This window comes from Haemaphysalis longicornis, unplaced genomic scaffold, assembly GCF_048455015.1.
Source record: "Haemaphysalis longicornis isolate Haplotype H1 unplaced genomic scaffold, Haemaphysalis longicornis Haplotype H1 scaffold_9, whole genome shotgun sequence".
In the NCBI taxonomy this organism is placed as follows: Eukaryota; Metazoa; Arthropoda; class Arachnida; order Ixodida; family Ixodidae; genus Haemaphysalis; species Haemaphysalis longicornis.
In genome coordinates, this window is record NW_027526460.1 from 37,097,237 (window position 1) to 37,241,415 (window position 144,179).

Consider the following 144,179-nt stretch of genomic DNA (forward strand, 5'->3'; position numbering starts at 1 on the left):
CAATTCTGGCATAGCTGAGCTAAGCCTCTGCTAATTTTTTCAAGGCATCTTTTTAAATTGGCTATTTCGTTCGTTCGTTTGTAAAACGTTTATTAAAGGGAAAAGGCGCAAAGGCTCATGCGTACGTCGTCTGCTTCCGCCTCTTCCGCTTCGAGAGCTCTCGTGGCCTCCCGTACGCCTGCGGCTTTCAAGTGCGTGTGTGGATGTTGTTTATTTGTCACAGAGTGCCTACTATTCAGAGAAGCCCCTGGTAGGATGAATATGTATTTATTGAACGCGCAATGCATGAGCATTTTTTTTCGGTTGAAACGGTTGAACAACGCGCATACATGCGCGTGAAAGCCACCGGCGTACGGGAGGCCAGGAGAGCCCTCGGACTGGAAGTGGTGGGAGCAGACGACGTACCCATGAGCCTATGCCCTGTTAATTCTGGTAGAGCGAGGGCTACCGCCACGGCCTAGGCCCGGTTGATCAGTAGTACCTGGTCCCCAATCGGCCGCTGGGCAAGGAGGATGCGGGTGCTGAGGTGCGGGGTATATATCCTTACGAGGCGGGTGGTAGTGTTTGGTGTGTCGGGGCAGTGGGGCACAAGTATATATATGCTGTGCGGGAGAGATGCGGCAGGTAGAATTGTGACATGGTATGTTTTTTAAGTCTTCGCCGTATGTGGGTCTCTGAGGCGTTGAGGTACGGGTGGGGCCAGGAGAGTGCCTGAGGGGTAGCTCTGTAATGGTGGAGGATGTCGGTGTAAGTTGGGGGCTAGTGGGAGTAGCTGGGTGGAAGATGTGTTGTCGTGATCTCACGCTCGGAAGGCTCGGTGGGTGAGCTCGCGGGCAGCGGCGTGTGTCGGCTTGTCCCCATCAATAGATATGAGGGCAGGGGTTCATACGATAAAACACCGCCAGTGCCGGTTATGCATGGGTGTTTTGCTTCAAATATGCTTTACTCAACATGCCGGCAGGTATGAAGTATGGCACCACATTTGGCAGTTTGGAAAGGTTTTTTTTTATATGTAAATTATATGTTAAATATTTCTTCGAACGTGTGGCCGGCTAGTTGAATCGAGGAACAGACAGACAGACAGACAGACAGACAACACAATTTTCGCGTTTAGGTGGCCGAAGATAGACTATTATCTTAGAGTACTGAGACGAAATTTTATGGCCCACTTTTATTGCTTTCATCGTTGCCAAATGGTCTGGCGAACCCGAAACACCGCTCTAAATACTTCAGCGCGCGATAATTAAATACATTGAATGGCTTGAAAATCGTTTGCTTCAAATTCCTGCGCTTTCATCCCGAAAGGAGCATATGACAGAATCCCGGCATGACCTCACCGTTTTGTGCGTACGTGAAAACGCTGCGGAGGCCGGGGTGGGCGTTGTTTCGATCGCGCCGCCGCCGGAGCTGAGCGGCTGAGCCGCCTGAAGGTACTACGCCTACCTTAGCGGCGGAAATTCGATGGCCGCTTTCAGTAAAAGTCCCGATGGCCACTTCTATGGCGATTCCGGCTATATTATCGCTTCCTTTCCCGTGTGTGGAAGTTTGTTTTTGCCAACAGTGCCTTTCTGGGCAGCGGTTATGGCTGTAGCTCTGGCTACGTGCGCCCGTTTGTGAATGCGCCGGCGCCCGCTCGCCGCTCGCGGGGCCGCGTGCGTGAAGTGACGTCACGGGTTTTTGACGAGCGCTGTCCGCGTCACTTCTTTAGGCTACCACGGGATGGTGTCACGCTGATTTCCATTTCCTGAGTGCCGCTCCGCGTGCTGTTCCGTCGGCGCAATAAATTAGATCCAATTAAAGTATGTTCTTCGCGTCGCAGGCTGCTCATATTTCAACCAGAGTATTTTGTTGAGTAAAGGAATCGAACTGTGCAATAATATGAACGCGGGAAAATTGGTGTCAGTACTCGTTTACGTTTGTTTAAAACACGGCAAAGGCAAGTTTGCGTGCCTAAGGCGGTTGCCGAACGTGAACGTGCCAGTCACTTCACTCGCACATCGCACAATTCACAGCAGAAATGAGTGACTGTCGAATTTTTTTCTTTGCGGAAGGAGGGGGAGGCTGTTATATTTGGCGGCCGTGAAGTGACTCTTTTATGTTTCTCAGGGCCACAGTGCGCTCAGCCGTATTTTTTTTTTTATGTTACAACGCTTGAAGGTCGCGTTGGCAGACATTGTAGTGGCGCTGCCCACCACCATGCCCCCGTGATTGCGGGCGAAATCCACGACCGGCTAACGGGGCTGTTTCTTGTTACGGGTATGTGCTCACTGATGAACACAGTAGTCCAAGCTCGCTTGTATCTAGCTGTGGCATCGCCAGTGTTTGCCGGAACAAGTTCCTTACTGAAGTTATTCATCGCTGGAATGCATTTTTCAGAAACCTTCAACCGAAACCGAAGTGAATAATGGCTTTTCCCCGCAGGGTGTGATGACATGGTTATGGCCCGCGATCCGACTCTTCGAAAGTGCAGCCGCAAAGATCACAACACAGACTGACGACGTCCGCAACAAAGCATTTTATTACTTAGGGGCTTGCACGACTACGTTCAACACCGTAACCAGCTCTCAGTCGGACTCCGCAGCGGTGGTGCGCTTCATGGGACGGCTTGGACTGTCCCTGTCGAGCCCTCCGCCCCCCGGCTCGCCGTCGACGCGCGACCAGCTGCTCTCGCTGCACGTGGAACTGGCCTTCACGTACGGCTTGAGCGCCATCATGGTCATCCGGCCCCGCCCTTACAACTCCCTGCACGTGGCCTTCAACGGCAGGATGATGCAGGCGGCGCTGAAGAGGGAGGAGCGCAGCAGGGGAGATGCGTAGTGAGTGTATCCCTGTTCCTCTCGTCGCATACTCGAGCTTCGCGGGGGAGCTGAATGAATGAATGAATGAATGAATGAATGAATGAATAAGCTTCATTAAAGGGAAACTGGGGCAGTTTTCAATCTGCTGAATACACAGAAATTCGGAAGCGTTGACCTTAAACACCTTACCTACGAGGTGTTTTTCTTTTTTTGGTTGAAATAGTGGCGTAATAGGCGAATAAACAAGCGCCATTGCCACGCCCCCGCGACGCCCAGAGCGCACGGGAGGAGGACGGCACGAGAGTGAAAGGGGTCGTGGTGACGTCGTCGTGAGGAGCGATCGGGAGCCGTGGCAAGTGTTCGGCCCCCTGCTGCTGCCTTTCTCAGCGTGCCGTCCGCCAGCGTTAGCTTTCCTGGGCCCCGTGCTGTGTTTTGTTTTTATTTAGCAACTAGTAGTGGAAACTTTTTCAGTGCTGCGTTGTACTGCTTCACAATCGTACCGAGGAAGCGGAGTAACCATGCAGAGGTTCTGCCCGGCATTCGGTTGCAACAGCACCTATGGCCGCGATAAAGTGGTCTTTCACAGCTTCCCGCGAGAGCCGAAACTCGCTTAAAAGCACTTAAAATTTGCATATAAATTAGTGCGTACGTCAGCAGAAATTTAACCTCCTCTAGTAGAGAAGGCCTTACTTTGCACCATGGTACCGCATTTTTGAGAAACACGGTGCAAGAAAAGGGAAATCATTGTTGTGGCTCAAGACGCCACTCGCTGTTTCGAAGAAAATTTTCCATTGCAAGGGTAGTTGCTTCTCAAAATCAGTGCAGAAAATGATTCACAAATTCGATACGCAAACCAAACCCCATAAAAAAACCGCTCAAAAAAAAAAAAAAAAAAAAAAAACCAACTGACATCCCGGGAATCGAACTCTCAAAGTTGAGCGCACGGGCGCGACGCGCGAGAGCACTGCGCCACCGCACTTTTTATTCTTTACAAACGCTGACACGACGTGAAATAGCCTGAGTAATAGATGGAGGCCCATCCTTCCGTATCGTACGTCGGTGTTTACTAGCTGGTTTACAGAATTCCTGACTGGTAAACTGAAATTTCTTAAATAGCGCTTGCACAGCAAGGTTCCCCGAAGCCCCCACAATAGCTTATCGCCATCAACTCCGCTGCTTAGCGAAAGCGCTCGCAATAATGTGTGTGCGCGGCTGCGACTGCGATTTTCCACTGCGGGGATAGCGCTTGCCGTGCTTTGGTTTTACGTTTCACATGAAAAACCTTGGCCGATATTGATTCCTTATAACCCAAATTACCCTACGTAACTCTTTTTCTGCACGAAACTGACCTTACATTTTCTACAGCCGAGCAGATCGCGCACGCATTTACAGCTTGCAGCTCCGGGGTAGTGGCGTCGCCGAAGAGCACAGCCGATGCGTCGAATGCCAAAATACGGATTGCATTAGCGCTAGTTTTGAGTTGCATAGGCTTCGTGGACCTTACTGAGTTTATTACACTCCAGAAAATATCAAAATAGAGCCGCATTCATTGCGGCACGAATGTTGTCGGGGAGCAGTTTTCGCTTCTCGGTCGATTCCCGACGACGCGTCGGGCGACCGGTCGGGTGACCGATTTTGTTGGCTTCTTCGGTCGGCGAGTCAGTCACACTGCGACTTTCCATCGGCCGACGTGTTTGTGTCGCCGTCGCACGGTATTGAGGTGTTGACATGCATTGAATTCGTACGAGTCAAGGTTTCCCAGGCGGGTGAGCGTTGCCGGTTGGGACACGTTTTCCTCGGAAGTGTTGTTATCGGCGCCGGCACGCCGTCGCCGCTCGTGCACGGGCGAGAGGCTCGACCAGTACGGGTGTACGATAAACTCACTACTCGGACTGGCCATCGTGGGATCAATTAAACAAATGCAAATACAGCGTTTTCTATCGCGACGACCCGCTGGGAACGCGCTTCCTGCTCCGCCTCCTCCGAGGGTCGACGACCTCACGACGACGTCACGAAGACTTGACCAATCACGAACGGCGGTGAGGTTCGCCAAATGCCCCTAGGCACCCGTTGTTTATTTTTGCCAAAATTAAGTGCTTTGTAATAGTTTATACCAAGTTTTGACTTGATTTTCGAGTTCGCCGTATGAAAAATAATAAAATGAGAGCAAAAGCTCTTTTTTTGTACAAAAGTGCTTCTGTATCCCTTTAACAGGACGATATGGTGACTCGGCCTATTTGAGGGGGGTGGGGGGTACTAGTTAGGACCGCCGGCAATAGCTCATGTGCTGTACCATCCCGCCCAATGGATGGACCCGGACGTCCGCGAGTACGCGCGTTTTGAAAGGAGATGACGCTTGTGGCACGGTGTGCTTTGCCTCAGGTTGTTTCGTTGTCCTCGCTGCAGTGGTTTATGGACCCGCAAGTTCCACCTGTAGTCGTTATAATAGCCTAAATGTAGAGAATTGCTCGAACGGAATTTTGAAGTACCAGAAAATAAGAAAAATAGAAAGAAATTGCGGGAAATGGCGAACCGCGTAACGCCCTGCAGTTCCACAATAATGCAGATTTCGCGAAAGTTCCACCTGTAACCATTATAATAGCGCGAATGAAGATAATGTGTCGAACAGAGTATATAAAAACAAGAAATTAAGCTCTAAAGAACTCATATTCTAGACAAGCGGCATAAGAACGCTACGGATTAGTAGACAATTATCTTAATTTATGCAGATTTTAATGCGTAGCACTCTTTGCCGAGTACCCCCGCAGCCAGGACCGTGTAACGCTCTGCATTTCCACAAAATATGCAGATATCGCGGAAGTCCCAGCGATAATCGCTATAATGGCGTAAATAGAAAAAACTTGGGACACGAAATTTTGAAAACAAAAAAAAAACAAAAAAATATAAAAATACAGAAAATGATGAAACGTCTAACGCCCTGAACTCCACAATAATGCACATTTTACGAAAGTTTCACCTGTGATCGTTATACTAGCGCAAATGGAAATAATTAGTCCAACGAAATTTTGAGAAACCAAACATAGAAAAATGTGAAATAATTACGGAAAATGGCGAACCGTGTATGGCCCTGCATTTCCACAATAAGGCAGATTTCGCTAAAGTACCAAATGTAATCGCTTTAATCACGTAAATAGAGATAATTGGTCGGACTAAATTCTGAAAAAATAAAGAATAACAAAAATATTCAAAAATTACTGAAAATGGCAAAGCGTATAACCCATGTAATTTCTACAGTAATGCAGATTTCAAGAATGTCCCAACTGTAATCGTTATAACAGCGTAAATGCATCAAACGAAATCTTGAAAAACTAAAAAAATAAGAAATATAGAACAATTACCAAAGCTGGCAAACCGTGTAACGCCCTGCATTTCCATAATATTGCAGGTTTCGCGAAAGTTCCAACTGTATTCGTTGTAATGACGTAATGGAGATAATTGGCTGGACGAAATTTTGAAAAACTAGAAAATAAGAAAAATACTAAAGAACTGCGGAGAATGGAAAAACGTATAACGCATGGTACTTCGACAATAATCCAGATTTCGCGAAAGTTCCACCTGTGATCTTTATAATAGCGTAACTGGAGATAATTGGTCGAGCGAAATTTCGAAAAACTAAAAAATTAAGAAAAATATAAAACAATTACGGAAACGGGCGAACCGTGGTTCCCTGCATTTCCACACTCATGCAGATTTCTGGAAACTTCCAAATGTATTCGTTGTAATGACGTGAATGGATATATTACGTGAGTGGATATAATTGGTCGGACAAAATTTTGGAAAACTAAATAAGAAAAATATTTAAAAAACTACGAAAAATGGCAAAACGTATAACGCAATGTATTCCCACAGTAAGGCAGATTTCGTGAAGTTCCACCTGCAGTCGTTGTAATAGCGTAAATGGAGATAATTTGTCGAACGATATTTTGAAAAAATAATAAATAACAAAAATATACGAAATACGAAAAAAGGCTAATCGTATAACCACCTGCATTTCCACAATAATGCAGATTTCGTGGCCGTTCCACCCATAATCGTTATATTAGCGCAAATGAGATGACTGGTAGAAAAAAAAATTGAAGAACTAAAAAACAAGAGAGAGAGAGAGAGAGAGAGAGAGAGAGAGAGAGAGAAATAAAAGTTTATTGTCTGAAAAGACTAGCTAGGAACAAGAGAAATATAAAAAATACAAAAAATGGTGAAGCATGTGAAGTATTTTTCGCAAAAGTTCCACATCAAATAATTATGATAGCGTAAATGGCGATTATTGGCCGGACAGCATTTAGAAAAAACCCAAAAATTTGGCTGGAAGAAACTGACACTCAAGACAAGCGGCGTAAGAATACTACGCATTAGAAGTTAATTCTCTAAATTTCTGCAGACTTTTTTTTTATTTTGTCAGTATCAAACTCAATGAAATATCTAAATTTATTTCCCTTTACGCTATTATAACGATTAAATGTAGAACTTCCATGAAATATGCATTTTTTATAGAAATCCAGATTTCACGGTTACACGGTTCACCAGCTTCGCTTTTTTTTTGTTTTTCTTATTTTTTTATTTTTTCAAGATTCTGTTCCGCATTACCTCTATTTACACTATATTGCAACGATCAGAGGTAGAACTTGCGCGAAATCGGCATTATTGTGGAAATGCAGGGCGTTACACCGTCCTGGCTGTGAGGGTACTCGACAAAGAATGCTACGCATTAAAAGTGAATCGACATGATCAGACCTCCTCCGTGTTTATCGTGGGAGTATTGAAAAGAAAAGGGGAATAACATGAGAGTTGAGCGGGGGACAGGAGAGAGGCATATTCGTGCAAGAGGCGGCAGGAGACTGGTCTTCCGACGACATCCGCAGCGAATCGAGCAGAGACGGGGCGAATTTTTGTAGCGTGATCTACACTGGCCGAGGTTGAGCAGATTCGCGTGGCTCCTGGAGAGTCGTGCTGCGCGTGCGCGAGGAGCAGTGACGTCACCCGGCGCTCAGAAGGTTGCTCGCTGCCCGGCGTCTCTCACATACCCCACGCGCCCAGCGTCTTCGCTGACCCCCGTTCCGCACGTGTCAGCCCGGTCCACTTGATGATCATGCGAGGGGTGGCCGGGTGTGGAACCGGTGGCTCGTGCGTCGCAGCAACACCGGCGTGCGCCTGTGGAACCAGCTTAGCTCTGGGGCGATTGGTGACGCTGCGCCGGAGCCGCTTGATAAATATACGTGTGACGCATAATGAGTGTACCGTGTGTGTGTCATTGAAGCAGCAGTCAGCATGATAATCAAGCTAATCCTAGACAACCAGGAAAGCTAAGAACCACCAGCTGATCCTGGCCTAGCCGAGCTAAGCCACTGCTATTTTTTTTTCTTTCATTGATACTATTCCCCAGTAAAGGACGTTCACATGAGATGCAAAGGGACATGTGTACTCAATAAATACCACTGCAGAAAATTTACGTATCTACTCTAGGGGACTTGCGTGGAATATTTCAAACAGATTATTTCTGCTCTCAGCCTTTATTCTGCACAACGGCCGTGCGATAGCCTTTGTGGGGCGAGAAACGAAAAGATTATCTCTGCAGGTATTTTTTTCTACGGTGTTTCTTTTTCCTACAATTTGGGAATTTCTTTATTCCACACCAGAAAGCGACCGACTAGCATTCTTAGGCCATTCTTGTCGTCCTTACCGCAAGCTTTATTTTGCATAGCCATGCGAAGAGCCCATCATTCATATGCATGCAGAGGGCTCGGTTTCACCAGCCATTGGTAGCAACGCGGGTCTCCGACTGGCACGCAGGGCGTAAACGCTCAAGACCCGGCTGCGCGGGCTACAAAGTCTCCTTCACTACGAAGTTTTCCGAGCGACTGTACTATCCTTAAAGGCAGGTTGACCGCCTAAGGCACATCAGCGCACCCGCAAATGGGTGATTAATTTTGCTGAGTTGGTAGCGCAGCTGACTCGTAATCCCACCAGGTGCGGATATTTTTCTGCCTTTTCATTCTTCCTGACCATTTGGAAATTCCTATGTTGACACAAAACCGAGAAGTATACTTTCCCGATGCCGTCCTTGCAGACGTATAGGGGCCATGCAGACAAAATAAAAGTTTGTTTTATTCGAAAGATTTGGTCTTTGATGGGGTGGCCCCAGCGCTTGTCCGGCAGCAAACGAAGCTTTATTCACCGAGGAATTGAACAATTTAAGCCAAAAGTTTCGTTCTCCCGCTAAATAGTCTGTTTCGTAACGTCTGGGATAACGTATCCAGGGCAGGTGCTGAAGCGAACGTTAACTTCATTCGATTCAGACGCGGTTCACTGCAATGCCTGCACCGGCGAACGGTGCGCTGCACCAAAGAGCTCGATTCGCCACTGCTGGAAAGGGGCTCTGCACCGCGTCCCTCGATTGCTCATGGTGCAGCCGCGGTGCCGCAGCGGTGCAGAAATAACGGCTGCACCTGCTACAGAGTAGCTACATCAAGTCGGTCTCTGCACGCGCGAGTTGGCAGGCGGTTGCGGTGACCGCGTGGAAATGTTTGTCGAACTCGAAGATACGCTTCCTGGACTTCACGCTGTCGCTGGTGCGTTCGGTGAAACCGAAATGGTCGTCAGCTTCGAGTTTTACAGGAAGACAGGCGAGGATGATTAGCAGACGACTATGCCTGCACGTCGCTCGATTGGAAACACATGAGAGGGCGCTTCTGAAGATTCAGCCATGGTGCAGGCACCGCGGAACCGCGACGGTGCACTGCACATGCACAGGAATTTCTCTGTACCGCGGTACCGTGCAGCACTTTTGGATCGGACGGAGCTGTTGTGCGCTGTTTAGCCTCCAGCGAACTGCGAAACGTCTAGTTTACCGCCATTCCTCTTAAATCGCGCCACAATGCCGGTCAGAACCGCTGCCCGCACTCGCTTTGTCTCCTAGCATATTTGCACCTGGCTTGTTATAACAGCGAAGCTTTTTAGAAATCGTAATTTTTCGTGTCCGCAGTAAAAAATTACAAAGAACTGCCGAACGCGAGCACGTGAGGGCGGGCCTCGCGAAGACCGCCCAGCGTCCCCGGCGCACGTTTGCCAGCCAAGCATGCCCAAGTAGAGAGATTGGCCAGGTCAAAAGAAAAAAAAAATTCCGGCGTTTGCCATAATAGCGAAAACCCTTTCTCGGAACGAGAAAGACACGCCGTAGCATACACCCCTCCAAGGTGATATTGTGATATTCAATGCTTATTACTTCCAAAAATGAAGGAAAGCTCACACTTGTGGCAATAGTGATGGAGTAAAGGTCGTTGAGGCAGTGAAAAATGAGTGAATCGGCTGCAATCGTGTACTTAGAGGGGGCCCTGCAATACTCTTTGAGCAGTGCAAGTAAACCTGCGTGACGTGTAGATTACACTGCTAGGAACACCTGAGCCAAATATCACACGTGCACGTGAAGCGGTGAGGGCGCAAATCGCTGTGAAAGACGCGAAAAAAGCCAGCCGCGCTCTCTTCAGTTCTCCTGATTATGCACTCTTGGCATGGGTAAACGACGTCATTGAGGCTATGGTTGTCCTAATATTAGCTGTCGCTGGTCAACTTCGCGGATTATTTCGCTCATTTCCTGTGACGATCCGCCGTCGTCGGCGCTGTTGTGTACCAACCTATTCTATATCCGAACCTGTACGCATAGTTTTGGCGCTTCTTTTGTGTTTCCAGTGCACGCGCAGTTTTAGTGGCGATCTCAATACTTCCTTTTAAGCCAGACCACTCTACAACAAACGTTTATTGTTTCAAACACGCCCTAGCAGCCTGAGCGCTTGCTTGCAAACAGGCTGTCATGCCTGCTTTTATGTCGCACCATACCCGTAATAGACACTTCCGCGTTGCGGAGAAAAGGAGAAAACTCCCCGGCCTCTGAAATATCGAAGGCCTCCAAACTGAACTCCACGAGCCACCCACCTCTCCTGGAGAGAGCGGGGTGCTTTCGTCGCGTTGTCCCAACGTTGTCCGCGGTCCAGCTGAGAGGGAACAATTAAGCGCGCTTTTTCATCGCGCGTAGTTTGGGTGATAGTGAACAGATATTCATAATTTTTGCGGGAGGAGATCGCTGGGTCAATAGCCTTTACCCAGAATTCATTCCGAGCAGTCGATGGTAAGTGCTGCAGGTCCCCTTTAAACCTTCGTGATGGTCGTGAAGGCTGCGTACAGCTTCGCTACCTTCAAGACTTTCGCGTCAGTGTGAGCTTCCTTCATTTTTTTCGTTATTAGTAATTGTTTCGGAAACATTGGACATGCTCGACAAACGATGTCTCCTAAGACAATGTCCAAATATCGTGTGAGGCAATCCCAAAGCGGGACTGCTGTGCAGCTACGACAAGCAGAGCGCGTCCAGTACCAATACGCACTGGTGCTGCTATGCTTACGTGTGCTTTAGTAGCTCCCATTGCTTACCCCCCACTCTTACTGCTACAAAAAATATGCATTAAATTTAACCTCCAATAGCTTATTTTGCAAGCTTATAAGCCGTGCCTAACTTGCGCTTGCTATTGCCGGCCTCAGCGCTTCCATTGCTTATCCCACCAATCTTACTGCTATTAAAAAACATTTCCCCATCTTTCCGTAGGGGAACCCTGAGTAGTATGCGAAGCAGCCATGGGGTCGACTCAACTTCCCAGTAGTTTTCAGTTCGATCGCGGCGTTGCGGGAGGATAATGAGGGGAGCGGAGCGCGCGCGCCCGTCATTTATACCGCGGAGCTACAGTGGCGCCCCCAGCGGAGTATGCAGCGGCTACCGTCGCGTCTCTTAAGCCCGTACTACATGGAGCGATTTCGCCTGCGAATTCGCTGATGCGGCGCCGCTCGTGCGGCAAAACCACCTTTTTTCGTTGCTGCGGCAAAGTGCCAAACATTTGAAGCGGTCGAGCAAACGCCGCTCGTGCGGCGTGTGCGGCGTAGAGGGGCCGGAGCAGCGGCCAATAGGAGCACAGCTCGGCACCACTTGCACGCTTGGAAACCAGATGGAGTTGCTTGTCTGAGCGCCACAAAAGCGCGGGCACCAAAACGTTTGTCTTCTCTGCTGTGTGTCCGTATATTGATAAAGAATTGGCGATTCTTATATAAAACCGCAAATAAACTTATATTTACCGCAGACCAGTCAGAAACAACTTGCCAAGAAAGTAAAATAAAACCACCCTTGTTAAAATCACAACAACCTTTGCTGGTGGCAAACTTAATTCAGTCTGCAAACAAGGTGCATCTGAAATGCGAAAATCGCGGCGTTCGCAGGCCCCACGTAGACGACAATTCCAGGCATTGCGAACTTCGCAAGTGCGAATGTTCGTTCCAGCGGATTCGCAGGCGAAATTCGCTCCATGTAGAACGGGCTTAACCCTAAGCTGCTTCGCATTATCGCGCGCGGAGCCGCAGGTGTTGCCATTCGTTGCGCAATCCCGGAGAGGAGAGGAGCTTCAGAGAGGAGAGGAGGAATGCCGGAGAGGAGCGTCGTAGAGGAGAGGAGGAATCCCTGGCATACTACTCAGGGTTCCCCTACGGGAAGATGACGACGATGGTTGAACACGAAGCTATCTCGTGATGGATTCTTTGGTTGGCCAATCGCTAGGGGAATCCTGCCACAGTCATCATCAGCGGTGCCTGGCCAGGCATGTGCAGTGGGGGTGTGGTACTCAGGGTTCCCCTACGGGAAGATGACGACGGTGGTTGAACGCGAAGCTATCTCGTGATGGTTTCTTTGGTTGGCCAATCCCTAGGGGCATCCTGCCCCAATCATCGTCAGCGGTGCCTGGCCAGGCATGCGCAGTCGGGGTGCGGACAGCGGACAACAACGACAACGACAAGGGAGGGAGGGACACAGCCTCGAGCATGAGATGCTTCGCATCTAAAATATGCATTAAATTTAAGCGCCAATAGCTCATTCTGCAAGTTTATAAGCCCTGCCTATCTTGCGCTTGCTTATGCCGGCCTCAGCAAATTGCACAGCCGCTCATAATACGTTATAAGTTCTGGTGCAGGAAATGAGCTACTGGGTCGCATGGCCATTCTCTTTTATCACAATTATGTAGCTTATATGAGCGAAGATTTCGTTAAAAGGGATGTTTAAAAGGGATTAATTGGGATTAAAAGGCAATCTTTCCGATGAATCAAACTTTCATTTTTCCTTACTCTTTTAATGTTCGGTATCCCCGACCATCCATCCGTCCGTCCCTGCGTACTTGCATGCGTCTATTGATCCGTGCACGCCGCCACACTCCCGCGCACTGGTGAAAATGTGAAGAATTAGCTTGATGGCTGTGCTCACTTGCTGTCTTTATAATTGGGCAACTGCGTGCCTCTTACTTTCGCAGTTATGCGTCGAACCTGGCAAGCGTGGCACGTGTCCAGGGGTCCACCTCGCTGATAGCATTGAGGGCAACGGTCTACAGCAAGATGAGAGTGGCCGTCACATCGGGCACGACCGAGTTAGCGAAGCCGACTGCTCCTACGCCATTGGACGTCGTTGAGGTCAGTGAAGCGCTAATGCTGCGACGCTTTGAATAATTTCGAAGTGCGAATAGAACAAAGCCTCCTTCATTCTCCTTGAACTACGTACGTATACGTCTCTCTGCACAACATGCAGCTGGCAATAGCGTCGTTTACAACTGATGTTATTAGACCTGTGTACTGCATATTTAGATCTAGAAAGAACAGCTATATTTTTGCTAAGGGCGAAAAACTTTGTAGATGTTATAATGCGTAGCATCTTTTGCGGAGTATCCCGAACCGTGCAACGCTTTGCATGTGCGCAAAGATGCACATTTGGCGAATGGAACCTAATTATCGGTGTGATCGCGTAAACTGAGATCAGAATTAAAAAAATAAATAACCAAAATAGCAAATGTTAAAATTATAAAAGTGTACGTACAAAATAGGAAGATGAGTCTTAAGAATACCACCCCGCCCCCAGACGAAGACAAATAAAAAAACTCGAAAAAAAAAAATGACGGAACACGAAAAAATGCGAATAGGGACCAACCATGTAAACACCCTCCATTCGCATAAAAATGTATATTCGGTGAAGTTATTGCACGTAATCGTTATAATCACACAAATTAATACGATTGGTCAACGGGAATTAAAACAATAAAATGCGAAACAAAAAATAAAATATTACAAAAGGGCACTAACAAAAATATGCGTCACTTACATTACCCTCACAAAACGAAAAAAAAAATTAAAATCCCAGAAAGTATGACTGACGCACGAATTAAAAAATCCTCGGAGCACGAAACTCTGCTTACGTGCTTTCAAGGCGAACGCCTGCGATACTGTTAGCAATTTCTTTGCTGCAACAAAGCGTTCACATCGCTTTCCTTGCTTTTGATGTCCTTGTCAATTGGCCCAAATTACTCCAGCCGCCTTCGTTTTTAGGAAGTGTATGCGCCTATGTATTTGCTTTCGTTTCTTCGTCTTACGGCACGAATTACGCGAGCAAGCAGATTGGCACGTGCAAAAGCCGCCCTAGAATCCGCTAGGTTCTGCGCGGCTGATGTGCACCGCTTCTGGTCACGTGCCATCACGTTCGGGCGTCACGTGGCATGCGTTATTGCACTTCCTTTCCTTTTTCTTTCCCGCAAACCACAACCAACCAACAACGTTTACATTTCAAAGACGTAGTGTTGTGAATATCATGGGGCACATCGCCCCTCAAAGCTAACTTTACTGCAGCGGCAATTTTCATTGATTGACTGATTATAGGTTTCACGCTCCGACGCAATGCAGGCGATGAGACGGGCCGTGATGGAGGGCTCCGGATTAATCTCGACCACCTCGGGATCTTTAACGTGCGCCGAAATCTCGTACACACGGGCGTTATTGCTTTTCGCCTCTATCAGAAAGGCTGCCGCCGCGGCCGGGAATCGAACTAGTGTCCTCGTGCTCAGCAGCACAACGCCTTAGCCACTGAGCCACCGCGGCGGGTTCAGGGTGGTTCAGTGATAATTTTTGTTACCGGGCAATTAGAGCAATTGGACTTTTTCGCAGAATGGAGAACTTAAGGCCTCGGCTTTAATATTGTGGAAAAGCACCAACCGCGCATTTCACGATGTATCTTCACAAAATGAGGAATACGTAATTGGCGAATTAAGTCACGTAATCGGTGTAACAGTGTGAATGTACATCACTGGAGAAAAGAGACTTATCAGAACTATAGAACACTAGCAACTAAATGTCTCTGAAAAATCGGACGATGAAGACATCGGGTGCGAGAATAGTGCGCATTAGTAGATAAATCCCTCGTTTCTATGCACATTTCAAGCGGAGCCTTGACCCCGAGAGCCGCTTTTGTTGAGCACTTTTTGAGTGCGAGAGCATTGTGGCTTCTGCTGGCTTTGTACGGCTCCTGCGCTTCGGCCGTGCCGGCTTACTGGCGTGGTCGGTCGCGCTTAGCCAATGTAAAAAAGTGACCAAACACCCGACGTTGTAGCGCTTTCCATCCCGGTATACAGGCTGATGGCTTCCCCCTGGCGCGCTATAGGGGCACGAAATGCTCGCACACTTTTTACAGCGAAGCTGTCTGTGACTAGGATCCAGAATATTGTCTCTGGCAACATGGCAATGTAGACAGTTCCTTTACACTCTCTGAAGAAGGATGACCAGTGAAGCTGTGGTGTGTAACATCAGAGTCATCTTAGTGGCTAATTGTAATATAATTTGTTCCCGGATAGTTCTGTAGAACAACAGTTACATCCGTTTTGTGTAACCATGCTCTCTCCGCAGATAGCCATTTATTGAAAGTAGACAGTAATTTTGTGACCTTTACAACTGCAGCACTGTGAGTACGACTGCAGTTACAGCCGCTTTTTGTAACCATTACCTCTGCGTAGATGGTCATTTATCAGAGAGTTTTAGCAGTCAGTCGGTTCCGTCATGTACGTAGTTACCGTATTGACCCGGACCCGTCCGGTCACTTGTTCATTCGTCGCGGTAGGGGGATTAGTTCCGCGGGCCGGCCTTCGCCATGTCCGCGCATTCGTCACTGTAGAGTGCGCCTCCCCGCCCTTCCTTCTCGCCCTTCCGCGCGTGCAGGCGCAGTCGGGGCCCGGTCAACACGGTAACCACGTAGTACATGACGGAACATACGGGCTGCTAAAACTCCATATTGAAATCAGGCAGAAATTTTCTAACCTTTACAACTTCACTGTGAACTAAGCCAAATGAAACTCGACGTAATGGTAGAGTCGTCTTTGTGGCTAATTGTCATATAATTTGTTTCAGAATGCATTTGATATCACAAGAATTAATGCCGTTTTCTGTATTCACACTCTCTCGGTCGCGGGGAGAGCGGAAAAGAGTAAAGGCGCGTGCATATGTGCGGCAGACATGTGCGGTCGAGCAATCCAGTTTCCGACGCGGCGCGGCAAAATATCTACCAGGTTGCACGCGCGCGGGCGTGGCCGATCTGGGGGTCTTGCGACGGCCAAACCGGTTTTCAGAGCTCGAGGCGTCCGCAGATGCAACCTCTCTCGTTCATGTGTTTTCGCCCTAGATACGTAAGTGGGCGTAATCACTCGAGTGCACTCATTTCTACTAAGTTGTACTCAAACTCACGATTGCGCACGACTACGAGTGAGAGCAGACGCAGGCGAAAAACGTGGGTACGACGAGTGAGCAAAGGCAGTGGTCCGTACACTTATGAGTACAACACTCATGAGTACAGTACTCGTGAGTGTAGTATTCGTGAGTGTGGATTCGCGAATACTAAACTCATAAGTGGATACACTCGCGAGTAGTACTCACGGCTACTGTACTTGTGAGTACAGCACTCGTGAGTATATTACTCGTGAGTACAATAACAATGAGTGCAGCGCTTGCGAGTACTGCACTTATGAGTACATGTACCCGCGAGTAGTGCTCAAGAGTATAGTACTCGGGAGTGCATGTTGACGACGCCTGCAACTCGACGACGGCGTGTGATTTATTAGCGGTTATAGCCTGCGCTGCTTCTATGTGAGCGTGTCCCGGCTAGACTCCCATCATTGCACTCATGAAGTTTTGTGATCTGGAGGAGCCGTGCAGGGAAATTTTACGTGTTTAACTCGTTATGTCTAAAATAGTGCTTGTTGTATTTTTACTTGAATACTGCGCGCTTATAATTACATCAAAATTTCGCCGCCAACATTCTAACCTTTCTTAGCAGCCGACTGCTTAGCGTAGTAAGTGTAAAAGCTGTAGTGGTAACACTCCTGTTATTTAGCGCATAAATGGAAGTAGTTTATTGCGTTTAAACTTAGCAGAAACACTTCTGAATGCGAGAAAAAGTGAGTACCCATTGCCCCGAACTATACCTCCTGTCTTGTTTACTTACGTGTTTTGTTGCCAGCGTCTGACCGCGCCCAGGTGTCTTATGTAAGTTAGAAGAGAAACGCGCGTTTACATTTCTTTCGTTTGTATGCAGCGCAGCCTATGTGATTTCATAGGAAGTATGTATTGCCTACCGTCACTAGAATATAATGTTCTTATTTGATCGCCAATGTTCTAGATCTGATTCGATGTCTCTAGAAGGATTAACGCGCAACGGTAAATGCTCGCAAAGCAAATACCACAGCATTATAGATTCACCGACGCCCGACTATACACGTTAGTTTGTTGACAGCTTCTAGCCGCTTGTATTTTATTGCAATTCTTTTCGGAGCGCAATTCCGCTCCAGTACTCGTATTAACTCCGAGAAACCTGCGTCGGCTTCGACTGAGTGATATGAGTACGAGTACAAGTCACTACACATTGAGTACGAGTACAGGCGAGTGCGAGTCAGTATACAAATTGAGTACGACATGGAATACGACTACGAATGCGTACGACTTCGAATACGACTTCGCATGAGTACAAATTGATACGAGTACAAGTGAGCGTAAGTACGAGTACTCGTGAGGACATATGAGTTTGAGTACAGGTGCGTAATATTACAAATAACTATGTAATGAGTGATTACTAGTGATTTTCAGTGCGGGAAAGGTTTTGAGACTCAGCTTGAGTGAGCCCAGCGTGAAGGAAAAAAATTGTAGCTGAGTATCGCAGTGATCTGTGCACGCACGTCAATGGGACCATGAACTTTGGCGATAAGACCATGAACGGCGAAGATCGTCGCCCCGGAGGAGCGTCGAGGCATTGCGCCTGGCGTCCAATCGACGCGAATTTTTTTAGGGCACCTTAGGACCTCGCTCTGTCCGGGGCTTGGGGTCCGTGTACAGTGTTGCGCATGCGCGAGGAGCATTCGATTGGATTGAAATGGACTGGATTGGATTGGATTGATTTGGATTGGGTTAAAATGGATTGGATTGCATTAAATTAAATTGTATCGGATTGGATTGCATTGGAATTGTATATAGTGTACATATGCGTTGTCACTCATTTACATGCGGGAGTGGGCATGCCAAGGGTGATTTACGGTAAGAACGATCCCGAGTGCTTTGCCCGCTCGTCATGATTCACTTCGTGGAGACTCGTGAATCTTTTTTACCGTTATGGTAATAAATGCTCCTCTTTGTTAAGCACAAATTGCTTCAGTCTCTCACTGCTACGACTGCTTACCGTGAGTGTCGTCATTGCCAATCTTGACCTGCGTCCTTCTGCGCTTTGGGTTGTGAAGTGTGGACGACAGCGTAAAAGAGCATTGTGACTAGCTGTTGTCGCTAGTCGCGTTCACCGTTGGTGAGCTTGGGGGAATTCTGCCACTAAGTCCAACCTAAGGATAAGTGCGAAATGATTCCCACAGAAAGTGACTGAACAATCTTCGGTATTACTGCATCATAGTCGTCAGTTTTATGTTTAGCAAAAGCTCTTGCTTTCCCAAAAGTTTGCGAATATTCTCGGCCTTCCACCATACAAATCATTTCTTGCTTTGTGTTTTCAGGTGCCGATGGCATCGCAATATTCGTAAAAATATTCTCCGAAAACGATTGATGCAAACCATCTGAAACTATTCATATGGAAAAGAGGACGTGAAAAAATGCGCGTCAATTCACCCTGTGAACGTGGTTGGAACGGAAAGCTGTAAACGGCACCCACGACAATTGCCCATGCGACGTCACTTGAATTCACACACGTGGCTCCACAAAGAGTGAAACCAGAGAAAAGTGAAATGTACTTAACCACACCCTTTATTACTTCACAACGACGTTCACGACTGCTTTATGATAAGTATGATACCCACTGATATTTTTTCGAGATCTCACTGCAGAAACACTCTTTCCTGAAGTTAAATCAATGCATGATACATGAATGGTGGTTGGTTGCGTTGTACTGAAGACCATGACTGCAATCTCTACCATTACGAATTGGATCGAACCACTTGTTTTGCGTTTTTGAAGCATTCACATTAAAGTCCCCAACAACGATCTCGGGTGTGGTGTGATTCATCGCAAGTGAGGATAAGTGCGTTCGCATGAAGCACTCCGTGTCAGGTTTGGAAGTATTTGGTGAGAGGAAAACCATGAAAATTAAGATTCCGTCGCTTGTATTAAGGTACACGCATCACCGCAGTCGACTTGCATTATTCGCAGACGCCGTTGTCATGCATTATGCGACTTGCACTTCACACGAGGGCTTTTGAATGAGCGCAGGTGGTGACCGGCCGCTGTGCTCGTTCAGTGCACCATCTGTCTCCCCGTCTTCTCGTGAGGGCCTACCTTCGTCGGTGGACGGGCTATCGCTCCGTTTCTCTATTCGGGTCGAAGTTCGATTTTTGGTGGTGCCAGTAATTTCTTTTATTTAGCCTGGTTGGGAGTTTATTGTGGCGCACTCCACGACGAAACCGTTGGCTAGTAGAGGTAGAAAGCTTTGCTTTAAAATTCATGAGATTCAATCGTCATGATTGCGGTACTGCCAACATTTACATTTGCAGTCCGTGGAAGCCAAAGGAAAACCATATTCTCTTTCACGTCTTAGACCCTTCTGTGAGGAATACGTAGGCTGTCATCCTATGCAGAAGGCGGCTATCGAAATCACCGATTCGCGGTAGACGATGAGATTGGAAAAATTTCTTTGGCTAGTTCTGAAACGATGCATGGTTGCTTTTACCGCGCCTCGAGTAAGGGAAGAGAGGTGACGCCACTTCTGACTATTATAATTTTCTCCGAAACCTGTTAGAGTTTGGCAAAATACCCGCCGGTGGCTCAGTGGCTAAGGCGTTGCGCTGCTGAGCTCAAGGACGCGGGTTCGGTTCCCGGCTGTGGCGGCCGCTTTTCTGATGGAGGCCAACTGCAAAAACACCCGTGTGTGCGGGATTTCAGCGCACGTTAAAGATCCCCAGGTGGTCGTAATTAATCCGGAGCCCTCGACTACAGCGCGCCTCATCGCCTGCGCTGCGTCGGCGCGTCAAACCCTAGAGCTTGACAAAATCTTGGAAAAACTTGGGACGCTGAATGGTAAGCGCACAATCTGTACCTATGTCCACTCGATGAGATTGTAGAATTCATCTACAATCCGGAAACGAGAGGAAGGGCGTAAAACTGAAGTTTGCTAGAGGAGGAGGAGAAGGAGGAACACTTTATTTAAAGGGACACTGAAGTGATATGTAAACATTACGGGATTACTAGCGCAAATTGTAGTCCGGAGTCCCCAGGCCATGTTTCGACCACTCTAGGCGCGTTTACGCGATTTTATTTAGTAGAAAAACTAATTCGAAAATGCTGTCCTCCTCTCTTTACGCTCGCCCATTTTCTGTGGCGTTTTCGTGTGACGTCAGGAGGGGATGAGCTGGCAATTGGCTGCGCCACGGCTGCGCTACTGCACGGCTCCCCGGCCGACAGAGTCAGTCGGCCCAGCGTTTCGTCCGCCGGCCGCCGGTGGGTCGTCGCAATCAAGGTTAAAAAAAATTGCTTGGTCGCAATTCGTTCGCTTAGTTGAAACGAAGCCAGGACACGTTTGTGAATGGAAGAATGTGCCTTTCTTTACTTGGTTTGTTTGTACACTGTATCTAGCTCCAAGTCAAGGTCGCTTCACACAAGCGCTGCACAAGCGCACATGCGACGCTTCGCTGACTGGTACGCCAGTAGGAAAATATAAGGCCTCTTGAAGGCGGGAGAAGAGTCAGCGAAGTCAATATAGGTACTAAGGAAATAAAATCAACTGATATTTTTACCGTACAGCGTAAAACTAGGGCGCGGGGAGCACTTTTTTGCGCTGGGCGAACAAGCACAGCGGTCAGCAGCACGACTACGCATCTGCGAACGCTTTTCCGTCTACGAAATGCAATTGCTAGACGTGAGCTACTGTGGAAACTCAGGCGACGCTTACTGCACGATCGCAGTACAACAAATAGTCACCTAAGCTGCTTGAAATGCCAAAACTAAATAAAAGTGTAAATCGGTTGTACAATATATACCCTATATTAGCAAAGCCTTCGTGTCAAGACCTTTTCCGGTCTAGACCGACGCCAGACGGCGTGCCCACCGAGGTACTCTCTTCCTTACCCTCAGTGCCGGACGACGCAAAAAACCTAATCAACGCCCCTATAACCGCGTGGGAGGTAGACCGCGAAATCAAAAAACTCCCTAAGAACAAGTCTCCAGGTCCGGACGGCATCATCGCCGAATTCTATCGGGCGTTTCGAAAAGAATTGGGCCCCATTCTAGTGACCGTCTTTGATAAATGCAGGCAGGAAGGTCGGCTCCTTCCCTCCATGCGGCAAAGCCACCTCGTTCTGATCCCCAAAGAGACCAGCTCCAAAGCTTTACCGGCCGTAACCGACTTCCGCCCAATCACACTCCTATCGACCGACTATAAGATACTCGCTAGGATCCTAGCTCGACGCCTCGAGATGGCCCTCCGAGGCGTGGTTGGTGAGCATCAAACCTGCGGGTTCAAAGGTCGCTCAATCAACACCAATTTACATCGGATGAGGACCGTCTGCGAGGCTGCAGAGATGGGCGTGATGCCTATTGCGGTACTGCAACTGGATCTTCGAAAGGCCTTCGATCAAGTCGATCGGACATTTCTCTTCGCTCTACTTCAGCACTGCGGGATAGGGGATACAATGATAAAATGGCTAGAAACGTGTTACGCAGACATCACAACAAGTGTGATGTTGGGGGGAGCACTCGGACCACCCATAGAGGTCAGCAGGTCGGTCCGCCAGGGATGTCCAATGTCTCCTGTCTTGTTCGCTCTCTATCTGGAACCGCTCTGTCGAATGATCGCTACTTCCAATTCGATCAGGGGACTGGTCCTCGGGAATGAAGAACTCCGCGTGCTAGCATACGCGGACGACATCGCCGTCGTCTGCACATCACGAACCCAGGTGAGCGAGGTCGCGGAGCTCGCACGTCGCTTCTGCCGCTTCTCTGGGGCGGAGCTAAACCTCTCCAAATCGGAGGGGTACTGGCTGGGTGAATGGGAACTCAAGCCCCCCAGCTTCTGCGGCGCTCGCTGGAAGGATTCAATACACCGCTACCTGGGCGTGAACATGGCCCTATGGGAAGCCAACGCAGCCAGATGGCGACCTAGGCTAACGGCAGCGGAGGCCAAGTTGCAACCATGGAGAACTCGCCACATCGCCTTGGTCGCCAGAGCACACATCTGCAACGTTGTAGTGTACCCGGCTACCCTATACTCGGCGCGAGTCACCTCCATCGACAAGAAATCGGTGAACAAGTTGCACCGACAATGGGCGGTCTTCGTCTGGCGCTCCTCGTACGAGCCTATGAGACGCACAAATCTCTTTTGGGGACTAGATGCCGGCGGCCTAGGTCAGGTCCACGTGGAGATTAAGCTGACAGTCCAACGTTTTATATATTTCCGAGACCAGTCCGACCCTTTTCTCCGTGGAGCACTCCAGTCAATCGGCTCTGCCCACATATCAAAGTGGCAGGTCACAACTGTCCAACTGCACCATGGCGCGCGAGCCGCCCCTTTCTATAGAGAAATCGCTGGCGCCATCACCCTACTGGAACAGCAGTTTTCATGGGACTACCTCCTAGCAGTTAAGCCCCCCCCCGGCTATACCGCGACCTTCTCGCAAAGCTCCTTCCCCCACCCCTGTACCGACAGCCACTAGTCGAGGCGGCTAAGCCGGGCGTACTAAAGCGAATCATGTGCCTGCCGATTCCGACTGGGACGAAAAACTTTTTCTGCCGTTTCCACTTCGGGGTGCTACCGGTAGGATCACGACAGGAAGAACGTGGCTTCTTTCTGCCGCGCGGTGCGGGCTGCTTCCTGTGCGGGAGGTTGGAGACGGCGGAGCATGTGTTCCTAGAATGCAACACTGCACGTTATTTCTGGGACGAGGTGCAGTGTTTCTTGGCGTCCACTGGGACATTGACTGGGCGGGTCTCTGTTACCTGGACGTACCGATAGAACACTCGGAGCTGTGCGAATGCGTCATTACCCTTGGCCTACACGCACTGTGGCGTGCGCGAGTGGATGAGGTGGAGTGTACCCCCACCCCGAAGCCAGCGTGGAGGCATTTCGTCCACAAGATGGAGTGGACCGTCAGCGCGCTCGGGGCACCCGACTCAGACTCAGAACTAGGACAAGCCCTTGCGCGCTGCTGCCGTGCGACGGTAGCTTTTAAAACAAAGGAGCTGGAACGCTTTAAGTGGATATGAAGCCAGCAACAGGCTAGGCTGCAACGAAACACAACTCCCCCTTTTTCCTTTTTTACCCGTAAATGTGATCTGTATAGTGTATGAGTGTGATTTCTATTGAACAGCGTAACACGCCAGTCAGGAAAGTGGCATCAACAATGTAACAAAGGCAGCAGCATGTATAGTAGTGTGTCTTGCCCAGTACATATTTGCCCTGTGCCTTGCCCTGTACATATTTATGATGTAAATAAACCTGGTTTTGTTAAGAAAAAAAAAAAAAAACGCTCCGTGGCTCAGTGGTCTGGGGCGCTTGGTATGTCACCGCGAATGTTTTGCAAGTCACGAGTTCGAATCCCCGCGGGTACGTGCCTTTTTTTTGTGTGTAAGTTAACTTTTTTGTTTTCCGCCGATGTTTTCTATATTGAGTTCACCTTTTTTTGGGCCGCAACGTTCATGGCTACACAAACTAGTTCACAAAACGCGCGCAGGCTGGCACTGGCGCGCTAGCGAGTTCTCGTTGGCGTGCTGTTGCCATAAGCACCGACTGCTTGCAGGCAGTGGGCACAGGCCAGAATGAACAGACCCTTGGCCTGGTGCGAACACGCTTTTTACGATACAGGCATGAGGGAGGCAAGCTTCAAATATGGGGGAAAAGCGCATGACATTTGGGCGTCTGCGGGTACGCGGAGGGCGTTCATGCACTGCGTAGGTCTCGGCTAGTGAATGCTACGACTACAAGCCGTCCTGGGAGGCTTATCTTGTGCATTTTACAGCCGACAACATGGCAGAAGCGCGGTACGATGATTACTGAGATATTGAGAATGCCCATCCAACAACGCCATTGGTTATGTTTTACAGAACCGAAACCGAAACTTGTGTGATTGCTAACCTTGGGCATCGTCCAATCATGGCGCCCCTCCTCCCAACGTCACAGCCTTAGTTGGTGCGGCCGCCGCAAACCGCGCATGGTAGTTTTTCTTCTTTCGCGCTTTGTAAAATAATTACCGATTTGTCAACCGGATAAACGATGAAAAGTGTGCTAATTTGAGCCAGTCTACGCAGTGCAAGCAAAAACGGGAGCTTGACAAATTCACTTCAGTGTCCCTTTAAGCACGGCCTCTAGGGGAGAGGCGTGGAAGAAGATGCGATGTTCTCCGCGGCCTGGGCGGCGCGGTTAATTAGTGCCAACTGCACTTCCGGGTAGACGCTCTACAGGGCCTGCTCCCAGTGTAAAGGGCAAGGAAAAGAGGGAAATGGGTAGTGGGGGCACTCGCAGAGGGAATGGTAGCAGGTATCCGGTTGGAGACATTGAGGACAAAGAGGCGAAGGGTAAATATTGGGGTTGATGCGGTGAAGGACAGTTCAGCAGCGGGTTGTGTAGGTTTGAAGTAACCGCCAATGGCGAGCGGCTTCGTGGGTGAGGGAAGGGTGTGGCAGAAAATATATCCTGCGTAGGAGCTGGCGAGGATCTCTTGCATTGCTTGAACACTGGCGAGAAGAATTGTCAGCATACATGGTAAATCCCTTTTTTCCCCACGAAGTGTTCATGGCACATGCTATAAAAGTATTACTTTTGGTAATATATTTAGAAACATCTGAAAGGACATCACCTGATAATTTGAGGACAGCGCAAATTTGTCTTACAATGAAACCCCGGCTATGTGCCCCCTGGTTTTACAACAACCCGGGTTTTTCGGCAGACTATAGGGTGTCCCGGCGATGTCGCCGCAGAAACAATGCATTAAAAACCTCGGTGTGAAGCAGGTTGTTTTTGTGAATGAGGAGGTTAAAATTTACCGGGCGGACGGGAATCGAGACGATCTGGCTACGGACATAAAACAAATGTATTGACGGGAAAAATTAGAAAGGAAGGTGCACCAATGAAAATCAAGCTAATCTAGCAACAACAGTCCAATTACAAAAAGTCCCATGAAAGCAGTCCCACTTCCAACTGCTCGCGCTCACTTGTGGGTCCCTGTCGATGAGCTAGTTCGGTGCGCAGGGATCGGTGCGCTTGCCAGTGTGATGGCCGCTGTGTCACCGTGCCGTTGTTGCTGGCCGCTGCAAAGTCTTGGCGCTGTTTACCGTGTGCTAATCGTACGCGGAGAGGGTTGCGTTGCGGACGTTGCGAGGTCTTGGCAGGATCGAAGGTCCGGGGGACGATGCGGTGCACGTCGAGTCTCCTGGGCGTTCACGCCCAGCCGAGAGCTTCCAGAAGGAATGTGCGGCTCCGTAGTGATCTCCTAGGCGTTCTCGCTCAGCCGAGAGCTTCTGGAATCGCCTGCTCCTTCCTGCCTCCAGCGCTCGCCACCTCTTCTTCCTCCTCCTATTTTTTCCTGTCTTTCACCGATCGCCGCACGGACACCTCGTCGCCACCGGCACGAGTATTTCGCCCTTTTCACTTTTCTCGATCGGACTGCCGGCTTTTCAAAGCGCCTCCTCTCACTCGGTTATTTGACGCGGTTTCATGCCTGACCCGCGTTATCCGATGACCCACGCCACAGAACAGGGAGGATTTTCCCACGCGTAGCGTGCGACCGACCGACGAACGAAATGATAGTGCCGCGGCCTTGATCCGCGGACCTTGAGCCCGCTCACGCGGTTCTCTCCGGCATCGCTTTCTTCTCCGTCTCATCTTTCGCTTCCCTTCCCTCCAGCTATCGTCCAATACTCTGCACATTTGCTTTTTTAAGAGCGAATGCTCTTTATAAGCGACCCCAAACCATCCACCGCCGGCGGCGGCGGCGTCGGCGGCGGCGTCGGCGGCGTCCGCAGTGCTCCTCTATATTTAAAAAAGAAACAGCATCCGGCGCCAGGTTTCGATCCGAGGACTTTGCGGGCCGCAGCGCGACGCGCTACCGACCAAGCCACAGACGCGACGGTGATATCAGTGTTAGACGCGCCTTATATCTTTAACGCATTCAAACTACGTCGTCAGCGGCGTGCGTTGGCGACTCAGCGGCGTTATAGCGGCTTGATAACTGCGTGGTGTACACGTGATACTACAAACCCGATGGAAGAGATGGAAGAGAAGGCGGCGAGGGGGTGGGCTGCGGGGGCCGAGCGCAAGCGCCGCAAGCGGGCCGACAACCGTGCATTCGCACTTTCACATTCTCCCCCTCGGGGAAATGCGGGGGAATTTTTTCCTCTCCTCCCTGGTGTCTCCTCTTGTTGCGCAGCTGTCGCAGGGGCAGTGTTTGCACAGTACAGGGGTTCATTTCTCGCACTCAGCAGGCAATCGCCAACGAGGTTAAGCGCGAGACACATGGACGACTGGTGCATGCGATCCGCATGCGACTGATCGTTACAACGGTCGCCACGACTAGTACGCGTGGATTTGAGACACATGATCCGAAGTGCGCGTGCGATGCGTCGTCGGCGTCGCTCCGCCCACTGTTTTCGCTCCATGGTGGCCTCCCTGTTTAGGCGCATTCCGGCCGATTTAGAGATGTGCAAGAGAAATCCGAGAAGGAAAAGAAAACATTCATCAACTTGAAGTGAAAATGAATAGTGCTATTACGTTGTACATTGTATTTTTATATGTTCAGTACAGCGTGATAGGAACATTTAGCTCCCACGATTCCGCTCGTCCATGCGGTAGGTACCGCTGGCAACATCTTTCTACCAGGCGGAGAGCGCACGGGTCGGCGGCGGCAGCGTTGCATAGCTGCTCCCCACAAAATACTCGGAATTGCCACTGGCGCCTCCTCGGGACTTTAAAAGAAACTTTATCAGTGACGACACCTTCGGGCTGTCGTTGTCTGTGGCCGCACGACGATCGCAACCATGCCATGACTGCATCCGTCTTGCCAGTCACACTATGGTATCTGGAATAGTCGCACGTCGTGGGCCTCCTCTGACCAGCGAACGACGCCAAAACCGGTACTAACGATCAGTCGTAACGATCAGGTGCATGCACCAGTCGTAACGAATCACATGCACCAGTCGTCCATGTGTCTCGCGCTTTACGCTGACAGGCTTAGGATTTGGCATGTGTTTGTCGTGATCGTGTGTGCCACTGGCTGGCTGGCGGGAATCGCGGTAGTGAACTGTGTTGCAGGGTTTGTTTTAATGCAGTGAGATGGGCACCTACACTGCATTATGTTTCCGCATTTAATTTTGTTCGTGATTTAGGGTTCCGAGCCGTGCAAAGCATTTATTTAGCCTACAATGAAGTTTCCTGCAAATCCATTGCGCGAAACTGAGTTATAGGCGTTATTCTTGCTTTTCGGGTTTTACGACGCGCACATTTTACAAAGTTTTTTAACGCTCCCGAGAAAGTCGTATAATCGGGGTTTTACTGTATTAATGTGTAACACGTTCCTATGCGTTCACGTTCTAAGTATTTGCAAACCTAAGAAGGGCAGCGCAAGGACAAATCGCTCCTGGAGGGGGCTGCATCAACTTGTCTTCGGAGGGAATCGCCGCAATTTTAGCATTGCACAAAAAAAAAATAAGATTTTGAAATCTAGAAAATTATTGCCAGTGCCTCAATCTTCGGATTTCTTTTGATACGTAGACATTACAACCATTCCTTAACTGAAGCTCAGGCTCTATTACGTCCACTGGAGGCTTTTTCTCCCGCTTGAGCAAATCGCGAAGATATCGATTCCTTTTCTTCTGTTCAACATGTTCGTCTATAATACAAGGGCAGGCAACTTTGGCATTAACCGCTCATTTCCCGGCATGTGGTATGGACTAGTGATGTCAGCGCCCATGGCAATGGCGCTGCTGTAAGCGCTCACATGGGTCCGCAATGATGTCAAAACAGAACCTCAGCAATTTTAAATTAGCCGCTCATCTCGCGGCATGTAGCGCAGCCTAACAACGGCGGCGTCCGCGGCAACGGTGATGCGGTAAACAATAACAAGTTTCTAGACTGCAGCGGTATCAAACACCCAACCTCAGCAATGTCAAATTAGCCATATTGTGACTGGCCTTCGCAACGCTGTCACCACTGTTGGGAATCAGCCATCCCGACGCTGTCACCACTCTTGGGACTGGGCCCTCCGAGCGCAGTCACCGGTGTAGCACCGTTGCCTTGCTCCATCCGCTTTTGACGCGGCGCCGACCATAGCGATGAAGTTCTCGAGCCAACGAAGAGTTGAAGCAACATTTATATACAATATATACAAGGTTAACAAGGCCGCTACATGGCTCGCACAGAGGCGACAGCACCTCTCCACTCGGTGCCTCCGGAAAGTGCCACGCTCGCTGTGCAGCCGGGCGGGTTTTATACCCGCGGGAGTCCGTTGCAGCCGCGAGCGGTTTGAATCGCTCCTGTCAGGACTCTTGCTGGCCGAAGTTTGAATCCGACGAATGGAGGCGAAGCGATTGCGTCAGCCAAAGCCGCCCCGACGGGGAAAGGGAGGGCGACACAGCGGCACCCTTTCCAGCCATGTCGCTGCGCGCCTGCCGCCGGCCGTGCGTCCAAGGCATGATTTGGCCGAGCCGCCACGACGGGAAAAGTAGAGGCGACTCTGCGGCGCGTGCAAGTTTGGGCATGTCTGCCGCGGGCGGTTTGGTCGAGGCTTAAATTGGCTCCGCTGTCGGTGCGTCGCCCCGTGCAGCGAATTTGGGCTGGGCGCTCTGGCACAACAGCCGCTCCTTTCCAGCATGCAGCACGTCCTAGCAACGGCAGCGTCCGTGGTGGCGGCGCTGCAGTAAACAGTCTGCAACGTCACCATGCTAAATCTCGGCAACTTTCGAATTAACCGCTTATTTCTCAGCTTGCAGCGCGACCTAACAACGGCAGCGTCCGTGACAACGTCGCAGCGCAAACATAATCTCCACCGCTTTGCATAATAATAATACCCTGCATCTATCAGTAATGGGACAGACGTTGTAATTGCAACGCGAGAGACCCAGGTTCTATCCCGGCCAAGCGGGGAGGTTTTCTTTTCACAGCCTCTGCTCGTGTTGAGCAGGCCGCCTACATCATCGGTCACGTGAATGGATAAGTAATCAATCAGTTAACAGACTATTAGTCGAAAACTGCATCTTGCCGACAGCGCGACAAATGGCGCCACTCGAAATCGAAGGGAAAGTTAGAGGGCGCTCCGGTAGGTGTCACTCTGCCACTCGTCCATAGATGACGCCACCCGGTACTGATGATGATGGTTGTCGGAAGGGCCACGCCCCGGTTTCAGATTTCCCGCGCACGTCTCGGCATGCAGCGCGCGAGATCGATGATGACTGCTGTGACGTAGCGGAATCTAGGTCACAACTACGTCACAGTGGCACGTGTTAAACGGGAACTAGAATGCTCTCGTTGGTATAGCCTTGCACTACTGAGGTCTTTGTGTTTTGCTGACCTATGCCTACATGCGCCGGCTACGCGGGTTAGCCGACGTATGTAAGCAGACGTCAGCCACCTCTCGTGTTTGCATTCGTATGTTTTATGCTCTGTGAATCCAAGTATGTTCAGCTAAAGATGCTCCTTATGGCTGCAATAGAGCTGAGGGCGTTACCAAAAACCTAATTCTTACGAATACGGCAACTTCACGCCTACGAAGTTAGAGAGGGAGGGCGCACAGCTAGGCATCGGGCAGACGAGTCTGGGCGCGCCACATACGCTGGAACTGGCCCTAATCGTTCGAACGATAAAATATGCCCTTTCCCTGCATGGCGACCAGGTGAAGGACGTGCGGTTTGCCGGCCCCAGCATCACGGCATTCGCGGACGCAGTCGAGGCGAAGACTCCGTACAAGCGCAGAGCCACGTTGTACCGTCCCGAACTGCTCGAGAGCGTCGTGAAAAACGTGTGGGCGCAGCTCAAGGAAGCGGAGCTCCTCCTGTGGACCAGCTGGCACGTGGTCGACGAAGTGGTCCCCTTCGCCGATCCCGTCAAATTCTCGGGCAAAAAGTGAGCCTATAGCTATCTGCACGCTGCGGGTAGTCTTTAGAGCGAGAGGTTGGGAGCTGCCATTTCTCAGCTAAAAAAAGGGGGCAAAACCAAGCAGGTATGTTAAAGCGAAAATTTATTTGCCTCCCCTCCAATCTTTCGAGGCGCTGCTTGCTGCTGCTGTTCCCTGGCCGAATGCGCCGCTGAGAGCCCGCCGCCTCTTTCTTGCCACCATAGAGGGGCGAGAGGGGGCGTCCGGGCGCCCCACTAGGTTTATTTCAAAACCACTCGATGGCACTCGTCTCCGCCTGTGCTGCAACTAACTGCAATTGGAACGGTGCAAATGCAACGGTGTAAATGGAACGGTGCTGCAACTAACTAAATACCGCTAACGAAGTGTTCGGGCGGCGCGCAGGCAACATTGGGGTGGTGTTGCCTGATTAGGTCTAGCTATGGTCCCTAGAAATGCTTTTCTAGGGACCATAGTCTAGCGCTGCCGGCGCGTCGTCTGCTTCGCATAGAATTCGCAGCTCGCACGTGTGATAACTTTTCTACAGCTGGCGGATAATCCCTGGCGGATAAACCAAATAAGAAACAGGCTATAAAACAGTATTTTTTTGCACGGTAACGATATTAACGCCAAGGGCAAGTAACACGCTTTACCGTGCGCCGTAAAGTCACCGGGACTATTGGTTTCTCGAGCGTTTAAAATTGCGCGCATTGTTTGGGTGAAGATCATCTTTACCCCAAACTGGTTGATTTTACCGAATGGTGTCAAGTCCAACTATTTTTATCGGGACAGTTTTCGATCATGGAGTGCGTAGGGCGCATATCATCGAACATTATAGTTACGAGTAAGCGCCAGGGGGGGGGCGACTGAATTTCTTTCAGGGTTTCCGGGCAAAAAGGGTGCTCACAAAAATGTGAAAACATAAGGAGACCAAGTATAACAATCTAATTTAAAAATCAATTTTAATGTTAAACTAAAAAAAGATATATCCAGCATAGGCAGCCTCAGTTGGCCTCAATCCAAGCTATATAACCTCGACTATCCCCACATCCCTTAACAAAATAATCATGAGGGGAGGCATAGAAGGGCCGCCTGCATTTCCCATTCGCAAACGGAGCGTATGCACGGTTTGCTTACAGTGCATCGCAGTATGCATGCATTAGCTTATTCATAATAAACAGCTCGTGAATTCAAACTCCAAGGGGACTCCACCTCAGTTCGAATTCATGAGAGTATTAGCAAGATTTGTTGACTGGCTACTTGGTCTGATATTTGAAAAGCCACGAGGATTGCGCAGAAGGATGACACCTATAGGGAAGACAAGAGGACTAGCGCTGGTTTTGTTGTCTTCCGTATGTGTGTCGTACTTCTGCGCAATTCTCATGGCTTTTTTGGAGTATTAGATTTAAACAATATACAAATTTTCTATCAGCAACGGCAGCAAAATGCATTCAGTGTTTGATTTACCCAGCGCGTTTTGTAAAATAGTTGCGAGAGGGAATTGACTCAATGGCATTTTTAAGGGGCGTATGCTCCGTCGACCTTCGAATGCACAGCCCTGTTCATCATGCAGCCCCTGAGGTTTAGCGTACTGGCATTTAGAAGTTCCCATTAAAGAAGTACACTCTCCGCAACATCATGCGTTTGCATTATTATTATTTTTTTTTTCGCAAGTACTTGTACGCTCAGAACACGAAAAAGATTGGGCAGCTTGCACTGCAGGGGTGCAGGGCTGGAGGAACAGCAGAGCTATGGGTCGACTTAGCTTCTCCCCACATTCACAGCGGATCCCGAAAGAGAAGGAGCAGCCGGACCACAGCAGTGCAAAGCCGATGTGACGGCACTGTAAAGCAAACACCATTAAAGTATGCGCAGTGTGTAATTCAGTATCGATCGTCGTCGTCTTCCGACGGCACAGCCGCGTCGGGCAAATCCTCGTGTAGCGCGTCGTCGCCTCGGTAGACCTCCACTTCTTCGTCAGCTGGTCCGGTGGCCGTCTACACGTGTGGATTGTGAGGGGATGGTTTGACAGGTTTGTCGGTAATAACTCCGGCTGGTAACCCAGCTGGTACCAGCTGGTCCCAGCTGACATTTATTCTTCAGGAAGGAAATACAGCAGCCTAATCTGAAAGCTCCTTTATGATGCCAGCGCTAGCGGCTCACCTACCTTTGCCGCCTTCTGAGGTACCACGCAAGACATTTTGTTTTGTTTTTATTTGGGCTGGGTGTCGGCTAAATATTCTGATTCAATTAATCCCCAGGCTCTAATCTGTTAATTGATCGGTTAATCCATTGCGCTGGTTCAGTAAGTAAAATTATAAAAGAATATTTCAAAAATAATAAGGAATAATACCAATATACTGCTAGGCGTGTTCACAGATTTTTGTAGCGGTTCCAGGCGTAGCAGAAAAAAAAAAAGGAATTGCACTGGGGATATTATTGAGGTCATTATCATACAACCCAGTGGGGGGGGGGGAAGGGAAGTAGAGGGGGAGTGAAAATATAGGGCAGAGTGTTAATGAGATGGAGAGAGAGACAGAGAGATAGAAGAAAGAATAATAAATTAGCAGTGGCTTAGCTCGGCTATGCCAGGTTATACGTAGCGTGAGCTAAGGTTCAGCTGGTTATTCTTGGGTTTCCTGGTTGTCTAGGATTAGCTGATTATCATGCGTACTGCTGCTAAAATGATTTTCAATTCATTCCAATCCAGTCCAGTCCAATCCACCGGTCCGGTCTAGTCCAGTCACTGCTCCTCGCGCATGCGCAACACGGCTCTCCAGGAGCCACGCGAAACGGCTATCAAGCGGCTCTGGCGCCGCTTCAGACTTGGCTACTGCGCAACGGAGGCGCACAACTGGGCACGCGCTTAGATATGACGTCCCTGCTCTGGAATGCGCAGACCTTCGAATGTGCAGATCCGATTCTCAACACACCCGTACTACAAATGGATTGGAATCCAATTTAATCCAATCCAATCCAAATCAAATAAATCAAATCCAATCCAATGCTCCTCGCGCTTGCGCAGCATGGCCCTTCAAGGTCCACGCGAAACTGCTCAACCTCGGCCAGTGTAGCGTACGCTACAAAAGATGGGGCTAAGTCAGGCTAGCACATCATAGACATCCCGGATGAGCTGAGATCATGATTATGGTGCTGATACGGGCGGGACGCAATTATCACCGCACTCGTCACCATCACTTTTTTTGTAATGGGGAATTTTGGGACTCGAAGTATTTGCCGGGGACGCAGAATAATCGTGGCTTACTTACGCTTTAGTCGGTTTATATAACGGCAAAACGGTGGGAGGTCCCGCTCGCTTATTTTTCTACCATGCATATTGGCATTAAGAGTAGCAATTTTCCCGTCTGTCTTGGCTACCAGCTTGCGTTTTTAATCACTTTAATATCTGGGGATACTTGCATCGTTTTGTTGTCATTGTTGTGACGTAAGGTGGGTTATGTCAAGAAGAATATGATGCCCAACACGTTTGCGCTAATCTAAACATGGTACAATTGTTTCATTTCGGTAACGTGATTTCAACTGACTAGCCAATTACAAAAAATTAATCGCGACTAAAGCATTCATCGATTAAACGGAATGTTAATCGATCAGTCGTCCACCCCTAGTTTTTATTATTTTTTTTCAGGGGGGAGGGGGTTTCAAGGTTTCAAGCATGCCATAAAATCTGAAATTTCCAGTGTTAGTGATATGCCGTTCAGTAGAGAGGTGCACCCTATTAATGGGAGATTCGTATTACGTGCACGTGATGAGGAGTAAAGTGGGGAACATGATTTGTTAACACAATACATCGAGAAAAAATGCTTTCAACAAGAAGTGCAGTAGAATATTCTTATATACAATATCTACAACATAAATATGAATGGTTTCGCGGGTGGATAGGTTGCCAAGGTTTTCTATTTGCTCGCACTCTCATTTTAGCAAGCTGCTCTTGGCACCGTACGAGTCGTTGCCTTGAACTGCAAACCTGTGCCCTCTGCACCTGCAACTGAGAAAGCTAACCCCCTTCCCAGTCTAAAATCACAACAGGAATACTGCAAAAACCTAACAAAAATTTCTGTCGTACGACAAAAAATTTGTTGTGACGACAGAAGCCCTGTTGTTACGACAAAGCCATCTGTTGTTACGACACACATTTTTGTCGCAACGACGAAGTCAATTTTCTCAACGACAAACATTCCTGTAGCCACAACAGAAGGGCCATTTACGCTACTCTTCACAATAGGCAATACCATTCAAACTAATGCAACTGCTGATGGAACATCAGGATGACGACAAAACAGGAATTCGGCACGACGGATGCCATGTGTCAGGGCACCCCCCCCCCCCCCTTCGGCAGGGGATACATCAAAACCCCCCAAAAAGGAATTTTGAAGTGCGCGCCAGGAGCGCACCAATGAGCGAACGCCAGCGTCTAAACCCCGAGGCATCATGGCCAAATATGGCAGCGCGCTGGTCAGCCAATTAGAGAACACCGCGCAGGAGACCAGTGGCGTGATGACCATATATGGGCATGGAAACGGCAAGGAGCCAAAGAGAGTGCGCCACGAGAGCCCAGAGGGGATAAAAGCGGGGCGCACAAAGAGAAGATGGAGGCAAGAAACGAAGAGGCAAGAGACCAGGAGGTGGCAGGAGCCCGTGAGCTTCAAGGAACAAGCCAGGGGGACGTGGCCAGGCCAACGACTATGCCTACCAAGCCTGGGAGGGTGCGGGCCGACTTCGCATCGGCTGCGGCATCCTAGGCGCACCACAAACCTCTGTCTTCGTGGCCCCAGAGGCGGCGGTCAGGCACCTGCGGCCAACGTCCACACTCCATCGACCTTCGCTTTGACGGCCCCAAAAGGCTACCTGGGACCTCCAGCGGCAGTAGGCTACCAGAAGAGCCACCGAAGAAAATTCAGGACGCGCCCACGCCGTCCAAAGAACGGCCACGCGCATCGAGCGGCGGCATAAAGGACCTCCAGCGGCAGCAGGCTACCAGGGTGTAGCAACCGAAGAAACTTCAGGACGCGCGGAGCCCACGCCGTTAAAGGAACGGCCGCGTGCATCGAGCGCCGGCATCAAGGACCTCCAGCGGGAGCGGCTACCAGGGGGTACCACCAAGGAAACAAGTCAGGACTCGCGGAGCCCACGCCGTCCAATGAGTGGCCGCGCGCATCGAACACCGGCACCGAAGCGAGACGAGGATGGCTAACACCGAGTCGCGACCACGCAGCGGGTGCGACACGTCAGCGCAGGCGACAGCGGAGTATAGGCCAGTCCAATAGGGAAGCATTCATTGGACACAACTAGGGTTTTGTGGTAGAGATATCACCTAGAAGAGGATGGATTGTGCGTATTTGAGCTAATGGTGTAGGACGTTAATGTAGAGTCTTTTGGGGTTTTGCTTTGAACTCTGTTTGAGATATTTAGTTTAAGGTTTGATTGTTTTTCGGTCGTTTGCAATTGATTCTTGAGTGCCTTGTGTTAGGGTTTTTCGAATTCGCATTAAATGTGTGTTTTGTTAAACATGTCAACGGCTTTTCTGCGTCCCTCTCTCTGAGCTGGCCAAAACAATCTCACCATCCGTTCACGTGACAACGGAACACAAAAATGAGGACAGGAATACGACGCACGACAGAACATCAGAATCCAGACAGGACAAGAATAAGACAAGACGACAGCACGACATGCGAAAATACGAAAAACTACAAAATTTTTGTCGTCATTTTCGACTTGGTTCCTCTTCTGTTTGGAAATCCTGATCAGTGTGTCCGCTATGGCAGGCTGATGCATCAGTAAAACAATCCCATAACACTGCTCGGAAGCACCCCCTTCCGCTATAACAGTGGGCCATGCGACTGAAGGAACAAAGTTACTCCGCGACCACATCTGCACAAGTGCTTACTGTCACTAGCTTCTCCTCCGGAGCCGGTGTTCACCTTCTGGCCTTAATTCTACTACTGCGCATTCAAGGGATGATTCGCGCTGCCCCATCGCTGGTTGTCTTTGAATCACCGGCCAGGAGCACGGTTTTGGCTTTGTCAGGTACGCCGGAAGGCCTTCAAAATTTCTCTGAGTGGCATCGGTCCTGAGCCTCGCTCTCTCTCTCTCTCTCTCTCGCAGTACTGACAACGCGTCCCCGTTAACAACGTGCTCATCAGTTTTGATAATGTCAGTAGCATGGAAATGCGTTTCGCAAACACGCACGTTCATAAGTCACGGCTAAAATCACCAGCTTCCAACCTCGGAATAGCCCTTTTCCACTTGTCCCAAATTCTCGGCGATATACGGAAAACAGAAGAGCGACGCCTTTCCGTTTGTGCTTCTGCAGCCCGTCGCACCGAACGTCTCAGGCATTGTTGATCCCTAGTTCCATGTCGACGACCTTGTGCACGGTACACGACACATGAAGTTAGCATGACACTGGCGTGACGACAGAAACCTTGTTGCAGGGAATGCCACCCGCAGCTTCCACACAGTGCTTTCAGGCTGCCGGCAGCTACAGGCCCCTTACGACAGCCTGCGCCGCGTAGCGCTCACTCTTGGTAAGATATAAAGCTCTCCCTTAGCGCGAGCAGACGTTTCGTCCCCAGAGCACTATTGAAGGACTCTGATACGAGTCTTTCTACCCTGTAATAAGATTTACAGCTCATGAGTAATTTTCAATTGATACGCTCGAGTTTGTTTCATTTTAAAGCAAAGCTTTCTAGGCCTAGTAGCCAACGCTTCTTTCGTGGCGTGCGGGACAACTAATTCCCAACACGGCGGGATGTGGCGAGGAGAGGCCGGGGGTGGGAAAGGAGGGTTTCACTCACAGAGCCCACTGTAGATGGCGCGGCGAATTTACCCAGTGCTCCCCGCGCGGTAGTGCCTGCTCGCCGGCGGCGGTGTCGGCGGTACGGCTTTGTCGTCTGCTTTAGCGACGCTTACTTGGGGCCTGTTTTGGCGCAGCTTCGCGTCCATTGCACCCTTCCTTTGCACGGCTTGATTAACTTGTTAAACAGCACCTCCTGCGTAGCCCGCACTCGAAGGAATTAAGTGGTCGTACGGCAAAGATACGTTAAGGATTGATTTGCAGGGCGGGAAAACAAAATGTACAAACCACATACAGACATCTGGCCACTAGAGAAACGCTTTCTTTTGCGCACTGCTTGCCACGAATGGGACTCCGTTTTATAAATTGCTGAAAACCAATTCGGTTGAGTTTTAAGAGGTATTAGAAAAAGGTGACAGTAGCAACTGGTTCTGATAGATACCCATTATAAAAGTTCCCTCAGCTTTCTCGAAATTCTGAAACTTACTAAATCAACTAGTTCAAATTGGTATAAATGGGAATTACTAAGCTCACATGCCGAATTGTTTCGGTGTCTGCGCTTGTGCAGCACGCTGATGTAGCCCCAAGCTAGCACATCAGGATGGCTAGGTTCCGCTGTATCACACTTCGAAAGACGCCCCTCTCCGTTTTCTTTCTCCCGACTCACGGCCGGGCTACAGCAGTGGCGTCCGCCGCTCTAGCCCGGTCGTGGCCAACGCTGCTGCTGCGTTAGGGACGCCGCCCTAGCGAATTCCAGGTAAGGGCTGGCAGAATCACTGGTTTCAATATTTGTAGAGTCACGTGCGTTCATTCAAGTGACGTCGCACGGGCCATTGTTGTGGGTGTCGTTTAAAGCTTTGCTTTCCAACCACCTTCACAGCGTGGATTGGAGCCAATTTTTCTCCACGGGTTTCGAAAAAACTTTGAACGTCGTCTCGCTATCACAACAGAATACCGTTCGCTTATTTTGTGATTTTTTTTTCGTGACTTGGTCAGTCATATAACGAAATAAGCGAACGGTATTTAGTTGTGATTGACAGACGACGTAGCCTGGAAATACGCCAACATTATTCTGATTCATAAGAAGGGAGATCCCAAGGACCTCAAGAACTACAGACGCATCACCCTACTTTCACTTGTTTACAAGCTGTTTATAGTTAGCCACATTCGTGACAATCTGGATTCCCATCAACCTAGAGAGCCGGCTGGGTTTAGGAAAGCGTACTCAACCATAGATCACATCCATGTCGTCAACCAAGTGATAGAAAAGTCCTCCGAGTACAATAAACCTTTCTACATCGCTTTTATAGATTATGAGAAAGCGTTTGATTCCGTACTCGCCGCAGCCGTTTTAGAAGCATTAAAAGCCAAGGAATAGAGGGCATATCATATCACGTGTGCACGGGGAGGATAACCCTCCACAAGCAAAGCGATAAATTTTTTATCCGAAAGCGAGAAAAACCGGGAGATCATCTCTTCAAAACTATTCACAGGCTGTCTGGAGGGGGTATTTAGAAAGGTGACTTGGGGAAACATAGTATTAAGGATAAACGGTGAAGGCTTGAGCCATTTGAGGCTTGCGGACGACATAGTCTTGCTCAGTGAGACGAGTTCCCCCGCCGGTGCCTATATGGCTCAATGCTTTTATGAACTCGAAGTAACGAAATAGATTCAGCATCATTCCCAATTTACCGAATTATTTCGAGAAACACACGCATTTAAAAAAGGAACAATTTCGAATGCATTTCGTCAGAACGCCACGAGGGTTTCTGCACCACACCAGAAACAAAAAAAAAAAAAAAAAGAACGAAGCTCTTCTAGTTTTATTGGAGCTCTTCGAGATAAACTCAGTAGTCCCGTGGCCGCAGACCAGGGCGACCCGGCCAACGCGCTTTCCACAATCTTGAAAGAAAAGGACGCCATCATCCGCGCCACTTCGTCAGGAATTGCGTCGAGGTAATCTCAAGACCACCCCGAACGAGAGGTTGGAGGAAGCCCTGTTTACGTGATCCCGAGGCTATGAGAGCCAAGAACGGTCCGCTCAGCGGGGAAGTAGTACAACAAAAAGTGCTGTGTTTGACGCGTCTGCTGACGTGCGACGAATTAGGGCAAGGCCCGGCTGGCTTATTTGCACCGCGGACTTAAAGCTCGTAGCTAAATTATGGGCAAGTGAGCGCCGCGGCTGCCGCAATAACAGTTTCATGGTAGCTACTGCAATTCGCTCCCTTTAGGCATCGAATTTATTGCGTTAACTGCGTGTAAAATGACAGTCCCGTTTTTACGAAGTCTTCAATTTAACTAAATAATTCGCGGTTCCCGGTGAATTCGTTATATGGGGTTTTAACTGCAATTCCCTTTAAAAAGGGATTATCATTATAATAGTTATTGATTATTATTACCAGTGATTATTGTATGGTTAATGTACCGTGTTTCTGCTCTTCGGTGCGCCGTTACTAGATCGTTAATATCTCAACCCAACGCCGGCAGATTTAAACACTCAGTTTGCTGTGCATGCGGGATATATCATTTGGGCTTAATGTTTTGATTTTAGGATTGCTTTATTTTGTCCCTGAAGTATCGCCTTATCAGAACGTCATTTTTAAACGAGTGCGATAGGGTTGTTTTGTGCGAACATTTTTCAAATCCGCGCTTTTTTAACATGAATACTAACATGATCACGGACCCTGCAACACTACTTCTAATTTTTTTTTCTAAATCTGGTATGATTTTATCCTGTACTTGTATGTGCGTGTGTGTGTGGGTGACCTCTTTTACATGGTGCTAAACATTGTCCTCTGTAGATTCATGTGTTGTCTATATCTGTAGTGTTTCTCTGTAATGTTAATTTTCTCAATGTGTAACTCCTTATTTTTTTCTTATTCCCCCTTTTTCCTTTTTTCTCTCTTTTGTGTTTTATATTTACCCTTGTGTGTGTTATATACATTGTAATGTCAACCTTCTCCCCTATCCTCCTATTCCTATGTATTCTTTTCTCCCTATCCTCACCCCCCCCCCCCCCCCCCCCCTACACCAGCAGGCGTTCCGGTGTCCGCCCCCTAGGCGAGACAATTTACGCCTGTTGGTGGATTTTTCTTTTCCTAAGAACAATAAATAAATACATACATACATGATTTCAGATCGCAGTCGACAAGAACCCCCAGTATTTATTTAGAATAGCGTATCAAAAATTACCTCAGCCACGAATTACTTCTCAGCTGACGTCAGATAACTTGCAATTCAGGTGCAACGAATTACTTCTCAGCTGACGTCAGATAACTTGCAATTCAGGTGCAGCAATGAACGCATTCGGTAGCCGCTTTGAAGAAAATAGCAGGGACAGGAAAGCAGTTTATCGCAGCGGTGAGCAAATCACGCAGGCTTTCGCAGTGCTTCCGGGCATGAAGGGGAGGATGAAGACGTTTGTCGGCAACGTTGCAGGGCCCCTTTAACAGGAAGTGCACCTGTACCTAAAGTGGCAACCCCTTTACCCAGGAGCACGGGGTATAACCGGGCGCCGGACAAGGACCAGTTCCGATTGGACTGTATGCGCATGGCCGCGCACATGTTCGAGCCCGTGTATGTCTCAGCAGTGAGTGGAGCAAGTGCAGAACAGGACACACAAAAAGCTGTGACCGAAATGACGGCCGCGATCTCCGCCTGCCTCAGCGGACAGTAAGTAGTGTTCTCTATTGCCTGCTTCAACTTAGTCCTCGAATACACGTGCGAGGCTCGTATGGCAGTTTGGCAGGCCGGTCCCTGCCAAACTGTTTCGGGCCTTCTTTACCATGGCCACGCGCATGCGCAGTAGCATTTTGAAAGAGGCGTATTATTTATGTATTACTTATTACTCAATAAGCTAGCACACCTGGGAACCGTTATGCTAGCACACCGTTATGCTAGCACACCTGGGAATTCCCTGACACTACCACTTCTGGGATATACAAGGCTTGTGCCATTAATACATCTATAAGTGCCCGACTGACCTGACCTTACCTGACCTGACCTGACCTGACCTGGACCTGGACCTGGACCTGGACCTGGACCGACAGACAGACAGACAGACAGACAGACAGACAGACAGACAGACAGACAGACAGACAGACAGACAGACAGACAGACAGACAGACAGACAGACAGACAGACAGACAGACAGTTGACTGGACTGGACTGGACTGACTGACTGACTGACTGACTGACTCTCACTCACTCACTAATCAACGCCCAGCGAAAGCTTCCAGACCTAGAAACTTGAAATTTCGGGAGTCTATTTGTGGCATCGTGTAGTGGCTCGCTAAGGCGGTATTTTTGGAAATTGTATTCCTAACCGGAAAGGGGGGAAATTCTCTTTTCGAAAATTCGTGGTTTTCTCGTTCCCCCGTTCACATAATCAAATACTTTTTGCTCGTACGTGTAGCCCTTAAGAATAACTAAAAAGTGGTTGTAGAGTTTCACCCTAACCAACACTATTGGGACGATCCCGCATTTCGGAACAAGATGGGTGTTCCCTAAGATTCTCTAATAAATCCTTCACTGACTCATCTATCTAATTGCTTTTCGCTAACTTATATGCTACTCATACAAATGCAGAAAACCAATTTTAAGGATATCGCCCTGCATCGCCGGTAAAATACTGAAACGAATTTTTGAAATTTCGATCCATGACGGGCTGAAAAGGCTTAACACTTTCTGTGAACGCCAAAGCAAATCTCCTGTTGTATAAACTTTAAATTTGAGGAGAACATTCCTGTTATAGACTCTAGGGGCTAAATATTGCTGAATTTTATCAAGAATACACCACTGCAAAGCGAGAAGCGCTAAAAGATTCTTGCACTTTTTTTTTCTTTTTATCGCAGGCCCGTGAGATATCTACGAAATTTTTGTTGGTATAAACAACCAATACCAATATCTAAGAACTGGTTTAGAAGATTTTGCCATAACACCCATGTAATTAGGAGAATCTTGATGTTCGTTAAATGACCTGTTTTTACGGATTCCTCAATAACTTAGAGCCCGTTGATATACCCATTTTGTTTTTGCTTATACATGCTGCCCATCACGTTGTCCAGAAACCTATTTGAGGATTTTGTCCCATGAAACGTATAAACATCAAGCGCGATTTTTTTATATTACACTCCTCTCGAAGTGGAAAGCAGTTCAATTCTCCCGCGTAGTATAGCGGTCGCCATCTGTTGGGAATTTCTGCCACCACACGCCTCCCGTATGAGCCCGTGCACTGTTAGAGGCGAATCACCTTAGGGGCTCGGGCTGTCGGCGTCTCTTGTTGTCGTCTCTTATAGTCAGGGTACTAAAACACCGGGACACTCGTTTTCCAACGCCTCGCGCTAGGACGTAAGGCGTGCTCAGAGGAAAGTATATAATGAATAAAACCAGTTCAAAGTAAATTAACACGATTTCAAGAATTGTGGAACACTCCCTGTCCGCTTCATCAATCGTCAAGCACAAGCAGAAGCTGTTTGTTGACGTGTTATAAGTGGTGTTACACTCGAATGCCTGCCGGCTCTCGACGCTAGGCCTGATCGCGTTGGGTGGTCGGTCGAAGCAAGAAAAGGCATACTTCCCTGGTGCCGGGGCCTCGTTGACCACCGAGGACGTCGCATCCAAGGGGGAGTAGCGTTTTCGTCGTTTCCGCGAGGGGGCCGTGCGGCCCCTCGTCATCGAGCTGCTCATCCATCCGGCGGGAAGCCGCCGCCACGCCACCACTACTTCAACCTCAGGGTGCCTTCGGGCACGGCGGTCGACGCCATCATCAATGCGGCCGAGGCCATTGTCCCACCGTCCGACTTGTATAGCGTACACACATGGGCGCATTGGAGTTTCAAATAGGAGTGAAAACAGCGTCAGCGCTAAGAAAATTTCTGGAAACCAACGTTCTACGCATAGGAAGCAACATAGTCACTCTCGAGCCAGCTAACAAACAGTATGTCAGCATTGCCGTCTTTTTTCTGCCAACCTTTGTCACGGACGCCAAACTGGCGAAAGCCTTGGAACCATACGGGAAAGTCGTGCACATAGACTCGAGCTGTTTTCGAGACAAGCCGCACCTAAAGACTGGACTGTGTTACGTGAAGATGGAAATACGCATGGACAACCCAGTACCGAACTTCTTGTGAGTCAGCGGCCAAAGGGCCACTTTCGACTACCGAGGTGTGCGGAAGGTGTGTCGGCGGTGCGGCATGGAAGGACATTTCAAGGCCCAGTGCGCCACTCCGCGGTGCGACAGGTGCGTAGTGTTCGGGCACGCGACGAAAGGTTGTGTGCGAAATCGCTCGCGGTGCGGCGGGACGCAAGCAACAGCCGACTGTACCGCGCGCAAGTCGTACTCGATGGTAACAGCCGGAGGGTTTTCGGCAGTTTTTCCCCCGCTGCAGGAACGGCGAGAAAACGGCGACCGAAACTGAATTCGGCTGAACGGAGGGCCGATTGAGGTGAACGAGGAAGAAGAAATAGCAGCCCCTGAAACCACCGACGACACCAGGAGCGAAGAAACGCAGTCCCACAACACCCAGGCAGCTCACAGTATCAGCAACGCTTAGGAGAAGGAAGAAAACAAAGAAACGCAACGTCAAACGGCGAAAACGGTGGACGCCAAGTGCGCAAGAAGCGAAGACGGCAACGAGGCGCCAGCTGGAGCGGGAGGGTTCCAAGATGGCGGCAGAGGAGAAGACGGCCGCCATGATAGCAGCAGCCGGGCGCTGTGCGGGGCGGGAGGAAGACAAGATGGCGGCAGAGAAGATGGCCGCCAGGATGACAGCAGCCGGGCGAAGCCCGGGGTGGAGGGAAGACAAGATGGCGGCGGAGGAGAAGACGGCCGCCATGACGGTGACGGAGACGGCCGCCGAGGCGGCGACAGCATCGAACAAGGGCAAAGGAGTAGGCGGGCGGCCAGAGGGCGAGGAAAATTGAGCTTGCGTCGCGACGACGGAGAAGACGAGGCAGGCAACCACTCGGACTTCCGTCCCGGCGAGCCGGGCACGCAGCAAGGAGACGACGGACGCGACCCGACAGCTGAGCGAAAAGTCGCGGCGCACGTCGCGTTGCCGTCCACGGCGCAGGACGACGGGGTGACTTCGGGAACTTCAACTGATGACGACCGCCTCGTCATCGACGAGCGGGCAACCCCTGCAAACAGTGGGGACAGTGCGACTAGTACGGACAAAACGGACGGCCAGCGGGGAAGGGGGGGGGGGGGGAGTGAGAACTGAAACGGGGGCAAGCCGACAGACCGACAGCGAAGCGTCTACCAGCGAGGTCACAAAGAAGCCCCGGAGCACGGAACAGGGTGAGCAACTGCTTCACTCAGTGGAGTGGACGAGTAGTGACAACTTTGAGGATTTTGAGGAAGTTGCCATGTGTTTCTAAAATAAAACCATAATCAGGTTCCTTACATATTTGTATATTTTTTTCTCGCGTGATATTGTTTTTTTTTTGTTTTTTTTGTTTTGTTTTTTGCGGACGGAGGGCAAGGTTGTTTCACACCCGGTGTATGTGCTGGAGAGGAAATATGCCCCACATAGTCGGTCTTTCACTACTACAAATGGTAGAAAATAAACAACCGCATGGGAGCGGACCCCAGCGTATAGGCTGGGGATGTAGAAATGATACTGTCGTATTCGTGTGTTCCGGTGCCCCACTGGCACCTACAAGTTATGTGAACTAGTGTCACTAAATAAAGGCTTTTAGAGTATCGGCACTCTTTTCTCTCATTGTTATGTGCCGCCGGGATTTCCATTGGTCGGTCGGCACCACGTGATGTTTGTTTACATATGGGCGCAGCCATTTTGTTTTTGGGCGCCTCTCCTCTCTCTCTCTCTCGGCTGCGAGGGCGCTAGAGCGGTCGGTCGCACTCTGCCAGTCACAGCCGGCGGCGGTTTCGTTCGGAGAGATGGCAACACTGCAAGCCAGAAACAAAATGGCCCCCAGACGCCTCCGGGCGCACGAAGTGGCGGTACTCTTAAGCGTAGCTTATTTAGTGACGCTAATGTGAACCCCATGGTGGGTAAACAGACGTGCGCTAGCTCGGGACCACGACTGGGGGTCATGAGAGTTAAGTGGCGGGCACGCCGACCCAAAAAGCACAGCACCAGGCGGCTAATACCTGCAAAGAAAAGCACGCCAGGAAAAGCTCGTTCCATTGTGTTGTTTCACGGCTCCAGCGAGCGCCGGAGCCTGCCGGCCGGGCGCTATGCAGAGCGCGCCCCGAGGAGAGAGCTGTCAGATAAAGTACATGTAGAGGACTCCGCATCTCCTAAGCGTCTTTTTTGTAGCGTAAGCTACACTGGCCGAGTTTGAGCAGTTTCGCGTGTGCAGTGAAGGTCTGTTCTGCGCAAGCGCGAGGGACATTGGATTGGATTGGCTTGACTTGGATTGTATTTGGATTGGAAAAAAGTGGATTGTGTCGGATTGTGTTGCGTCATAGCCGCGGCATACGCACTGGCGCCGGCGCGTGCTCAGGTGTTCGCCTCAATTGCGCAGTAGCCAAGTCTGACGCTGCACCGGAGCCGCTTGATAGCCGTTTCGCGTGGCTCGTGAAGAGCCGTGCTGAGCATGCGCGAGGAGCAGTTACTGGACAGTACAGGACTGGACTGGACTGTATTAGACTGAATTGGACTAGACTGGACTGGATTGGACTGAATTGCTGAACTTTAGCTCACGCTACGTATATCCTGGCATAGCAGAGCCAAGCCACTACTAATTTTTCGTCTAGCCCTGTAGCACGGCTTGTTGGTGCAGCGGACGCGTCCGATGAACGGGGCTTGCCCGAGGGAACTTCCGCGCCTGAAAGGGTGTCGACGGGAAAGCGTGCCCGCAAATATCCAGTAATAACCAAAGAGACAGGTCTTGTGTGGGATGCATATGCCAAGGTAGTTAGCGCAGTGCCCTTACCTCCTCCTCAAAAGCGGTTCCGACTCTGGAGCCACAGAAAGCGTATAACCGTCCTTAATTGAATGTTAGGAATAGTTGTAGTAAAGTTGTGTTGCTGTTGGTTGTTGTTTTTGCTTTTTTTTTCTTCCAAGAGTTGTTGGTCAAGGGAGGAGTACATCAGTCGAGTGCAGAAACTTGTAACACGGTGTTGCCCAGACTATTCGGTGGGTGGAACATCCCCTTAGGAACCAACTACGCCGTGACCTATGCATTGAAAAGTGTTCTTAGGGTCCTTGATCTGCCGACTGGGCATCCAGTATATTTCTTGGGGGCGCAAGCTAATTTATTCCTCCAGCATACTTCCTGGTAGGCCTAAGACAACTCAGGCGCCCCCCTTTTACACCAAAGTAATAGCGGCATATAGGAAACTAACTACACATAATTCACAAAGGGAAATAGAAGATATGAGGAACATAGAACTGGCTCAGAAATTAGATGAGACGAGCCCTGAAAACCTAGATGAGAAACAAAAGAACTTCCCCTGGCGCACGTTGATCAAAGCAAATGTGCCCGGCGAAGCCCAAGACGTAACATGGAAGTATGGGTGGTCAGTCTTGCAGACGAGAACTGTCTTAAGGAGATGGGGCCCAACAACAACAGACAAGTGTGTACACTGTAATCAGAGGGAGACAAATGAACACGCAATGATTCAATGCACAGTGGCCAAAACATTCTGGTTTATAGTGAGCAGGGCACACAGACAACTCCGTATCCAAGACTTCCGGGAGGACAGGAGATGCCCAAGAAACCCGCTAGCAGCACGTCATAACGATTGGTTTTTATGTATTGTGGATAAACAGGTATACTGCTGTCAAATAATCGCGCCCCGACAAAACCAGCGGAACATGCTGACCCACATGTACACGAAAATAACAGAAAACCTGGAAGCAGAGTTCTTCTTCTTGGGGGAAGAAGAGTTCTTGAGAAAATGGTCTTCGTCTTTCATTGAGGTCCAAAACGGGCGAGTGCACCTGAGTTGCACTCCAATACATGGGTTACGCTTCACGGGAACATAAAGTGAGGCTTGCAAAAGTGAGTGCACTTGAGTTGCACTCCAATAATGCTGGGGTTAAGTTTTACGGGACCATAAGGGAAGCTTGTAAAGGGCGCAGGCGCCTCAGGCAGGGAGACTTCTCTCCCGCACCCGGGAACTTGACGCCTCACTCTACTGCAAAGTGCGCGTGCTCGCAGATGTAAGCCGCGTACTTGTGTGTACGCAGCTGTAAGCCATGTGGTGCGGATGTAAACCGCGTGCTTGTCTTGCTACTGCCAAAGGCAGTTCCAATTGCATTCTGTGAATAGAGGTTATGTTTTGGGTATTGAGTAAGTTTTGGCACCACCACATGGAAAAGGTGGGCTAAATAAGTGTATGTGGTACAGCTAACAAACCACGAATGCTTTGTATTTGTGTATGTTGCAAGGGAGACCCTGCGTAAATGAAACATCTTGTTTAAAGGATCGGGTGCCTAAGAAGGGGGGGGAATGGTCCACCCCTTCCCCCCCCCCCCCCCAGGACACTGGCTGTCCTCTCAGTGCAAAATCCATGTTCTAAGAAGTGTACACCATTTGTATTTGTGTTCGTACTGTGATATCTCTTGCCTCATTTTGTGGAAAGTACCTGCTTTGTTAACAGCAAGGAGCGACGTCGTCCTGGAATGTAACGGACGGACCGGGTATGTGTACGCGGGAAAGTGTAACCACGAGTGTTTTGTACCTGCCTTTGTAACAGGAGAAAAATAAAAATTCCTTATAAGCCTCCTGGGCGTGGCACGGGCATTGCACTGTGCTCGTGTTGACCCGTGCACTACCCCAAACTGGGGCAGATGGGGCATGCAAATTGCTCAAACCCGGTTCAACGCAAGAGAGGCCGCCACCACCTCAGCAAGCGAGCGATTGCTCCTCCCTCCGGCGCTTCTCCGGCGTCCAATCAGCTCACGCCGTGTGGCAAGAGAGAGACACAATCTTTGGATACACGTATACACTGCATGTTTCGCCCTTCCCCAGGTTTCACGTTAGTGGAGATGGCCCGTTTTGTGTTATAAATATGACTGATGGGTATTCTTCCCACCTACCACATAATACCTCCCATGAGTTAGTAGTCCCCCCATTCATGTAACTAGTATACAATAGACCAAACGGGTCGTGTAGAGTATAGTAGCCTACCCGGGCATGGCCAGGTACTACCGCTATAATGGATAAATATTTAATAACAAGCCTTCGTTTCAACTAGAAGGGATTGATTGATTGATTGATTGATTGATTGATTGATTGATTGATTGATTGATTGATTGATTGATTGATTGATTACAGGGTTTAACGCGCCGACGCTACACAGGCCATGAGGCGCGCCGTAGTGGAGGGCTCCGGATTAATTTTGACCACCTGGGGATCTTTAACGTGCGCCAAAATCCCGTACACACGGGCATTTTTTTTTTCGCCTGCCTCAGAAAAGCGGCCGCCGCAGCCGAGAATCGAACCCGCGACCTCGGGCTCAGCCGCACAACGCGTTAGCCACTGAGCCCCCACGGAGAGTTCAGCGAAAAGGGGCTTACGTAACGTTAGCGCCCCTCATCACTAATCGCCTGCAATAACACGATAGGGGGGTGCTTTTCCTAAGTGCGTGGTTGGAGATGAACGAGCCCATTTTCGGTATTCTGACACTTTTCTCGTAAAGGCTGGTTTGCATTCAGCTACCTGTGCTACCTCCTTCGTGTTTCTTCGAAGTTGGAGGGGATGCTTGTACTCGGTACTGACTGTACATGAGAAGGCGTAGACGACGGCATCAGTTATGATGGCTGAAATTATCAACGACTGTCATTCACGCCGACGCAGTTGATCGGGGGCAGCAGTGAAGATGACACTTTCGCGCAGACGACGAAATGCCCCACGAAGGTTTAGTGGCTGTGGCCCGCGAATGGTTTAATACTATGTACACAGCAGCCGCGAACCACCAGTTTTAAATCTACGTTGGTGTTTCTTTTGTTCTCTACATCTTTGCAGTCAGTGGCTGGACTCCTTCACCAAGCCTGCGAAAATCCTTTTCGGCCTGCCCGCTATCACCACCTACTCAGATGTTCTAAGCAACTACTACAAGCCCGTTCCGTGGTCCAACACGAGTTTCTTCTCCAGCTGGGTACAGGGGGCCACTGAATGGCGCAAAATCATCAAACCCGACGACGACAACTTCGATCCACTGTACACCGAGATCGAAGTGACCACCAACGGGACGTTGGTGATCCCCGCATTGCTCCTGAAAAAACCCTACTTTTTAAAGGATGGGCCCAGTGCGGTGAACGTCGGCGGACTAAGCCACCTAATCGCCAGGAGCCTCGCCAAAAGGTACGCCCTGAGCGGAGTTCATTCGCTATTGGATACCGTTCTTGCGCGCGGAGACTTGAGTGTTTGGAAAAGCTGCACATTTGTGAGATGGAGGCCCTGCAAGTGACGGAATCGTTCGCCCGTGCTCTAAATCAAAATAGAGGAAAAATTGGCTGCAATTCACGGACTTATCGTCGCGAACGCTGACGTTACAGCGAAGTTTCCTGTTGTTCCCTAATCGAAACGTTAAGCTTCACAGAACTTTTCAAAGCCAGCCGATCCATTCCCGCCTGCGCGAACTCTCGCTGGCGCTCCCGACAGGCCGCTTCTTCTTCTGGAGAGCGCGCGACTTTACCCATTTTCCGAACATTCAAGAAACGACCGACAAGCCCCCTCGTCTACATGTATGCGCTCCTCCGAAGCGTCTGTTGCTACTACTACTACTAGGTGGTTCGGGTGAAAAGGAAAGGAACTGCACTGGGGATATTATTGAGCCCAACTGGGGGTTCACCTGCATACAACCCAGTGTGTTGGGGAGAGGGAGGAGGGGTATATAAAGATTAGAGAGGAGAAAAGGTGTGATAAAAAGATAGGTGGGCGAGTAAGAAAAGCGAAAGAAAGAAATCTAGGGACGTAGGGGTTTCGGTTTCCCTCTCTTTCCCTCTCTTGCCTGATTTTACGAAAAAGATCCCAATCCGTCATCCTAAACTCCTTCGGTGGCCTCTTGCGTACCACTAACGACGTGGCCAGAACACAGTGATCACTGCCCAAGTCCTCATTGAGATTGCACCACACAGCGGGCCCAACGTTCGCCACGGACGTAAGGTCCGGCGTGGTGTCCCTGGCGCACGAGTTTCCCGTCCTAGTTGGCAGGGCGCTCTCCAATTGGCCGACTCCTCTCCTGTTGACTCCGCCCACCTTCACTTGGCGCCCACTCCCCTCTCCCCACTACGCTGCATCTGTGTTCGGCGCTTGCTCTCCCTCCCCCAACTGCGTTGCAGAGTTACTTGATGTAGGAGTTGCAAAGCTCCCCATAGGGACCGGGCAGCTGGACGGGTGGCGCCACCACTCGGCGCTCCCCTCGTCAGTGGAATGAGCCGGTGCATTGGGCTACACAGCCTCCCGTTGTTTTTGTCGTGTTTGCTTCGGTGCTTTGAACGTTTTGGTGGTGTTGTGAGCGTATATGTGAGGTGAAACAAAGACTAGACAGATGTATTGGGTTCTTAGATGCCGTAATGACTACGTAAACTTGTCGGACGCTTCTCAAGTTGGGTATCGGCTGCAATGGCATGAGCGCTTTTTGCAGCGATCTGCGCTTGTCTACACCCGTTCTGAGTACGAATAAAACTACTATTAGTAGTATTATTTTCTTTTTAAATGCACTAACGGCTACGCAAACTTATTGGATGCTTGTAAGGTTGGGAATGGGCTACATTGACACGAGCGCTTTTTGCAGCGCTCTGCGCCTGGCTCCGCGCTGAGTAGGAATAAAGCTATTAGCAATATTATCATTAATTTCTACCACTTCAAATTATCTTCACTGGTTTCAATGACTACGGTTTCCACGCCAGCCTTAGCGCTGGGATACCTCGATACGTGTGCTTCAAATAGAAAGGCACCTGCATACGAGATGGATTACCGTGTAGCCGTGGAAATGTTGCGGTACTTTACACTTTCTGTAACCGTGAGCTTTGTGCCTTTGGTTTTGGTGAGCGACACTGTGACAGCATGGAAGCCTGAAAGCCGAAGTGGAAATCCCACATTTGTGGTGGTCATTTTATCAAGAGCCAAAGTTATTCACCAACTCAACAGCCCAAGCTACAAACCATCCACCATCCCTCCTCCCCTTCCCGTTTTACCACCTGCGTAGAATAAAGGCTGGCACCGATAGTTAAAAAATGTGGCAGCGTTAACGTCAGCCGGTGTTTTTTAATGCTTAAGTATTATTTACAGAGTGCCTAAAAAATCGTGTAATGCTTGGTGAATACACCAAAAACGCGCGATTAGTTGCCTCATTAATGGGTGCATCAGCCCGAGTCCTCCAGCACAGACACATGCTGGACAAAGTTTAGATTTGGAGTGGGGGGCATGGAAGTCCAAAATTAAACAGTAAAATCAGCTAGCCCTCCGTCTAATGATTATGATGGTTGAACGCAAAGCTTTCTTCCTGCGAAATCGAATGGGCAATGGTCAATGTCAAAGACGCTGCGATCAAAAGACCAAAGTGCGTGCTGGTCAAATTCGATGCTCAACTAGTCAAAGTTTAAATCCAGAAGGCAACCAAGGAAACCCATACGATAGAGCTTTGCGATAAACCCTCATCGTCGTTAGACGAAGGTGTGCATGATTTTTCAAGCGTAGGTGGCAGCTTGTAAACCGACCGCAGCATTCAGTTGTGAAGCTGAGTACAGGTTTCGGGCACCCTCCTGTCTTGCGTCCTTCAGCCACGCAGGAATTGGTTTTTGAAAAACAATTTACCAACTAGCCAGCAACCATTGCAATTCTTTTAAAGCAATGCTTCTCCACGACAATCAATAACGTTCTACTATCATGCGGTATTTATTCTATCAACGATTCCCGATGACTGTAGTAAGAACATTTCTGTGAAATTAAACGCGTTTCAGCCGTAGGTAATGAAGTTATGAAAGCTTCGTCTATTACAATTTCTGTTTTGAGGTAAATCTTAGAAGGCACCCCCAAACTTTGTCTTTCGCTTGTGCACGACGTCGACGCCGTTTCGTCATCAACTGCCCAAGGCCAGCGCCGCAGCATTCCTAGATCGGTTGCACACACCGGCTTTGTGGGAGCATTTAGCTGCAGTATATTCCTCGATACGCGAAACTGCATGCAGGCATCAAAAAATTGCATGAAGCAACGAACTCTCACTTCCAGCTTGACTTGGAGCTTGGCGCATTGAGCGTCGTCTGCTATTTGTAAATACTAGTATGGGCGTAAATCACACACATGGCATGCCTCGTAAACGTCACATCCGCGCTCAAGATTTACCGATCTGAAAAATGCACGTGAGCTTACGTACGCTTTGCAAGCCGCACCGCAGAAAAACGACAGAAAGCCATGCACAGTTACGCTGCGCTGACTGCCACCGGCATTCCACTGACGAGCGGTTCGCCACGGGCGGCGCTGTTCGCTGAAGCGACGGTGGTGCCATACAACGGCCGCCCGGTCCCTATAGGCCCCATGCATCAAAAAGTGGCCCTACGATTGGTCCACTCTTCTGGATTTCCCCGTATAGTGGCTCCATCTATCGGTGACAAAATAAACTATAACGCGGTTCGCCGCTCGACGACGTGGGCAAAAAATGGTATTTGGGTGCTTACGTAAATCTGTTGTGCCGAAGAAGCCCAACTCGTACAACCATGCTAGCCTTTTATATGCATTTGAACCAAGAGTAGTAAAAAATGCGACCCTGTGTTCAGCGAGATGCATTATCACCTGCGCATTGTCGTCTGCTGCGCGTCATCTGCCGTCTTCCGGCGGCAAAAAAAGTTAAAAATTCGCTTCAACGGCTTTAAGCAAGCTTTAAAGTAATATTTATAACTACTTGATTAGCTACTGGATTAGTTTTGGCATTCAGTGTGATGTAGGCCGAGTGAGAACTGCAAATTTAGTACTTCAGGTCCGACCTGTGTTGTGCCGGGGTGCCCGCGCAAGCGCCAATTGGTTGAGGCAGTTGCGCAGACATAGAAACTACCGCAACAAGAACTACACTTAAATAAACAATGAATAACTTAAGAAAGTACAAAAATGAAAATAATGCACTTTTAAAAGAAAGTTTAACGATAAATCGTCAGTTTGAATAATTACTGTTTTTTTTTTATAGCGCTTGTGGTGGCCGCGGTGGCGCCACCGTACACACGATCCAAAGCAAAGGGGGGGGGGGGGGTCCAGGTGCGGGCCACGCTGTCCGAAGGCACTCCACGTCGGCTCGGGGAAAATTTTCTCTTTTGTGGAAATGCGACGGAATTCCGCCACCGCCTTTATCGACGGTGGTGCCTTCAGACCCACTTGCAGACCCAATCGTGGATCGTCGTTTCGTGCCCCTCTGTGAACTGTTTTACTCGACGGACGTTCGAACTGCCGACCACGCCTCAGCCAGAGCCAAGCCTAACCTAGGCCCCGCTCGAGCTCGGCGCAGGCCGGACGCCGCTGCAGCTGCACCTCTCTGCTGTAACTACGTGGCACCATCAGTAATCTCACCACGATGGAAAGCGAAGTTGAAGGAGAACTCATCTCTCCAGACCAGTTGTTGCTGCCGGGATGGAAACACATACGTCGGCAGCAGCAAGCTTTCCACGCCGACACCAATGCCTCGATACAGGCAAGTACCATGACCCCGCAAGACATCCATGTAAGAAAATCCTCGACTAAGAAGAAGCCACAGGCGAATAGTACCGATAGAACCGTTACCACCAACAGACATCAAAATGGTAATGCGTCCACGTGGTGGCCTGGCCCTGGCTACAATACCGGTGGCAGCACTTGCGGATGCTATACAGACCCAAGCCGGCATCGAAGCCAACAGCCAAGACCATGTACGGATTAATAGGAAGGCTAATTTCATCGTTGTGAGCACACCCTGCGAAAAGCGAGCAACCCAGTACGTCGCACTCAACCAGCTGCTCGTGAAAGAACACAGATACCAACTGGCAACCCATGTGCCGGCACCTTCCAACACCTCGCTCGGAATAATCTTTAATGTACCCGAAACGGACAGTGCTGAGCAAATCTCCCACAGTGTACTTGCTTACAAACCTGAACTGAAAATTCTGGACGTCAGGCGCCTCGGAGCGTCAAACATGGTTCAAATCCTCTTTGATGGACCTCGCGTCCCCTACTGGGTGAGGTACCGAGCGGCCACCTACCGTTGCAAGCCACGAAGACGAAAAACTGAAGCGTGTTCCAGCTGCTGGCGACCTGGACATCGCAAGGACGTCTCTCCGCAGCAACACTGTCCCCCCGCTGTGAATCTTGCGGCATGACAAATGCTCCGGATAAGCACCCGTGTTCCCCGAAATGCATAGTCTGTGAGGGACCCCACCTCACAGGCACGGCGGACTGCCTTCGAAGGTTCCTACCACGTCCAAGACCCACCACTTACGCCCAAATGGCAGCCAAAGCACTAGACCTTTCGAAGAAACTTCCGAACGGAAGCTATTTTCCACCTCTTCAGGCCATTCGACAAGACGCGCTGCACACACGACAGCAGAGACAATGGCAAAGCCAGGAGGTCAAGAACTCCCCAGTCTAAGGAACTCGCTCGACCAGCGGTTCAAAAAAAATTCACAGCATATCCACGGGGTGAATGATGATGAGTGGGCGAAGCTCCTGAGGGGAAATCATCGGTAAAACCGTGACTCTTCAGTGAAAGTTCGCCCACTACATCTGTGTCCGAACGTAACGTCTAGAAAGTCTCGCTTAAACCGCGCGTCGGCACCTTGGGGCTGAGCTCGCCTGATGCGTTTTGCAGACGCCTCACGAGCTCTCACTGCATCGGGGTCTGCCTGCCGATACGCGCGCTTTCTCGCCGCTTCCCGTTCTCTGACGTTTTGGAGATCCTCTTCGCGCCGCAGCCGTGCCGCTTCGCGTACGGCAGGGTCCTCGCGCCGTTGCCGTGACGCTTGGGCCTCTCGTTCTCGAACGCTGGGATCTTGGCGGCGTCGTCGCGCAGCCAGACGACACGCTTCGGCCTCCCGCTCTCGTACGGCAGGATCTTGGCGGCGGCGTCGCGCAGCTTCACGGAGCGCTTCTGCCTCGCGGGCTCGCACATCTGCAGCCTTATCCATCGGGCGACTCCGAGCGCGCGCCAACAGCGAACGGATTTTATTACAACGCTCCCCGCCATCTAGTAAACAATCCAAGCGCATATTTTCATCATATACAAGTACCGCCATCTAGTAAACAATCCAAGAACTAAACTAGAGGTAGCCACGCCATCTAGTAAACAATCCAAGAACTAAACTAGAGGTGGCTACATACGTACGTCGAGGATGGACAGACCCACGCCTTAAGGAGCTTCGCCCCTAAAAGAACATATAACCAGCAGGTGAGCACTGCCAGTGCGTCTTCCCACTCGGTCAACCACCCCTATGGCAACCTTCCCATCAACACATCAACATTGTCGTTATCACCTGCAGGGATACCCCCCCCCCCATCCTCCAGTCTTCCTCCCCCATCTCCATCCTTTGATATCGCTAGGGAACTGCAGACAATTCGCTTAGAGTTGGCTGCAGTCAAAGCGGAAAACGCAGCGCTAAAGAAAGAAAACCTCGCATTGCGTTCCGCAACAAATGCAGACACAGGGCAAGCATCATCCCCTCCTTAACGGAGAGCGACCAGTACGCCTTCAAATGAGGACTCCCCCCAATGGAAACTGTGCAGGATAATCGCTTTGAGCGTATAGAGCGTACGCTTGCAGAACAAAAGACGGAGTACGCGCACATCACTGGGACTCTCCTCAGCACGCAGGCGGCCATGCAGGCCACCATTGAGGACATGCGCTCACAGATGCATAATTTCATCAACCCCGGCGCTGCCCAAAACCTTATCATTACGAATGGGACCCTTCCGTAAAAAATGAGTGCCCTTCCACTCTGTGAAATGGATGACCTGCAAAGCTAGACGCAGTCCACGGAGTGCACGAAACAAAACGCGTTCTAATTTGCGATGGAGCATAATTCCTAGCCAATTAGCTGAATGAACCTCTGAAGGATCCAAGCTTTGTTCTTGCAGATAAAGATGGAGCTGCCTGTGTCCCTACCGCGTCGAAAGCATCTTACTGTTTGAGTAATGCACAGAACCAATCCGCTCTAGCACTAAGGACTCCGGACAAATCCCGTTGGGACGTTTAAGTTCCTCGTTTAAACCTCGCACCTGCACAACGGAGATGCCATCCATCAGTACGGGCATGAAACCTATATCTGCGCGTGCACGGACCTTTCCTCCCTCCCACTATTCTCCACTACAAACCTCTGCACGCATAAACCGGCAACCGGTCATGTGCGCGTGTTCAGAAATGACACACGCGGTCGAAAATATACCCTGATAGCCCTCTGAAGATGTGATCTTGGCTCACGCCGGCGTTCCAAGTGGGCAAGTTGCTTTCATCCGGGGGGATTCGCCGCTACTCGACGAGCTGAACTTGAGGCGCTAACGGCGGAGTCAGCAGCTTACCGTTGTTCTTGCGCCCCTTCGCACTTGTGTTGGGGCCAACGCTTCAATTGTTGCTCTTCCTCCAAACGAACGGAACGCGTCCGTCCCATAGTAGTGAAGCTTTTATTGAAAACGGGAGACCGCTGGTCTAAACAGGGGAATGGAAAGGGGAGAGGGTAGTAAAAGCACTGGGACTAGTAGTACAGTTATTGGCTTGCACTGCGTAGCTTCGTGTTCACGCTTATGAGGGTTCAGTTCTTTTCAGGTTCACGCTTGAAATGAGTCCATCCCAACTGGTGGGCCAGGCAAAATAGTCCATTGTGAGTAGGACCGGTGAGGTCTCCGCTCAGACAACTCGTGCCAGACCGCTCTTTAGAGAATAAAGGGCTATTTGGTGGATTAATTTTTTGTCAAGTTGTTGGGGATCAGGGTGAAGTTGTGGTGCCGTGAATGTTCGGTGTTTGGCAAAAGTAGGACATGACCACACGAGATGAGTGAGGTCTGCTGATGTACTTGTGTGACAGTATGGGCATCTTGGGGGTAAATGGGGAGTGTACCATTTACGATGCATTTCAGGTGTGTAGGCTGCGCCGGTGAGAAATTTGTTGAGAAAGATTTCACTGGAGCGGGGTAGCGGTGGTAAAGCGCTCAAATATCCTGCTGGAGTTCTGTTTTTCAGCCGCTCTCTTCGGCCCTTCTTATACCGGTGGAGTAGAATCGCCGGTGGAGGTGCAGGCGACCATGCCGGCTCTTCGTCAGGCGCCAGTGGAGGTTGTAAATGTGCACTCTCCTGTGCGAGCTCATGGGCCGCCTGGTTTCCCGAGGAAGAGGGTTCATGGCCTGGTACCCAGTCAATGCGGACTTGTGTTTTGTTACGTTGCAAAAGTTGCGCTTGGTATAATATCTGATGTGCCAGGGGATTTGTGGTCTTGTGAGATCTTACTGTTTCCAATGCTTCATACGAGTCTGTGAGGATACGAATAGATGGCGGAAGCGGATAATCAGTATCATACGCAAGGAATGTCATGGCATGGTTGATGGCATGCAGTTCTGCTTCAAGGCTCGTGGCATGGTTGTTGAACATGGTGTGATACCCCGAGAGGGCAGGAACCTCCGGGCATGTCCAGGCCAGTCCGATGACATTTAAGCTTACGCTAGCGTCCGTGTAGATGTCAACTTCGTTTTCGAGTTTTGTCATCTGAAGGCGTCGGACGCGTTGTTCTCGGAGTGCAGGATTGTTGCGCCCAATCGGCTTGCTGTGCGTAGTGGGTACGATTTCTGGGCGACTCCATGGGTCAAGTGGGGTGGGGAAAGTGCAGGGTGTTGGTGGGCTGCGCACGTCCCATGCGGCGAGGGCATGTCCTTGGTGTGTTAAAGGACGTTTGAATTCAGCCTGCGCCTTGGCTTCGTTGATGACGTCCTCAATGGGAGGAAGGGGAACTGCCTGTTCGAGTTTCTGGTTAGGTGTGTGCTTAGGCAAACCACTGATGGTACGGAGGGTTGCCCTGTGCAACACTTGGAGGGCTCTTGTGTGGCTTTTGTTGAGTTCATAGGCGAGAGCGCCGTACGTGAGAGTGCTCACTGTGACAGCTCTTGTCATTGTCAGGGTGGCCTTTTGAGTTGCTCCTCCGTACTTGTTCGAAAGTCTGCGGATGGTGTGGAGCAGACCCTTCCACTTTTGCTTCAACCTCTGCAGCCATATTCCAGCGCTGTTCTTTGTTCCGACTGGCAGGCCGAGGAGGGTGATGGGTTCTGTTGCGGCTTGTATTACTTGATTTTCTATTATAACTTGTATCACATCGGATTGAGCGGGTGGTTTGCAGCCGTATACCGCCAAGAGCTGAGTCTTTTCGGGAGCCAGCTGGAGTCCCAGGTCAGCAAGAGTCAGCTCGAGGCTATGAGCCGCGGCTTGCAGTTCTATTGTTTGGTCCTCAAGAGAGTCGAAGTCGGCTGCTTCAGTCCAAACTGTGACGTCGTCCGCATAAATGGTAAAGCGGGCAGCCGTGTCGACTTCCAACTGTCGTGCCACCCTAGTCATTGCTAGATTAAATAGAACTGGTCCTAAAATCGAACCTTGAGGGACCCCGCGGTCTACGTAATAAGTAGTGGGTTCCCAGCCAGGGTGTGACCCATGGAGTCTTATAGGTCGGCCTTGTAAGAAAACTCGTATCCACTTTTGAGCTCTTACACTCGGATACGCCTTTGCAAGTTCCTCTAAAATGACTTTTTGGCTGACGTTGTCAAACGCCTTGCGTAAGTCAACGGCCATGACAATGTCTGGGTTTCCTCTTGCGTAGTGTGATCGGTTGATGACTCTGCGCAGAAGCCAGAGGCTGTCATGTGTGCTTACATTGGGACGAAAGCCTGTTTGGGAGGGGTGGAAGTATGGTTGCACATACTCCAAATAGTGCATGAGGCGATTGTTAATTAGTCTCTCAATTAATTTGCATATGACCGGGGTTAATGAAATTGGGCGTAGGTTGTTTAGGTTCCCCTGAGTTGCAGTTGGCTTGTTCGGTTTAGGTATAGGGAATATCAAGGTCAGCTTGAGATGGTCAGGGATGCATCCTTGTTCCCAGAGGTCATTGATTTGAGAGAGCAGGTGCGAGAGGGCTTCAGATGGCAGATTTCTAAGGTGCTTCCATGTTACGCCATCATGGCCAGGTGCGGAGTTCGGGCGCCCTTGCCCAATGGCTGTTCGTAGTTCAGTCATCGTGAAAGGTAGGTCAAGGTTCTGGTCTGGTTGGAAAATTTGGATGTCAGGGAGAGGTTCAGGGGGTGATGTGGAGGCGTGTGGAAAAAAGGTGGTTATGAGACGCCGTTCCACTTCCCTGGGGTCTTCAGTGAGTGCAAGAGTAGAAAATAGGGGGGTTCTTTTCTTTGCCTTTTGGGTGAGGCTCCGTTGAAGCTTCCAGAGTGCCGGAATGCCTCTCTCATGACTCAGATTAGCACATAGAGATGTCCAATTGGTTTCACTTAACTGTTTTTGGTAATCCGTAATTAGGCGATATTGCCTTCGGATCTTCTTCAGGTCTTTGTGCCGCTTACCGTTGGTCCTGTAAACGTGAGTGAGCTTATGAACTCGCTTCCATAGGTTTGCCATGTGGTTGTCGAAATGGGTAATTTCTGCAGCGCAATCGATTTCTTCCTGTGCATGTGTTGCTGAAGAGAGAATCAGAGAACAGAAGTCATTGATCGAAGCCGGCGGAGATGAGCCCAGAATGCTTTCTCGGAAAATATTCCAATCTAGCCTCGTCCCTGTTTTCCGCTCCCGAAGTTTCTTGCCACGTAGGTGAATTAGAATTGGTCGGTGATCGCTGCCCCATGTCGTGGAGTAAGGCATCCATTTTCTGGTGAGTCCAGGGGTGGCCCAAGTAAGGTCCGGTGATGTGTCTTGTTGTGTAGCGTGAAGGCCGATACGAGTGGGGATGTCAACATCGTTGATGAGCAGCAGATTGGATGCGTCGGCGGCGTCCTCAAGCGCTTTCCCTCGCGGGTGAGTTTTAGAGTATCCCCACGTGGTGCTTTGCGCATTGAAGTCCCCACCTAGTAATATCGGAGTACCAGGAAATTGGGAAATCAAGGTGGAAATCCAAGTGAAGTTGTACTGTTTTTCGGATAGCGTGACTGGCTTGTAATAGGCCGTTGCTACAATGATTGCTTTCCCGCTGGGAAGGCGAGTGTGCACTGCAACGACTTCGTGGAATTTCGAGTTGAGTTCCGCGAAACATACTTGCTGGCTGCTCAAAGAAGAGTTAACTAACACGGCCGCATAGCCGGGTGCCGTAGCACTTGTTATGGCGCCGCGGCGAGTGTAGTGCGGTATGGAGGGGCTTACATATGTGGTATATCCTGGAACCTGTGGCGTGCAGCGGGCTTCTTGCAGCAGAATGTATAGTGGCTGTATTTGCTTAATTTTCTGTTTAAGAATAGTTTGTTGCTGTACAAAATTGCGGCAGTTCCATTGGAGTGCTGTTGGTGATGTTCCTATTGCTGCGGATTTGAGGTTCGTAAGGTTACTTTTCGGGGCGGTTCCTCAGAATCGTCAAACGAGGGCAGCTTCTTTATTACGCACTGAATAAGGGACCTTATCTGGGAGAGTTGGTCGTCTAAGTATTCTTTATCTTTTTTGCGGTCCGCTTGGCGTGCTTGACGTTCGTGGTGAATGTCTGTGCGCACTGTTCGAAGAGCTAACTGGTAGGGAGATTCCGTGGTCGGTTGGGAGGTAGGGGTACGTTTTGTGCTCTTGCTACGGCTAGGTCGTGTCTGGGAAGTCGGGAGACGCTTTGAATTAGACTGGGCTGGTGTCTTGTTGTTCAGAAGACGCTTGAGTTCCTGATTTTCGGTGCGCAGTTGCTGATTTTCGATGCGCAGCTGTTGGATATCTGCACGCATTGCATTCAACTGATTCATTATGGCGACCGTTGTCAGTTCCTTAGGGTTAGTGTTGTTCGGCGTCAGGGATGGGTCAGTTGAACGAGGTGAATCAGATCCGTGTTCCCTAGTGCGATCTGCCCACGTGACCCCACGGGTGGCGTCCTTTTGGGGATTGTTGGCCGGCGGCTTAGGTATTCTGCTGGGGCATGTGGGGTTTAGTGCTATGTGCCCGGGTTCTTTACAGGCGACGCAGTAGATTTGGGGCCCACAGCCTTCATCCTCCGGGTGGTGCTTGCCACAGGTGTTGCATACTGCCTGTGCTGGGCAAGAGCGGGCCATGTGCCCAACGTTATGGCAGTTGTAACACACAAGCCTTTTGGGTTGGTAGGGGGACACCTTCACAATCGCCATGTAATATTTGACCACCTTTGGTAATGTCGGCGAGTCAAAGGTTATCACAGCCCGGTTAGTGCGACCGAGTCGAGTACAGGCTAGTATTTTGGCCTGTTCGCATCGTAGCCATTGGAGAGTTTCTTCGTTGGTCTCATCTGGCTCAATCGTGATGACGCCCCTGGTGGTGTTTGGTTTGGTGTTTGGTGTTTGGTGTTTGGTGGTGTTTGGTTCGGCGTTCTCGAAACAGACCAGATGGTTCCACATCGGCTCCGTGTTTCTTGATGAAACAAGCAGTTTTATTGCGCGGAATCCTATAGCATAAGTATCCGTCCCATAACGATTTCAACCTGGAAGCCCTTGAACTCTTCTCTTGCGTACAAACACTTGGCTGTCTGTTTCCTTGCTTCTCGTAGGCATATTACTGTCTGGGTAAGATGTCTGTGTAACACATCAGCCCACACCAGGACCACTCGATAATGACGGGCAGCCGCGTAAGCCCATTCAGCCATGTAATTTCGACATCTTCCACATCTTTCGACAATACCTTCCACCAGCACAACCGGCATCTCATCCGTAGTGGCATGAAGCATAGCTGTGCGTGCACGCGTCCCTTTTCCACCCGCAAACCGTGCACGCATAAACCAGCAACCGGTGATGGTGCATACTTAGGCGTGAAAGATACCAACGAAAATGTCGCTGAGAAGGCCTCCCAGGCTGAAACAGAAATATGGGCTCACGCGCCCATTCCAAGTGGGCAAATTGGACATATACAGCTGGACATATACTGCTTCGCAGTAATAAAGTGCCTGGAATCGCCGTAGAACTTAGATCGTGGCCAGATTCCCGATGAGCCAATGAAATCACCGCGTGTCCGCCCCCACAGATCGGATCATCCGTCGCTCGAGAGCGGAAGTTCGAGCCGTAGAGAAACGCCGGCAGTGCGGAAGCGGTCAGCACAAACTCGTTTGGATGTTGATTTACTCAAAAACCAGGGAATGTCGATTTATTTATTTATTCTGGTACCCCTAAAGGCCATCCGGAGGGGGAGCATTTGTATATAACAAACAAAACATAAATGGGTGCTAAAAAAACACAAATTGTAAATATAGAAAAACACAAGCAATATTAACTTCTAAAACACACAACTACAAAGTCACATAACATAACAGTGCGAGGTCCTCCGCTGAGTGCTCGGTTGCATTTCGCACACTCTAAAATTGATTTTGAATATGTTCCAGGCTGTATTTGCCGCTAATATTTTGCAGATGATGTATGTGTATTCACACCAATCTATCTGGGAAGCTACATCGCCTTCAAAATTTTGTGTCAGTACCCCTTTAAGCGGCCATGAGACACAATGCAAGTTTGGTTCATTCGAAAGATTGCATCGTTACAATAACACTAAGATACTTTTTAACGTAATCTTCGCTCGAATAAGCTATATAATGAGGTAAATGGGTAATGGGCATGTGACTCCAGCAATTTCCCCGTTCTGAACTTATGACTATGGGCAGCTCGTTGCCATTGGCTGAGGCCGGTAAAATCCAACGGAAACTAAACAGAGATTATAAGCTTGCCAGACAAGTTATTTGCTCTTGAATTTAGTGCATATTCTTTTGATACAATAAAAAAGATTGGGTAAACAATGGAAGTTACGAAAGAGCCGGTAAACATAGAATCACTAGCATGCGTACGGCGCACACAATGTTGGCCGACGCTGCGCAGCTATCGTGCGCGTTGGGCTTGTTTGACACCACGCTGGCCAACCGGCAGAAGCGACACTGACCCAATGTTTCGGCTCTACCTGACTCGAGTCGAGAATGTCTGACTCGAGTCAGACCAATGTTTCGGGTCTGACTCGATCCGACCCGAGTCCAGAATGTCAGACTCGAGTCAGACCCAATGTTTCGGGAATCAATTACTATAGTGTCACTAGATAAGGTCTTAAAGTAAGGCTACTCAGCCATGCAAGTCAGCAACGGCGGCCATTTTGGTGTTTATCAGTGTTGCGAGATCGCCGCTTGTACAACCTTGCCGCTAACTTTGACCGGGTTGTTTGTTGACAACAATGCTGTCACACACGTTATCTTCAATTCGCGTTCCGAACGACGTCAGTCGCACGCAGCCGCAGAGCAGGAAGGACAAGCTAAGCCTATACCAGAGTTGACCGACGGCAAATGCATAAACGACAAAATGACGACGCCCACGAACCGTCACAGTGTAAACGAATATCTCGTGATGCGAACTGACCAATGACCATGGCGGCGGCACGGAACAATAGTAGAAAAGAGTACCGATGCTCTGTAGCCTTATCTAGTGACACTAGATTACTATAAAACGTAAAAAAATGTGCCAGGTACAAACTCTTCAGAACAAACTGGGTGCGGACAGCGGTCGTAAGGGGCATCGCTGCGCCATTTAGGAAAGCTTTCGGTAACCAAGGTAACAAAAGACGTGTTTGCCGAAAGCGGCGGCCTCGGTCAACATACCAACTTTCGTTTTGGGCACCTGCCCACAATGCGTCACTGATGATGTCACGAAACATAAAACGAGGTGGGAGAATTGAAATTTCAACTTAAATTCTTTAATTCCTTCGGGAATAAAGCATCGTTTGCTGACGGACAAGCGCTGAGGGTACTACGAAACAGCAAATCTTTGGAATTGAACAACGCAGTGTCTAGAGTGCCATTCGACGGCATTGGAATATTTAAGACTAGGCTAGCACCGCTCAAGCGTTTGCCCTTGTAGTGCAGAGGATCCGCCATAGCTTGTTTATTCCAAGGATGGTGGTTCGAGACCACCTCTTGCCGTGGTTTTTTTAAAACACGAAAGTGCTTTATCCGGGATTCACAAAGATTTCACTTACGTCATATCCGTCCCGGAAGTGACGCCAGAGTGTTTTATTCCGGGATTCACAAAGATTTCACTTACGTCATATCCGTCACGGAAGTGACGCCAGTACAACGAAGCGACCGGGCTGTAAAGGGTGCACCTCTGCACACGGGGTCTTCTTGCGGGCGAGAAACCTTATAAACTAATAAGTACGTTTTAGTTCGGGTTGTTTGTTTTCGGGTTTTATATTATAGCACGAAAGTGTTTTATGCCGGGATACACCAAGATTTTACTGACGTCATATTCGTCACCGAAATGACGCCAGTACACCTTTGCCGAAACGACCCGCCAGCAGGACGTTGCTCTCCAAGCACACCCACAAGACAGCCGCCGACCCGCAAATCATGCTGAGTTGCAGATTTTGCTGTACATTTCACTTTCGTGTTTTACCGATTCCTAGGACAGGGGAATCAACCAGTTTTTTTTTCATCTATAGATTGAACTATGATTTTCACGGGTTAGGTTAGTTTTCAGAGTTATAAATAATTTCTTCGCGTTCGTTAGGTCATGTTATGTTAGTTTAGGTTAGGTCACCTTACTTTACGTATGTACAGTGATGTAGCGCTAGATGCGGCATTTTTTTGCAAAAACGCCAGTGGACGTCGATATAGTGGAGTGCTTATAGTACCGCCGGGCGGCACTCCAGACGCAGCCGTTAAACATTCTTGTACAGTCAAATCTCGATATAACGAATCACGCGGGACCACCCAAACTCGTTTTTTATTTTGAAATATCGTAGTAATAAAATAAAAATTAGTGCCCTTCCACTCTGTGAAGATGGATGACCTGCAAAGCTGGACACAGTCCACGGAGTGCACGAAACAAAGCACGTTTGTTGTAATTTGTGTTGGAGCATACTACCTAGCCAATTAACTGAATGAACCTCTGAAGGAGCCAGGCTTAGTTCATGCAGACAAGCATGAAGCTGCCTGTGTCCCTTCTTCGTCGTAAGCATCTTACTGTTTGTGTAACACGCCACTAAGGACTCTGAATAGGTCCCATCGGCCCGATGGGACCTATAAACGTCGCACAAGCACACGTCGCACAAAGTTTAAACGTCGCACAAGCACAGCGGACGTGCCATCCATCATTACGGGCATATTACCTCCCTCCTAAAAACCTGAGCACGCATAAGCCGGCCACCGGTGATGTGATCGTGCTTAGAAGTGACAGACGCAGTCGAAAGTATCCCCTGAAAGTTGTGGGGATCGCGACTTTGACGCGAACCCCTTTCTGGCTAGATTCCCATCGCGGCCGGCGCACAACGCGCCTCGCTTGCGCGACGGGAACCATACGGGAGGGCGCCAGCGACCGGATGGTTTGTTGTCGCCCCTGGTGTAGGCGTTGACCCTTTTCCTCTCTGCCTTACCCGAGAACCAGTTCTTCCTCGATACTAGCGCCACCGTAAGGCGAAGTCTGGTGGGACGTAGCATGACGAGGGGACGCTCTCTTGTCTTGGGGATCCGGTAGCGCGCGGACGTTTCGGCGCGCTGGTCCTGACCTGGGGAACGCGCCACAATGGGACGCGTCCGGACGAGCTGGGAGACTGCACCCGCGCTCGCACTCCGCAGCGCTCCGCTGCTCCGGTATGCTATCGGTGAGTCGAACCATCTCGATCTCTAGCGTTGTTTACTGCCTCGCTCACAGTGTCACCGTTATGGCCTACGATCAGTCTGTATGCAGTGTATTTGATTTGCACTTTGCAATAAATGCGGTCATTGATGTTTTGCCCTCGCCGCCTCCTGCCTTTGTCTGTCTCCGCAAACAACGGACCCGTCCGCAGCCGGCGCTCGCAAGGCATGTTTGCTGAGCGCGGATGGCTGCGGTGTGGGAAATAACTAGTGTGTGAAATGTAGAATCCCACAAAGTCCTCTGAAGAAGTGATATTGGCTCACACCGGTGTTCCAAGCTGGCAAGTTGCTATTCATCCGGGAGGGATTCGTCGCTACTTGACGAGCTAAACTTGAGGTGGTAACGGCGGAGCCAGAAGCTTTCCGTTATTCTTGCGCCCATTCGAGCTTGTGTTGGGGCCAACGCTTCAATTCTTGCTCTTCTCCCTCCAAACGAACGGCATACATTCGTTCCATACATCCGATCTTCCAATTCGTTCCATACATCCGTTCCGATCTTCATACATCCTTGAAGATCTTTTTATCCGACAGGCAGGGGATAACTGTATTAGTACTCCATCTATATCGCTGTCAGATAAAGAAGTACCTTTTTAGAAATGTGATGCGTTTTGACGTCACAATGTTTTTTAGTATTTTAGTTTGGCGTATAAAAGCAGCGTCTTTTTTCAATGAAATCTGGTTCGAGGTTCGGCACTGTGGTGTGTGTTACGTGTTTCTTCTTTGTCCCTATTTTAGGGCGGGTAATTTTTTAGCATAATGTACCAACTCGCCCACATCAAGCTTTTGTTAAAACCTGGAAGCCCTTGAGCTCTATTCTCGCGTACACAAACATGTGGCTGTTCGTTTCTTTCCCGCTCGTAGGCATCTCACTGTATTTGTAAGATGTCTGTGTAATACATCAACCCACACCCGAGCCACTCGATTAAGCAGGACAGCCACCTAAGCGCATTGAGCCAAGTAATTTCGACATATAAATCTCCCACCAGCACAACCGCCATTTCGTCGGCAGCGGCATGAAGCGTAGCTGTGCGTGCACGTCCCCCTTTTTGCACCCGCAAACCGTGCACGCACAATCCGGTAGCCGGTGGTGGCGCAAGCTTATGTGCGAAAGACAGCGGCGCAAATGTCGCACGGAAGGCCTTCCAAGCTGAAAAAAAATATGGGCTCACGCCGTCGTTCCAACTGGGCAAGTTTCTCTTCAACCGAAAGGGATTCGCAGCCACTTGGCGAAGTGAAATTTCATCGCTAACAGCGACGGCGGGTTTCGGTAGTTTAGGGCATAGAGTTTCTCACTAACTCACCTAGAGTGGAATCTGGCGCTAGCGTCAACGTGATTCGGCGAAGGCGCTCTACGCCTCCATGAGTGCCGCCATAGTGTGTAGTTCGGCCGGAAGTTCGGCGTGGCATGGCCGGCAACGACTTTGTGGCTACGCAAATTGAGTTTTTGTTTAAAAAAATAGCTGCCAAAAGTGCCTCAGTTAACAAATTTTGTTTTGTATAAGAATTTCGCTCTTGAAGCTGAATGTTATGTTAGAGAGCTTATGTTTCAAAACAAATTTGGGTGTTACAAAGAAAAAAAAAGCAGAAGTGCTGCCTTTAGCTCACGCCACCAGATACAGCGGGCCGTCCCGGATTTATTTTTAAATTATTACATACTCCGAACTGGGTGAGGTTTTCTTTGATTTTTTGTAATATTTAGCTGAAAAAAATTGTTTAGATTGTCTGAAACTGTGCTCTTGCTTCCTCTCAATACAGTATTATTATCGTATGCTACGCGTTTCGGCAGGCGAAGCAGATGCAACAGAGATGCAAGAATGATGCAATCGCGTCGTATCTATTTGCTTTGTCCAAGCAGATTTAAATAAAATTAGAGGCCAAGTCTATTACCGCAAGTAAGTCTTCAAGCACGTGCGATGAAATTGCATGAATGCGTTAAATGGCAAATAAATACTGGCTTGTCGAGTAGCTATGTATGTTGTCTCATTGCGCTTGGCCAAGGCAGTGCATGCTTCAAGGGGTAAGTAAACGCAGCGGCGGCGACGAGCGATGCGAAAATCGTAACTGAATGTGTGCAGAAAACGGATAGTGTGGGCTAGCGTAGCTTATTTAGTGGCTGTAGGGTGGGCGGCGGCGGCAAGCGGTATGAACAGGCCGCTGGGACCTTCGCTCGCTTTTTGCTGGCCAGAAGCAGCCCACAAGCGAGCGGCAGCGGCGATACAGTGAACTGTAGCGACGACGACAGAGGACATTGGCGGCAGTGTATTAATTTTTTTTTCGCTTGTCGCTGTCACCCAGTACACTCTGCTGTTGTACCTTTTGAGTTACGTTTTCGGCGTCGCTTGTCGCCGTCACTGCATGTGTTCACCCCTTCATCTCAAGAAACTCGCCGCTAACGCGAGCACACGCGCTAAGTGCTAATCACGCTGTTATTTAGACATATCTGTGATAGCCATTGAATGCCAGAAATTGGCATCCCGAAAACAGAAGAGCACACCGAAAACAGAAATAATAAGCACTTCAGAGCCGAGAAGCCTAATCCATAGCCCTTTGTACTAGCCACTTTCTGCCAATCCGATTCTCACACTACCCACAATTCCCATGTCGGCGTGCGATCGCAGCGACACTTTCCGCTCTAGGTAATATCAGAGTCCTTCAATGCTTTACTGAGAAACTCTATGGTTTAGGGGGCAGCCCTTTCGTAGCCGTTACCTGGGCTTCACGGGAGCGGCGTCTGTTTATGTCCGCGTAACCGAGTGAGCGAACGCACCAGCGACGGAAGAAAACGGAGAGGGGCGTCTAGCGAAGGGTGAGATGGAATACGACACGTGCGGCTACGGCGTCATCTCGCTCACTGCCTTTCCCTCACATATGTCTCATGAGACCCCCAACGAGCGTCTTCCCCTGACACTTTCCCCAGGCCCTGTTCCATTCTCCGCTAATCTAAACCGCGTCACATTTACGCGCGAAGTTCAAACACGACTTCAAACAACGTGCTCGCTGCTCCTTTTGCCATAGAGTTTCTCACTAGTTGTTATGTTATGTATGAAACTCTATGCCTTTTGCGGGGCTAATCCAAACCACGTGACATTTGTGCGGGAAGTTCAAAAAAATCCCGCCATCTCCACGAAGTGAATGATGATGAGTGGGGCGAAGCTCCAATGCTTATCGGTAAAACCGTGAAACATTCGCCCACACATCATATAAGGACTCGGCACGTTGTTATAGGGGTGATTTATATATATACACTTATACTTATATACACGGTGTTATTTACATATCGATGCAATGAACCCGCGCCCGCTCCGATTCGAGGTTCTCTTGGCGCCGATTGCGTGCCGCCTCTGCTTCGCGGGCTCTCACTTCGGGATCCGCTTGTCGATGAGCCCGCTTTGCTTCGGCTGCGCGAGCCCTCGCCGCTGCCGCCGCCTCCGGATCGATGCTGGTGCTGGCTTGCGATTGCTGCCGACGCTGGCGTCCTTCTTCGGCCTCGCGAGCTCTCACCGCGGGGTCTTGGCGGCGGGCCCGCATTGCAGCCGCGTCGCGAGCTCCCCGCGCCGCTGCCTTCGCTTCCAAGGTGTTCATGATGAGTAGCTTGTGACGCGCCGCCTTGTAGGGTGCCTCGATGCGGGCGCGCATCGAGGCACCCTACCGCCTTGTGCGGCGGCGCGCCATCTAGCGGGCGCTATTGCACAGCTCCGCCTACTGCGCCTATTGCGCCTATGAACTATTGCATAGCTGCGCCTCTAGCGGTCGCCTCAAGAACTAGTGGACACGGTGACGGCGCGACGCGGGACTTGCTTCGAGCAAGAGGAGCTTCGCCCCTAAAACGATTCGCAACATGCTGGCCCGGCGGCGGCGGCGGTGCGCTGCGACGTAGCAGCAGAGTAGTGTATACGCCGCCGAGCGTTCGCTGATCACGCGAACACTTTCTGAGACGCAGCAGAAATTAGGGTTGCCACCTGCCCGGTTTTGGACCGGCCCGACCGGTTTTTTAAACAGCGGGCCGGTTGCCGGTCTATATCTGAAACCGGCCGTCATTGGCCGGTTTTTTTGGCCCTTGTGCCGTGATTATGTCCGTTTTGGCATTTTATAAGCGTCAATTCAACAACAAAGACGATGAATATGGGTCGACAAGCTGCGCAAAGACACGCGAGCAGAGCAAATACGCGGGCGAGGGCGCTGCCTGAGATGGAGGGGGACCTCCTAAGGGAGGAACAAAACAACGAAATGCTACCGCCGCGGCCAGCAATTGCGGTTACTTCTCAGTGAAATCACTTTCAGTACTAACGTTACGTTGATTTCTCTCTAAGAAAACACTACAATAAATGGCCCTGCATGTCAAAAACGTGGCGTCTTTTTGTCAACACAAATTAAACATTCTATATACCCCCCCCCCCCCCCCCGAAGGGCCGTTTTTTTTTTCGGGGGAAGGTGGCAACCCTAGCAGAAATGCGCCGTGACCGAGAAGATTAGAGCTCGAGCTGTGCACAAATTTCATAATAGGGAATATGTAATCTGCAGTGCATTTTTTAACGCCCATTCGTGCTTCTGTTTATTTTTCTCAATCGTCTGATAACGGCACTACCGCCGTTCGCTGCCGACTGCGCAACTTGCCAAAGGGGCATCGGCGGAGGAGAGGGGAAAAATGGTTGTGAAAGAGGTGTCAAAGGGGGCGAGGAGGAGCCCCGGAGCGGCACCGAGTAAATCGATGACACCGGAATGAAAACTGGAGTGGATAGAGATATACTGCTTCGCAGTAACAATTACGTACGTTAGCAGTAGACGCGTGTGCAAACAGGTAAATTCTCAAATAGAAATGTTGCGCTCGCTTCAAAGTTATTTTATTTGAAGAAACCAGTTATTTTCTACTCGCGCATGCAACAGGCACGACCGATTAGGAATGCCTCTATATATTCCACCTTGCACAATACCTCATCAGGTACGCCATTGCACCGAGCAATGAAAGTGCGTAATTTGTTCATGTGCACTAAAACATCAATGTTCCACACGATCTCATCATCCTGAGTGTTCGGTGAACCACAGTCGTAACCCTTCACGTCGTCATCATCACTAAAGTTGATGACTGCTCTCGCTTCTTATTTGTTTTGTCGCTAGCTGCATTCATCTTTAGATCCCGCACAAACGTCGCAGCGAAATCACCCACAACAAAGAAGTACCTGCTCGCACACGTGATTAACGTGAAGAACACCAACCGGCCACCGTCACCCAACACAAAGAGAGACGAAGGAAGCCATAGAGTTAAGGAAGCAAACGCGGCTAGGCCTGCTAGGCGAATGCACATTGAACTACAGCTTTGTGGTGGCGCTAGCTGCTGGCACTCGACATGGTGATGACTGCACTCAGGTAATACACAGAGCTACGGCGGTTTTGGTTCAAGCGAGAATTGCGACGCTGTTACTTATAGCCGAATTCGTAATACCGATGTTCCTCGATTATAATGGGGAAAATAAATTACGTGCGTTATTCTGAAACATGTGCTCTATTGAAATCCGTAGTTCTGAAATATTTTTACATTTAAAATACAAGCAATCTGGCGGGGATTCTAAAAATATTCGTAAATTTGAGAAATTCGTTAATGCGGGGTTTGTAGTAACGAGACTCCGCTGTACTGTGTCATCATTACCCATTTAGGTTATTCTGATCGATGTGTTGCACTCAGGCTTCTTCCAGGGAGGGGGGATGGGGGCGAGTCGTAATATGGAGGCGCGTTGTTGTTCCTTTCGCGGTGTCTCCAATTGTACAGGCTGAAACATGGGCACCCGGCGCCGTAAAGAGCGAAACACATGAGCGGAAAGGAACGCGTCCCCGCGCGCGTCTGCCGCTTCGACGACCGCCGGATTAGTCGCTTCGCGGTCATACGGCGCTAGATATTTTCTGCCGCAGCTTGCTGGTGGCCATAGCAAATGGCAGCAGGGGGCGCGGCAACGTTACTGATGACGTTACGGGCGGGGAAACGTGAAGGCAGGTGTGACACATCGATTCGCGCTTCTTGCCCATCGGCAGCGTGTGTCTTCCAAAACGGCAGCACAAGGCCGCCACCGGGCCAGTTAGCCGTGTCGGAAACCGGATTACTCCGCGGCACATGGGTATACCGCTTAGAAGGGCCATGTAGACAACATGCAAGTTTGGTTCGTTCGGAAGATTGCCTCGTTAGAATAACACTAGTTCACTCAAATAATCTACACCACGGGTCGTCAACCTTTCGAGGGGCAGGGCCAAGTTGCGTGAAGCCGACATGGCGGAGTGCCGCATGGCAAATCGGGTGGGGGGAGGTGGCGGTAGCGCCGCGGGCTCTGGCTCGGGCCCGGGTTCGTTTTTTTTTTTTCGCTTTGTCCCCAGGGGAGGTACTACAAACGTATTGGGGCCCGTAAAGGCCGCGGATAGTCAGCTCTGGTTGCAAACTCCTGCTCGCTCGCTCCGCGGCTAGGGCTCTGGCCTGGGTTTTCCCGCAATCTCACCCAATTTTCCCGCAATTTCCCGCAGCCTTTACGGTCTTTTCTCGCGGCCTTTACGGGCCCCATACGTTTGTAGTACCTCCCCTAGGGACGAAGCGAAAAAAAAAAAAAAAAGAACGAACCCGGGCCAGAGCCAGAGCCGTGGCGGGAGCGAGAAGCCACTTCGCGAGCGAGCAAGGGTTTGCAACCAGAGCGGACTGACATATCCGCACCCGGGCCCGAGCCAGAGCCCACGGCGCGAGCGCGCAGGGGTTTGTAACCAGAGCGAACATAAATATGCGAACATAAACTGGCGACCACCTGCAGCCGCTCTTTTAGCGGGGAGCGCATTCCTGGTCTGGCAACCATGGTAGCCCCGCAAAAAAATGGCGGGAAGATTTGCGGGTACGTCAGCCGAAATGCTACCGAGGTGGCTTTGCAGGCAAACAAAAATATCAAGCGAATTTACAACAATATTTGACAGTAATTGGCAATAATCTTACTAAGAGGGAAGAGGGGGACAACGCCAACTAGAAGCGATAAATTCTCTGTTCTCGTCTCCCATTTACCCCATTTGAGGTCAAAACTGGCGGGTCGGCGGTTCTGACGACATGCTGGGGCCGCATAATACTGCCCCGTCGGTCGCATGCGGCTTGCTGGCTGCAGGTTGCGGATTCATGAGCTATATAATTAGGAAAAAGAGAATGGCCAGGCGACCCACTAGCTCACTTCCCGCACTAGAACCTATGACGTGTTATTGGCAGCTGTGTGCTTGGCTGAGGCCGACAAAAGCCACCCCAAGAGCTTATAGGCTTTTAGAACGAGCTATTTGCGCTTAAATCTAATTCACATGCTTTCTGTAGCAGTAAGAATGGTTGGGTCAACAATAGAATTCACGAATGTACACGTAAACATAAAATCACCAGTGTTCCCTTCGGTTGCTACTGCGCGCACTATATGCCTGTTATAGCTGCACAGTAGTCCGTCGCTTTCGGGTTGTCTAACATGACACTGGCCGATTGGCGTAAGCGATGTTGTCTTACGTGCTTGCTCGACCCTGCATTGGGTATGTATTGGGTATTGGGTATTCTCGACCCTGTTTGTCGAGCATATCCAATGTTTCACGAAACGATTACTACCTACCGTAACAAAAAAAAAAAAAGTCAGGTGCAAATATGGTCAGAAACAAAGTGAGGGCGCACAGCAGTCCCACGCAGTGTGGTGATGCCATCTAGGAGGGCTGACGGTAAGCAAGGCGTTTCGGAGTCCGATGCAGACTAAACAGGGTTTTAATGTTCGCTTGAACATCTGCCCTGCATACGTCCTTCGCAGACGTCACGAAACACATAAATTAGCGGGAGAATCAAATTTTTGATTTAAATTGTTTACTTTCTCACTGAATAAATGATCGTTCGCTGCCGGATCAGCGCTGGGTACACCATAAAACACAAATAATTTCGAATAAAACAAACTTGTATTTTGTCTGCATGTCCCCTTTAAGAGGTGTAGCGTTTCAAGAGGCCATGAAGGCTAAATACAAGTTTGTTTTATTCGAAAGCTTTCGTGTTCTATACTTACCTCCAGCGCTTGCCCGGCGATGATTTATTCACTGCGAAATTAATCAATTTAAGCTAAAGTTTTGATTCTCGCGCCAAAACGTGTGTTTGAACGAAGTTTGCAATGACATCACAAGAAGGGCTCTTTCAGCTAATCTTGGTGTGAAGAGGAGACTTGCTTACTGTTAGTCAACCTAGATGGCACCACCACACCGCGGCAAGCCGTTTCCGGCCTTTGGTTTGTTTGTAAACCGTATTTGTTTTTGTTCAGGGAGAAAATAATGGTTTCGTGAAACATAATGCTCGCTCGACAAATATGGTCATGTAAGAACCGTCGCTTGCGTCAATCGGCCAGTGTCGTCTGAGACAACCACAAAGCCCCGCAGTGCTGAGCATCTATACACGTGGCATAGTGCGCGCAGTACTGACAGCAGTACGCATCGGTACTTCTATGTTCACGTTTGCTTTCGTAACTTCCACGGCTTGTCCCACCATTCTCACTGATATAAAAAGAATGTGCCCTAAACTTAAGCGCAAATAGATATCGTTCGGCAAGCCTATAAGATCTGCCCAATTTGCGTTTGCTTTTTCCGGCCTCCGCCAATCACTGAGCTGGCTGGTATGACATCGTAGGTCTGTTGCTGGGAATAAGCTAGTGATTGCATTTTGCCTAATTATAGTTTATTTTAGCGAAGTTTACGTTAAAAGTGGTGTCAGTATGATTCTAACGAGGCAATCTTTTGAATGAACCGAGCTTGAATTTTGTCTTCATGTCCCCCTTAAAGGAGTGCTGACACTAAATTTCTCGCTTTCAGTTTTTATGCTGTAAAAAATACCTATTGGCCCAGTAATTACGAAAATCGAACCGAAAGCCGTCAGCCGCCGACATAGAATTATAGCACGTTTATTGCAACCAGTTTCAAATTCGGTCGCTGCGCGGCAAAATGGCCATTCGAAGGCCAGCCTGCAAGCGGGCCAGTCTTACGACACGGTCTTACCCGTGACGTCAGGGACGTTTGCCGCATCGTCTGCTACGATTGCACATGGTCCGCACTCGCCCGCGCAGTCGACATGTCGTCTGAATCGTCAGACTCGGATGAGTCGCTGCCACCTGACAGACAGAACAACTTTATTTGGCCAGGCGATAAGTCGGCATGTCTTTGCCATCGTCCGTTTTTTAATATCACTGCGGCTCGAACCGGCGCAGACCGTGATAGCAACAGCTTGTCGCCACTCTTATAATCAATCTGATCGCGAAAAAGAAGTTCCACATGCGAGAAAGTAGATGTTAGTGTGTTGAAAAATTGTGCTAGGGGTCAGTGATTTCCCTACAACCCCCCTAGGGGGTGTGTAGACCCCCCCTAGTTTTTCTGGACACCCCCCCTTGAATCCCCAAATTTCACTCTTGTCAGTCCTTGTATGGACCTTTTCCTCCCGCACATAAACACACATATAATTTACTTTCTTCACTGATTCGATGCCGTTTTTTGTTTACAACCGTAATCTTTGCAGAAGCTCTTTCAGCATGTACATTTAAAATGGTCAATTTGGCGAGGCGAAGCGCTACGGAAGCTAATCCTGGCGTTTTAATAAATCGGGAGCGTACAAGCGGTGCCTGATTTATAAGTGCTGCATAATTCGTGTACTAACCTAAACATTGTTTCAAAAACTCAAATTTCGTCACTGGCCCTGGTAACAAGTTCGAAAATGTCCTTATACGTTGAAAAATGGCGAGAAATTAAAAAAAAACTGAATACAGACCTTTCATGGTAAAAAGTGAATATCTCTAAATATGTTTTTTCTTAGATTGAATAGAAAGCACCGCCTCTCAAATGTGTGTATATATATATATATATATATATATATATATATATATATATATATATAGAAAATGAAAAACATACGTCACGGGGATGAGCGTTTGGTTAAAGGGACACTGAAGTGATTTGTAAACATTGCGGGATTACTAGCGCAAATTGTAGTTCGGAGTCCGTAGGCATTGTTTCGACCACTCTGGCCGCGTTTACGCGAATTTATTTCGTAGAAAAATCAATTCGAAAATGCTGTCCTCCTCTCTTTACGCTCGCCCATTTTCTGTGGCGTTTTCGTGTGACGTCAGCAGGAGATGAGCTGGAAAATGGCTGCGCTACTGCACGGTTCGCCGACCAGCCGACCTACCGATCGAGTCAGTCGGCCCAGCGTTTCGTCCGCCGGCCGCCGACGGGTCGTCGCTATTCGCTCGCTCAATTGAAATTAAGCCACAACACCTTTGTGAATGAAAGAATGTGCCTTTCCTTACTTTGTTAGTTTGTACACTGTGTCAAACTCAGAGTCCGGGTCGCTCCACACAAGCGCTGCACAAGTGCACATGCGACGCTTCGCTGACTTTACGCTAGTAGGAAAATCTAAGGCCAATTGAAGGCGGGAGAAGAGTCAGCGAAGTCAATATAGGTACTAAGAAAATAAAATCACCTGAAACTTTTACCGTACAGCGCAAAACTAGGGAGCAGGAAGCACTTTTTGCGCTGGGTAAACAAGCACAGCGGTCAGCAGTACGACCGCACATCTGCGAACGCTTTTCCGTCAAAGAAATGCAATTGCTAGACGTGAGATATTGTGGAAGTTTGGGGGACACTTACTGCAGGAGTGATATACAACAAATAGTCACATAAAGTACTTAAAATGCTTAAAATAAATAAAAGTGTGAACTGGTCATACATTATAAACTTTATATATCCAAACCGGCCAGCGCCGGCCGGCTCGTGGCCTAGCGGTCTGAGGCGCTGGAAATTGTTTAGGAAGTCGCAAGTTCGAATCCCCGAGGGCACATCTTTTTTTTTTTTTTGGAAGTTGATTTTTTTGTATGCGGCCGATGTTTTCTGAACTGAGTTCACCATTTTTGGGCCGTAACGTTCACTGCTCCACGAGCGAGATCGCAGAACGCGCGCATACTGACAATGACGCGCTAGCGAGTTCTCGTTGGCGTGCTGTTGCCACAAGCACCGACTGCTTGCGGGCAGTGGGCCCAGGCCTGAATCAGCACACTCTTGGCCTGGTGCGAACTAGCTTTTTACGAACAGACATGAGTGAGGCAAGCTCCGAATATGCGGGAAAAGCGCATGGCATTTGAGAGTCTGCGGTGACGCGGAGGGCGTTCATCCACTGCGTAGGCCTCGTCTAGTGATTTCTACGATTCCAAGCCGCCCCGGGAGGTTTATCTTAGACATTTGACAGCCGACAACATGGCAGAAGCGCGGTACGGCGATAATTGAGAAATCGAGAATGCCCATCCAACAACGCCATCAGATGTCAAGCATGTTGTTTTACAGAACCGAAACCGAATCTTTTGATTGCTAACCTTGGGCATCGTCCAATCACGGTGCCCCCCCCCCCTCCTGACGTCACAGCCTTTAGTTGGTGCGGCCGCCGCAAACCGCGCATAGTAGTTTTTCTTCTTTCGCGCTTTGTAAAATAATTACCGATTTGTCAACCGGATAAACGATGAAGAGTGTGTTAATTTGAGCCAGTCTACACAGCGCAAGCAAAAACGGGAGCTTGACAAATTCACTTCAGTGTCCCTTTAACAGACGTCTAATATTTAACTAGTGGGATAAAAAAACAGCTTTTCTAGTTTATGAACCCCCCCCCCCCCCCCCCCGAGCCATTGAGACACCCCCCTTGATTCGATGCCTGGGGAAACCCCTGCTAGGGGTTGTTATCAGCGCTGAATTTAAAAGCGGCGTTCAGATATTTGCCGCGATGGTAAGCCCACGCAGACCGGAAGCGGAGGTTCGGAGCTCCGACCCAGCACTACCGGCACCGCGTTGCGGCGAGCGGCCAAAAGATGGCGCCACCTGCGCGCTAGAATCAAAACGGGCCACGGCAGATGTCTTCGTCACCGATCGCTGAAACGGAAATTATCGCCAAAATAAAGCTCCATATGCGAAAAATGGGATGATAATGTAGTGAAAAGTTGTGTAAGGGATGGTCATTCGCAGTTGTACAGATACCAGCGATCAAATAGACGCCACGATACTAAGCCTAAAGTTCCCAACACCCAAGCTGACCCGAGCAACGCCGAGCCCGCTGGCTTGGGCGACAGTTCTTGCGGCCGCCGCCATGCACGAACTCGGTCCACGTTTAGCGCTGCATGTCGTCGCGTGGAAAATAATGCACCTTGGCGTCGTCGTCGATTTGCTCGGACAGGCTTCCATGCGCTGCACTTCGCATTCCGCGAGCTTGCCATAGCACAACTTAGACGAGCTCGGCGACGCGCACCGCGCAGTTTTCGGCACTAGTGCAAGGGAACACCATGCGCCGGCCACGAACTGAAGAGCAAAGATGTCGAACACGCAAAGTGTACAAGCATTGCTCACACAGCTACGCCCACGTCTCCTGCCCAAACGAATACCACCGACAACAGCAGCGCAGGATATCGTTTCCGGTTCCGAAAACGACTATATGACGTCACCCTGAATATGCCAGGCACGCCGGCCGATGTTTCGTCACGCCGAAAGCGATTTCGGTAGTGCTGCCGATTTGTGGAAGCTCGCGGCCGGGACAATCAAAATCGATTTTAGATGTGATTCCGGCCTCGGATCGCTGCAAAAATTTGTCAGGCATCTGTACAAACTACTGAAGCCAATTATATCATTTCTTAGGCGTGAAAATTCGGTGTCAGTACTCCTTTAAGGGCCAAACACATGCGCGGATAGCGACGCGTTTCCGCATGCGTTTTCGTTTTTTTTTTTTTCTTCAAAACCGGACCTGAAGCCTTCATGCGGGTTCCTGACCGCCGCCGTACCCTTTTCTAAGGAAGAAAAACACGTGCGAAAACGCGTCCTTCTCCGCACACGTGTTTGGCCCTTCACTATCCTCGCTCTTTCTTTTTTTCTTCCTTTCTCCGTGCCCTTGTTTGCCACGCTGAAGCTCCTTCTAGTCGCGTTACCTAATTGCATCATCGCGACGGAAAGTAAAGTGTAAAAGCAAGTTGACCTTCATCGGTAGGTTAATTAGAGTGCCGTGCATACAAATGCACCACTCGCAGCAACGGCAGTTGCTCATGAACACAGAAAATGCCGAAAGCGGAAAAACGAGTTCCGGCGCCCCATACATCTTGCCGCACCGCAATTTGTGACATCACAGAGCGCGAATAGTGAAACGGGACCGTTGGAGCCCGCCTAAGTGTTCTTCTGAAACTAACACTCATGCAGGTGTATGTTTCGAAGGTTATGAAGGTTTATTCAATCGATCAGTTACAGAGTACAGTGAACTGTACATTTGTCACACATGTAAGGGGCAAGGTTGGCAAAAAGGCAATTTAATTCCTGACAAAGTGCCGTAACCTGTCCCAGTCAATAAGCGCACGAGGAGCATGTTTGAAACGTAAAAGCAACCCCAGTTTCACATTTTTTGTAACAGTTTTAAAACATCGTCTTAAGAACAATCATACTTCGAGACCTGTCTGCAAGACTGAGTTTATGATAATGGTGTATTGTAACGTTCTTTTTTGAATGAAACAAAGCAAGGAATATGGGCAAGTACCCAGACTTATTCAAAAGCAGATCATGCCATTTCTACTCCCTAAAAAAGTTAACAAAATCATCTGGCTTTACTACTAAAAGGGACAGACATTCGCACACGTCGATTTTTACAGACAAGCTGAGCGATGCCACCTAAAATAAAATCAACAAAAAAAAAGAAGTTTACTTTTGAGGCTTAAGTAGATGCGTGTGTATTTGCTTTTTTAAATAATTACTAAGTGGCTTTCTTACCCTGTGGTGTAAAAAAATGTATCTAAAAATGTAATTCAGGATAAATGTATGCGAGATCCTTTACTGGCCATGTACTTTTTAAAAGACCCAAATCCCAGTTAGTTGTCAGCCCAGGCGGTATGCCTCCTTCTGTTACGTTGAAATGTTTCGCCTTGCGTACAAGCGCAGTCAAAAGATGCATGCATGCCGGGTAATGCGAGAGCCCAGCGTACCTCCTGACCCGTTGCGCATATATATGGAACAGCCAGGGACAGAAACAAATACTATTAGCGCTATCGACTTGAACCGACACGGCCGTCAACTTCTTTGACCACAGGTGTGTGTATTCCGCGGCATAGAGTTTCTTAGAAAGTATACTAGAGAGGAGACTGCGCCTCGTAAGCCATGTCGTCGTGGGGGTTCATGGGAAGACCCCCCTTTTTGGCTTGGGCTTGGCATGACAATTGGATTCTTAAGGGGTTTTTCAGGATTTGCTTTCTTCACTATGCATTAACACGTTTACGAGCTACAAGGAAGCCGAAATCCTCCCTGTTCTGTGGTAGCCGTGTTCGGTAAAACAGCAGGCAGTGCGTGATTGCACCTGGGAGGTCTCGCATGGTTTTTCGCAACAGTGATATCGATGCCAGGACAACGAGGCAGTACTTCTGCGAGAACGTCAGAAGGATCGTAGAAGTGTGAAAGGTCCAGCCATGTGTACCGGACTGGCTTTTGGAGGTGGAAAAAGTATTGAAGATGCCGCGTTTTTAATTGAGCTACGCTAGCAACCATATTGTAGCGGTTTTACCCTTGTTGTTCATGCCTTTTTGTTTTTGTTGATGTCGAAACCCGGCAATAAAGAAAAAAAAAGCGTGATTGCACCTGACGTTGCTCATGCCGCAGTCGAAGGACGCATGACTGAGTGGGTAATATGCCGCCGCGAAATTAGTAGCCGACGAAAAGAAGAAACAAAACGCACTTCGACGAAGACAACATACGACCACGGGGATACGACAGATACGGGCGCTTGTATGCGTCCTATCTTGTCACCGTGCACGACTGTTTAACGCCACATTTTCTTTTTTCTCGTTAAACTAGTTGGCGGTCGGTGCACCGGTTCACCACGAAGGCAACGTTTTAATGGGCACGCTCAACAAACTTTCTAAACTCTTCAAGCAACTTATTATTTGCAATAATGGCAAAACTAATAAAATCAGTCTCTAATAAGTACCCCCCCTGCGGAAGAGCAGGCACAACCGTTCCGGCCAAATTAAGCTTTACTTCCCTTTTCCTTAGTTTTAAAACAGCCTGTTTTTATTTTCAACTTACTTAATTGCACACTATTCTTCGCGTTCTTGTGGCATCTTGTTTAAATTTGCGGTCACTAAAACGCTTCAATCCAAGCCCATGATGAAACTAAGGCGAGCGCGATGTATAATGGCGGTCCATGACGACACAGACGGCCTTGATGTGAGCCGCATAGACGCTAGCGCCAGATTCATCTCTAGTGTATATTTAAGAAACTGTTTCGCGGTAGCCCGTCCCTGCCATTCCTGGGAAAGTTTAGCCGCCGTCACCATGCCCCTCCAACAGAGAGGAGGCTTGGCCGATTTTGCTGTACGCAGCCGCATCGAGAATGGCGTTAGAAGACCCTTTTAGGTGCGAAGCACCCACTGTTGCCACTTTAGCTATTTTGTAGCTAGATCTAGCTACTTTTGACCTCATCTAGCTCCAAAAATGCAATCTAGCTACGAGTAGCTGTTTTAGTTCCTTCTTTCAAAATTTAGCTCCTAATCTGTGCGGTCTCCGGCAGTGCGGTAACCATAAATGTTTTTCAGCGTGTTATATATGCTATGCGGTAGGTGGAAAAAAAAAAAGTTCTCATTGCGTAGGCCGTGTCCGCTTGCGAAACGCAGTGGAGGAATTTGCGGCACCTAAAATGGTGCTGTACGGATACAATCGATTGGTTCTTCGCCGAAGTCAGTTCCTATAGGGACGCACATGGTGACAACCCCGTTACCGAGCTGGTCACGCTCGCCACGACAGCGCTCTCGTTGCCTTTCTCAAACGCTGGAGTAGAAAGATGCTTCAGCGATATGAGCATCGTCGAGAGCAAGCGCCGTAATAGGTTGGAAATTTACGCACTGAACGCGTGCGAAGTGTAAGGAATAGGCTTCGGAGGCATAAAAAAATGCCATGAATATAGCTTGCCTAGTGACGTGGTGGCGAAAATCGGCACGATGGCATCGTACTCCACGGCAGAGGACGATACTCTGCAAGCTGCAGACAATATCGAATAACTGTGTGTACAGCAGGACTGATTGGTTTTATGTACTACCATTGGTTATAACTGTTTTGCTCTACGCCTTCTACTGGAGTTGCTAACAGATCTGTTTTTGTTCGCCAATGTGGCTGATTGTCCTTTTAGAAGTACGCTGAAATCTCTTTTGTACGTTTTGTGTGTGAAATGCTTTTCTAGATTGTTTCGTTCGTTTCAAATGTGCAATTTGGTTGATATATGTTCAACGATGACGTGCTCCCATTTATGCGGACGGAAAAGATTTTGTTAATAAAACCACCATTCAAAAAGCTTTCTAATGTTTTTGTGATAATTTTGTGTTCATCAGTCTGGCCGTGCTCGCGCTACTGCATATGGCAACAAAAAAAAACAATATAGAAATGCTTGGCGTAGGGCTATAAAACGGGCACCAAAAATTCTATACTTGATTGAAGAAGCCCTTAGGGTCGAATAAATTTTTGTTTCTTTTTTTTTTTACAGTTGTACATTTTGAAAAGAATTTCAGTTTCGATTTCATAGGCCTTTAGGTACGCCCATAAATGTCATTTTTAACATTTTTAACAGGTTTACAGAGCAGTGATGCATCCGGAGCTCGTCTTTTGTGAGCGCGCAAGCCTTTACACGTTGCGAAAACTACGTACGCCAGCCATAAATTATCGGAATCAAACTGGGAGCACATTTATTATTTGTTCATACATGTTCTGCGTAGTTGCCTCTAAGAAAACATGACTTGAGAGCTGCGTTTCATCTTTCAAGATAATACAGCTGCCAATAAATGCTTTACAAACCCAGTATATATGTTAAAGAAGCGCTTGAAAAAATATTTAGCTACTTTTAGCTGGATTTTTTAGCTACTTCTACCTACTTTCACGTTGCCATCTAGCTACTTTTGCTCACCAACATTTGGCAACACTGGAAGCACCTGACGACTTCGCTTTGGCCGTGCCTTGGCGTCCGTGCTGCGCATGCGCACGGACCATTGGATCGGATCTGATTTGATTTGATTGAATTGGATTTAACTGGATTGCAATGAAATGAATTGGATTGGATTGAAATGGATTGGATTGGATTAAATTGAATTGTATCGAATTGGATTGGATTGTAATCGTATACACTACACACGCGTTGTCACTCATTTACATGCGCGAGTGGGCAATGCCACGGGTGATTTACGGCAAGAAGGTTCCCCAGTGCTTCGCCCACTCGTCATGATTCACTTCGTGGAGATGCGTGAATTTTTTTCATTCGCTGCGACCACAGTGAAAGCCGATGAGGACAAGCTTTCAGTTAGAAGGCGACTATCGAGTAAACTGTGTGACTCAAATTTCCCTGAAAAGTTACGAAAAAATGACAGGGTACCGGCAGAGAGAAATGCAAGCCATAATTATTATTTTTTCAGCAAACGAGGCGTCGTTGGCTGTCGAGCAACAACCGAAATAGCTTCGCAACGCGTGATGATTCAGTCAAAACAAAGTAATTCAACATTTAGTGTTCCTTGAACGCAGCACATTGTTTAAGCCCTTAAAGCGTCTACAAACGTCCATTATACGTGCGCACGTGCACGAATACGACCCAAACTTTTCAGCATCCGCCGCAGCAATGCCTACGGTTTTGGCAATCACAGCAGCTGTAATGCAGCCGCTATACCGACACCGCTGCCAAGTCATCTAGTGGAACTGTAAAGTACTCCCTGGAGCAAATGGGGGTTCTCTGTCCAGGTACGTAAAACCCGGTGCCAAAATCCCGGCCGAGTGCTTGGAACCGCGGGGACCACACAGGGCCCTGCCGGATGGTGTGGTGGAAAACCTCCTCGCCTACGCCTGCGTTCGTCCCGCCATGGTCGTCACCGGTGCGAGGCGAGAACTGGACCTTCCACAATTGCCGTGGCTTACACAAGATGGCATAATGTACACTTTCGCCTGCCTCAAGGTATGACAAACCACCGTTAGCATGCAGCGGTAAAAGGGCCCGGTATACCTCTCGGCCTAAGCTTTATTTTTTTTGCACTTGAAGTCATAACGTCCTGGTGCCTATACGCAACGCGTATAAATTTCCCTAACCATCTTTAAGTCACAAAACTAATTCCCCTGCTATACTGGCGTCTCGAATGTCTCCGAGCGGTATGCCGTTCGACTCAATTGGGGAAATTCGAATGGCATTCAGAATATGTCGTGATCCACTACAATTTCGATGGCGGTTGAAAGTTTTAACACTATCTTGCTGGGCTGCAATGGCGCTGCCACCGCCGATTTCTGTTTCCGCACAATAATGCAACAATCATATTTAGGAGTAGCCTGTGGCAGTATAATGATACCATATTATAAATATCGCAATCTTTGACGCTGATTGGGTGGCTTTTTAATTTTGAATTGTAATCTAGTTATTTTATACTTTTAGGCGCGTGCTTTGTGCTGTCTGGCCACATTGGTTTTGTACTTGCTCGCACTGGTGTTGAGAGTACGGAATTAAGATATGTTGATATCATGATTTCAGTGAATAAAAAGTAAACGAAGTCCCACAATTAAAATGTTTCGTTCGTTTTAAGTGCACAAGTGATATATTTTTTAATGCTGACTTGGAATACCATGCGCGAGAATGCAACAAATGGCGTTCGAGAGCCTTGATGTGTCTCGGGATGCTGCTCATTCGTCTCGACTGTCATTTGAGCTGGTAGCCATTCAAAAACCCAGTGAAGCAGCACAACATTCGCATTTAGTCGAATGACATTCGGTTCGAAGGCATTCAAGACGCCATTGTACCACCGGTGTAATAATAGCAGATTAAAGTGTGTGAAACGGCCACAAGGGAATTATTTTGTTATAGATGTAGTTCTGTAGGAAGAATTATATTTATTTAGGACAGTGTAGTAACTAGATCGAGGGGTACACATTTTTATAACAGGATCTTCCACTTTTGAGATAAGAACTCAATGATCCCGCGGGGCAAAACCTCAGCCTGAAACTGCAACTAACGAATCTTCGTACACTGCGCTTGAGGTTACTGAGGACCCACTTTTTTAAGGAAAACATTGATTGATTGATTGTAGGGTTTAACGCGCCGACGCAACGCAGGCGATGAGGCGCGCCGTAGTGGAGGGCTCCGGATTAATTTTGACCACCTGGGGATCTTTAACGTGCGCCGAAATCTCGTACACACGGGCGTTTTTGCTTTTCGCCTCCATCAGAAAAGCGGCCGCCGCGGCCGGGAATCGAACCCGCGACCTCGTGTTCAGCAGCACAACACCTTAGCCACTGAGCCACCGCGGCGGGTTTTAAGGAAAACAAACGAACGACGTGGACAGCACGGCCGCAACAGCGCTAAGGCTGTCCACGTCATTCGTTTGTTTTCCTTTAAAAAAAGTGTGTCCTCAGTAGCCTGAAGCACAGTTTACAAACATGCAAAACTAACTAGCCCAATTCCTTACCTTACTGCAACTAACGAAGCCAAAACTTGTTTATCAGACCATTCACAGTCTTCTTTAGAAAACTCAAGATTGCGACGCAGTTACCTGTTAAACCAGCTCTCACGCCTCAACGCAGGAGACACTTTTTGTAGCGTAAGCCACACTGGCCGAGGTTGAGCAGTTTCGCGTGGACCTTGAAGGGCCGTGCTGCGCAAGCGCGAGGAGCATTGTATTGGATTTGTATTGTATTGTATTGTATTGGATTGGATTGGATTGGATTTCAATACAATTGGAGTGCGGTTGTGTAGAGAATGGGGTATGCACATTCGCCGGTCTGCGCGTTCCAGGGGAGTGACGTCATAGCCGTGGCAGACGCACTGGCGCCGGCGCATGCCAAGCTGTGCGCCTCCGTTGCGCAGTAGCCAAGTCTGACGCTGCGCCGGAGCTGCTTGATAGCAGTTTCGCGTGGCTCCTGGAGAGCCGTGCTGCCCATGTGCGAGGAGCAGTGACTTGACTGGACTGGATTAGAATAGACTGGAATAGAATGGATTGGATTGGATTGGATTGGATTGGAAGTCGTTTTAGCAGCAGTAAGCATGATAATCAAGCTAATCCTAGACAACCAGGAAACCTAATAATAACCAGCTGAACCTTAGCTCACGCTACGTATATCCTGGCATAGCCGATCTAAGCCACTGTTAATTTTTTTGACAGCGTTCTATGGCTGTTATATTGGAAGTTCCATTGGTCAAGTGCAATCACTAACACGATGTCCAAAGTGCTAAGACTGCTAATTTTATGCCTTTCAGGACTGCGTGAAAACAGACATAAGGGAGGCAGCGACGTGCAGCTTTCCGTTTGAGCGCATGAAGCAATTCGACGAGGCCTTCGACTGCAGGTCCAACCAGCCTTTGTGCAACATCTTCTAGGAGACGCGCACACGTACAACGACCAGCCTGCGCCTTCACGGAGCACCAGATGTTTTCGCCTGTTTATTGTTATCGTTCGCCACCAAAGACAGAATGACGTTTTGAGGACTGTACAGGATGTCATATGAACTTTACTAGCCCGACCAAACGCTTTTTTTGTGAGAGACATATCGCGTATTTCTGCACCAAATGCTTCGATGAATTTCATGACTGCTTTCTGAGCCTGCACGCTGTGTGGCCATCGGCTTCGGAACAATCGATTTGTATGCTGCCTACGGTAACTCTATCCGCTGGGATTTGTTCTTGTGAACTCAGTACCGGTTGAAGCTCATTCATCAAATAGAAACGTTTTTATCAAACTCTGCGATAACCACTTTTGCTACCTGCAATGTAAATTGTTTGGGACCAAATCCACATTACTCTGCCCTTGACCGCGGTATGCTTGACAATGTATACTTCCTTGTTCTAATCGGCTCCTGCTCTTTTATAGAACACGTTTTATTTGGATACGAATGTTTTCCAAATTTATTCGGGCTTCCCGTGAAAAGTTAATTTCTTTAAGTGGGCTATGGCTTCTGTCGGTTTTTTTTTTCTTCGCCAGTTCATTGGTTCTGAATTTTGCACACGGTGACGTTTATTCAGTTGAGGTAAACAGTGGGTAGGCACTGCCTTTTCTCCCCGAGAACGGCAGGATGCTATTCTAAACTAAACTAGACAGTTTGTCGTTCTAAATAAGCAGAAGGAGAAGGATGGGGATAGTGCTAAAAAGGAAGAAAACAAGTGTGAATCCGTTCTTAGTATTTCTTTATCAGTGGATTGCACCAGTTGCATGTAACGGTTGTTTCTAACCATGCATGCTAAACAGGATTAACGGGAAGTCATGTATAAATTAGCGATACGAGGTGCGATGACACGTTTTATCATAAGTTCGGCCGTAATCGCCGTTATCGACATGGGGATAAGCAGAGTCATTGCCGCATGCAAGCATTGATTGACTGACATGTACCTATCAATCAGTAGCGCAGCCAAACCCGCCCAGATACGAGAGCGGGAGAGAGAGTGAATAAAAGTTTACTGAACTATAAGAGACGGGATTGGATTGGAGCTCGTCATTCCGAGATGCCTTCAGCGAAGCCGGGGTCGACATTCCTTTAGGCTAACCGAAGAAGGTAGGCCAGGTCGGTCCTCGCCAGGGCTCTCTCCCAAAGCTCAGTAGTTAAAAGGGGGCGGGGGAATCGGGAGATATAAGTTGTATTCACTGGGGAGGCACGTATGCAGGCAACCATGTGAGTGCGCCGTCACTGGTTACGTCAGGATCCGCGGGATGGCGGTGCTTGTCCGTGCTAAGCACATGATGTGTCTTGACTCCAATGTGAGTGCGATTAATAACATCTCTGTTGACACCACCGTTGAGAATCGGGTTGAAACGGAGCAGACGATCCGCGCCGGTGTTTTTTTCTGCGGCATGCGGGCGCAGTGGCACAAGCCGCGCCATATCCGTGGCGCATCGGCCATGTCCGTGGCCGTTTCCAGTGTTGCAAAGGGAGGAAATTGACTGCTAAACTTTTTAGTAAATACCATCTATTGGTCACACCGCCTACCTTTAGTCGAAGCCTTCCGGTTTGTCCGCGAAATCGACAAAGCGGAAAGATTGACGGTTAAAAATGTGAAGCAGGATGCTATGCGGGAATGCATTTACGCGCAGGCATCGCGTTTCTGTAGCATGTGCAGGATGTGTAAGCAATAACCTGTATAAGAAAGTTTTCTTCGTTCAGTACTTCTTCAGAATATTGCTCGCCAACCCAAGTACAGTGAACCAACTAGACTGAGTATGGCCGCACGCACTCCTAATTTGGCACGGAGGGTACTAGTTAGTTCTCAATGTTTGTCGGTACTATGAAACGGAATATTAATGGGTTGCGATCGACATCTGCTCAGAACGTCGTTTCTTCTTTTTTTATTTGTGTGCGCGAACACACATATATCGTACAAGTCAATGCACCTGCAAGCTCTTTGCACCTTTTTAAAAAAAGAAACGATACTCAGAGCGCGAGTTCTCCAATACATGGTTGAATTGGCACGCTACGCTGACAGCAGCTTCAAATATTCTGCTGCGAGCAGCGAACCGAATATTTCGACAACGTACGCAGAAGTCATCGGAGCGACTGCCACTGTGCGCCTCATTTCAATGTGTTTTTTTATTATTATTATTAATAGAATGCAAGTACTGTTGACGAGGAGACACCAGGGGCTTTCAAACATGTCGCCAGGATGCTGTACGCGGTCGAGGAAAAGCGAAAGTGTTTTTCCTGCCTTTCTTGTCTTCGGGGGCCACTTTCTCTGCACCGCCGCGAAACGTTTTTCCCGTAGTACATCGCCCGCTTTCCGTCAGCCGTATCCCTCCGCCTTCCCTGCAACACCCCTCGCTTTTCCATCTTTTTGGTTTTGTTGAACATGCAGATGAAAGCAGCTCTGGAAAATACATTTTAAACTCGGTGCGTCCCCGGAGTAGAGTGAAATGCAGCTGCAGACGATGCCTTCCCCCGGTTGTTTTAATTTACATGGCCCATGCCCTCGCCGTGAGTGTGGGAAGTCGCTTTCGCTTTCCCCGTACGCTTTCTCTGGGTAAAATTTTTCAGTTGCAGTTTTAAGGCCCGTTCACGCTTGCGACGAAAACGAGCGAAAGCGACGAAAATTTCTGTCGCTTTCGTCAGGCGATGAGAGTGATCGGTCTCGACCAATTTTTTTCGCCGCCGTCGCTCCGTCGCTTTTGAAGCGTAAGCAAGAAGCGAGGCTTCCTGACGTCATATCCTGCCAAAGCACCAGATGCTGCGTCTCATAGTTTCTTACAGTATACAGTAGAGGGTAATCTGCCGCTAGCGTCTATGCGGCTCACATCAAGGTCGTCTGTGTCGTCATCGACCGCCATTATACATTGCGCTCGCCTTAGTTTAATCTTTGGCTTGGATTGAAACGTTTTAGTGACCGCAAATTTAAACGAAGTGCCACAAAAACGTGAAGAATCAATTATGTAAGTGGAAAATAAAAACAGGCTGTTTTAAAACTAAGGAAAAAGGAAGTAAAGCGTATTTTTGCCTGAAGGGGTGAGCCTGATATTCCGCAGGCCAAGGTTGTAGTTACGAACAATGTTAATATTTGGGGGGTAACTCATTAGAGACTGTGATTTTATTAATTTTACCATTACTTCAAATAATAAGTTGTTTGAAGAGTTTCGAAAGTTTTTTGAGCGTGCCTATAAAAACGTTGCCTTCGTGGTGAACCGGTGCACCGCTACCGCCAGCTAGTTTAACGAGAAAAAAGAAAACGTGGCTTTAAACAGTTGTGGACGATGACAAGACAGGACGCATACAAGCGCCCGTGTGTGCCGTATCTTGTCTTCGTCGAAGTACGTTTTGTTTCTTCTTTTCGTCGGCTACAAATTTCGCGGTGGCATGTTGCCCGCTCAGTGATAGTCCTTCGACTGCGGCATGAGCAACGTCAGGTGCGACCACGCAGTGCCTGCTGTTTCGCCGAACACGGCTACCACAGAACAGGGAGGATTTGGGCTTCCTTGTAGCTCACGTGTTAATGCATAGTGAAGAATGCAAATCCCAAAAACCGCTTATGAATCCAATCAAGGTAAATATAAATGGTAGCGAAGCTTCGGGCGAAAAGCGGTTCAGAACCTATTGAGAGCGACATCAACATGGGGGGTTATGGGAGTGGCGATTGAAGCGCGACTAGGTGAGGAGGGAACAAACACTAATAACAAAAAACCAAGTTTTATTCAACAATAAAACAATATATTTTACGAACGATATTTATTTCTTAGTCACATTTATTTAGGCACAATGGGCAAAGAATTTATGAAAGGGTTGTTCATTCTCAAAAACCTTTTTTGTAGTACCCTCTGAAGAATGACACATGTCATTGCTCTGTGATGCAGTCCGTGTAGTGTTCGGAAACGCGCGCCTGAAGTTCGTCTGCTAGGAAACGCCCCTCACATGTTTTGTTGCTTCCCATTTGCATTCGTTTTTTCTTGTTAATTTGGTGCGCACTTAATTCTTGCTGTGCGTAATGTTGCGAGGTGCGTTGTATCGCGAGTGAACACGTTTAGTACCGTGCCCGGCGGGCGCACGGTGTCTTACGGGACAATGCTGCCAACGGTTGGAGCGGAGCGCTTACCTCGGTACCTACGGAAACGATGTGCTGTACAAGGTTGCAACAGCAGCTCCCGTACGCCTGGTGTTCCACTGTACATTTTTCCTCTCATTTCCACAGGTAACGCGAAACTATAGCACTGTTAATAAGTGCACGGGGGTTGTGTGAGGGGACGTGGTGGTGCTTCGAAAAAAAAAGGGGGTCTAAAGCTTTGTTATATGACAGTTATCTCTTGATTTCACCTCAGGTTGGCTGGGAGCAAGTCGTGTCAATTACTCTAGGACTTCTCAGCGTATTCAAATAGCGCAAATATTGTGCGCCACTCGAATTCAAACTATTCGCTTTAATTGTCTATCTCAGTGCCTTCTCTATTGCATTACAACGCTTGTAGTGATCGCTGCTTACCGCGCTTGTATGCGCAAGCAATATTTTCATCGCAGTACTGTGTTGTGCTGCTTCGTGCTGCGCTGCTGCCAGATCTTTCCTGCTATGTGTTTTTACTTACTTCCGTCGCTTTCTTTTGCATTGATCAATTTTTTCTCTTTACTTATCTGTTGCGACACTTGCCTAAACAATGCAACCAGGAAATTGCAGGCGTGAATCCTGGATGAAGTTCTGTACAAACTCATGTCTACTTGAAAAGACACCGGGTCAGCTGCGGTGTGCTCGCTGCACTTTCGTGAATCGGCATTCCTGCGGCCCGGTTTTCCGCGTCAAGATGCAGAGCCTAGTTCTTTTCTGTTGTTTCGAAGTAGTTCTGCTGTTGAGGCTTTCATTGCTCATAATGCTATGTGCTACCGGTAAAGTCAATTTTTCGGCGCGTAAAGAAAATCATAATGGATGTAGTGCCCAGGAACATTCTGTACTTATTTGTATACGTGCTGATTTTGTACGGGTGTGGTAAAGTTGTTTTATGCTTATCCTAGAATAAATATCAAATGTCTTGATTATAGCATGACTATGCGTAATTTCCTCTCTTAGAACTGAAGCACACAACCGAGCAAGCATTTATAACTTTGACCCCGCACGGGGGCACCTTGAGCAATCTTGGTGACGGTACTGGCGATACCGCGGACCCCCGAGCCCCCCAAACATAAGCTGGATCCAACCGTGGCGATGTGTTTATAGGTGGAGGGTTAGAAACCACGAACGGTGGCCGTCGGAGCCCAGGTCAAGCTCCGACGGATGGGCTCCCTGTCTGTTCACCAGGCAGGGAGCTCCGGGACCTCTTTGGCTACCAGGGTAAGGTCAAAGAAGAAAGTACCCTCGTCTCCCTGCTTTTATACTATGCTATATGGCATTTTCAAACCCCCCCCCCACCCCCCCCCCCCCCCCCCCCCCCAAACGTGATCGGTCCGGAAAAGGGGGCCGCACCGAAGTATCTTTTCCTTCATTGCCATCTTTGACATTTCCTGAACCAGATCATTACTCTCGATTTCTTGTGATGGAATCGCTCAATCCAACCCACCCTCTAGCATCTCAGTCAGTCTTCTTGATCGCCAAGTATCTTGAAGCCATAGTAGGAAAATCATATAAGTGCAAAAAACAAAGGTCTGGTGAACTCCTCATCGAAATAAATGACTAGCAGCAGTCCACGAAGCTTCTAGCTCAGACTAGACTGGCTGATCTAGACATCAGGGTCACACCCCATCGGAGCCTCAACAGCTCCCAGGGTGTGATATCCGAGACAGATCTTTTGAACGAAACGGATGCGGATCTCCTTGCCGGCTTGAAGGATCAGGGCGTCACTGCCGTGAGACGCATCACTATCCGCAGAGACGACAAGGAGATTCCCACCAAGCACATTATCTTGACTTTCGACCGCGCAGTTCTTCCACAACACATCAATGCAGGTTTTATCCGTTGCTCCATCCGTCCGTACATCCCGAATCCGCGGCGCTGTTTTAAGTGCCAGCGGTTCGGGCACAGTACAACCTCTTGCCGTGGCCGAACGACGTGTGCGAAATGCGCGGCGCACGATCATCCGACTGACAACTGTCCATCCGAAACCCTCACTTGTGTGAACTGCGGCGGTCCGCATGCAGCGTACTCCCGCAAGTGCGAAAAATTTCAAAGGGAAAAAAAGATAATTAACATCAAGGTCACGGAGAACATCACCTTCCCAGAGGCGCGAAAGAAGTTCGCCTCTTTCCCTCTGGGGAGGTACGCCGACGCGGCTCGCCGGGGGGCGGAGCGGCGTCTGGTGTCCACAGGGACCCAGTTCAGCGAGTCTGACCTGGTCCCTGCCCCGCCCCCCCCCTGGGTTGCCTCTGGCAGCCCAACCCGCGACCACGCCGCTTGCTGAGGCAGCAGCGGTTGTGGTGCGAACGTCTTCCGTCGGGACCGGTGCCGCTCCCGCCTCTGTCTCCCCGTCCTCCAGTGCGTTGGAGGGTACCGAGGTGATGGACACCACGGGCCCCGCACCGGCTCCCACCGCCACCGCACCGCCCGTGCCACCTCTGGCGCCCCGGACGCCCTCGGCGGTGGCGGCTCAAACGAAGGGCTCCCGAGGGGGGGCCAAGTCCGGGGGGCCCGGTCCGTCGGGCACCCCTCGGACATCTGACGACGATATGGATGTCGGGCCGTTCCTGCCTGCAACGCAGCGCAAGGAACGCGTACCGACGCCAAAGCCTCCCGACAAGCCAAAAAAGGCGAGAGTCACAGCCCCGAAAGACGACACATAAACAAACACACACACTCCAGTAGCTCTCACACTAAATAATGGGAAGAGAAAACATAATTCAATGGAACTGTAGAGGCCTTCTTAAAAATCTTGACGATGTATACGAAATACTGCATGCTAATCAGCCAAGTGTAATGTGTGTTCAGGAAACACATTTGAATTCCAAGCACACAAATATCTTGAATAGTTACATGGTCTTCAGAAAGGACAGGGATGGCTGCACACACTCTTCTGGCGGTGTGGCCATAATTGCCCGGAAATCCTTAGCCTGCCACCCTGTCACTCTGAACACTGTCCTCGAGGTTGTAGCAATTCGAACAATATTATTTAATAGGTTGATAACGGTATGCTCCATATACATTCCTCCTGATGTTACACTTTCGAGCTCTGACTTCGAGGCGTTGGTTGACCAGCTGCCCGAACCATACATCTTAACAGGCGATGTTAATGCTCACAATTCTCTATGGGGCTCTTCTCGTACGGATGCCCGGGGTCGCCTGATAGAGAGGTTTCTTACATCCTCTGGAGCATGCCTTTTCAACAATAAACAGCCTACATACCATAACATAGGACACAACACATACTCATATCTTGACTTGGCTATTGGCTCTGCAGTTCTCTTTCCACTTCTCGAGTGGGGTGTGGGCACTGACCCATATGGCAGTGACCACTTCCCCACCTCACTAACATACATAGGTAAAGGCCCATGCAGTCCATCTTCCCATAATAGGTTCAATGAAGCACGAGCTAACTGGAGTACATTTACAGAGACATCCAAACTACACCACACATCCATAGGACACCTACACGTTGAAGAATCTACCCAACTCCTCACGGCGCACATCCTCGACGCCGCCGAAAAGTCCATTCCCTACGCCTCTGATGCCCCGCGCAACCAGCGGAGGCCGTGGTGGAATGAGGACTGTAGGCGGGCGCGAGAGGCCCAGAACAAGGCGTGGGGTATCCTTCGTCGGTACCCCACGTCGAGAAACCTCCTCTTGTTCAAACGGGCCAAGGCGTTAGGAAAACGTGTGCGCCGTGGGGCAAAACGAGAGAGTTGGCGTACATTCATATCATCAATTAACTCCTACACAGACACAAGGAAAGTATGGACACGAATACGCAAACTCAAGGGACAACAAACACACAGCCTGCCTCTGGTCAGCACTACAGGGGACACACTCGAAGACCAGGCTGACACACTCGCACAACACTTCCAACACGTGTCCAGTTCAGCACACTACACAAACACTTTCCTGAAACATAAAGCCTGTTGTGAAAAGAAGTGTATACGCGACAGCAACAAATCACAGACTTCTTACAACTCCCTGTTTTCACTACATGAGCTGAGGGCTGCTCTAAGCACGTGTAAACCCTCAGCTCCAGGCCCAGACAACATCACATACACAATGATACAACACCTGCACGCAGACACTCTTCTAACACTCTTACACCTCTATAACAAGATTTGGCTTTCGGGGCACATTCCAAACTCTTGGAAGGAGGCTATAGTTGTAGCTTTCCTGAAGGAGGAAAAGGACCCGTCGTCCCCCTCAAGCTACCGTCCTATAGCCCTGACGAGCTGCCCGTGCAAGCTCTTCGAGAAGATGGTAAATCGCAGGCTCGTGTACTTCCTCGAGTACAACGGTCTTCTCGAGAGCTGCCAGGCAGGCTTTAGGGTGGGGCGATCGACGAACGATCAACTGGTAGCTCTTGACTCGTACATCAAGGATGCCTTCGCGCATAAGCAGTATTTTTTAACTGTCTTTTTCGACATTGAAAAGGCATACGACACCGCTTGGCGTTATGGGATCCTTAGGGACCTCAAGTCATTCGGTGTATTTGGTAACATGTTAAACACTCTTGTTAGTTACTTGTCAGACAGAACGTTTCGAGTAAGAGTTGGTTGTGCACTCTCAAACGTTTACGTGCAAGAAAATGGCGTGCCACAGGGTGGCGTGTTGAGCTGCACTCTCTTCATAGTAAAAATGAACTCTCTTGGTAAGGCACTGCCACCTACAATCTCTTATTCCATGTATGTAGATGACGTGCAGATATCCTATAAATCATGCAATATGTCAATCTGCGAACATCAAGTCCAGCTTGGTGTAAAGAAACTTGCCGGCTGGGCAGACAAGAATGGTTTTAAATTAAATCCTGTAAAAAGCTCCTGCGTTGTGTTCTCCAGGAAGCGCGGGGTCCATATGGACCCAGACATTACTCTTAATGGCGTGTCGCTTCGTGTGAACAAGGAGCGCAAGTTCTTAGGTGTGGTGTTTGATCACAAACTCACATTCATTCCCCACATCAAGGAACTTAAAAATAAATGTCTCAAAACAATGAATATACTTAAGGTTCTCTCCCACCAATCCTATGGTTCCGACAAAGAACTCTTGCTTCGCTTGTATACTGCTTTGGTTGGGTCTCGTTTGGACTATGGCAGTGTGGTGTATGGGTCGGCGACTAAGACAGCCTTGCGAATACTTGACCCAGTTCTACACCTGGGCCTTCGTCTTTCGTCGGGTGCTTTTCGCACTAGCCCTGCTGAGAGTCTTTATGTTGAGTGTAATAAGTGGAGCCTTGAGAACCAACGAACATACATGGACTTGCTTTATGCTTTTAAAATTTCATCGCTGAATAATCATCCTTTTTATCCTGTCTTTAACGACACATCCACATCTCTGCTCTTTGTAAATCGCCCATCCGTTCCTCTGCCCTTTTCACTTAGAGTGAAAGAGCGAGCCTCGGATCTCAGTGCTTCGTTTTTATATGTGTACAGGTCATCCTTTTCAAACAGTTTACCGCCTTGGCAAGTTCGTCCTGTGTCGTGCGACCTTTCTTTTATGAAACTTGACAAAAATCGGGTACCGCGAGCTGCAATACTGCAGCACTTTCTGTCTCTGCAGTTTAAATACCCACTTGCAGAATTTTATAGTGACGCGTCTAAAACCTCCACCATGGTCTCCTGCGCTGCTCATGGTCCGGATTTCAGTGCAGCCAGAACCATGAGCGTCCACACAACAATTTTTTCAGCAGAAGCATATGGAATTTTACTGATTGTACGACACATACTTGAAAATCATATTCCAAAGTCTATCATCTACACAGATTCCTTGAGTATTGTTCGCGCACTGTCCTCGCATACACCCCCCAAAAACCACATAGTTAATCTTGTATTTAACACTATCATGTCTGTGTATGCGCAGAAGCATCAGCTGCTCCTCTGCTGGGTCCCAGGACACGCTGGGATCGCTGGAAACGAGTTGGCAGACGAGAGGGCAGCTGCTGCTGCACTCAGGAACACTGTAGACATAACAACCGTACCATATACAGACCTCAAGCCACACATAAGACAACACTTGCGTAGAACATGGCAAACACACTGGAGTGAACAGACAGACAACAAGTTACACGCTATAAAACCACGCTTGGGACCATACACCACTGACACACGCAACAGACACACAGAAACAGAAGTCGCCTTGGGTAGGCTGCGGATAGGGCACACCCATGCAACTCACTCGTATCTGCTGACGGGATCTTCTAGACCCCAGTGCAGCAGGTGCGGAGAGGCCCTATCCGTAGTGCACATACTAATCACATGCAAGGTACTTCACACAACACGACAGAAACACTTCAGAGAACTCTACAGACAACATATTCCCCTACATCCATCGTTTTTCCTAGGTGATGATGCCGTTGTTTCCGTGAAACGTGTGTTTGAGTATTTGTCCGACGTCAAGTTTTTAAACCTCATTTCCTATCACGCATCATGAAATCTGGCCCTATACACCAGCCATGCTCATTGTCGTTTTGTGACTTTACTTTTGTTTTTGCTGATTTTACTTAGTGTTTAAGGTTTCACCCCTATCATCGACTATTGTTTTGGCGCTCTTTGCCCCAGTTGGCCTTGCGCCATAAACATCTAACGATCATCATCATCATCATTTATAACTTTGATCTCAATTAAGGCGCGCATGCAACCTGCGCATGTGCGACGCAGTTAAACGACCCAGCAGTGGTGTTGGTAGAAATTTGTACCGCGGTTAAGAGGGGGCACGTTTTTTATATAAAGGGGGAGGTGGGGGGGGGGGGGGGGCATGCAGAGTGGTCCAGTGCCATTTTGTGCTCTGTATCCCATGGCAGAAAAAAAATTCCGGGAGGAGGGGGGGTAGGTACGTGCCTAGTTCCCGGGTTGCCACTCACTGCAATCAAGGTAAACAACTGATTGTTTTTATACAGCAGTGGAAGTAATGAATACAGAATAAAGTTTCAGAGAAAATTCAAGACGTTATCAAAACCGAGGCGAATCACACGGCAGTATGCTTAAGTACGTTTCTCTAGTCACGAGTCTGTACTAGTTCAGCTAGCGTTGCCTTGAAGCACACACGCCAAGGGCTCGCCAACTTGCGTCAGATGGCAATGACGTGAGCCCTCAGTGATCACAGGACTGCTAAAGCTATTCCGAAGTCAAATTTTCGCGCTAATGCCACCATAATGACGTCACTTTTTGACCGGATCTTGCGTCACGTCCGGTTCATTTTTTGTTCCGCCGGAAGTGTTCCCTCCTCACACAGATGGCGCTCCCTTAAGGGTGAAACTAGAACCACTAGATTAGGTTTCAGAGTATCGGCACTCTTTTCTGTCATTGTTCTATGCCGCCGACAGCGGCCATTGGTCGAACCATGTCACGTGACATTTGTTTACCCCAGGAAGACCCATGGGCGCTGACATTTTGGTGCCTCTGTGTTGGCGCGCGCGCGCTCATCGATAAGTCGTGAATTTCGGAGCGCAGTGCGGCTGTATGACGCGTTCAGAGTGAGTTTTCAAGCCCCCAGGCAGAGTAGCGATGCCGTGCTGCTCTGTACTAAGCTGTTTCAACCGGCGGGAAGGTGCAAAACGCCTGCACCGCTTCCCGCTGGGAAAGAACGACAGTGGCCTAGCGTAACATATAGCCTCCTCAAAAGCGTAGCTTAAATATTGGCTCTAGCGTAACCTAGAGCCACTAATCAAGCTACGCTAGCGTAACTTAGACTGACCCCATCGCACCTGCGCGCTGTCTCTAAATCTTCGAAAAGTAAACGCAGCTATCATTGTTGCCAAGCGGCGCCCGGACCTATTCCGCCCGTCAATGTCAGCCCCAATAGGGCGCACAAAGCTGGCCACCCTGGCGTTAGGCACCAAAATGGCTGCCGCCGTGCGTCAGTGTCGTTACTCTTAAGCGTAGCTTATTTAGTGGCTCTAGGTGAAACAGGAATGTATCATATATTGCTCCCTAAAAGGTAGAAAGAATCTCCCTTTAATATGGAGGAGCGCATGGCCCCTAGGAGTGGAGGAAGATTTCCCCCTTTCGTGAGCTAATGGAGGAGCGTTCCTCCCCTGGCAGCGTCACTCGAGAAAGGCTTGTTATGCGAGAAAGGCCTAGCGAGCTGATCGGTTTGAGGATAGAGGAAGTACAAATACGTAGATTACTGTGGTTGTGTGCGCTTAAAATGCGCTAAAATAACCAAGAAATTACCTACCGAGCACCAGAACTGCTGTTAGCAAGCCATGTCGCCAATCGCACATGCGCGACTTCTTGCATTCTTCGCGCTGCGCGTTCCGCCTACGCGTTCAGGGCTTACGCGCCGCCGTAAACACAGTAGAAGTCATACCGATTGCTTTCAAAATGCCGCCTTTGTTTCCGAAAGGCTAGTAACCCCGCCGTTCACCGCATACGAGATCACAAGCATCCAATGCGGCCGTTTGAGAACAACCAGTTGTTGTTAGTCGCCTTACCTTGCTACAACCGATGCATCAAAACGCGGATCATCTGCAATCGTAAATCTCAGCGCAAAGGAAATGCAGGCGACACGAAAAACGTATCCGTCGCTGTCGCATCCTCGATAATACTCGCCCTCTAGCGTGCTCGAAGTGTAAACGTTTTAAAATTACCGATAGATGACGCAAAAAAAAAAGTAGGGGTGGGGAGGGGCAGCTACTAAGCATCACCATCAGTGGGCACTTATTAATCAAGGCGTTTTCTTGGTTTCCTTTATGGATAACGTATATTATTATAGCCAACATCACGGAGGCCGCATGTGGGGGGGGGGGGGGGGGCACATATTGGGAAGAAACATAGCACAACACAGCGGCATACACTTCATTAAAGGCACTGTCAACACACAATACACGCAACCCACAACAAGCAAGCATAATACACGTATACACCACAGCATATAGTACACTTTTCACATGTCCGCATGATCACAAGCCACACCTTGAAACGGCGACAAAGTATTTATAACCCTGATCGCCGAGAATGCAGCTGGAACAGTGAGATCGTTGCTTGTTTCGATAACCCACGGCAGTGCGTAAGCCTTAGGTGGGTTTTGTTAATTCATGAAATGTAACCCGTGCAATTGCAAACTTTTATTAATTTGAGGTTTTGTAAGAAGCAGTAAAATAGCTCAAAGAAGAAAAAAAAGTTTCACAAAACAGTACGGCAGGTATGTTTGTGTAATGACACTCATTGCCTCGCCTTCGCTCTTTTAGCGTAGAGCGCACCACTCGTCTGGCAACCATTCAGCAGAGATGTTACCGAATGGGGGCCTTTTGTTGTTGGTAACTGAGGCGTAAATATGCTGCGGTCCGTGCTCGTTGACGAGAAAAGGGGCAGTTTACTATCATCGCTGACCTCTTTTACCCTTGGGCGTCAGTATAAAACGTCCACAAATGCAGAGGTAACGTTGAACAGGGCGCAGGCGAGTCGCCCACAGCAAGCATGCAGCGGTGCCCACAGAATGTGCTTCAAATACACGGCTGGCGAGCCGTGCGTTAGCGTGGCGGGCACATGGTAATAATAAAAATAAAGACAGCGAGAAAACAAGCAAGCAGCACACCGCAGGGGAGGTGTTGCTCATAGTCGTCGCATGCGCCCGATCGACGAAAGCCACATTGCAACGATGAACGGTTTCGTTTTCGGCGTCGGCGCCGACAGCACATTGCAGACGACAGGGGAGAATATTTCCTCCCCCGTTTCGGTGTTTCGTAGATGCCGTACAGAGGGCGCTACGTGTAATTAGCTAAAGGGAGAATATCGCTGGCCCGGGGGAGAAAAGCCTCGATTTCCTCCCTTTTTCTACCCTTTTTTCTTAGAGTGTAGAGTGAACGAATATAAATATTTGGGAGTGTGGATAAACGAAGAGGATAACTGCTTAAGAACTCACGAGGAGCAACTTAAAGGTAAGGGAAAGTGAAACGCAGCTATAATGAAGCATAGAGCTCTGTGGGGGTATAACAAATATGAAGTAGTGAGAGGAATGTGGAAAGGAGTAATGGTTCCGGGTCTCACATTTTCGAATGCTGTACTCTGCTTAAAATCAGACGTTCTATCAGGCCTTAAAGTGAACCAGAGAACGGCAGGCCGTTTGGCCTTAGGCGCGCTTGGAAAAAACACACTTTTCGTCTTTTGTCCGGGGGATAAGGTGGTATTTATTTTATAAAACCTGAAAGAAGCAAACGCGCTGCCTGAAAGCCAATGTTCTCTGACTATGATAGTGATGATCGTGCGTAAGTGAAAAAAAAATCCCGAGTGCAGACTGAACTCGCCACAACCATCAAACCACCACGCCGGAACGCACGCCGATCAACGAACGCCCGCGCAGCTCCCCTGCCGTGGTTTGAACCGTGGCGACACCGACCGCAGCGGGCGGAAACTATAATGGCAAACTGTTCGCATGGCGACGCAGTGAAACATCCCCCTCGCGAGGGGCACGATCAAATGCAGAGCATTTCCGGGGGCGCACGACGTTAAGTAGTTTGCGTTACGTTAATATTGTTGCACTTGTGGCAACTGCTGACGAGAGAGCGCTCGTCAGCAGTAATTTGAATGAGTCAAGGATATAAGGCGCGTTCGTAGCCTCCCATTCTGTGTCGGCTTTGTGGCGCAGTGGGTAGAGCACCATGTACATTGCGTTCCGCCCGCAGGGTCGAGGGATCGAAACCAGGCGCCGGATAGTATTTTTTTTTATAGTGTAGGGGGAGGGGTGCGGACAACGACGGTGCGGACTACGACGGACGTCAACGCGGGTGGCATCGTGAGTTACTGAAATTCTCTGCATTTAAAACAACTAACGAAGCGGTACAGGGGGCGTCGTTTGAAGTTTGAGAAGCGCAGAGTAAAATATGTTTTGGGATGAGGTTGAGAGCAATGGATCGAGCCCGCACTCCGCACTGTCTCTTTGCGCTCGGTTGATATCTGATGCTTGTCCGCACCAGATTTTGCGTATGCGTAACATTTTTTTATAACAATAGACTTAAAATCCCATACACTAGCTCAAGGCGCGAGTTAAAGTATAGTTTTGGATACCGCTACGGAAGAAACGTTACTGGCGTCACCCCATTCCTCGGAAAGCCGGTCCTGTGCGGAGCGTGCAGAGGCGGAGCTAGGTGTCAGCGTCTGTAGTGAGTAATATTTCGAACAAGAGGTACAGTCAGCTGCTAGTAACCGACAACAGCGAAAATAGAAGACCAAAACAAATTCCAGGCCTTTGGGACTGTCGGATTTGGCAGAGGGCCTTAGGATTCCCCGTAATCATAAGTAAGGTAAAACAGTTTTTGCAACCTTGCCGAACGCTCGAAAGTATTGTATCACAACACTTTACGTTGTCATGGCATGAGAGTATGCCGACACGCCCATGGTTTGCAAGAACTGTAGGTTTAGTTCCAAATAACCCACTGTGTGTACAGGCGCGTGCTGGTTTTATACCAGGCTTCTAACCAGTATGGAGGTTTATTGAGCAATACGAGTGACGTCTACGGTAAAGATACAGTAACACTATGTTTATTCAGACCTGCAGGGCTATTTCAGTGCATTTCCCACAGGAATATCTTCCCAATATTCAGATATGCGTTATAGGAAAACTGCACTCAAGAGGAGGAGGAGGAGGAGGAGGAGGAGGAGATGTGTCGGAAACTGGGAAAAAATGACTGTAGTACCAGAACTAAGCTTTTTAATGCGCTAACGCATCAAAGCGGGTGATTTATAGCACAGGCACTGCTGCCCCTCACAAGCGGACTGTAGCAGATGACAGCGGCGGGAGTCCCTAAGGCGGCGTCACAGCCAGGGGGCGCCACTCAAACATCTCACCTAGGGAGCCTACAGGCCGCCGCTTTTAGAGTGGTGACACCTTTGACCATGGTTGCCTACCACCAGCTCTGGCGGCCTCTCTAGCCCCACTTCCCCTTCCCTTATCCCCTTTCCCATCAATAAAGTTTACTGACTGACTGACTGACTGGCGGCCGCTAAACTTGACGGGCCGCCATATTGTTCCCCAGCATTCGCGCGTTTACACTGAGGTAGCGCGGGTTCAGAGGGCTTCAACACGAATTGGATGGTTTATTTATACAGAAGGATTGGGAAGCTGGAGGATTGTAATCTGAGGTTAGCCGCCGTTTTCTAAAACCGAAAGAACGTGCTCGCTGACTCGAGTTCTTGCGAAATACTGTGAAAACAGCTCGTTTCTCGCAGTGCACCCGCTGCATTGTACGGGTGATGATGGCTTTTAGGGAGCGCATATTTGTGATGGGGAGAACCGCGACATCCCTGTGAACCTTATTTTAAACAAGATGATAAACCGCAAGAACATTGTTACATGGGAGGAAAATGCGCGTCAATAAAATCTGGTCTGGAACAACTGGTTTGTTCCTTGTTCTCCCATCTTTTTCTTTTCGGCCTAATTTACAGGTTTGAAGCGGGCGCGGATTTGCGATATCTGATTGAGTGTCCGTACCATTCTTTGTGAAAGCCCACCACCTGTGATGTATTATAGCAGTACATGTCCAGATTCGCTCGCAGGAAGTAAACTTCCTGGAGAAAATTTTATTACGCGCAGAAGCACTGTGTAGGGTATGAGACACCGAGGAACAGGGCGCCGCATTTACGCGACACGCAAAAAACATTGCGAGCTACGCGGTTATTTGATCCGGCTTCGCCGCGAATACATGCGCCGTCATTTAAAATAGCACGGCCTCGTGCACTGCCCGAGAACGCTTTTAACGTGTTTGCATTGATGGGATGACTGTGGTTCAGGCATGTCGCGCCTGAACGCTATCCACGCTATCTTTCATCTTTCCACAACACGGTTGCCAAGACGATTATCTTCCCTGCAGAAAAGCGAGGTCGGACGTAGGTCTTAAAAGTGATTTTTTACAACTTTCCATTCGTCTTGAGTGCAACAGAAAAAACAAAAAGAAACTGAAAATTGTACCCCCGAAAAGAGAGAACCTTTTGGATGCTAACTTGGAGAAACAACTCAACCTAAACTACAACGAGTTTTGCAAATAAATTCCCCGACGCGTGCATCAACAAAACGGTGCAACAAATGAGGCGTACACGACAATTATTGGTGTTTAGAACTTCCCGTTTTAGGTTCCCTTCGACGAGGATTTTACCTCGTGCAACTTTGACTAGCCACATACTTAGTGTTTACGCAGTAACGGAAACGTTACAACGTTACTTTTTCACAGTAACTGTAACAAGTTATTTTTGGAAACTCTAACTGTAGCTGTAACAAGGGTTACTTTTTTGGTTTAGGTAACTGTAACACCGTTACTTTTTACCAGTGACGTGCCCATGACTGGTCAGATGTGTGGTTTACAAGCATTTCCCTCAGGCACAAGCAATAATCCACAGAATCATACAGTCAAATTAAACAGTGCACACTTACGGCGATAAGGGAAAAGCGTCGGAACAGCATCTGGCCTTAGTTTCTTCAAACCGTCCTGCCTGCTTTGCTCAAAGCTTGTGTCCTCGAAATGTGCCTGGAATAGAGCAACAACACGAAAAGTCAGACACAGCACCACAGCCACACACGTAGTCCATATACATTTGCTCGACCAGCACTACAAGGATACTGAGATCACTATATGAAATACTGTTTCTTGGCTGTTATAAAATAAAAGGAAAAGGCAAAAAAATCTGACGCAGCGCACACTCTTGCACGGCATATTTGAGTTATAAGCCAAGAACTGGCTTCCCTGGAAAGCGAGAGAGAGAGAGATTTTATATGCTCAGGAGAACCTACAGCAGAAAAGGCATGTATTTTTCTGTATCCATCAGAGGTATTTGATAATTGTGATCACAAGTTGTTTACAAGCACGATCGACACAAAACCCAATAAACGTTGAGGAAATAACAAAACCCAGAAACAGAATCCACACGGTACCAAGGCACTTCGCTCCGTTTTCTTTTTTCTCCTCTTTTGGGGAGAGGGGAGGGGAAGGTCGGAATGGACTAAATGCAGCAGCCTGTTCCAGCGTTCTATGAAATCCCATAAGCTGAAGCCAAAAGGCCTCATTCAAGTTACGGCATAAGCTTATAACTACACTAGGTTTCATGCTCACTCCAGTCGTGTTGTTTTAGCCTTCTCGGAGGTATGATTTCAGCCGTAAGATCAGACCATCAATACCGCCTGACGAATTGTCCATTATCATAAACGAGTAGATCAATGAATAGAACCGTCCATATAGGGTGTATTCACAGGGCCTTGGACCGCGCGGCGGCGCTACCTGCGCGGCGGCGGCGACGCCATATTTGAGGTTGCACTTCGCCGCGCGGGCAGCGCGTTTCCCGACGCGAAACGTGGTTTGCAGCGCGCTGCTGGCAATAACGTTCGTGTGGACGGTGTTTTTTCTGCGTGATTCGTGAGTTTGCGAACGCCTTGTTGTAACAAGTAGCTAGCATTGTTCTCGCTTCGGAAATCCGGATTGCGCTGGTCTCCTACAACCGCAGACCCGACGCAGGCCGCACGACAAAATCAAGCGCGCCGTGTAATTTTTTTTTCTTTCGCTGTTGCGAAGCGATGGCTAAGGCAGTGCTTGAAGGCTGTCTGTCTACTTCAAGAACAGCGCAGCGTCTGTCTACTTCAAGAACAGCGCAGAGAAAAACGTTAACGTATGCGGGGACAAACTAGAGCAGCCTTTGTCACTTGTCTCTGCACTGCTTCCAAAGTAGCCAAAGCGTGTTCCATAATCTAGTTCTGCTTATAATTTCCGCTTCGCCTTTACCAAAAGGACAACACTTGAAAAAAATCATCGGTGGTATCTTTGTCGTCGTCACCATACCTAATTTTATCACGTACTTACCTCGCGATGGTTTCCACCCAGACCCTGTGCGTAATTGTTCCGCTTCATTAGGAGCTCAAATGGACGACTTTCGTGCGTTTAACGCGCAGAACACTGTCGCCAGAGCACCTCACCGTCTCTCATACTCCTCAAGAAGCGCGCAACATGCCTGGGTGGCACGGTAAAACCAGCTCCTCATCTCACACGCCACCACCACATCAAATATCCTCGCAGCCTTGGGTGAAGAAATTTTCTCAACTCGGGCCACGGTCGCTTCAAGCAACGGAGGAAATAAAGAAATCGGCGCACGGGGATGACACCGAGATAGCGCGAAATCGCCAAAACGGACGGGGTCATGCATGCCGCTGGCCGCGCCTTTCAAACCATCGGACAGTTGCATTCGTCGCGCGAAATCATGCCGCTTTCAAGCACTGCCCTGGCCTATCGAAACCAAAAAACAAAAAAAAACGGCGTGCTTGCTTTCGTCGTTCGGCCTGCTTCGGGTTGCGGGAGACGTGAACAGCGCATCCTGAATTTCGCAGCGAAAACAATGCTGGCTACTTGTTACGACCAGGCATTCTCAAACGCACGAATCACGTAGAGAAAAACATCGTTCACACGAACGTTCCTGCTAGCACCACACCGCAAAGCTTCGCGTCGGGAGACGCGCTGCCCGCGCGGCGGAGTGCAACCTCAAATATGGCGTCGCCGCCGCCGCGCAGGTAGCGCCGCCGCGCGGTCCAAGGCCCTGTGAATACACCCTATAAATAATTAATCTAGCCAGACAAAAACATTCAACAGTGTTATTTGTTCACAATCATTCCATTGGTTTTACGTCTATTTGGTTTAGGCACCGAAGCAACACCTGTGCTTATATTTGTTACACACATCTCTCAAACATTAAAACCGTAGTCTAACCAATATATAAACATGAGCAAGAAAAAATGCCTGCACCATTCGGTGACGATGTTCGTGCACCAAAATATCCGGATACCGAAAAAAGCGATTCCCTATGAACGCTCGGTTGTAAACACGGCACGATTATACCGTGCACAGACCGTGCAAAGTTAGGAGCATATATAGTTCCAAAGGCTGGAATCGCCACACACACAGACCAAAGCGTGGTAACGAAACGCTGCTGAATACTGCCGAGCTAGCTAACGCTGACGATTCGCAATCGGCGACTGTCACCCGTTGCACGTCGGCACACCACAAAATCAACGTTAAACTGGCAGAGGGCAAGAAACAGGCACACTAAACGCACGCTAAAGAGCTGCGTGCAATCATTCCAGTACTCACCTCGCAAACACGGGAAGCAGTGGTGGGCTCCCAGCAATCTCGCTTCACTTGAGCAATCCAACGTTTGTGCCGGTTAGGGCTGGTCGGGAAGCGGAACATTCGTACGACCTGTCTGCAATGGTTTGTGCATTGCGGCACGCAACAGCCTGGCATTTCTGCTTCCAAAGTAGGCAGTTAGCGCGAGGATGGTGTCATGGCACAGGCTAGCTTGAGAGCGCTTTGGTTAATCGCAGCACATAGCACAGCTTCCACACCCGCGCCAACGTGCATGACGCAGCAGGAACGACTGGCCGGGACCAACATGGCGCTCTCGTGGCCTGTTGCCATGGATACGTGGACGGGCAACACTGTTGACGGGCGCCGGCGAGCGGTGTGACGAAGGCTGACACCACCCTAGCATGTAGGTTCCCTAATCTCACCACCAATCGTCCTTATTTGCCTAATGTACCAGTTATTCTCGCTCGTGGGTGGTTACTCCCACTGGTTGGGGGAGACGGCAGAAGTTCCATCGAATACCAACGCGAAAGCCCATAGGGAGGCGAAGCTAAAGTTTGCCGGGCGAGGGCAGCGCTGCACTCTCCCCTCCGCCGGAGTACGCGGTGGCATGATGTGGCTGCCGCCGCTTCGGTACGTGCTTTTTTCGCTGCGCGCGTGCTGCAGCATTTTTCGCGCTAGGAAGAGGGCTGGGTAAAATTTTCTTTTGACTTATGAAACCATACGCGTCAGCACGTGTCCAGCAAGTTCGGTTTAAACGTAGAGTAGTTACTGAGTTCATTTTTGTCGACGTTTGTCTTGTCGTCTGCTACAGACCCGCCGCTCGACCGGCAGACTGCCCCGACGATTTTAAGGGGGGAAACGCGTTTTTCGGCGGTCGCCGGTTGCTGTCCTTTTGTCTGCAAGGCGACAGCTGTTCAGCTTGTCACAGAGTACTTTTCTCTTCGCGTACTCCCTTCGCGTGCTCGCGCTTCGGACATCCGGATTTTTCTGGACTGCAGCAACACTGAGGCTTGCAAAAAATGTAAGATAAACGTGATTGATTATGGTAATAGGTTATTTCTTACTCTTGAAACAATAAGCTGCATCTTATAAAAACGCATTAGAAAGGCACACGCTAATTAAGGGGTGCGCTGACAGCGCCGCATTTCCATTTTACTTTTCCTTGAAGGAATTTTTTTTCGCAATGTTTGTCACCCGCTTGGAGTACAAGTATGGGTTAGAGTGACAGTTCGTGAAACAACAGAAGAGCTTGTGGCGTATAACTTTTAATTACTATTAATATACAGAATTTGGTGTATACCTCTTTTAATTACCAGTATTTGTAAATGTGGGGAAAAAAAAACGAACATCGCAGCAATCCCGTCCAGAACACAAGTCACAATGACAAGACGGACCAGAGCTACTACAGCCAGGTAAATCGCTAGAAACTATTTTTTTTCACCCATGCAAAATGTCAACCTATTGTGTTATATATGGACGATATCGAACGGCACCAGCTAAACAACTCCGAAGTTCATTTATTATAGCGGAAAACAATCATTGGCAGCATGCATTAAAAAAAGTGTGGAGGGGAGGACTCGTTAGAACACTAGTTCGCATTTTCAAAGCCGGGTAATGTGAACTGAAAACACACAGATACAAACAAAAATGTGCCAACTTATTTCACCTTTCGAACCGCAGTGATCCATGCTTACCGTCTATCCTTTTAGTGCGCTTTCGCGGGGAATATGCAGAATTTAACGAATGGATCCTCTTGTTTCGCCTTGTTACTGTCGTGGCAACTGACCATGCAACAATATGGGGGGTTCGCTTCGCTTTCAGTTTCATCTTTCCGTTTCGGGGGAGTGAGGAGTGTTCCCGCTGCCCTTTGTACGTGCTGGCTTAAGTGGCTCGCGCAGCCGGCGGTCGCTTTGTTCGCATTCGTGAGTAGGAGGCTGGATGCCGCAGGCGGTGCGGGAGACAGCGTCCACCCCAAACTGCACATGCACTTGCCAGACGCGGAGGAGCGGGCCGGGGGGCGTCTGCTTAGGGCGCTGAAAAGCCGTTCACCAGACGCAGTCGTTTCGCGATGACTGAGGCGGTTAGACCAGCCAAGGGTCGCCCACAAGAGCACTCTTTATCCCGTAAAACCGCCGGGGCGCTCGGCCGTTCGACTGGCGCGTAGCAGACGACGCGTCTCTAGCAGACGACAAGACAAGCACCGGCAAAAATGGACTCAGTAGCTACTCTACGTGTAAACCGAACTTGCTGGACACGTGCTAATGTGTATGCTTTCATAAGCCGAAAGAAAATTTTACCCGGGCCTCACCGTAGCGCGATAAATGCAGCACGCGCGCAGCGAAAAAAGCACGTGCCGAAGCGGCGGCAGCCCCGGCGTACTCCCGCGGAGGGTAAGGTCCCTGAATTTTAGGGACCTTAGCGGAGGGGAGAGTGCAGCGCCACCCGGCGATCGTTCCGGAGCCTATTGACGCTTTTCTCTTTGCTTCTGACCTAGCATTGGCAGCCATTGTGGGCACCCTCCTGCCCATTTCTTTTTCCCGAGGGCTCGTGACAGCGTTCCACGACGCACACGGCCCCTGTCTGCCCCGGAGGTGCTGTGTTCCAGACTCGCGTGGCTTTCCATTGGATATACCTTTCTATTTTATTGTTTTTTTAGGATGGCTGCGCGTTGTCTTGGCGTTCTCCATACCAGCGCGTTCCAGGCCCGCCAGATGTTTCAGAGCCTTTGTTGAAGCTCCCGTACTCCTTGGGTCCGGAGTACCTTAAGACACGCGCAATGTCCGTCCACGTCCATCCGCGCGCACATCATCATCCAGCGAAAATCAAGCAAAATTCGATTATAGCAGTGAGTTGCAGTTTCATGTAGGGTATAATCAAGGTGCAACTCATGGCTCAAATCGAATGACGGTCGGGGCGCAAATCGGATGTCACTCGGGGTGCAACTTGGACGTCATTTCGAGTCCCCGTGCTCCGCATCCTCGCCATCATCCACGGAGTGGAGATGCTGCAATTTTCTTTTAAATTTTTTCATGGCTAGGGCACTACGTGCTGGAGTTCTCTTCTTTCTTTTTGTGCTACAAATATTAATAATAAATGTTCAAGGGTTTAAAAACACTGACAAACAAAGAGGGGGGATTCACTTTGAAGGAGAAAATTTTGTAGATCGGGTCTTTCTTTAAGAATAAACTTTATTTGAAATGAAGACGTCAAAACTTTTCAGCAGAATTTTATTGTCCTGTCTTATTTTTCTTTGGTGTCCAATCACTGCTGGGGGGTGGGCGTCGTAACGTTCAACCACATCATTCGTTGGTCCAGTTTTAGTTCGACAGATAGTGAAGCCAAGCTCTTGCTTTGCATATTCAGGGTCGGCTGAGCTAAGCCGCAACCATGTTTTTCTTTTGGAGTGCGTCCGCACCATTCTTTGAAGGGATTTTAACTGCGTACTCGATAGTATGTGTCCTGTACGCGGTCCGGGTCAGGGACGACCGATATGGGACGCACGCGAACTCGGGTTCTTGGTGCAAGACCTTCACCTGAAAGATGTATGGCTGCTTCGTTGCGAAATTTCGTTATCCGCACGTATAGAAGCGCGGCTCCTCAATGTCCAGACTAGACAGGCTTTTACTCCAACACCTAATCACCGCTGTGTCAAACATAGAGGTAAATCAATAGTATGGATGGCAGTAGTATGGCCGGTTATATTTCCGACCATTACCCAGTGCTCCTGTCCCTTTTTACGTGACCGCAGACTTGATGGCGCCCCACACTGGAAGCTTTATACTCGAATATTGGAAGATGACGTAGCGTTGTTTTTATTAAAGACAGATTTCTTCACTACCAATTGAGGTTAGTGTACAGTAGCGGCACAGTTCAAAATCACTATGGAGCTATCGAGTTTAAGTAGCTGGCAAAGAAAAAGCTTTGTGACACAGCTGAGCTTAACAGCACGCTCAGGCGTACCCGGATAGTTATATATAATGGAGAACTATGCCTTTAATGAGTGAAAATCCTGGGATCTTTGGGGAGTGGTACAAACACCAACTGAAGGAAATAATGCAGCCATTCAATCCCTGCACTAATCATGGTCCTTACTATTGTAGTTTAGAAATCCGAATATTTTTAGCGACACGCGAAATTCATAGAGTGTGTGCGCTGCCCGGATAAAGGCATCTCCACAGCTCCATCAGTTCCAAAATCAGGGTTTTTTTTTATTTTATTTTTAAAGTGTTTGCAGCAGATTCTCTTGAGGTAGATGAAAAACACATGGTAACCCAACTATGTTCGGATTCAAATTCCCTACATCAGGTTTCAGAACAGATGCACTCGCAAATGCTGAAGGGTGTATCATTTTGAGAATAATGAATACCGGATCAGCGTCAGTTCCGGGCAGTTTAGCAACAGAATTCTACTAGGGCTGCTGGGAAGAAATAGGCTCTTCCTTAGTGCCATTTATTAATTCAATCCTAGCGGCTTCCAGAATCGTTCAAAAGAGGCCGTCTAATCTTACTTTTGAAAAAAAGGGAAAGCCTCTTCTCTCCCGAGTTCTTACAGACCAATAACCGCTTTGAATGCGGACTACAAAATCTTAACTTCCATTTTGACGTCAAGAATTAAAGTTTTTTGGCCGGACCTCCTCTCACTCCAACAGGTTGGTTCGGTCCCATACAGGACTATTTTTTTTCGGCACTTGGCCAAACTCGGGACATACTAGCCTATACGCATCAAACTTGTATGGCCGGCCTGTGTGTCTCTCTGGACTAAAAACAGGCATTTGATAGGGCCAATCATTCATACCTGCTTGCAATATTTCGGGCATATGAGTTTCCTTCTTACTTAGTTGTTTAAAACTTATCCAGTGACCTGTTCATTACTGGTGTGATTCAGGGTAAATTGCAATTCATAGAGGCGTCAGACAAGGGTGCCCCTTGTCGCCGCTTGTTTTTTGCCTTTCTAGACCTATTCATCAGAAAAATCGTCGACAACCCAAAAAGTAGGGGTCTCCCCCTCCGGGACAACGCCCTGTTAAAGTGTCTCCGTACGCAGATGATGTTACCATAGCCTCACGGCTGCCTTAGGCGACTTCGAGCCTTATGCCCGCTTTTCAGGGGCAGAGATAAATGTCACAAAATGTGCTGTCCTCGCTTTGTGAAATGCAACACTCACCCCAAATCATAACTGAAAAATAGTTCTGGATGTGTTTCTCCGCGTTAAATTCACCGAAGGTAGTGTTTCACGAGAGATTTGGCTCGAGCTGGTTGACAACATTTAAAAAAAATGTCGTCCGGGCTAGGTCTTTCAACTCCTCTTTCTCAGAAAAATCGATGTTATTAAATAGGTTTTTCTTGCTAAATTCTGCTTTATTTCCAGGATTATGCTGCCTCCCAATCTTGTTACGCACAAAGTATCACGGGACTTTTTTTTAGGTGCGGAGTACCTTAGGATCGCACAATGTCCGTCCGCGTCCGTGCGCATAGCATTTACAATCACAAAAAATCACACAGGCGCCGGCAGAATTCGAGCCTGTGTCTGGTAAACCAGACAGAGTTAGTGTCAGCCGTCCTGCCCATTGGGCTACGACCGTTTTTTTTATTGCATTGGGCTACGACCGTGGGTTAGTATCCGAGAGTCAAACGGCTTACTTCCTCGCCTGTAACGGTGCGCAGTACCTTATGACCTTCCAATGTGCGTCCGCGTCCATCCGTGCGCACACCAGCATCAAGCGAAAATCAAGCGAAATTCGATTTGAGCTGTGAGTTGCAGTTTCATTTAGGGAATGATCAAGGTGCAACTCATGGCTCAAATCGAATGATGGTCAGGGCGCAAATCGGATCTCACTCGGGGCGCAACTTGGATATCATTTCGAGTCCCCATACTCCGCACCCTCGCCATCATCTACGGAGTGGAGATTCCGCCATGTTTTTCCCTTTGAGATGGAAGCACCGAGCGTTTAGCGTGAGATGTCCTGCGCCTCCCACGCCACTCTGGGGGTAATAGTCTTCCTTGGATCGACCTCATGAGCCAGCTGTTGGCCCTGAGAGTCGTCTATTCACTTCTCAGTTGCGTAGAGCCTCAGGGCAGACCTACGATCCTCTACTTTCTCGGTCCCTCTAGACGGGTTTCTTGCTCAACTATAACCAGCAACCTGCGCCCCAGTGCAGTTACCCCATTGAAACTCTTCAAGGCCGTCCTTACTTTAGCCAAAGAAATTCGTGCACTTGATGCCGATCTTGACATTGTAAATGAACAACCTGCCATGGTGTGAGAAAAAAATAGCTACTGCGTGGTCGGGCAGGCGAGTGGATCACCAGATTTTTCCTGGTTACGTCTAACTTCAGGCAGGCTGTCCGAGAGCGCCAAAAAAAATCCAGATGCAAAAAGCTTGGCGAATTCATGCCACAAAAGACATACGATTTCGCTTGGGAGTAACAGAAAACTCGTCCTGTCCCAACTGCGGCCAACCGGAATCCATAGCACATACTTTCTCAAGCTGCACAGTAGACGTTGCTTTTGGCGCATCACGCACATTGCCGCTCCTCGTTTGGGGCTTGCACGATATCTAATGATAGAACATCCCCTGGCACTCCCCTAGGCAGACTATTCGCAGTAATGGAACTTTTCCAGCAGCGATCTGCGCATGCGCGGGCTGCCGGTCCGCCATCCTTGGCAGGCGCCTCGGGCAAAATAAACAAAAGGGCGCCATTCAGTTTTCTGCTTAGTGGGCACTGCACGTTTTTTTCTTCTCTCTCTTTCGACACCTTGTGGTAGGTTCGTACGTACACACAATAATGGCTTTCTAAGAAAAGGGACAAAGACGTTTGAGGAACCACGCTGTAGCGCATGCCTGCCACTGAGGGGGTAAAGAAAATGAAAAAAAAAAAAAAACAGAAAAGGGGCACTTCGAATACCGCAGATTAGTCAGGAGAACGTGCGCCTGCTAACGTGACATTCATGTGAAATGTAGGGGGGACGGTCCAGTGCAGGAGGAACTGCAGGACCAGGATACTTTGTGAACGAGTTCTCCGAAAGCCAATCTTTCTTGGGGGCGTGCCTTACTACCATTTTTAGTTCGCCGTGGCGGCCGCTAGAGGGACCGGTACTGGAAAGAGGTCCATTGGCGATTAAACTGTGGCGCTATTCGCAAGGCGCGTAGACGGTGGCGCAGCCCGGTGGCAGGAGGGAAATTACTTGGGAACGAGGGGAAAAGCAGTCCAGTATAGACTACAGCCTCCTTTCAGAAGAAGTGTATGAAAGGTTGACTCCAATGGAAATAGATGAAATAGGTGCCCACAGCTTAGGAAGTGACCATAAACGGATAACTTTGACTTTTGGAAAAATGGAAGGTCAAAACCAGAAAACGGTGGTACACGGCTTGAAATTAAACGATCAGCAAACAGCTAATATTGCCAAAAGCCTGGAGACAGAAATCGAGAGACAACCTACGAAAGATTGGGAATACAGCGAACTGATTGTATTCATTCAAGGAAAGATAAGGAACGCGAAAGAACGCAACTACTGGAAAGGAAAAAGAAAACCTAGAAGCTGGTGGAACAAGAAAATCAAGGAAGCTATAACACAAAGGCAGCAAGCATCGAGAGAGCACAGGGAGGCCAAGCGAGTGGGAATGCAAACACAGGAAATAACTTTGAAGTGGAATTGGTACCACCTACAGAAGCTGGAAGTACAAAAACTTGTACAGCAAAAACTTAAACCAGAAAGTTAGCGATGGGTCTCGAATATACGGGCAAAGGATAAAGGCGCGCCGAGAAAGTTTTGGAATCATGCAAAGGAACTAAGGAAAAAGACCGAAGAAGTACAACGTCATGTCATAAACGGTGAAGGCCAGGTACTAAAAGGAGAAGAGGCGGTATTTCACATACGCTCAATGATACAAGACAAGTTAAGAAGAACGGAGAGAGGGCTACAGCATTTAGGGAGTGGGGCAATTGAGGTGCGTACAGATAGAGAGATAGAGTTGGAGAATCTAAACTAGAAAAAAATCCGAAGAAAATGTTCCAGCTAATACAGCAACAGGGACGGATGAAATTCCTATACGGCTGGTCAACCTACTGGGTCCAAAAAGCAAGGCACAGCTGATTCGAACAATCGAAAAAGTGATAAAAGCTAAGCAATTACCGGACAATTGGCGTAAGAGCAGGATGAAGATGATATATAAAGGTAAAGGAGACAGAGACAGGGCTGATGCCGATTCGTACAGGCATATTACAGTTACCTCAGTGGCATACAGGCTGGCAATGCAAGCCATAAAAGCGGAACTACAGGCGTGGATAGAGGGGAATGGCATACTGGGAAAACTGCAATATGGTTTCAGACGAGACAGCTCGTTAGAGGACAATTTATTTGTCCTAACCCAATGCATAGAGGTGTCAATGGCTCAGGAGCGACCGCTATGGATAGCATTTCTCGATATAAACGGAGCCTACGACAACGTAGATAGAGAACTTCTACGGAGCATACTTGAGCGGGAGGGATTAGGCCAGGACTTTATACAGCTGTTGCAGGGAATTTACAATGAGAGCGAGGTGCAAATTACCTGGGAGGACCAAAAGTGCACGGAACCGGTAGTCACAAATAGAGGTTTAAAGCAGGGTTGTCCTCTGTCGCCATTGCTGTTCATGCTGTACATGGCTAGACTAGAAAGAAAGCTTGAAGGCAGTAAAATAGGTTTCGATCTGTGTTATAGCCGCAAAGGACAGGAAGTGGAACCACATATCCCGGGACTGATATATGCAGATGACATAGTACTACTAGCACATAGCAAACAGTGTCTGCAACAGCTCACAGATATCTGCGGGGAAGAAGCCACTGAACTGGCGTTAGAGTTTAGCACAGCAAAGTCGGGAGTTCTGGCTTTTAATGACGACGCTCGTAACAAATCGGTATTCGTTCAACAAGCAGCAATACCGCGGGTAACAGAATACAAATATCTGGGCATATGGTTAAACGAAGGTCAGGCGTATCTAAAAACTCATGAGGAGCATTTAAGAATGACAGGCAGAAGAAAGGCCTCTATCATGAAGCACAGAGCACTGTGGGGATATAACAGATATGAAGTAGTGAGATGAATCTGGAAGGGAGTAATGGTACCAGCACTCACCTTTTCAAACGCAGTAGTGTGTGTCAAATCAGAGATTCAATCAGGGCTAGAAGTAAATCAGAGGGCCGTAGGTCGATTGGCATTATGAGCACACGGTGAAACAACAAATGAGGCAGTGCAGGGAGACATGGGATGGGCATCCTTCGAAGTGAGAGAAGCACAGAGCAAAATATGTTTTGAAGGACGACTTAGAAATATTGATGATCAGAGATGGGCGGCCAAAGTGTTACGTTATCTTTACATGGAAAGCGTGGACACACAGTTGAGGAAAAGAACCAGAAGGCTCTGGACAAAGTATATGAAACTTGGAAGTGCGGGGAAAACGACCAAGGCAATAAAAAATGAAGTGACAGAGACAACGACCTGGAAAAAGAGGATGAATGCGAAGAAGTCCTTAGGTATCTATAGAATCGTGAAGTAGGAGATCACAAAGAAAGAAACATTCGATAATACCAAAGGGAGTGCATTGCTTTTTGAAGTCCGAGCGGGTTGCTTGCGGACAAAAACGCTTATCCGCGAGCCGGTACAGGAAGAATTATGCTCAGGCTGCAGAAATGAGCCAAAAACCATGCGACAAATTTTAACGGAGTGCAAAAGTATCCGTCCAGTCCTCAGTGATAGAGCCATCCAGCTTCCGGAGGCCTTTGGCTTTAATGTTAGCGGAAAAGTGAATTGGACAGCAGTAGAGGTTAGTAAAAAAAAGTTAGAATGTTGGTGGGAAAAGAGCAGAGAACAATCTGGGAAGGCACGCGAACAATGAAGTAAGACTAGCACAAAAATTTCGTAAAATTATTTCCTTTTCATTTTGATATATTTTTATTTATTTCGTTTATGTTTTTTTGGCAAGGTGATCGTACAGCAGCGTTGTGACTAAGGCCGCTGTGCAACGCCACCCCGTTACAAAGGGGAAGCCACTAAGGATCGGCGAGCGACGGAACCATCGGAGCCCGCACGTTGGCCGGCAGCGTTCGCCCGTAGTATCACGGATTTCGACGCCGTTTTCACGTGATAACAAGCACAACATTCACCGGATGCATGTTATGTTCTAAAGGGTCTCGTGCTTGATACACTGCGTGCAAGAGATATCAACGCGCTGCACGAAAACTAGGAACCGAAACACGATCCGAACACAGTGCACATGGTGTGTATTGTGATGTTTTAGTCCCCCGTATTCGTGTAATGCTTTTAAATCCTTGCAATTATGTACCAACTCGTCTAAACAACAACTCTGCTATTAAGGGCGGACACCTTTATTTTCCGCCACCCTTACTTGACGTTTGTATGCATATCACAAGTTCGATCCATATCGCAGATCTCCGTCGCCCTGATCGTGCAAGGAACGATAACAACGTTGCTATAATTTTATTTTCGTCGTGCTCATCTTCTTACATAGTAAAGCAAGGTGTGAGAGCGCGGGCATAACACATTTTAGTAGTGAGATATTACGCTGCCCCACAATCTGTTTTCAAAACCTACCGCTGTTGTCCGTATCTTTGCTTTGCGCATCGTGCGTTGTGCAACCGAGTTTTCAGATAATATGGGCTCATATTAACAAAGATGCTTGCACGTACGACACCGCGAGGGTAGTTTGTGATTTGGGGACACCTTAGCCATCACCTCACATTTCACAGATAACAGGTTTGCCCAGGCGCGCTAGTTTAGAACCAGCATTACAATTAATGATTTACGTGCGGAGAGCTTTGTGTTTCTTCCTTACATTTCCTTGTTTCAGAAAGCCGCTTCTAGCAATGCAGAAAACTTCAGGAGACAGTAAGAAATCAGCTCAAGCTGGTTAGCAGGTTAACATTCTGCATAGAAGTTTCAAGCGTTTAATCAGCTCAAATCTGGAGCCACAAAATTGTTTTGGCTGGTTTCTTTATGGGCTGGTTTGGATTTTTTCTCTATAAGCAGCATCCAACGCTCTACTAATAGTGTGTCTTATCAAAATATTGGTTTTACTAGGGGGCAATGCGACCACGACTGCCACGGCGCCGACCAGTCGGTATTGCTTCGAACAAAAAGAAAACGACACGCTTAGGTATATAGTTTGATTGGAAACGTTGATATCGTTGCCTCACTGGTGGTAAGACAGACCTAGTAGGAAACTGTTACTATTCACACTGGCCAGCCATTGACTTGCGTGTTCTGCATGGAGCGACACAACGTACTAAAGAGCGGTATATTATGAAAATGCCTTATACAGGCAGGATTTGTCAAGTAAGCGGGCGTTAATAAAACGCCTAGTAAGCTCACGAATTCTGATAAGTCCGTACCGCTAATGAGCGAACTCTACGAATTGTGGTGGTGGCTAGTGAACCAGGGATATTTTGCAGGCAGAAAATTTGTAGCGTCAAGATCGAGCGCTGGCAGCCCTACCACCGCAGCAAGCGACGTGAGTGGCGTTTGCCATCTCTCTTCACCTTCGCTTGTGGGTCGAAATGTTCGTCTTTAGCTCCAATGTGGCGCGTTAACATCTGAGTTAAAGACAGCCGCTAAAATCTGGCGACACCGCCACCTAACTAGGTTAAAAAGTAGAACTACTCCATTTGCTTACAACGCGCACATAAGCGGCGGTCCGTAGAGGGAACCCCCCGATCCTCCTTAGGACAGCCATCTTGGATCGCTTTGCACGCCTCCTATAGGGCGTGCCCCTTGCGAATCGCTGCAGGGCCGCTGCACAGAATCACAGGCTACGTATGCAGTGGCCTTTGCTTTCCTTTTTCAGACAGCACCTCGTGACCTTTCTGGAAGGTGAGTCGGCCCTGTTGGGTGAAGAAGAGTTTCTGCGACATTGGCCTACCCGATTTCCAGGGATGTCGAACAAAAGAGTTATTATTCACGCCAGTTTTCCATACATGTGTATTTAAGTATATTCGTCGTTAAAATTAGTTATTACAATTGTTTGCATCACATTTTGTTCGTAACGAATTTGAAATTGTGTGTTTCTGTAAGTGTCTAACTGCTACCCTTCGGGATCTGTTAGCTTTGTAACAACAGGCGCTGCACTTGCTTAATTGTTTGATTGTTACTTTGTATCCTTGATGCAGTATTGTTTGATAATAAATTTATCTTTTTCGATAGACAGACGGACATACAGACAGACAGACCAAGGATTTATCGTTCAAGTAGCCCAAGAAATACCATCGTCTCTAAAAACGGTAGACTAGGTTGGAGCTTTCGCCGAAACAAATGTGAACGCTGACAACCATTAGCTGCAAGGCGGCCCGCCCGTCACGACTCCACAGCAAAGAGGTTGTATAAAACTTCTGGAGTGGAGATGGCGCTCGAAAACTGACGCCGACGGCCGCCATCTTGCCGTGAGCAGAAAACTCGTTCCGTCGTAGCAGACGCATTACACCCGTCGCATCATATACTTGTTTTTGCGGCGGGTTACGTTATATTTTTGCTTCCGTTCTTTTTGTTTTTTGTTTTGTTTTGTTTTGCAAGTTGATTCTCTCATGCGGCTAGCTTCAAGCGCACTGACATTTTCTTGCGCGCTTTCATTTCGACGCATGTGGTTTCGGTTATGCTCCCTTCTTCGTGTTTCTAGTTAAGCGCTACGCACGGCTCTTGTGCATGCGCCGGTGGCCGAACACATCTGCTAATTATTTACATTCTTGGGCGCAAACAACTAAAGTAAACAGAAGACACAATTACATTTTTTTTTCTGGACCGTGTGTCGTTCTTGGGAGTTCTGTCTTGCCAAAGTTCAGAACTCGTGTTCGTTCGATCGTCGTTCGCGGATGGATGCTCCAAAGGTGTAGAAAGCAGAAACGGTCTGTACGTGCGTAGCGTTCGGCTGCGCTAATAGCGCGATGAAGACGTCGGGGATCACCTTTCATCTGTAAGTACTGAGGGTCTCTGTTTTGGGTCTCGAGGGCACTACTAGTATTATAACGTTTTAAGTGCATACTTGCCCGCCGTTTGTGCGTTATGTAAAGGGAAAATTCGCCGTAGCACCTAACGTCCGCTTACTGCATACCGTACGCGCTTGTTTACGCAGATATGCGAATGTTTTCTCTCGTAGTTGTGGTTGTCCTGTAGTCACTTGACTGCGCGAAATCACATGTTTGTAAATATGTGGACGCAGATTGTTTTTCCGCCCTAATTTAAATGCAGAGTATTGCTCAGACAGTTACCGTTAAAAATCAAGGCACTCTTGTTTAATATATTTCATTTGCATCCGGCCCTACGTGAATACTCTGACGTTTCTCGTTAGCGCTGTTTCGTAGAAGTCTTTGATGCACCGCAATGCTCTCCAGCGTTCTTCGTCCGCGTGATTTTCTTATCAATAGCACGCTACTATCGTGCGAACGTGCGCGGTCAACGAGGTTGTGAATGTGATTGAGTAACCTCCTGCGCGTAGTTTTCTTAGAAATAGCACGCTACTATCGTGCGAACGTGCGCGGTAAATGTACTCGTGCATCCAATTAAGTAACCTTCTGGATACGAAAAATAAAGAAAGTCAATGCGAGGGAGACATGTTCGTATGATGATCATGCTTTCTGTAAAGTGCACGCGGAAAAAAAAACCTGTTTTAATGAGCTTCAGTGTGTGCCCACTGCCTAATTCATTTTGCAAAATACGATGGAAAAGCTGGAAATAGACCCGCCGCGGCGGCTCAGTGGCGAAGGCATTGTGCTGCTCATTCCTAGAACGCGAGTTCGATTCCCGGCCGCGGCAGCCGCTTTTCTGATGAAGGCAAAAAGCTAAATTACGCCCGTGTGTTTGAGATTTCGGCGCACGTTAAAGATCCCCAGGTGGTCAAAATTAATCCGGAGCGCTCCACTACAGCTCGCCTCATCCCCTGCGTTGCGTCGGCGCTTTAAACCCTCTAATCAATCAATCAATCAATCAATCAATCAATCAATCAATCAATCAATCAATCAATCAATCAATCAATCAATCAATCAATCAATCAATCAATCAATCAATCAATCAATCAATCAATCAATCAATCAATCAATCAATCAATCAATCAAAAGCTCGTGCTTAATTTGGTCTTCTTCGGCAAAACCAAACTGGGCATGTTGTTTCAACCAGAAAACGTGCATGTGCAGTACATATAAAGATTGTAATATCCTGATGCATTTGATTCCTTGCAGTACTGCCTAAAAACCATTCGAACCGCTAAACTGTATCTACAGAGCTTGCTCGGGTGTGTGCTGCGTTATTATTCATCAATTATTAATAAATAAGCATTCATTAATCCCAGCAATGCCGCTAAAAGAAACAAGCGTTAAATAATCGCGCTGTCGCGTGTCCCGCACTTTCAGCGTGAAGCCACGACCAATAGTAACCTTATAACACGGCATCCCTTGCTATGGCGTGCAACTTGAGGTAATTTTAATGTTAAAGGGGGCGGCCTATAGCCTTAGATATACAGAATAAACATTTATTGAAATTAACGCAAGGGTGGTGTCTTTAGCCAAGCGCTACGCGTTTTCCCGCGGCGACAGCTCTGTTCACCACCGTAAGATATACACACGCGAACTCGCTGCTTGAACCATATCTTACGTCAATACCTTCGGCGTAAGGCAAAATTCAGGCTGCCCTCAAATATCGTAATCGATAAACCAGCTTACTCGTCATTTTTTCCCTTGTAAAGCCAAAAAACACGACCGCACATTAGCGTCCGTGCCGGCTCAGCGCCTTTTCTGCCCACGGCAATATGGCCGCCGACCGGTTCGCCCTGCTTCACCTCCCCGCGTTGCCCGCTATGGGCGGCCTCCACTCCAAAAGTTTTATACAACCTACTTGCTCCCCAGCCACCACGGGCTAGCTTACATACGGTAGTTGAGATTGAGTTCCTATCCGTGGATTTTAGGTGCAACCGTAGCCAGCAAGCGCGCTCCGAAAATTTTTATTGAACAGTCGAGTTGGGGCCCTGAGGGTGGGTGCCCGGGGCTGACGCCCCCCTTGCCCGCACCCTTCCTCCGTGCCCGCACCTTAATCCGACAGTGCCGGCGGGAAGGCGGGAAGGGGAAGGCCAATAACACAATGTAGGGATGAAATACGGAACTTCGGGGGTAAACTGTGGACTCGAGCAGCGCAGGACAGGAGCGGTTGGAGGTCAGTGGGAGAGGCCTTCGTGCTGCAATGAACCTGAGCGGGATGGTGATGATGACGATAACGATGATGACGACGACGACGATGATGATGATGATCACGACGACGAAATTGCAGAGTAGTTGTTCGCAACAAAGTGTTTTTTTACCAAGCAAAGATAAAACATTTGGCGTGACAAGTATTCATGCACGTACACACTGATTACTTCATCTTTTCAATTAAAGGCACCAGTAGCTTATGCTGTCAAAGCTTTGTACACTTGTGCAGTCAGTTAAAGGCCCCGAATAAATGTAAAATAACTAACAACTCCAGAGTAAAGGAAACAACGCCTTTTGCTGAACTTGAAAGATTACACACAAGGCTTACACACAATTCAGCTTTACAGGCTGTAGAACGCCTTGATGGGTGTAACACTGAGCCAAAGGTTGTAGCTTCTATCCGTGTCAGCGATAGATATTGGGCAAGCAACACACAGATGCGTTTGTAAATGTCTATTTGACAAAGCATTCTACAGGCACTACTTCGTACAAACGTAGACAGATAACAGAACTGATATGAAAGGTCAAGAGATACAAAACTGATCAATATTTTTGTGGCAACAGTAACGTCTTACGCCTTAACGAGACTATGCAGTTCCTCGTTTAAATCGCAATGGAAAACAGTCAGTGAGCAAACAAGGATGTTCAAAAAAGAAGAAGAAAAAGGGAAGCCCTGTGGCACAAGTTCACCCTTTCGGGAGCATTAACTCTGTGACACAATGTTACACTCTCGGGAGTTATTTTTAGCAGGCATACCGGTGTGAAAAGACGCTCTTTTGACTTCACCGGTTTTCTCACACGACACTCTTGCTACGCCAACAAACCACTTCGTCTTTCGTTGATGCAACGCCACAAGAAACGAAGTAAGGCTGCAAAGAGGCGCACAACAGATTTGAAAAGCGTACAACGGGAATACAAAGCTTGCGACTACGGGAAAGGACAAAGGTCTCCAATAATTTGTACGTTGCCTCTCCACTGCTAGGATTAGCATCCATTTAAGGCACGCAGTTTTTGTTGCACGATTTCGAAGATACGATTGGCAATAACAGTGACACAACTGCCACGCCATTTCAATCACCAGAAGAACGAGGGAAATATACTTTTGTTTCATCCCGAACTGAAAAACAAGGGGCAAATAAAAGCGCGAACAAATGGGACGTAAGAATGAGAAATTTGTTACCCTTTGTGTTTTGCGAACCGCAAGCCTCTTTATCTTCGTTACATCTAAGCGTGCCAAAGCAACTAGCCCAAAACTTCACGGTTTTCAGAAATACGGTGCTTTTAGTCTGGTTTGGCATGAACTCAACCACGCTTGTTGGGAGCACATGGCGTCCTTTAATTGGTGCCGCGCTAGAAGGCAGCTTGTTAGTTAAATGCTGTAGCGCAGCGGCCATAACGTGATTGGCAAAATGTAGATACAGAAAAACTCGCTTGTGAAGCACTGGTAACTTGAACAGACCTGCAAATTTTGGCAAACTAATTGCATAGCGAATGGCAAACCAAATTCCAGTGAAAAATCCCCCAGCAGCACACGACCCGAACGAGAGAGTCAGCCGCTTGATATTTGGCCACGTGGGCTTATACGAGAAATTTTCCTAATATCGCCGCTATGTTATTTTCTCTTAAACCACAGTGGTGCACCGACAATTTAACTTAAGGTAAGCACAAACTAAGTTGTTTCCCCCACTGGGCTCGCTTTTCGTCAGGTCGAACAGAACTTGCACCGCCATTCTGCCAGTCAGGCAAAGCAACAGGAGTCCAATGGGGTTGCAACAGTGCTTCTATCATTTTTCTATCCTGCAAGCATTTGTGACTCGCACTGAATGTTCATTAAAGGAGCCATGAAGATAAAACACGTTTGTGTTATTCGAAAGATTTCGTGTTTTATAGTGCCCCCAGCACTTGTAAAAAGCAAACGATGCTTTATTCACTGAGAAATTAATTATTGGAGTTAGACTTTTTATTTTTCCGCTAAATCGTGCGTTTTCGTGGTCTACAATGACATCACAGGGCCTTGTCTACCGTTAGTGAACCTAGATGGCGCCACCACACCGCGGCAAGCCGCTTTCTGCCTTTGTTTTTTTTTGTGTGTGTGAACGTATTTGTACCTGGATTGTTTTGTTCATGGAGACAATCGTTTCGTGAAACATTGTGCTCGCTAGACAAATACGGTCTCGTAAGACATCGTCGCTTGCGCCAATCGGCCAGTGTCGTCTGAAACAACCCCAAAGCCCCGCAGTCCTGTGCAGATGAACCAAGCATAGTGCGCGCAGTATCAGCATACGCATCGGTACTTCTATGTTTACGTGTGCTTTCGTAACTTACACTGTTTGTCCCACCATTCTTAGGGCTTTAAAAAGAATGTGCTCTAAATTTAAGCGCAAATAGCTCGTTCGGCAATTAAGCACAAATAGCTCGTTCGGCAAGCTTATAAGCTCTGCCTAATTTGCGTTTGCTTTTGCCGCCCTCCGCCAATCCCACAGCTTTCCGGTATGACATCATAGGTTCTGTTGCAGGAAATGAGCTAGTGGATAGCATGGCCATTCCTTTTTTTCCTAATTATGTAGATTATTTCAGAGAAGTTAACGTTAAAAGTGGTGTCAGTATGATTCTAACGAGGCAATCTTTTGAATGAACCAAGCTTGTGTTTTCTCTTCATGGCTCCTTTAAATGAAGCTTCAATTCTTGAGCCAGTACCTTGACGCTCAGAAAACAATTCTAAAATTGTGTATGCAATTCCCGCAAGAGCGCATACCATGCAGCATTGTCAACAAAAATCACAGTGCAAATAATGCGCGCCAATCCACCCTGTGAATGTGTTTGGAAAGCGAAGCTATACACGACGCCCACAGCGATTACCCATGCTACGTCACTTGAATTCACACACGTGGCTCTACAAAGAGTGAACCCAGAGACAGGTGAAATACACTTAACCACGCCCTTTAATTACTACTTCAAAGAGACTCTTCGCTAAGGTTAAATCAATGCATGATTCATGAACGGTGGTTCGTTTAGTTGTATCGGTGAAGGGAAAAGCACATGAAGGGAAAATGTTTTTATAAAATTAAAGGAAGCTCAAACCCGGTTTTAGACGATCTCACTTCTCCTCCGTCTCTGCCTCCTACGACGGAGGCGACGAGATCGGCGGCAGAGACGGAGGAGAAGTGCGATTGTATGCGTTAGTGTGAGCTTCCTTTTATCTTTATAACTTCTAGTGCATGTGCAAGGCGCGCGCACGGCCACTACACGTGCCGTGGGTGGAGCGCACAGCGGCACGAGAGGTCGCGTGGCGCTATCACGCGGCATTAAGTGAGAACGTAAAGGGTAAACCCGCAGATGTGCTCGGTGAGTGCCCAGTTGGTCTCCCCGTCTCCGTGTGGGCTCATAGCTCAATAGGTAAGACAACGGGCTCTCGCTTTGTTTCTCTATTCGTTCCAGGTTAGATTCCTGGCTGTGCCAGTAAATTCTTTTATTTATTCGCGGGAGTTTTCTGTTGGCACCAACCGTCACGACAGAACCCTTGGGGGGTAAGGTAAAAGCTTCGCTTTAAAACCGGGAGAAAAATGCAGGAAGACCAGAGTACTACTGGCAACTGGAACAAATGCCTCCAAGGACATGCAGGCAGTGGTATTTTGTGCTCCCTGTCGAATAATACGAGTTAATTGCATAAAATTTCACATTCCAAACCTTTAATGGCAGGGAATTTAGTTTTTTGTCACCTCGCTTTACAAACTTATGCCGTGATACGTAAATTAAGGTGAAAAAATTGCCGTAAAATACAAAAGTTAGTTGCAGTTGAACATTTCTAAACAACTAATACAGAAAAGACAAGAAAATTGAAGACCTCTTTATCACAATAGGTGGCATCGCGTGTCAAAAGTAAAAATCAGTACACAAATGCTGTCTTTGGTAGCGAAATATTATTACACACAAAATCCCATCTGACAGAGTTTCATACAAATCGATTGTTGAAAGCTGGTAACAACACGGTCAGTGTGCAAACTCGCAAAGCAATGGTTGCGAAATTGTCTTAAGACTTCATTGCGAAAATGCGAGATGTGTCCCTCACGAAATAGCGTTTGAGTAAAAGTAATATTTTTTTCCGGCCAAAAATTCAACTGATAAGACATCCCGTACAGTCCTCAAAGCGTCGCCTGCCTGTGATGGCGAACAATTATCACACGCAAAAAAAGAGAAAAATCTGGTGCTCCATGATGGTGGAGGCTTCCCGTTGTATGCGTGCCTCCTAGAGGATGTTGCATAAAGGCTTCTTGGAATTGCAGGAAAAGGCCTCGTCGAAGTTCTTCATGCGTTCGAAAGGAAAGCTGCACTTCGCCGCCCCTCTGTCCGTTCTAGCGCAGTCCTGCAGTCCATAAAATTGGCAGCATTGGAAGTGCGGCACTTTTGGCATTGTATTATTGGTCCCACATGACCAACGTTGCGTCTAATATAAAAGCAATACAATACACTCAAAAAGTGTCGCATTCGTTTAGGCGTATGATCTGGTTTAACCGGTGACGGGGGGAGATGGGCGCGCGCTGCCTGGCCGCTGACATGGCACATACCCACGTGGGGGATTGGCCAGGAATCGGGCGTGAGAAGGGCTAATGCACCCGCTTAAAGGAGTACTGACACAAGCTGAGATCCGCTCTAGCAATCAAGTACAACGACAACACAAATAGGTGTCTGTGCATGGCACATACCCACGTGGGGGATTGGCCAGGAATCGGGCGTGAGAAGGGCTAATGCACCCACTTAAAGGAGTACTGACACGAAATTTCAAAGCTGAGATCCGCTCTAGCAATCAAGTACAATGACAACACAAATAGGTGTCTGTGAATAAATGCATCTTTCTTTCTTTGTAGTTGTGTGTGTGTGTGTGTGATCTCTCTATCGCGAACATTACCGAACCGCGCAAATTCAACTCCGGCATTCGCACTTTCACATTCTTCCCCTCGGGGAAATGCGGGGAAATTTTTTGAATAACATTAGACTGCAAATGATCTAGCAAACCGGTTCCGATATCGTTCTAAGACTCTGTACCACGGGTTCATTGAGTGCTTACCTAAAAGTGGAACATTTTGTGACAGCCATATGTACCACTCGATCTAGTTACTACACTGTCTCAAATCGAATGAATTCTTCATGCAGAACTATAGCTCTAAAGAAACCCTTCCTCACCATGAGCAAAGACGCGGTGGCCGTGTGGTTGTTTTGCGCGCACAAATTCTGCTATTAGTTTTGCGACTTAAAACTAGGAAGCGAAATTTATGCGTGGCGCGTATTGGCATTAGGACGCCTTGTCAACAAGAATGTATAACTAACCTCATGCTAACAGGGCCCATTTTACCATCGCGTCCTCACAGTGGTCTGTCTTACTTTGAGGCAGGCGAATGCGTACATCGCCCCTTCTTGGGTCAGCCACGGCAATTGTGGAAGGTCCAGTTCTCTCCCCGCGCCGGTGACGACCATGGCGGGACGAACGCAGGCGTAGGCGAGGAGGTTCTCTACCATACCATCCAGCGGGGTTCCCGGTGGTCCCAAGCACTCGGCCGGGATTGAGGCACCTGGTTTTACGTACCTGAAGAGAGAAACCCCGTTTGCACCAGGTTTTCCTTACAGTGCAATTAGGTGATGTGGCAAAGGCGTCGGCCGACTGCCATTGCAACAGTTGTGATTGTAAAGCCGTAGGCGTTGATGTGGCGGGGTTTGACCGTTTTGGCCAAGTTCAGTCATGTGTGCTCGTATAATGGACGTCTATGAACTTTTTCAGCACTGGAACAAGGCACTTTATCTTGGCATCTTACTTCTGGAAAAAAGCGGTAACCAGTATTAGAACTAGCTTATGCTGATGACCCACGCCTCGCGCAGACACGACCCTGCGGAACCTGGGGGTAACGCAACAGCCGGCCCCAGTAAGAAACCAAAAAACGAACAACAAAGCGCCTACCCATACGACCCCCTCCCCCCCCCCCCGCTCCCCTCTGGGAGAAGCCTGAGTGCAATACGAAAGTACTAAAAACTTTAAGCCTCATGCCTGTTACCCCAATTTTCTGTATACAACATCCCGCTCAAATTTGGCCCCGTATTTGCTTGCTGCGCTGCAAGTGTCGTCGAAAGACGACACTCTTCTGCCTCCTCTGCAACGTAACACGCTCTCGTCGGTCCTTGTCCCACCCCTCCGGCCCTTCTCTCCCCCCGCCTAGCTCCTACCATGGTTAAAAGAATGGCGACTTTCTCAATTCAATTTATTTTCCGCGCTTTCTCTGATTGCGCGCCATCACGTAAAACGGCACGCAACTTACTTTCAACGCAGAAATTTGAGCTACTTTGTGATACAACTACGGCATGGTAAAAAGCGCACTAACGGGGAGAGAAGGAGAGACAGTGACACGGGACGAGCACCAAACATAAACTAAGTCTTCATTGACAACAAAGGCAACATACACACGAATGCGCAGAAACGCTAAAAATGGTACGTAAGGCGCAGCTTTCACAGAGAATGTGATTGAAGCTGTAGATAGGCTTTTTTTCGTTTGTGTGAAAAGCCAGAGACGGAGTGATCACGCATTCAAGGAAAATGACGAATGCGTGAGCACTCCGTCTCTGGCTTTGCAGGGTAGCAAAGTTCGTGAGGAGTTAGTAAATGCAACCTGCTTTTTTGTTAAGCGTGAGTGCTTCCCTCATTTCTTCCGTCTCCTAAATTTTCTGTTTTCTTCCAGCCTGTACATCTTACACATTTACGGAAGATTAACTATCAGTACACTACAACTTCCACACCTGAATTCCTTCAAATCGCTAAGTTGGACAATTTGTTGCGAGTTAGGACACGGGCGAACTATTCCACCACTTGCAGCTCCTGCATTGAGGGATATGCAGCTTTCCGAACATTCGACTCCCTCCGTGCAAAAACGGCATCCGTGAGCGAATGAACTCCGTAAATGGGCGTACCTTTTGACGAGGCTTCTGGCGATTAGGTGGCTTATTCCCCCGACGTTCGCCGCACTGGGCCCGCCCTTGATGAAGTAGGGTAGTTGCAGAAACAACATGGGGATCACCAAAGCTCCGCTGGTGGTCACTTCGATCTCGGTATATAGCGGATCGAAGTTATCGTCGTCGGGTTTGATGATTTTTCCCCATTCAGTGGCCCCTCGTACCCAGCTGGAGAAGAAACTCAGATTGGACCACGGAACGGGCTTGTAGTAGTCGCTTAGAACATTTATATAGGTGGTGACAGCGGGCAGGCCGAGAAGGATTTTCACAGGCTTGGTGAAGGAGTCGAGCCACTGACTGCAGAAATGTAGAGAGACAGAAACAACAGACACCCACGTAGATTTAAATCTGGTGCATGGTGGCCAGCTGCAGCCTGGCTAACAAGCAAATTGTCGTCCCAAAATAAGCACAAAAAATGAAGGAAGCTCACACTAACGCGTAAGACTTGAAGGTAGCGAAGCTGGACGCAACAGTAGCGTGTTCCCTCTTTTTCGCCTCACGGCGTTGTTTAAGCGTCGCCGCTGTACGAGCGACCACAGCTGCATGTTCTTTCTACTCCATCGCACACGGATCTGCGCGCACGTCGCCTTTCTTCGTCGCGCGCACTTATCGCTGCGGCGGCGGCGTCCTCGCCTTCCTCCGCCAGGTGGCGGCACGAGTCCCCCACGCTTCTCCGTTCCCTCCTCGCCTATCTCTCCCCGCCATCGGGCGCTGCTCCAATCCGGGCTCTTGAGGAAGGGCGTGTGTTTTGACCTCTAGCTCTCAAGGACAAAACTGGTCACCCCGCGAAAACTTACCCGAGGTAGCGTACTGTAGCTTTCGCTACAAAAATGGGGCGTCTTCCAACTCTCCCATCTCCCACCACGCATTTCAGAAAAACACCTCCATCTGGTGTTATCGCAGGCGATAAGCGATGAAGGGCACCGATGTAATAATGCGGGCCCCTTTAGAGTTGCAACGCCAAGGTTAATTAATGCGAAATCCTTTCATGTCCCTCTAACGGTAGTACCCGGCGATGCCTTGCTGTGCCAGCGTAACAGAGAGTTTTACACGTGTGAAATAATCCGTAAAAGTTTGTCGTAATTTGGCCATGAATATAGATTCTCCTAATCTTGCATTGTTTTGTAAAACTGTCGGAATTATTATATTGGTGAGCGTCACATATATGAGCACAAACCAGCAGGACATCTGAACGGGCCTGTGAAATAATCAACGATTTCGAAAATAAACACTTGTGCCCTTTACAGCGAACCCGTATACCGATACGTCCCAATAGATAATTCGTGTATATGGCGCCCGTATACACTAAACTCGACAAAATACGCTTTACGGCTAAACCAACTGGCTCTCTTGCGTGTCATGCCCTAGTTTGGCTTCGCCATCAAATCACGTTCACACTGTGGATTGGGGCAGCATAGATTTATAACCCTCTTAGAGGTGTAATTATAAAGATAATGCTTTCGTAAGCTCCTACACTTTAATAGGAACGCACGCCCAAAATTTCAAAATTCAAGGGCCAGCACTTTAGGCAGGGCGCTGATATTGCATTTCAGCCGGGTTCACTTAATTAGGGGTGCGAATTCAAGATCCCGCTGGCTCTCATACAGGTTTGTTAGCACAAGATCTTGAAGCCATTAAGGGGAGATATTTTCGTGGGTAACATTTATTTGTAAGCTAAAAGTTGAATATATCAACTAGGTGAACACACGAGAAATGCGTAAAAATACGTAATTTACCCCCAATCCTGATTATATTTTCATTGGGCTTAGTAGCAAAGAAACCCTTTGAAGCAGCCTTTAGACAATTGTATGGGTTACCTATATCAGCAAGAACTAGCTAGATATGTGAAAGTGCCTGCGAGAAATTTCTAAAAAATCAAAACAGACATTTGATCCCTTTTCATTCGCTCGGAACATGTATTTAATAGCAATGCTGCCATATCGAACCTCTACACCATGACAGAAATATATTCTCACAATTTCCCGAACATATTTCCGAAAATATTTTCGCGAAGTAGTCCAGCAGTTTGGCTGGACGTTGTTATCAGCTGTTAAGCCTTTTTCACTCCGTCGAAGGAGTAATTGCAAAAGGTTCGCCTGGACCTTGTAGAGGCTTCTTAGAGTGAAATACACCGTTCAGTGTGAATCTGTATGGGCAAACATCAACATGGGCAAACATCGACACATCCGACACCGTCTGCAATGAGGAGCGGTGACAAGCTCCAAATTCTGCACCTAATTCCTGCACACAAGGCGCCGAGACTGAGACCCCCCGCCTCAACCTTGCGCGCCTTGCAATGGGTATACAATATTCAGTGCTAACTCTCTAACTCTACAGCGTGAGCGAAATTTTTTTGAAAAAATTACGCCCACCTCCCTCGCGGGAACCCTGGTGTGATGCGACGCTGAGGGGGTTCAAGCGCAAGCGGAGAGCAACCGTCGACCGAAAGGCCGCCGGAGAGCGGCACACCGGTTATATTCTAGGCACTATATATGCGCAGCACGCCCGAAGGAGAGGAAACCGCGGAGAGAGAGAGTACTGCACATGCGCAGCACCGCGCGCAGCGCCGCCCACCGGCGGAGTGAGAGCGCGCTGGGCCGCACACGCTCTCGCCTGGGCACGCGCCGGCGCCAGTGCGTCTGCCGCGGCTATGACGCAACACAATCCAACACAATCCACTTTAATCTAATCCAAATCCAATCCAAGCCAAGCCAAGCCAAGCCAAGCCAAGCCAAGCCAAGCCAATCGAATCGAATCCAATCCAATGCCCCTCGCGAGAGAGTGTTCGCTATCGGAGAGGAGAGCAGGAGAGTGGCTGCGGACAACGGACGCACGCCGCGGACAACAACGGACGCACGCAGGAAGGACAGGGCCGCCGACAAGAGATGCTCTGAGCGTCGCATCTAAAAAGGCCCCTCTATTGCATCGATATTCTGCTTTTCAACGCTAAGAGCAGCGGCCGAGGGAGATACGGGTAGATGCTCCACGTCATTGACATGCATTCCATGACACTGTCGTCAGTCATCCCATGGAAGCTGAATCATGCCCTTGTGTATCACGCCTCCTGCTCAATTTCATCATAACGTTTCGTACTCTTCAACACCGCACAACTGTCGGGTACTGGAGGCTACCTTACTGCGGACAAAGGACTGCACGGGGCTTTTTTAGATCGGAAGCTCTACTACCCGGTACATCTTTCAAGACAATTCATCGTGTCGCAATGACCTTCAGCCGCCGGCGCACAAGATGTGTCATCCTCTCCTATCGCTTCGGTTTCTCGGAGCTTCACTGCTGCGCTACCACGTGACTAGGAGAGGGTGAAACGGTTGCTCCGCCGGCGCCTTATCCCCCAGCGGGGGCTGGGCCGCCTGCACGTGCGGTTCAACACAAGCGCATCATACGACTACGCGAGGGTTTAACGACTGCTACATAAAAACACTGCACGCCTGAGAACGTGCACTGGAGAAACACACGGTGCACGTACACGGAAGCGCTAGCTGCTTTGCCGGTGCATCGTTCCTCGTTCTCGCCATCGAGGGCGCGCAGGCTGGGACGTCTCTCCTAGCTCAGCGCAAGCGAAAGGTGAATGCGATCATCCAGTAGACATAGCTGGACAGCAGGCTGCAAAATCTCAAGCAAAGACGAGTGAGTGAGTGCAGTGAGTGCATAACTTTATTGTTCCCCAGACGGAGGGGTGGAGGGAAGAAGTGAGGTTGGCGACCCCTTCGTTCTTCCCCCCTCAGACGGCGGCCAGGAGTCCTCGGTCCCTTGCGGCGTCTACGGCCATCTGGACGGCCCGGAGTTGAATGTCCGGGCCTTAACTGAACAGCACAGTACGGTCTCCCACTGCTCCGAGAAAGTGATGTTTAATTCTTGAAGCGTGCTGTTGACTTCAAAGGGGCAGGCCCAGAAAATGTGTTCAAGATCGGCCCTTGCTGTACACAATTTACACTTATCTTCATAGAGCCCGAGGTAACTTCACCGGGTTCTGGAAAGTGTAGGATTGAAGTAGATACCACGCTACTGACTCCCGCGTTCCCACGGTGCGATGAGCTGCGGGATATCTTGTCTTCCCTAATCGGTAATGCTCAATTATGTCCCTATAGGTTACCATGGGGTCCCTACCCCCCGTGTGGAACGATGGATCAGGTGTTCCTGGGTAGTCTCGGAAGCTCAGACCTCGACCCCCCTCGTGAGAATTTTCGTTCCCTGGAAGGGCAGAGTGAACCGTTGCCCATATAATTTGAACCCCTCGGACTTTTTTGACTCTTTGAATCCCCTGAGGATTTATTTGACCTAAAGTGAGATCCTTCCCTTTGCGAAGTGCATGATCGCAGACTTTGAATCGCCTATTATGAATATTGCTGTAGTAGAAGAAAGCGCTTGGGCAATGGTTGCCTCTCTCCTACCTCCGGAGTGTCCGTGGGAAATGTTGCGGAGGCTAAGCAATGGCCCTGCCGATCGGATCGACTACTGCTGCGGCCATGGCGTTGTGTCCACGGCATCGCCCGCGTCCACGTAGACTACGTCATCGGAGCGTCCGAATCGCTTTTGAAGCGCTTTGGCTCTTTCATTCCTGCGTTGCAAATGCACGGGATGCATATATACCTGGGCAGAGGGGTTGTGTGTATCCGTGCCTTCTGCTCGGTAAAGATATCCACCTTTTTTCGTCGTTGGGTCTCATGGGTGACGTGAAGCTCTTGTAGGACGTGTCTGCCTGTTGCACTTTTAGAGTCTTTCTAGCTGTGCTATTTTTGGGGGCTTCTACGAGCTCGTCTATAGTATTGTGCAGCCCCATCGCTTCAAAACGTTCGTTCGGTGCCGTTAAGGGTATGCCTAGTGCCTGCTTGTAGTCTCCGCCTAATGACGTTATCGATTTTTTTTATTTCATGGGATTTTAGTGCCAAGGGCGTCGCGTAGACTATGCGGCTAGGAACAAAAGCATGCATTATTCTAACAAGGTTACCTTTTTTCATACTATTATGCCGGCCGGCAATTCTGGAGATAAGGCAGACTGTCTGGTGTACACTTGTTTTGAGCACCTTTATGTTCTCTGGGTTGAACCATTAGCCTGTATGCAAAGACCAAGGACTCTGGTGCTACGTACGAGGAGAATGGGTCTGCCGTCCGCATAGAGCAGGGTATTGGAAACATCGGGGTCGCGTTTGCAGCCTCTCCTCATTGGTCTGTAAATGAGCCATTCGGGTTTTTGTGGCGAGCAGCTAAGGCACTTGGAGGCCACATATGCTACTACCAAGTCTATCGCCAGCTATATTCTTTAATTTATCCGTAACTACCGGCGACCCACAGTGTGACATCGTCAGCATATATGCTTTGGTGCAGTCTCTCTGTTTTTTAGCTACTGTGGCAGATTAATCATGGGGATATTAAAGAGAAAAGGAAAGAGAACAGACCCTTGCGGCGTCCCTCTGCTACAAATTTTAATCTCGCCGGATTTTGATTCTCCAATACTTAGTTGCGCAGTGCGCCCAAAGAGAAAATCTTTGGCATAGTCATAGACCTTTTGTCCTACCTCAAGCTGGGCGAGGTTGGGGAGCACTGCGTCATGTCGGAGGTTGTCGGAAGCTTTTGTTAGGTCGATGCCTAGTAATGCCCTGGTTTAGTATAGTTATTCCTGGTTTAGTATTCAGGACCCGGGACAGACATGGCACGTAAGCAATTTATGGCATGTCGCACCTCTGACGCAGTGATAGGACCCATTCATTCTCGATTTTGTGCTCCAATGTAAGCTGGCAGAGTATCTGCAGGGTTCGCATGAAGGTACCGGTTTCTATTCTAGCTGTGAGCACCGGTTTCCGTCAATAATTTGGTGCTTGATGCGGAGCATAACGTCCTGAGTTGTGAGTTTTTGTCTGAAGCGTATCATGGCGTGGGGATGGATATCTTTCTGCTGCGTGAATTTGTTGAGCCTGTTGAGAATGACGTGCTCCAATAGCTTACGTACACACAAGGTGAGCGATATAAGCCTTAAATTTTCGAGCTGGAGTTTCCTGCCTGGTTTAGGAAGAAAAACAATCCCAGCTGATTTTCATTGCGGAGGCAAGGTTCCCCTTTCCCAGCGGTGAAGTGGTGGTTCATGTACTTGGAGAGTGCCTTTATTCAGTTGTCGTTAAGATTACCCGGGGCAGACTTGGTAAGTACGGCATGTATGGCATGTCGCACCTCTGCCGCCATAGGCGTAGAGTTTTCAATTTCCCGGTGGGGGCAAATACACATGTATATATATATATATATATATATATATATATATATATATATATATAACTGGCATGCTGGCGATGGGGCCGAAGGCGTGGTGAACACAAAGTAAGAAACCTCGGTAACAGCAACAGCGGAGGGTTTATTTCGACGTTTCGACTTCGAGACAAGTCTTCTACGGAAATGATGGCTTCGGTCGCTTCGGAAGAGAGCATATATGTCGAGAATGGAAACCGGGTTTACGAATGGAAAACGATACCACACACAAAAATACGTGAATAACACAAACACGAAGCGGGAATCTTCCTTATTATAAGAATGAACAAAAAATGAACAATGAAGAGAGAGACGCCAAGATAGTTGAAAAAAAAAAAAAGGAAGGAAGGGAGACGAAAGAGCACTGAACAGGAATTCGACTGGTGGCGGAAACGCGAAAAGATCAACAGCGCCCGAAAGTGGGGTTGTAGAACAAAGGAGAGAAGGCAATATATCTTCCGCCGCTAGCCGTCACCATGCAAATGCCCAGACGCTCGGAGGGATCGCGTTTCCGTTGATTGAAAGCGAGTGTCCCGCCATATGTTCGGAAAGTGCGAACAAGGCATTTTACAGCCCGTTTATGGGCCCTTTCCCGGAGCTGAGACAATTAAAGGACGTTTTGTGGTCGTGCAGAAGGAAACGGTCCGCCACCATTCCACCGTCCCCTCGCCGGACGGACGCCTTCCGAGAACAGGGCGCTAGGCCGAGTTTTCAGGTCTTTGTGAGAACTGCCACTTTGCAGCTCAGCCACAACCCGTGCGTCGTCGGTGTCTCCCCTCCGCTGAGTGGGAGATGCGGGGGGGGAACAGCCAAACCAGAACGCAAGCTGCTCAACGGGATGGAAGGGAAAACGGAGAAAATAAACCCCGATGGTTCGGTCACGGCCGCTGGATGAAAGGCGCACTGCGTGCGCTCTCATCCAGCGGCCGTGGTTCGGTAGCCCGGCTTAGAAGACGACTGTAGGTGCAAGGGAGGGAAAAATAGATTTGCTAGCCGTCAAAAATGTAACCAGTCCGCGGGGGCGAATAGTGATAACAGCGGCAAAGATATGTGCGCTCGACAGAATTGTATTGCTTATTTTCTGTGTTATGCGCCATATCCAATTGAACGTTCAAATCCCCCAACCAATTTTCGAACACGTGTTTTGGGGAGAAGGTAAACAGAAGGTATTGCTGAAACAGCACCGACACTAAGTAACATTACTTAATTGTAAGATTGTGATGGAGATTTAGAAAAGGTTTCCAAAGTTATAACACAATATTATAAAAGAGAGAATTAAAAAAAACGAGAAAAGGATAGGAGTGAACACGAAGAGCGGAAAAGGAGAGAAGGAAGAAAAATGAAAACAAAAACGGAAAGACATCAGCAATGTGGGAAAAATCCACTGAACAAACGCTCACGTGCATGTGATTTCGATAGTCCGGCTCCGGCTACATACACAGCGCCACTGATACGGTTAGGTAGATGACAATGTTTTAATCGCTGCAAGTGTGCCTGGGTCCTCATTTATACCTTTTTTGATTATATTGAATCGGTATATGAGGTATGATTCACGTTGTTTTCGTTCCCGGTTTGACCTGAACCCCGTCTCTAAGAGCGTGACGCTTAGTTTATCGAAAGAATGATCTGGAAGGCTGAGGTGTCTGGAGAGGGGCAGGGTCGGGCGCGTTTTGGCGTGCGCTTTGTGATTATTGAACCGGAGCCTGAAAGAGGTCCCTGTTTGCCCTATATATTGCATTCGACACACATTGCATTCAATCAAATAAATCACATTGGAAGTGTCACACGTCATGTTCCCGCGAATTTTTAAAGAATACTCTGAGTTGGAGCTTTGAGCAGTGCTTGACTGTTGCATTGTCTTGCAGACAAGGCACCGCGGTTTCAGGCATGGCCGGCATTCATTATGCGCGGACAATGAATTCGTCCTTGCGTTCACGAGTGTGTCTTTGAGGTTCCGGGATCGTCGGTAGACGACGCCTGGAACGGACGGAAACGCCCGTTTGAGGCGTTCACTTTGTTCGAGAATGTTGTAGTGCCGCTTCAAGATGTTTTTTTACGTTAGGAAAGTTGGTGCTGTACGTTAAGCATAGGTCTGTTCGTTGTAAGTCGCGTTGTGGGGGACGATTCGCAATTAGGTCCACGCGGTTGAGTGCGTCGGCCTTTTTTATGGCGTCATCAGTTACACGCGCTGGGTACCCCTACCCCTCCAGCATGGTTTTTAAATTTTTGGCGTTGGTAGTGAAATCTTCCGATTTTGAGCAGATTCGTTTGAAACGGTGGGCCTGGCTATAAGGAATGCTAGTTTTACAGTGACGTGGGTGGTCGCTTTGGTAATGCAGATATTGCTGGCGATCCGTTGGCTTCCGATACAGCTTTGTCGTGAGTTCACCGTCTTCAATTTTCCCGGTCACATCCAGGAAGTTTATGCTCTCTTGAGAGTAAGTGTGAGTAAAATTGATGTTCAGGTGTGCAGAATTGTAACAGTCGATGAAGTGGAGGAGCTCGTCCTCGTTGTAGGTCCAAATAAAAAAGACATCGTCAATGTACCTTTTGTACAGGAGGGGTTTTAAGTGGGTTCAGACAGGAATGTGGCCTCTAACTTCCCCATAAACAGGTTGGCGTAGCTTGGTGCCATCTTGGTTCCAATGGCGGTTCCACTAACTTGCCGAAAGTACTCATTGTTGAATTCAAATTAATTTAGTTCTAAGACGAGGGCCGCTAACCTCGTAGTTGCGAGGTTAGCGGCCCTCGCGTAAGGTTACACCGCATACGCGCACACGCCGGCATGGTTATCGCCTCCTCCGCAGAAGTGGCGCAAGGAGGGGAGCGGTTCTTTATCGAGGCTGCAACCGTGGCCGCCGAACCACGTGCACTTGTTTCGAAGAAGTCGCTTCCTTTACTAGTTGCCGACGACTGGGGGTCCCGCAAAACAGCCGGCCGGCCCCATTTTCCGCCTTTGCCGATGCGTACACCGCGTGGAGGCTGGAGCGTTGGGTTACTGCGGCTTCCCTGTGTCCCACTGGAATGAAGGCCGCACGCTTCCCCACCGGCCACCTCCTTTCCAGCTTCCTCACCATTTCTACGAACCGTGTGTGTGCGTGCGCGCACGGCTCAGGACGCATTCCGAGAATAGTGCGCGGGCAGCTTCCGTGGCATCACGGGTGCGTGTTCGTTTGCCGTTTGGGTATCGGAGGGTCCTGTCAGCATGCGGCATTTCGGGACGTTCCGCGTGCGTCACGACGAACGATTTTAGGCCATCGACTGATTTGTAGTGGGGGTGCGACCTTTGACGTCACGTTTATGCGCGGAGCGCAGGCTTGGGAACAAGTCAAAGATCCTCAGAGGTGCAATAAAGCCTCTTCGCCCCTAACTGATTTCGGAAAAGGGGACCGCTACACCTGCATGCTGCGGAGCATCGAATAATAACGACGAGTGCCCTTTTATTTCTCCTTTACTGCTTTTTACTGTTTTTACTGTCTTTTTTTACTGTATTTCGGTATCGAAATTCGCACCCCCCCCCCTAAAAAAAAAAAGAGGAAAAAAAACAGTCTCTGGGACCGCTTATGCACCCAGCCAGGGTTGTGTGGAAGACGTTCACGCTTTCATTGTTTTTCTGGGAAAACCGAGATGTCGCAAATTTAATTAAGCGCACAACGGGCGGAGAGCCGTACCTTTGCGGTCTTGCCAGCAGAAAGGCCGATAATTTGTATGGGAGTATTGAAAGACGCGTTTTCCTGTGCGACTGCGTCGAAGTGTCCTGAGAGACGTCGATGTTTCTCTTGTAACGCCGGCGAAATGTCAGTTGTCAGGGGTAGTTACCGCTTTAGAGCGTGCAAAGAGCGGGTGCGTACTGGTCGGTATAGTTACACTAGCTGCGAGGTCATTACAGGTTTAACCAACTATCAATAGGATGGCCCCGGCTGGCCGGACGGAGAGAGTTCCACACGAACTTCCCCGGTGGGGGCGACGCCCCCACCGGGGAAGCTCGGTGGGGGCACGCGCCCCGTTGCCCCCACGTAGTTGACGCCTATGTCTGCCGCAGTGATAGGACGTCTTAATTCTCGATTTGCTGCTCCCGTGTAAGTTGGGGGAGTCCCTGCGGGGTTCGCATGAAGGTATCGGTTTCTGATTTTTTGAATAAGGTCATCGAGTGCACCCTTGTATTCACGGAGTATTCACAGCGGAGCTGTTCTACAAGCCGTAAGCTCGGTGTTGCAGAAAAAAGCGCGTGCCTAGCGGTGATCGCCGTGTCTCCAGCTCGCGCAGTGGCTTTAGAAAAAAAAAAAAAAAAAAAGCTCCAGCGCTGTCGTCAAGCGCTACCGCGCATTTAACGCTTGGCATGAGGAACACGATGATATCGATGCATATGACCACGACTACTACTAGCACAGTGCAAAGCGACGACGAAACATGTAAATAAACAATTTCAAACTTGTACAAATGCCTGGTGATGTGTCCTTCAATGCTCACGTATAAAGAACTCCTGCAGCTTCGCTATGGGTCAAGCCTTGCGCGACTTAATGCAAGATTCGCCATTTGAGCTGGTGGAAGTCTGAAATGCTGAGGGTGACTTTGCATCCACCGCTCGCCGCGAAGAATACGACGACCTTTTTGATGCATATGATGACTATCACTAGCTCCTCAACTGTGCAAATAAGCAATGATGCTGAAACGTAACTATGTGTCTGGCAGTGCTCACCTACAACACCTCCGCCATTCAAGTCTCACGCGTGAGCACAAGCGTCCCCGAATTTGTTTTGCTGAAATTGTGTTTCTGAGTAAGCTCGCTGTTTTCTGGGTATAACAGACATCCGAGGACATGCCCCGTTTTCGTGAGTCCCATCTGGAGCTCCATTCCATCTCAGGTGGAGTGCCAGTTTTGACGCGCGAATTAATTCGCGTAATCCTCAATGTATCTAATTAGTAAGGCGAGGCGCCTGCGAAGGCGGCGGTTGAGCTTCTATTTAGGCCAAGGCGGGCCTCTTAATAAATAACAAGGGTGGAACAAGGTATACATGGGTTCGGGAGCCATCCTGGGAACAGGCAAACCTGCAGGCTTGGAGCAGCCAGAAAAGCCTTTTGGGACATGTTTGAAGCGACCAGAAAGACTGTCGGGCGGGGGGCTGGCACAGGATGATGTGCCAGCCCACTGCCAATTAAGTTTAACCTGTCTACTATATTAGGCGTTCTCCCGTGCACTAGAACGTACTCTGAACCAAGAAAGCAGTTCTTGTACAGTATCTGGAAATTCACAATATTCGGAGTTACCTACCATCGGCCCCAGCGACTGCGCAGCGTTCTCACTGTTCAAAGGGTAAGCCTCCCGCACAGAGTCGAAGGGGATCGGACAACAGGCCTTACTTCGTGCCCGGTAGACGGCAGCGTTCAGCGAACTCACTGCGCCTTTCTGTAAAACCAGACACTTCCTTGCCTTTTAAGTGCAGAGCACTTTAGGCGCTCGCCTTGTCGTCCTAGCTCGCTCGCTCGACCCAAGTATATAGAGCGCCAAGGCGACGTCCCGGGGTAACGCTGTTGTTCGCGGCGTACCCCAGAGGCTTCGAAAGTCAAGCGGCTTATATAGTCATGAGCGTTCGAAAGTCGTGAAACGCTGGCGCTTGTCATACATCTTCCCCTTGTTTAGCGCAAAGAAAACTATAGGTACATTTGAGGAAAAATATACGTAATTAACCGGCAGCGCCCGCGTTCCTTTAGTTAACGCCCGTTGGGTTGGTTTTAACGATAGTAAACGCAAAATGTGGCAGTGCAACGCCGGCCCGTGCGGGGGGAAAAGCACGAAGAGAACAGAACTCCCGCTGGTGCAGTTTCAGGCAGCGGGCGCGCGAGCACTGCGAAGGCGGGAAATTTGAATTTGCTTGGGGTGGTAGCAGTAAGCGGATAACGGCGGTACAGCCCATGATGGCGAATCACTGCTCTGCACTTCCGACAGCTTTCACATTGAGTGGAACGGCTTTAATTTTTCTCTATCGAACAGCGGTTTCAGTGTGCGCTAAGCCGAACGTGGCTTTGTCCTCGTCCATCAGAGGATTGCAAGAGTCAACGAATGTGCGCCGTAGACTACGTAACAAGAGCGTGTTCGAAGGCAAAATTATGGACCATCCTCCAGATAAGCAAAGCTAACCCCAAATTTCACAGCGAAAATGAGTAACTACCTCACAACAATTGAGAACAGAATTAACAAGCGAGGGCAAGACGTCCAAGACCCCATTTGGTCAATACATGCAGCTAAGCTTGTCAAAAAAGGCCGACTCAAATGAAATCCACCTCCAGTAAACTATAATCTTTCATGCGAATATATTCTGTTTTCTCTTTCCGTTTGCAATGTGACACACAAACATTTCACTCAATTTTGGTCATTTTCTATTGATTGTGGCGCAGAAGTCCGGCACCGGCAAAGAGAACCGTGCAAATGCAACACAAAGAAATCCAAAGTGAAGGCGGAGAATGCGCGTAGTGCCTGCAGCCTTACAGTTAAGCAAAAGCCAACGTCCATAGCCGCTCATAGCCTTGACGAAACCGAAGCCGTAATCCCACTGAAACCAAAAACACGATGTTTAAGCCAGGTTTTCTAGCACGGGGCATCATGGCAGTCGTGTCTCGCGGCACAATTGTGGTTCTATGGCGCAAAAAAGCGCTGATAAACGAGTTCGGCGCAACAGAGGCGGTTCGGCGCAGGATGGCGCAGGTAAACAAGTTTGGCGCTCAATGGCGCAAATGGCGCAGTTGTTCCACCCCTGAAAGAAGTAAAGGCGAACTTTCACGAAACACTGTGTGCAAATTCTGCTTTTGCTAGTGATAGATAGGTTCATAAGAGTTAAGACTGAGACATTTTAGGTGCGAAGCACCTTAGGACCTCGCAATGTCCGTCCGTTGGCGTCCGTGCGCACATCAGTACAAACCGAATATCTGTATGTCACAACGCCTAAAAGGTTGAAAAACGTGGCAAAAAAGCTAAAACCATAACTATCAACGCTAATTCGCGGAAAAAAGGTTAGAGTGAGAGAGAGAGAGGGAGGGAGAGAGAGAGACGAACAGCACCGTGTAAATCTAAACATCTGTGAACAAAGGGTTCACAAAAGGTTAACAAGAACAAAATAAAAGGTGCACAAAATGTTACAGAGAGAGAGAGAGAGAGAGAGAGAGAGAGAGAGAGAGAGAGAGAGAGAGAGAGAGGGGGGGGGGAGGGAGGGAGGGGGAGATTCAGACAAGGTTAGAGAGAGAGAGAAGTTGAACAGTTTCGCGTGGCTCCTGGAGAGCCGTGCTGCACCTGCGCGAGGAGCATCGGATTGGATTGGATTAGATTGAATTGAAATGGATTGGATTGGATTTGGACTGGATTAAATTGAATTGTATCGGATTGGATTTGATTCGAATTTTATATGCTGCACACACGCGTTGTCACTCATTTACATGCACGAGTGGACAATGTCACGGGTGATTTACGCTAAGAACGATCCCCAGTGCTTCGCCCACTCGTCATGATTCGTTTCGTGGCTCGTGGAGATAGGTGAATTTTTTTCGTTCTATCCTGACGACACGTGTAATGCCCCCCACATTTATTCGCCGCATTTCTCGGAATAGTTTGAGGCAACTATCTCGCAGTTAGGGATTGAGCCTCACACAGGTATGCAGGAGGGCAAAGTTAAAACAGGCAGAGGAGAATGGTGCTTACTGTCCGCTGAGGCAGGCGGAGATCGCGGCCGTCATGTCGGTCACAGCGTCACGTGTGTCGTTATCTACTCTAAACACCGATGAGACAAGCACAGGCTCGAACATGTGCGCGACCATGCGCGTGCACTCCCACCGAAACTGGTACTCGTCCGGCGCCCGGTAGTGCCCAAAGCTCCTGGGAAAAGGCGTTGCTGCTTGAGTCACAGGTGCTGTTAAAGTGAAGTAAAGTTTAGTTCTTCTTCCCCTTCAGCCCTTCAGGAATGCCCCGCCGTGCCTCGCGTCGCCGTGAGGGACGAGGCAAACCCCGAGTCCAAACTATGTACATTTTATGTACACGATATATATTCAGGACAGTTTGAAACAACCTGCCCCGGAGAGAGATGTTTGCTTATTCTGCTTAACGAAGGCTTGAAATATGGTCAGAAATGAGCACACTTGGTTGTGGATATTTTTCACGAATTGCATACTGAAACGTGCTGACTCAAGAGACGTGCTGGGTACGCTTTGGAACACAAAAAGGAGTTGCACGCACGCACGCACGCACGCACGCACGCACGTGTGTGTGTGCGTGTGTGTGTGTGTGCGTGCGTATGTGCGTATGTGCGTATGTGCGTGTGCGTGTATGTGTGTGCGCGCGTGCGTGAGTATGTGTGCGCGCACTCGCGCGTGTGTGTTTGAAGCACCCGCCGACGCTGAGCAGACGGCGCTTCTCTTCGCAGTAAGTGCGAGAAGAAAACCGTCCAATAGCACTATCGTTTCATCGTCACTTACATGGGAGGATCTTTGACATACATGCGTTTAAATGGCGGTGACCAAAACACACAGGAAAGGGTGGGAAAGGCGCGGCAAACTTTGTAACGGAAGTGTGGTTTTCCGCTACAAGTAAAAAAGTTATACTTTTTTATACGGCACAGATGACGTTGACCACCCAACCGTGTTCATTTAGTGTAGGGCCCCTTTAAATCAACCTACAGCAACTTAAATGCCAGCTTTGAAGCACTCCTAAACGAACTACACGCAGGCATTCAACGAGAACTCCATACAACCCAATCCCTAATGAGCTAAGACCAAATTCCATCCACTGCTCTTAATGGCTAATCTTAGCAAGAGTATAGCGCTATGGAAATGGAATCTCCGAGGATAATCTAAGAAAATGCAGAGCCTACAGTAGCACGTCCAAGCTCAGGAATCCTCTCCCCAAATTTTAAAGCGACAAGAAACGGGACGATCTCGCTCCCAGGGTACAAAGCATTCTAAAGCAGTAACGATGTTAGCACAGCAGCACAAGTACGCCGCAACATCCCAGCAGCAAGGGGACAGTTCGAAAACACAGACATCAAGCACAACTTTGTAACCATCCACTGCACACAAAAATAAGAAGACACACTTCACCTGCTTAACCTATACAGACCCCCAAAAGCGCACCAAAAAACTATTAAGAACCTCTTCACAGGAGCTAAAAATGCAGCAGGAACACAACCCATATAACAGGAGACTACAACACGCCATACGGAACCTGGGGTTACCATTAAGACACTGCAAAAGGGAGAAACCTATGGGAACAGGTACAACAACATCTCACATTTGAAAACAACCACCAGATACCCACCAGGATAGGAAATAGCATG

General features: G+C 48.8%; 3 protein-coding genes across 3 annotated transcripts; 1 reads left to right on the forward strand and 2 right to left on the reverse strand.

Annotated features, from left to right (window-relative positions):
* Positions 1-2,295: 2,295 nt before the first annotated feature.
* LOC144153651 (THAP domain-containing protein 11-like) lies at positions 2,296-106,909 on the reverse strand. Its single transcript, XM_077685308.1, has 3 exons — positions 106,396-106,909; positions 103,701-103,794; positions 2,296-2,866 (listed from the first exon to the last, which is right to left on the reverse strand). The coding sequence occupies exons 1-3, from the start codon at positions 106,546-106,548 to the stop codon at positions 2,733-2,735; spliced, it is 381 nt and encodes a 126-aa protein (XP_077541434.1). The 5' UTR covers positions 106,549-106,909; the 3' UTR covers positions 2,296-2,732.
* LOC144152364 (uncharacterized) lies at positions 13,154-30,232 on the forward strand. The gene is made up of 2 exons (XM_077683629.1): positions 13,154-13,304; positions 29,999-30,232. Exons 1-2 carry the CDS (start codon positions 13,230-13,232, stop codon positions 30,230-30,232), a joined length of 309 nt encoding a protein of 102 aa, XP_077539755.1. The 5' UTR covers positions 13,154-13,229.
* Positions 106,910-125,463: 18,554 nt separating the features above from the next.
* LOC144153652 (uncharacterized) lies at positions 125,464-129,135 on the reverse strand. Its single transcript, XM_077685309.1, has 3 exons — positions 128,566-129,135; positions 126,994-127,195; positions 125,464-125,977 (listed from the first exon to the last, which is right to left on the reverse strand). The coding sequence occupies exons 1-3, from the start codon at positions 128,661-128,663 to the stop codon at positions 125,861-125,863; spliced, it is 417 nt and encodes a 138-aa protein (XP_077541435.1). The 5' UTR covers positions 128,664-129,135; the 3' UTR covers positions 125,464-125,860.
* Positions 129,136-144,179: the final 15,044 nt, after the last annotated feature.

Bases quoted from the DNA above. Each gene is read 5' to 3' on its own strand.
- LOC144153652 (XM_077685309.1), bottom strand. From the start codon at position 128,663: ATGTTGTTTCTGCAACTACCCTACTTCATCAAGGGCGGGCCCAGTGCG. The intron at 127,196-128,565 runs GTACGCCCATTT...TTCTCTCTTCAG, and splicing joins GCCAGAAGCCTCGTCAAAAG to GTACGTAAAACCAGGTGCCT. The intron at 125,978-126,993 runs GTAAGACAGACC...TATGGACTGCAG, and splicing joins ACGCATTCGCCTGCCTCAAA to GACTGCGCTAGAACGGACAG.
- LOC144152364 (XM_077683629.1), top strand. From the start codon at position 13,230: ATGAGAGTGGCCGTCACATCGGGCACGACCGAGTTAGCGAAGCCGACT. The intron at 13,305-29,998 runs GTCAGTGAAGCG...CATGGCGACCAG, and splicing joins CGCCATTGGACGTCGTTGAG to GTGAAGGACGTGCGGTTTGC.
- LOC144153651 (XM_077685308.1), bottom strand. From the start codon at position 106,548: ATGCCAGGCTGTTGCGTGCCGCAATGCACAAACCATTGCAGACAGGTC. The intron at 103,795-106,395 runs GTGAGTACTGGA...GCTCTATTCCAG, and splicing joins CTGCTTCCCGTGTTTGCGAG to GCACATTTCGAGGACACAAG. The intron at 2,867-103,700 runs GTAAGTGTGCAC...TCATTCATTCAG, and splicing joins GACGCTTTTCCCTTATCGCC to CTCCCCCGCGAAGCTCGAGT.